At 39.0% G+C, this 144179-nt stretch overlaps 1 protein-coding gene and 1 long non-coding RNA gene across 3 annotated transcripts; one reads left to right on the top strand and one right to left on the bottom strand.

The window, feature by feature from the left end:
- Nucleotides 1–32581: 32581 nt before the first annotated feature.
- On the bottom strand, nt 32582–39046 carry LOC111770873 (spermatogenesis-associated protein 31A6-like). Its single transcript, XM_023630412.2, has 4 exons — nt 38721–39046; nt 37928–37988; nt 37351–37411; nt 32582–37094 (listed from the first exon to the last, which is right to left on the bottom strand). Exons 1-4 carry the CDS (start codon nt 38904–38906, stop codon nt 33077–33079), a joined length of 4326 nt encoding a protein of 1441 aa, XP_023486180.2. The 5' UTR covers nt 38907–39046; the 3' UTR covers nt 32582–33076.
- Nucleotides 39047–39704: 658 nt separating this feature from the next.
- On the top strand, nt 39705–106436 carry LOC111770916 (uncharacterized). 2 transcript variants are annotated; one of them, XR_011433410.1, is made up of 6 exons: nt 39705–39796; nt 50707–50816; nt 55349–55459; nt 65860–65983; nt 104967–105292; nt 106113–106436. It is a non-coding gene; the product is annotated as an uncharacterized lncRNA (long non-coding RNA). The 2 variants fall into 2 exon arrangements; XR_011433411.1 differs by lacking the exons at nt 104967–105292; nt 106113–106436 and adding an exon at nt 92483–93506.
- Nucleotides 106437–144179: the final 37743 nt, after the last annotated feature.

Consider the following 144179-nt stretch of genomic DNA (forward strand, 5'->3'; position numbering starts at 1 on the left):
GTGATGCAATAAACAGTGGTAGTTAAACAGTTGAATTGCTAAAGACGACTCATAGGACCCAAAATGACAATGCTTATAAATCTACAGTTTATCAAGGGAAAGGGCGCAATATAGCAACACTGTGAAGTAAGGACTTGCATCACAGCAAAAGGCTGTGTCACAGCCATGGGTTTGGATGAGAGCCAGGCGTGAGCTCCCATTTTCCTCCATTTATGGACACAATTTCACTGTCAGAGAAGAACTAAGGTGCACACTTCAGAGGCACAAAATGGATTCACGGCTGGGGTTTCTTATACCCTGCTGGGTGTGTAGGCATGTTCTTGCTATGTAACCAGCCCCAACAGCAAAGCACTCTGAAGGTCTCAATGAGAACAGGTGTAAATCATCAATTGCATTGTTACCAATAAACACTGCTGATAAGCTGTGAAAACCTGTCCCAAAACATCTTGCACCCATGGCTACAAAGCAACACTAATAATATGTTTCATTCCTTGATCAACGGTGAATGATGTGCAGATACTTCAGCTCAGGTCTGTGGGCTTAACTCTCACAGCAAAGTCCACCCCCTAATTTTTAACAAAGCCTTTGCCAAAAAAAATCATCACTCTTAGTTTGATAGTAGTCATTTGCCTTTCAGCAGCGTGTAATTAAATATACAATCAAAATGCACATACAGATTTCAAAGAGTTATAATAACAATGGCGCTCTGGAGGTAAATGGCTCTCCCATTCACTAGGCAACTGAACATTTGCATAGTCAGGCCCAACTTGGTGAAAGACAGCAAGAAGATTATCCATCCTCTCAATCCTTTTGGGATTCTTGCCATTAGTCAAAGTAATAGACATAGTCTCTGGTTTAGGAATGTTTCCGGAGTCTTGGACCTTAATTTTAGCCCTACTTCCAGATCTGGCATTAGAAAGGAAATTGTTGTCAAGTAGGGATGAGTTGTATGTAAATTGGAATGCATGTAAATTGGAAAAGAAGTAAATTTTTTTTCAGATGACGTGAGATAGAAAATCTGATAGAATCTACAAAAAAGCTATTAAAAACTAATAAGCTACTATTTATTCTTAATAAGCAAATAAAGCTACTAGTACTAATAAGTAAATTAATCAAGGTTGAAGGATACAAGATGAATATATTGAGTGTCTTCCTATATACTAGCGACAAACACTTGGAAATTGAATTTAAAAATTACAATTTACAATAGTACCAAAAGCTATCAAATATTTAGGAAATATGTAAGGTCTTTCTACTGAAAACTATAGAACAGTGTTGTGAGTAATTAAAGAAGACCTAAATAAATTGAGATATACCATGTTCATTGGTCAGAAGACTCAATATTGTTAAGATATCAAATCTCCCAATTACACATTATTATATGTGTTATATACATTCAGTCCCATCCAATGAATGTATTATATGCTTTCAACCCCATCCATTCAAAAGCCCAAGTGATCCTTTTATGAAAATTGACAAGTTGATACTACAATTGGTACAGCAATGCAAAGGACCTAGAATGGTCAAAACGACTTTGAAATGTAAAATGAAATGAAATATAAAGTTAAGAGTATTAACCTGACCTGATATGGAGGCTGCTTGTCAAGCTACAATAATCAAGACAGTGTGGTACTGGTGTAAAGTTAGACTGGTAGAACAATGGGACAATAGAGTCCAGAAATAAACCTGCACACATGTGGACAACTGTCTTTTTAAGCTTTGATCCCTACCCTGTGCTATATTAAAAAACTAAATGGAACATAGATCTAACCGTAAAAACTAAGAAGTTTGTAGCAGAAAACATAGGAGAAATGTTCTACCTTGGGTAAGGCAAACGTTTCTTAGATACAACACCTAAAGAATGATACATAAAAGAAAATAAATAATTGGTAAGTTGGACTTCATCAAAACTGTAAAACTACTCTTCAAGAGACAATTACGTGAATGAAAAGCCACAGCCTGATGAAAATATTTTCAAGATTTATGTCTGATAAAGGATTTGTATTCTTGTAGCAATAAGAAAACAACCTGGGGCTGGCCCAGTGGCGCAGTGGTTAAGTTCGCATGATCCGCTTTGGCGGCCTGGGGTTCACTGGTTTGGATCTGGAGCGTGGACCTATGCACTGCTTACCAAGCCATGCTTTGGCAGGCGTCCCACATGTAAAGTAGAGGAAGATGGGCACAGATGTTAGCTCAGGGCTAATCTTCCTCAAAAAAAAAAACAAAACCCCAACTTCTTGAAATAGGCACACAAGAAGATATACAGATAGAAAATAAGCATGTGAAAAGATGCATGTGAACATCATTAATCGTTAGGGAAATGCAAACCAAAACCTTGATGACATATCACCACACATCTATTTGAATGTCAAGGATTAAAAAGAATGACCATGCTATGTTGACAAAGTTGCACAGGAGCTGCAATTCTCATACATCGCTGATGATAATGTTTCAATTGGTAGACTTTCAAATTGGTAAATTTTAAAGTGGTATAGTACAGACATTTTGAAAAAATTATTTTGTCGATTTCCTAAGAAGACAAACATATGCCCACAATTCATTCCAGACATTTCACTCGTGAGTATTTTACCCAAGAGAAATGAAAGCGTATATCTATACAGAGACTTACACGTGAATGTTCATAGCCACTTCATTTGTAATAGGAAAAAACTGGAACCAACCCAAGTGTCCATCAACTGGTGAATGTGTAATCTCCATAATATGGACAAACTAATGATGCAGACTGCAACAAGATGAATCTCAAAATAATTATGGTGAGTGGAAGAAGCCAGACAAGCCAGAGTACATAAGGATGATTTCGTTTATGTAGCATGCCAGAAAATGCAAACTCGTCTATGCTGATAGAAAACAGTTCAGTGATTGCCTGTTTTGGCAGGGAGTAGTAGAAGAGAAGGATTGCCACAGGTCACTGGGAAGATTTTGGGGGTGATGGATATTTTTACAATCTTGATTGTTGGTGACGGTTTCATGTGTTTATACATATGGCAGGTCTCATCACATTGTACACTTTCACTGTACAGTTTTAGGGTATGTCAGTCATACCTCAGTTCTCTTTAGGAATGGGAGACAGATTGACAATACTCATTGAACTCACTGTTAGTTTCTTTTTTCAAATGCCTCAGACAGAGATGGGGTGCGAGAGTTGGGGGAGGGGGTGTCGATCACAACTCTGATGGCTAAGTTGGCCCAAAGATCTGTTTGGACTCGATGAAATGAAGGCATGAAGAGTCACTCTGCTTGTAAGTAATTTCTCTTTTTAATTTCTTTTGTAAACACTTATTGACTTGCCTTCTCCCTCTCTTTTGCCTTTTGATCTCAGAAATTACCCTACAGGCAGGCTTTGAAGATTAACCTTGATTGGCATGGCAGGACAGTGTCCTGTAGGGTCTGAACAAACTATGGAGCTTATCTCCCAGGTCTTACAACTTTCCCAGCTGCTGCTTCCTCGTAGGCATTACCTCTGCTACCACACAGAGTCATTGCAGGCACAGGGAAATTGAACATTCCTCTTAAATCTGGTAAGGGCCTGAAGAATAAGTGAAATTGTTTCTTAAGTACTGAAGAATTTCCTAAAATGCACAGATAGTCTCACAGACGGCTATTGAATTATTTGTTCAACTGTGTCTGGTGAATGTTTCTTCCAGAATTTGGCTTCCTTAACACTTCTAATCTGGTGACTAGACTTAAGAGCCACTTTTTGTTTCCCGATTACTAATGGCCATAAACTGTGCAAGTAACTAAGGAGCCAGTGGTGAAAATCCTCAGAAATCTCCCTATTTTATTCAGATATGCATGAGACTGGTATGGGTGAGGTACAGTTCTTCCTGAGGCAAAATTCCTTTCCATCTGTGAACCTGTGAAACCAAGCAAGTTATATGCTTCCAACATACCATGGTGAGATGGGCATTGGATAGACATTCCCATTCCAAAAGGCAGAAATAGGAAAGAAGGAAGGGGTGACAAGTCCCAAGTGCATCTAGAATCTAGTAAGGCAAACTCCGTGAGACCTTAAGGCTGTAGAATAATCCTCTCTGTCTCGATTCTCTGCCCCCTGGATCCACTGGTGGCAAGGATAACCTCACAGCCGACTGAGTGACTCCCATGCCCTGGTTCCCTGCAGTGGTCCCACCTAGGCCATTGCCCTGTGCTGGGGCCTTCCCGTGCCTCAGGTCAGCTAAGTGGAGGTAGTTCCCACAGGGCTCAGAAGGCCCCATTTGTGTGCCTTTGATTGGAGGCCATCTGCCCTGTTGAAAGCTAGGCAGTGGTCCTGATGGCATCTGAATCACCTTCAAGGTCTTTCCTCACTTTTCTTGAAGGATAGCACACAATCACAGCCTTCCTTCATTCCATCCCATATTCTCTGTTTCCTTTGGTCCCAGCTGGAAGTGTTTCTGCTGATTTAATTCCATTTGCATTAATTCCAGAATTCTGCTGAGATGGCTGATTACGTCCACAGTTCACACCCAACTATTCTCCTGAGCAAGTGGTCAGTCCACCACACCCTTACTGTTCTCTTCAGACCACACTTTTCATTTTTGATAAGCTGGAAAGGCTGGGAATTTTCCACATTTTTCAGTTCTGGTTCCTTTTTGCTTAAAAGTTCTGTCTTCAATTTCTCCAAAGAAGATATATGGATGGCCAATAGACACATGAAAAGATGCTCGTCATCATTAATCATCAGGGAAATGCAAATCAAAACTACACTAAGATATCACCTTACACCTGTTAGAATGGCAAAAATATCCAAAACCAAGAGTGACAAATGTTGGAGAGGCTGTGGAGAAAAAGGAACACTCATACACTGTTGGTGGGAATGCAAACTGGTGCAGCCACTATGGAAAACAGTATGGAGATTCCTCAAAAAGTTAAAAATAGAAATACCTTATGACCCAGCCATCCCACTACTGGGTATCAATCCTAAGAACCTGAAATCAGCAATTCCAAAAGTCCCATGCACCCCTATGTTCATCGCAGTATTATTCGCAATAGCCAAGTCATGGAACCAACCTAAGGGCCCAGCAACTGATGATTGGATAAAGAAGATGCGGCGTATATATATATATATATGTATGTGTGTGTGTGTGTGTGTATATATATATATATATATATATATATATACACATATACAATGGAATACTACTCAGCCATAAAAAAGGACAAAGTCGTCCCATTCACAACAACATGGATAGACCTTGAGGGTATTATGTTGAGTGAAATAAGCCAGACAGAGAAAGACGAACTCTGTATGACTCCACTCATAGGTGGTAGTTAACATATGGACAAAGAGAATTGATCAGTGGTTACCAGGAGAAAGGGGGGCAGTCAGGGGAGGGCACTAGGGGTGAAGTGGTGTACCTACAATGACTAATAATGATGTACAACTGTAATTTCACAAGGTTGTTAACTATCATAATCTTAATTAAAAAAAAGAAAAGTTCTGTCTTCAATTCTTCTCTGTCCTCTCACATTTTATTATGAGTAGTCAGGAGGAACAAAGCCACTCCTTCCATACTGCTTAGAAAGTTCCTCAGCTAAATATCCAATTTCACCACTTGCAAGTTCTACCTTCCGCAAAACAATAGGACATTAGCACAATTCAACCATGTTTCTTGCCACTTTATAACAAGGATTGCCTTCCTTCATCGTCCAGTAACATCTTCCTCATTTCCATCTGAGACCTCATCAGGATGGCTTTTACCGTCCATATTTCTGCCAACATCCTGTATACAATTATTTGTGTGTTCTCTAAAAGGATGAAAGTTTTCACTACAGCTCTTGTCTTTTCTTTCTGAGCTCTCACCAGAATTGCCTGTAAAACTACTTTCATGACAATAACAGCATTTTCTAGCATGGGCCTCAAAACTCTTCCAACTTCTGCCCATTAGCCAGTTCCAAAGCCACATCCACATTTTTAGGTATTTGTTACAGGAGCATCCCACTTCTCAGTCCATTTTTGTCTTAGTGTGAAATGCTACAACAGAATACTGTAGACTGGGTGGTTTAAAAACAAAAAATTATTTCTCACAGTTCGGAAGGCTAGCAAGTCCAAGATCAAGGTGCTGGCAGATCTGGTGTCTGGTGAGAACCTGCTTCCTCGTCTGTATATGGCCATCTTCTCATTGTATCCTGGCAGAGACAGAGAGAGAGAGAAAGCAAGCTCTCTTATCTCTCTTCTTCTAAGAACACTAATGCCATTCATGAGGGCTCCACCTGTATGACCTAATTCTCTCCCAAAGGCCCCACCTCCTAATACCATCACATTGGGGTTAGGATTTCAACATGTGAATTTGGGAGAAGGGGGGGCACAAACATTCAGACCATAGCACTTCCCCAAATTCTAATTGAGCAACTTGGTTGTATTGCTGAAGATACCAGCCTTCTGCAAATTAATTTTAAGATGCCAAGTGTAGAAGGCTTTGGCCTTAGGACCTGGCTGGAAAACATTGCCCCTGCTAGACTGTACTCAAACTTCTCTTCAATATAAACCAAGAATTGGTTGAGAATGGCTCTTACATAGAAAGATCCTGGGGATGCTTGAGGCATATGAGAAATGACTATTGGTCCTTTGTTCATCAGGCAGGAGAAAATTGTAAGGATAGGTGATCAGATTACTGAGATCTATGAACTAACATTGAATGATTCTCTGCATGAGTTGGCTTAGTTTCTTTCCAGGTGAGAAAGCAACCTCTCTCCCCAACTGCCTCACATATCCTTGAAACATGCCAACAATCTGGGCATCCACTGTCTAGATGAGGGTTGTTTCTCTGGAATCCTCTGTATCCCATTTAGGACAACAAAATATAGGCCGTTAGTGTTGTCTTCGTTTGCATCCTGATTTCCTACCTTCCCGTTCTCGTGGTTCTGTATTTTCTAAAAGAAATAGTCAACCACATTCTCCTCTAAGCTATGATAGTTAAGCTAGAAGCTACTTATTCTAGCTGTGCGGATTCCTACCTGGTTTTTTGCACCACCAATTTTCTTGCTTGTGGGCACTATGTTTTTGGTGGTTTGACTTTTGAACCTGGTATTGACTTTGTACCTTTAAGAGACTTTTCCTGTATTCATAACTTATGTATTACCCCTTACTATTTCTCTTCATCCCTGTTCATTTTAATCTCCTAACAATAAAAGTATATAATCATGTACATGGGAGGAAGGAACTCATTGGCTGAGCAGATAACCAATCAGCTTCAAAGAAGCCCTAAAACCTTCTTGGCTGTCAAGGACGCTGTCTATCTAAACATAACATAGAGTAAACAGAATTGTTTGTTCCAAATAGTTTAGGTTAATATGTAGAACTAATTCACACACACACGCGTGCATACATACATGTGTGTGTCATAGGTCATATATATCATATATTATATTTTTGAAGATATATGAACTTTACTAATTGAATCACTAGGACCACAGTGGTGTCTATCACGCCATGTGTTAAAGCAAGCTTAGCCTCTCTGTGATACTCTCGAAAATGATCCTGTATTTAGTGAAGGGGACAAGGGACTTCCATGTACGTTGTTGCAACTTCATATGAGCCTACAATTATTTCAAAATAAAATGTTTAAAGAAGAACTCTGTGAAAAGAAATCTGCTGATAACATGAAACAATAGCTCTAGAAACTTCATCAGAAACGTGCTGATTAGGCTTCCTGGGGTTGCCACCTTGGTTGTTACTTAACTCGATTCAAAATCCACCTCATGCTACATATAACACCTAACTTATCTGTTACATAGTTTACTGAAACAGTAACATTGACATTTGGGAGATACAAAAAACAAGATGAACCATGGCATTTTGATATTCTTAGCTTATCTAAGAAAATAATTTATTAAGGGCTAGCTGAAGATAGGGAAAGAGAAGTGTACTTGAGAGTAAATGCTCTCACCTGTCACCTCTGCCTCCACTTCCTGCAGGGCTCCCTTAAGAAGGACTCCATGAAGAATTTGGAAGAGCAAGTGCCCCAGTTCTATGTATTCATCTCTTCCCACTGATGTGCAGCACTCCCTCTGTCATAAATCTAGTGTCAGTGGACCCAATGATGGATCAGTTACTGAGCTTTTATTCTTTGCCAGTAGGATATTCTGTCTATCATGACATCTATTTCATGCTGTCTTGATGACCAGTTTTTTGAACTCTGATTCATAGTATGGCAATTCCTCCCATCTTTTTTAAAAATTCTACAGGTTTTTTTCTTTTTTTTACTATTCTTGGACCTTTGCTTTTTGTGCAAAGGTAATTAATTAGCCATCAATGTACTCAGAAAACCTGGTAGAAATGTTGAGGAGAAATGCGTTGAATATATAGATTAATTTGAGAACTGAAATGCTTACTGTGATGAATTATAGCATTCATGAACATAGAATAAATTTTTATTTAGCTCTACCAATTGCCATGTTTCTTGCTCATATTGATGGGTCAAGGGAATCAATAAATTATCATCAGTCTTTCTCACTGAAGTACTTGAGGAGTTTAAGACAGATCAAGGGAGGAAAGGTGAAGATCAAAACTTTAGCTTCTAATTAAATGGCATGTGGAAGACAGGCTTTAGATGAGTGTCATGTTACAGCAGACATTCCATTAATTACCCCCACAGTATTTCTCAGGTATTCCATGCACACCTGCGACCTACATAAGGCTCCAGAGGAGAGAGTCCTAGGTATTCAGGGACGTGGGCTCTCTGGAGCTGTCAGAGGCACTCTGAGACTCGTGGGGCTACCAAGTAAAGGAGATGGTGTGCCGTGAGGGTGAATTTTCTTCTGGTCCCTTGGTTAATGACAACAGGGAGCATTTATAGGGGATTTAACTATGTGTCAGCCGCCATCAGTGCACTTTATATCTATTGTGTGAATCAATCACTAATTAATTGTATCAGTTGTGTCATTAGTACCCAGCACACACTTATGATATGAGAAATGTTATTATTCACATTTTAGAAATGATGACTCATGAAATAACTTGCAGAACAACAATCAGTTTTTGGAGGTTCAGCTATGCAAACTCAGAGCTATGACCCCAGAGACTGAATTTTTTCCCAATGGCCCTTAGAGTGTGGGAAGGGTGGCCTGAGAAATGCAGCATCCAGTTTAGTAGGGCTGTGTGTTTGGTGGAGGCCAACGGGGAATAACAGAAGTGAAAGGCCCCTGAGTTCCCTTTACCCCTGCTAGGCTGACATGAGGTCCACATTGTTCCTGGGCATTCCTGCCGACTGTAAACCAGATTGCTGAAGGGAACAGGCACCACCTGGGACTCAAGAGTCATGCTCCCCATGGCTGCATTTTTTTATCATCTAAATTGCCCAGAAGAGCCATCTTTTCCATATACCTCCCTGGGCATCTTGCAATGGGGAAAAGACTTCTGACAATGTTGCTTCCTTCTCTCAAATTTTCTTCTCTCTTGTACTAAAAAGGTACATATCCGTAAGTAATTCAGTATTCTGGCAAGTATTAAAGCTCTTTGTGAAAGGTGCTTGAATATGCACTCTTCTGCAACTTGCTCTTTTTTTCTCTCCAAATTCCATATGTGAGAATCCTATTCTGTGTTCTTTATTTTCTCTGCTGTATGGTATGCTGATGTAGACACGTACAGAGATTATCAGCCGCCAGGTTATTTACGTGTTTATTTTGATCGTATAAAGAGGGATGCTATAAGCTTTCTTGTACAAAATGACCCAAAAAGTCCCTTCCACAGCAAATGTGTCCATTGTCAATTATTTTACTTTGTTCCAGTTGAGCATAGAATTTGAGAGTGTGGAGGGGCTGGGGAAAGTGTGTGAAGGCACTGGAGGGAGCCTACAGGAGAATGCTAACTATGATAGCAGACAGACGTCATGCCTGCCCTGTACATGTGTTCGTGGACACATCCCGGAAAGTTTCTCTGGCGTGTTTATTTGAGGACGAACTGAGTAAAAGAGGGTATTCCTTATCTATGGCTGTGTAATACTACTACCATTTACTTAGGGGCTTAAAACAACACAGTTTCCACACAGTTTGTCTGGGTCATCTCCAAGACTGCAATCAAGGTGCTGGCCAGGACAGATTTCTTGTCTGAAGACTAAAACCTGCGAAGGATTCAATTCCAAGCTCACCAGGTGGTTGCGTCTGAGCTCACTTCCTTGTGGCTGTTGGACTAAGGGATTTGATTTCTTCATGGCTGTTGGTCAGAGGCTGCCCACAGCTACTTGCCAGTGTGGGTCCCTTAACATGGTTGCTGGATTCATCAAAGTCTCCTCACAAGATGGAGATCACAAGTCTACGCAATGGTCATGGAAGTGGTATGTCATCACACTTGCTGTTTTCTCTTGGTTAAAAGCAAGAGGCAGGTTCCACCTCCACTCACTGGGAGGGAACCAGAAAGGCTGTGAACAACAGGAGGCAGGGGTCATGAGGGCCACCTTAGAATCTGTCTGCCACAAGGAGTTGTAGCAGCTTCCAGCAATGTATAAAGCTTGGCCTTGTTCAACAGCTTCTCAAAATTTAGTATTGTCAGACTTTGCACTGTTGGGTGGGCAATACCATCTTATTTTAATTTTTTAAAATAGAAATGCAGTGAAGCTTATTTTATACATTTATTTGCCTTTTTGGTACATTACCAACTTCTATCTTCCACTTAGTGTCCTATTTGTTCGTGTGTCTTTCTCATTGATATTAGATATTCTTTATATTGTCTGAGTATTCTTTGTGGCATCTGGAATATTGCAATACTTCCCGCCAGTCTGAAACTCATTACTCTTTGTTTTCTTTAAGGAAGGTACTTTTCCTTTCAACGTGGAAGAGTTAAATTATCCCCTCGTGTTGGGGTTTGGTTTCAGACAATATTCACGAGGATATTTATACTCTTATACTTTTTACTAAATGACTGAAATATTTGTGTTTCACATCTAGTCTCGAACCCCTCTGGCATGAATTTATCGTACGGTGTAAGGTACGAAGCCATAGTCTTTCCACGTGGATATCTGATTGGTCTAGCTACTTTTTAAATATCCATATTTCTCAACCGTTCTGCAGAGCCACTTCTCTCATGGATATCTGTTTCCATTTTTCTCTCTTCAGCTGCATTAGGTTGTTTGTCTCTACCTTGCCAAAAAAAACTGCCTTAATTTATTCTTATTATAAATCTTAATATACAGTACATAAGTTTCTTCATGTAATTACTGCACAAGAGTATCTCTTGTTTTGTGGCTGGCCTTCGTTCTTTGATATGAGTTTTATGTCAGCTTACGAGGGTCTTCGGGAAATCCCAATGAGGTTTTGGCTGGATCACACTGACAATTTGTGTAGAATTGACATTTTTTATGATTTTTGTCTCTTCCTATTGATCCTTGTAGTATAAATCTCCATTTATTTGCTTTTCCTTTACTCTCTTATGAATAAATTCACCTTTAAAATGGTGAGACCATGGTATCCATTTCCCAGGGTAAGTTATAATAGAAGGGAGGGCTATATTTATTTACAATCTTTGGTTGGTTTGACCCCAAGTTCACAGTATTTCACATTGCTGTTGAACATTTTATATATTTTAAATTAAACAGTACTTTATTTTACCAATTACTTAATTACCAAGTACCCTAATCCTATGACTTAAATTATCTTTTCTCACCTCATTGACATGTATGTTCTCTCTGTAAAAACAAACAAGCTGAAAACATGTGGCTATAAGTGCTAAGTGTGTTTCTGTAGCCTCTGTTCTTTTCTTATGGCTGTTTTGTCTCGGACTGCACCTACACTATGCTGTCTTGATGATTCTAGCTTTCTAAGCCTTTATTCGTAGTAAGGCACATCCTCCCAATGTATTTTTTTCTCTTCAGATATTTTGTTTCTTTTCTTGTACTCACTTTCTTTCAAATAAATATGAAAATCTAGTTGTCAGTGTCCTCACTCAACCTGGTGGATATTTTTAGTGGAATGGCATTGAATATATAGATCAAATGGATATGTGAGATGCTTCATATATGGAATCATCTTACTCATTAGCATGGGCCTGATGTCCATTTAGTTTTGTACATTGGCAAGTTTGAAGGACAACTTTAGGGTTTGAGGAGAACAAAAAAAAGGACTTCATCTCTTCTCACTGGAGTCTCCTAAAAATTGAAACACACTAAGGGAAAAAAGTAGATGAAATTCAACGTTTTTTAAAAAGTCTCATTGATAAATAATGCATGGGATACAACATTAGCTTTTGACCAGAGCTGATTTTAAACTCCCAGAGCTTAAAAGTTCCACTCAAACCTGAGGCCCTCATGATGCCTGTCAACATTCTCAAGGTAGGAATGGGTTGGTACTTTGGTCTGGCCACCTTTGCTGCCGGATAGATGCCACTTTGCTCCATCAGCCTCATCTGTTCAAAGACCCTATACTAGGCATATCAAAAGGTGCCCAGTACGATGGGAAGAGGTTGTGTGGAGTGGAGGAGACAGAGGGCAGTGAGAAGCACTTCAATATGTGGGGAGCATTAGCATCAACTCATTTAGCAGCAATACCCTTAGTAACAATGCCTAGAACATGGCCCTTAGCAAAAATGTACTTAAAAATAATGCCTTTACCATTAACATCCTTAACCTCTAGCAAGATTACCCTTAGTAGAAATGCCATCTGTTACAACTCCCTTAGTAACCGTGGCCCTTAGCAGCAACAACCTTAACAACAATGACCTTAGCAACAAATAGCTTGACATGAAAGGTCCTTAGCAACAGTGCTCTTAACAGCAAGGTTGTTAACAAAAATGGTCCTAGAGACAGCACTCATTAGCAACAGGATTCTTAACAACAACCCTCTTAGCAACAATGTCCCTTAGCAACAATACCCTCACCAACAATGTCATGCCCTCAGCATAGCACACTTAGTTAAAACTCTTCAGCATCAACACCCTTAACAAATAAGGCCCTTACTAAAATCTTTTTTACTAAGAATACTCTTAACAAATTCCAGTCCCAAAATTCTCTCAATAACATTGCCCCTAGCAAGAACACTCAGCCACAATGTGCTTAGCAACAGTTACCTTACAACAGCGGTCATAGCAACAGTGCCATTGACAACAGTATCCTTAGCAAAACTTTGCAACAGCCCCCTTAACATTAACGCCTTTAAGAAAAACATCCATTTTAAAAGGCCCTTAACAACAACTGTTTTAGCAATAACACACTTGGTCACAATGCCATTAGCAACAGCCTTGGCAACGATGGCATTTCCTTTACAGCAGGGTCCTGACAACATATTCTCTTGGTTCTCTTTTGTATGAGAATGCCTTTATTTCACTTTCTTTCCAAGATACTCTCACAGGATTCTGATTTGACAGTTCCTTCCTTTCAACACTTTAAAAATGCATTTCCGTTCTCTTTTGGTCTCCATAGTTTCTGGTGAGAAATCTGCATTGATTTTAATCTTTGTAGCCCTATATGCAACATGTCTTTTTTCTCTGGCTGCTCTCAAGGTATTTTCTTTATCTCTACTTGTCAGCAATTTGATTATGTGTTTGGATGTGGTTTTCTTTAACTGCAGCCTGTTCATAATTTTCTGAGATACTTGGAACTGCAAATTTATATTTCTCTCAAAATTTGGGAAGTTTCCAGCCATTACTTCTTCAAAAATTTTTTCTGCACCAATCATTCTGAGACTGATGACATAGTTTTTAGATCTTTTGATATTGTCCCATGGATTCTTCAGGCTCTGTTCATTTTTTTTCAATATTCTTTCTTTGTTTTCAGAATAGATAATTTGTAATAATCTGTCAAGTTCATCAAGTATTTTCTCTATCATTTCATTCTAGTATTAAGCCCGTCCAGTGAATGTTTTATTTGTGTTATAGTATTTTTTAGTTCTAGAATTTTCATCTAGAAACGAATAATTAGCTTATATTTAATTTCTAAGAACATCTATCATTCCATTTATTTCAAGAGTGTTTGCTCTTACACATCTTGGAGCATGTTTATAACAGCCGTCTTAAAATTTTTGTCTTGGGGCCAGCCCCATGGCCAAGTGGTTAAGTTCGCCCATTCTGCTTCAGCGGCCTGGGGTTTTGCTGGTTCAGATCGGATCCTGGGCACGGACATGGCACCACTCATCAAGCCATGCTGAGGCGATGTCCCACATGCCACAACTTGGAGGACCCACAACTAAAAAATAAGAAAAAAACTGTATGTGTATATATATATACATACATACATATATATATATAATATAACTGTGTACCAGGGGGCTTTGGGGAGAAAAAGGAAATATAAAATCTCCAAAAGAAAAAAATTTTGTCTTATTATTCCAGTATTTGGGTCATCTTATGGTTGCCTTCTGTTGATTGCCTTATCCCATGATAATTATTTGGGTTTTTCTGCTTCCTTTTATGCCTAATAATTTTTGGATTGTATCCTGGACATTTTGAATACTATGTTATGAAACTCTAGGTCCTATTTCAATCTTCTGGAAATTTTTGTTTCAGAAGTCAGTCACCCTGGCAAGATTTAGACCACAGGTCCTTACCAGGCTTCTTCAGGCTTTTGTTCTGCTATTGGTTTAGTTTCAAAGCCTTCACAATGATATTCTAGTTTGCCCCACCTGTGTACCTCCCAGATGCTAGTCTGGGGCCTAGGCAGTATCTACACCATAGTTCAGTTCTGGAATCCTTTGCTATACTCATTCCCATTGTTTTCATGCATGCAAAGCTTAGAACTTCATAAACACAAGCTCTTCACAAACACAGTCCCTGTGTTCCTCCACACACACTCTTGTTCACAGGGGTACCCTTTCCTGGTTTTATGGGTAGAGGGCTCTGTGTTACAGACCTTTTTCAAATAGGCTTACCTTGGAGATATGCACTGAGATAAAAGCCTGTGGGGCCACCACAGATGGCTTAACAGCTCCCACTGCCTCTTTTTGGTGTAGGCTGAGGAAAGTCAAGGAGAGCTTTTCTTCACAGAGACCTCCTTGCTGCCACTTAAGAGTCTAAAAGGTTTCATCCCACAGGGGCTATCTCTGCTGTGACAGTAGAGAAATTTGGAGGCTCCATCTTGTTCCTGAAACTTGAGAGGCCAAAGGACTGCCCCATGAAAGCTGTGTCCACCATGATGTTTGGGCGGCAGGTGTCGGGGGTGGAGCTTCCAATCCTTGCCTGTTGCTAGGGTATCAAAAGGTTTGCTATCCTTTGAAAGTCAAAAAATTTCCATACTGTATAGAACCCCCACTCCTGGTACTCTGAACAGAGATAGGGTTTCTATTGGTGCCTCCCCTGTCTGTGCCTGTTTGCAATTCTGGTTCAGGCTGTTCCAGAGGTCAAGCCCAGATATATAAAAGGAAGAAGATGGAGGAGGTGGAGGAGGAGGTTGAGAGGAGGAGGAGGAGGAGGAGAAAGGGAGGGAGGATGAAAGGAGAAAGGAAGGAGGGAACCAACTCAGAGAACTCAACACTGGATAATCCTTTTTGAGTCGACCTGCTCTTATCCAACTTTCACAGTCCTCTGATAGTTACCCTGTGTATTTTATCCAGAATTTTTTTTTGTAATCATTAAGACAGATGAGGTGGAGAGTGTTTACTCCATATTAACCAAATTGGAACTCTCCAACTGAGATATGTGGAACTGTGCACTTTCCATGTGTCCATGTTGAAATTTTAGAGCAAGTGATTAATATGACCAAATACTTGAAAAAAAATGGCAAAGCAGGAATTCTAATTATACTATCTATTATTCGTTTGATAATGTTTAATGTTTTCATTTCAATAAAATTTAATTTTCAAATATATATATGCAGAGAGAGAGTGAGAAATAGTATATAAAAAGTGTATTAAGAGGAGCATGCATTGCTATTTAAAATCACAGTAGTACACATGCTCAGCTCTTACTGTTGTAGTTACAGAAAAATCAATTACCTCTTTGTCACTAAAGAGCATTTGAGTTTTTCATATACTTTATCTCTTTTGCTCAGCTACTCAAAAAATATTAAGCTATATTCTAAAATATACTTAGTAGAGGTGTTTTTCCTTTTCTTTTCTTTTTTCAAACTAATAGCTTATTATACAATTGAGATCTTTGAATACTGGGAAGAGATGCATGTCAAAATTGCTTGTGAATATTCTGTCATGTTAATATTCTTCTGCTTTCTGAAATGAAAAAGTCTCTGGTCTTTGCAGGTATTATTAGAATCTATTCATCTTCATTTTTACTTTGAAAAAACAAAAAAAAATTTTTCATGGTGTTAACTTTCAAAGAAAGTTTAATTGGCTCTAATTTATCTGTTGGAACTCAATGCAGTTATTTTATATATGATATTTTTTCAAAGTCTCTGTTTTCATTGAATGTGTGTGGGCACTGATGACATTGCTATGATGCTCATCCATTGCACAGCACTGAAAACCTCTGATTATTATGTGGGGGAGGAGTGAGCCAGCACAGTCTTTCAAAAATTAACTAGGCTGTCCCCACTCTGTTGGCAGGTGAATGGAGGAGAATTGTGGCCCTGATTGATGCCTCTGCAGTTGCTTGGAAAATATGGACACCCTAGAAAATTACTCTTCTTTGAGCTGTACTACCAGATACCTGAAGTATCTATATCTCTTTCTTGAGCAACAGCTTGGATCAGAAAAAAAATGGACCATCCTTGATAATGTTCAGAAACCAAAAAAGCTTTGGGGAGAAAGATATGGTTCCCAAGTCCTAGGGGGCAAACCCATACCCAGAGGAGATTCCTAGTGACAGAGAGGGCCCTGTGAGTATTCCTGTAGACGTCAAAGTCCACCAGGCTTCCTTGACTTTATTACAAGATACAAGATTTGATGGAGGAAACAAACCAAATGAGCCAAGCCAGAGGAAGATAGGAATGGAAAGGGTAGGACCCAATCCTAGGGATCCTTGTGCCCTGGATACAGCTGTAACTGAAGCCTGTTCTTGAGCATTCTGTTAGATGAGCTAAAGCCAAGACTGAATTGTGTCTTTGCCATTTACATCCAGAAGAGTCCTGGCTCTGTTCGCTGAATGTGTCTGTTCTCTGAAAACTCAGGGACATTTATATGGTGACCTGTTATTTAATTTTTCAATAATGTAAATTTCAGTTTCAAGAAAAGGAAACAAGCACTAATCACTTTCTTTCTCCCAAAAATTATTCCAGAAGTTAAGGAAATGAAGAAACTAAACAGAATAAGCACATTGAGTTTATATCTAGTCTAGTCTATATTACCATCTAGTCTGCTATTAGACTAGCAAATACAGTCTCCAGAATGGAAAAATGTGATTGCTTTTTTGTCCATGTAATAAGTTATCAGCGTTACTGATGGCCTGCATGTTTTCATAATTTTATCCAAATAAATTGGCCTGGTCTGCTACTAGGTATTACTATATGTTATTACTATTGTTATTATTATTATATATGGTATATTATTATATGTTTATTTTGTAGTTCCCTATCTTATTTTATCCATCCTGTTTTAGCCATGAACAGGCAATTATTATCTTACTGTGTATTCTGCTACATTTTACCTATAAACCTACTACCCAACATCTTGCATACAAAAGTTGACTTTCCTCCCACTTTTTTCCCCATATCTCAAAATACTCTTGTAGAGACCATAGGTCAGATAGTGTTAGTGCTTATAAAGGATTATAAGAACAATTGCTTTATTCCACTCTCATCTTTGTGAAAAGAAAACCCTAAATCTCTGAAGAGTTTTGTGTCTATTTTTAACACTATCTTCCTGACATTTCATTATGAGCTCTGAAATTCAAAACTTAACAAGGTATTGAATAGTTATTGTGGAATATTCCTTGAAAAACTACCACTAAAATGGTACTTATTTTAATTGTATTTTGCAGGTCACTGCACCTTTTCTTACTTCTTTTGAATGAATGTACGTATCAGTTCAAGGGAAATAACTATCATCAAATTAATGACAGTCCATATTATACATCTTTTGGTGAACTTGAGAATTTAGCACTGAATTTCAAAAGATTCAGCTTTTATCTTTTAAAAATATCTTTCATGTAATGAAAAACTTATTATTCTTTATTAAGTCTGAAGCTTTCAAGACAGGAAAGAGACAGGGATTTCTAAGTTAAAAGGAACACACGGGGTGAGAAAGGAAATACTAATGTAGTTTTTAACTTTAAGAAAACTGGTGAGTTAAGACGGTTAATGTGAAGACTGATAGTGAATGTAATGAGAGATTAGTATAGGTCAGGGACCTGTACTAAATGCTGTGTTTAGTATAGGATGCTTCAAAAACATCCCCATAAGGCAGTTTGCAAGTTTTGGTAAACAGGCAAAAGGCTGATTTATCTTTTCGATTCCAAAGTTCATAGGAGTCATGAGCTTTCTAAGAGACGACAGTCTACTAAGTCTGGGTCTACGAGAAAAAGTGCTCTAAACGGTACCTAGTTTGTTCTTTCTGTAAACCCCCTCAAAAAGGCAAGATCGAATTAGATAATTGTGGTAAATTCTTTTTGGAATGTGCATCTTGCCTATAACGTCCTTATCTAAGAAGTCACCCCACAATGGTGGGCCCTGCCTGCCATGTTTGTATTATGTAATCATGCCCAACGCCTGAGCTGATTAGTTTAAAGGAAGACTACTGACCCAAGCTGGGCCAACCACATTTCTTCTCCAAAACTTGGGAATTGGGATTGACAGATACTCGTCTATCCTTGCAAGACACTGGTCTTTTTTTTTTTCAGCTTCATTGTGGTATAATACACAAATAAAATTGTAAGATATTTAAAGTGTACAACATGATGACTTGATATACATATACATTGTGAAAGGATTCCCCCCTTCCCCCCGCCCATCCAGTTAAATAACACCTCCATCACCTCACATATTTTCTTTGGGCGGGGTGAAAACTTAAGTTCTGCTCTCAAGAAATCTCAGCTATACAATACAGTGTTATCAACTATAGTTATATTATACACTAGCTCCTCGGACCTTATCATCTTATAACTGAAAGTTTGTACCCTTTTACCAACCTCTCCCTATTTACCCCACCCCCAGCCCCTGGCAAGCATGATTGTACTCTCTGTTTCTATGAGTTCAACTGTTCTTTTTCTTTTGAGATTCCACTTAGAAGTGATACCATGTGGTATTTGTCTTTCTCTGTCTGGCTTGTATCCCTTAGCATAATGTCCTCCAGGTTTATCCATGTTGTCATGGTTAAATGACAGAATTTCCTTACTTTTTAAGGCTGAAAATATTCCATTGTGTATATATCCCACATTTCCTTTATCTTTTCATCTGTCGATGGACACTTAGGTTTTTTCCATACCTTGACTGTTGTGAGCAATGCTGCGGTGAACATGGGAGTACAGCTATGTCTTTGGGATAATGGTTTTATTTCCTTTGCATATATACACAGAAGTGAGATTGCTGGATCATATGGCAGCTCTGTTTTTAATTTTTAGAGGAAATTCCTTACTGCTTTCCATAGTCGTTGTACCAGTTTACATTCTAACCAAGAGTGTTACCTCTTCATTTTGTTCATTTTGTTGATAGTTTTCTTTGCTGTGCAGAAGAATTTTAGATTGATGCAGTCACACTTGTTTATCTTTCCTTTTGTTGTCTTTGCTTTTGGTGTCAAATCCAAAAAAATCATTGCTAAGACCAATGTCAAGGAGCTTACACCTTATGTTTACTTCTAAGAGTTTTATGGTTTCAAGCCTTATGTTCAGATCTTCGATCCATTTGAAGTTGATTTTTGTGTATAGTGTAAGATAGGAGTCCAGTTTCATTCTTTTGCATGTGGCTGTTCAGTTTTCCCAACACCATATATTGAGTAGACTAGCCTTTTCCTGCTGCATATTTTTGACTCATTTGTCAAAAATTAATTGACCATATACTCACAGGTATGTTTCTGGGCTATCTATTCTGCTACATTCACCCATGCATCTGTTTTTATGCCAATACAATACTCTTCCCATTACTATAGCTTTACAATATAGTTGGAATCAGAAAGTGTGATGGCTCCAGCTTCATTCTTCCATCTTAAGATTGCTCTGGCTATTTGGGGCCTTTTGTGGTTCCATTAAAATTTTAGGACTGTTTGTTCTGTTTCTGTGAAAAATGGCATTGGAATTTTGATAGGGATTGCATTGACTCAAAGTAGATCCCTTTGGGTAATATGGACATTTTAACAATATTATTTCTTCCAATCCATGAATAGGAGTTATCTTTCCATTTATTCATGTCTTCTTCCATTTCTTTCATTGACGTCCTATAGTTTCCAGTATACCGATATTTCACCTCCTTGGGTAAAACTATTTCTATGCATTTTAAAATTCTTTTGATCTTATTGTAAGTGAGATTGCATTCTTAATTTCTCTTTCTGATAGTTTTTGGTTGATTTTTTGAAATGCAAGTAATTTTTGTATATTGGTTTTTTATCCTACAACTTTACTGAATTTGTTTATTAGTTTTAATAGTGCTTTGCTGGAGTCTTTAGAGTTTCTATGTATAATATCATGCCATCTACAAATAGGGACAGTTTTACTCCTTTTCTGATTTGGATGGATTTTCTCTCTCTCTCTGTCTCTCTCTCTCTTTCTTTCTCTCTTTTTCTCTTTCTCTCTTTCTTTCTTTCCTCCTGTCCTTCCTTCTTTCTTTTTTACTTTCCTTCTTTCGTTCTTTCTTTTGATCCTTATTTCTTTCCTTTCTTTTCTTTTTTTTGTTTGCTTAATTGTATTGGCCAGGACTTCCAGTATGTTGAATAAATGTGGTGAGAGTGGATATCCTTGCCTTGTTCTTGATCTTAGAGGAAAGACTTTAAGCTTTTCACTGTTAAGTATGATTTTAGTTGTGGGCTTGTTATATATGGCTTTATTATGTTGAAGTACATTCGTCTATACTCAGTCTTTGGAGAGTTTTATCATGAAAGGATGTTGACTTTTGTCAGATAACTTTCACTACATCTACTGAGATGATCATATGATTTTTTTCCTTCATTCTCTCAATGAGATTTATCACATTGATTTGTAAACATCAAACCATCCTTGCATCTCTGGAATAAATCCCACTTGATTATGGTGTATGATCCTTTTAATGTACTCTTGAATTCAGTTTTCAGTTTGCTAGTATTTTCTGAGGTTTTTTGATCCACGTTTATCAGAGATATTGGCCTACAATTTTACTTTCTTGTAGTGTCCTTGTCTGACTTTGGTGTCACGGTAATGTTGGCTTCATAAAATCAGTTTGGACGTGCTCCATTCTCTTCGCTTTTTTCCGGAAGAGTTTGAGAAGGATTGGCATTAATTCTTCTTAAATGTTTGGTAGGTTTCACCAGTGAAGCTATCTGATCCCGGACTTTTTGTTATTGGGAGGTTTTTGATTAGTGATTCAATCTCCTTACTAGTAACTGGTGTGTTCATACTTTTTATGTCTTCATGATTCAGTCTTGTCGTATGATTTTGGAATTTATCCATTTCTTCTAGGTTGTCCAATTTGTTGGTGTATAATTCTTCATAATAGTCTCTTATAATTCTTTGCACTTCTCTGATATCAGTTGTAATGTCTCCTCTGTCATTTATAGTTTTATTTATTTGTTTCCTCTTTTTCTTGGTTAGTCTAGCTAATGGTCTGTCTCTGTTGTTGGTCTCCTCAGAAAACTCTTACATGGATCTTTTCTATTGTCTTTTTAGTCTGTGTTCCATTTATTTCTGACCCGATCTTTGTTTTCCTTTCTTTTACTAATTTGGGGCCATTTTTGTTCTTCTTTTTCTACTTTCTTAATGTGTAAAGTTAGGCCATTCTGTTGAGATCTTCCTCTTTTTCTTAATGTAGGCGTGTATTGCTACAGACATCCCTCTTAGGACTGCTTTTGCCACATCCCATAAATTTTAGTATGTTGTGTTTCCATTTTCAATTGCCTCAAGATAAATTTTGATTTCTCTTTTGATTTCTTCTTTGACTTCTTGTTTGTTCAGGAGCATATTGTTTAATCTCTACATATTTGTGAGTTTTCCAGGTTTACTCCTGTAATTGATTTCTGAGTTCATACCAATCTTGTCACAGAAGCCTTTGGTTGGTTCTTTTTAAGAACCCCAACAGCTTGAGATTTGCCACCTAATATTTTCTTCATGATATTAACAAAATCTAATAAATACATTAGATTCATTAGCTTATTGTTAGAGTCATTAGACTATCATTCATTTATTTTATTGTGAGTAAATATTTACTAAAGAGTGTCCTATGCCAGAAATTGGGCCAGTGGTTGAGAATTCAAAGATGAAGACAGAGCTCTTGGCCTAGGGTATTTCACATTTTAATGAAGGGTATATTAACTCAATTTCTGCAACAGTGTTTGATTCCCTTTCCCTCAGTATCCTGGCTGGATGCTGGTGATTGTTTTCTTTTATAGTGAAACTACACGGGATCCCTGTTATAATATTAGTTATTGAGCATGAATAATGGATTGATGATTGACAATTCTATAGAGCAGAATTTACTATTAGCAAAGTTGGAGCCCACTAAATGGAGATCCGTTACTAGAATGGCAAAAGGGCTAATCAATCAAGATTCCTCATAATAAGGTGATACAATGGCATATGTAATGGAAACTATGTTATGATGAGTCTATAATATGACTTTTTATTGTCCTAACACTACTTAAAAACATAGTACAACAAAGTGTAATGGTTTTGGCACTTTTACTTTTCTAGCTTCTCATTGCAATTTCTTGATTGGCTCCAACTACACTTCTGACCCCTTTAAACTGTGGATAATCTACTTAGCTTCTCTCTCCCCTCTCTGTCCTTCTTGATTACACATCTACTGCAATCTATATACCTCACCTGCTGAGTTACTGGCTATTTTATCTCCCTATTTTACTTTTCATAGCAATTACTCTTATCTGAAATATCTCGTTTGTGCATTTAACTTATTTTCTGTCTCCCACACTAGAAAGTAAGCTCCATTAGAGTGGGGTCCTTGTCTGTCTTGTTCACTGCTGTATCTCCAGCACACAATAGGTGCTCAAAAACTATTGTTTGAGCGAGTGAATGAAGGAACGAATGAGTCAAGAAAGATTCGCTCTGAGGGATACAGACAGAAAACAGATCTTGACTTCAGGATACTCACTATCCAAGTGAGGAGACAAGGGGTCTACATTTGAAAGTGTGGACAGGGTGTGATGTGCAGAACAACTGATAGGTGACTACAGTGGATGATCAGGGGAGACAGAGATTGCTGGGGGTGGGCCCAATCAGGAACAGCTTCAAAGAGTACATACAACTCTCCTTTCAACCTTTCAAAGGAGACTTCTCTGACGAAGCTTCCTGAAATGAGTGATTATCTCTGCTTGAGAGACCAGGTAGGACTATACAGAAGAAATGTCCTCCAAGACCCTGTGCACCCAGCCTCTCTAAGTGCACTCCAGTTCCTCATAAGTCACTCTTTCCCAGGGACTTTTGCATTTGCTGCCTCATTGATCTGGAGTGGTCTTCCTCTAGAAAAGAGTTGACTCCTTATGTTCCAAATCTCACCCTGAATCACATTCTCTGAGAATATATATCATCTGAAAATTTCCGTCTGTGCTTTTAAAATCTTTGTAACTAGAATGGAAGCTCCATGGTGCACAGATCGTCTGTGTCTTGTGCTTCGAATTATTCCCAACACCTAGCACAGTACTGGGAACTGTGTTAAGTTTTTAATAAATGAATGAATAAATGACTTTGAAGAATGGACTTTGGGGAAAATGGTGCAGGCAAGAGGAGATTAATGGAAGCAAGATGAGGACATACGAGGAGATGAGGGAGCAGAAGTCAAAGCTTAGAGATAAGAAACAGCTTGTTTAGCCTAGAGTACGAGAAGCAAGAATGGGAAGGGTGGAGGATAAAGCTGATTACCTGGGAATGATTGTTCTTACATGAATCTCACTATCCTTGGTCTCTTTGGGGGCCTGGTCCTCACCCATGTCCAGATGTGTGTGGCCTGTTTATGGAACCAGCTCCACGTTGGGACTGGGAGTTTCTCCCTATGTGCAAGCCATAAAGTTAAACCCGGCAAACTTCATTTGAATCCTATTTCAGCTTTATTTCTGCCTAGTGACAAAGATGCAGAAGGGATGTTAACAAGGCTCCAATACCCCATACTCTGTGGTAATCAGTGGGTCCAGTTTATGTAATTAGGCATAAGTAGTTGTTAATTGGTTCCTTTTCTCTAGTATTTGTTTTACACTTATCCTAATGTCATTTCTTTCCTAATGACATTTTGGATTGTTAAAAATATTTGGTACTCTTAAATTGTATTGCAACTATGAAGATGGTGCAATGGCATTCCATTTTGTCTGCAGTTGGCAGATCTCACTAATAGTGATTGCTCTGTCTGCAGGGCTGAGCAGTCATGAACTGAACAGGAATGTTCGGAGGAGAGTTGTGATGCTGTGTAAAGGGCAGTGCGGTGCTTGAGGTTCCACTTTCACTCATTATTCAAGATGGTCAGGTTCAATCGGGATGAGTGGATTTTTTGGGTGATTTCCATGGGCCCTTCTGACAGATCAGCCATGCCATTGTTTGACAGTAACTTTAGCACATGTCAGGGCATTATTGCTGTTCATTATGACATCCTGCAGCTATGTGCATGGGACTGCTTTGCAGTCTTCCTGCATCTTTTCTTTTCTTGCAATGTAGTGTCTAATTCTTCATGACCAAGGACTATTTCTTTTGTTATTATTGTTTTGTGTTTTTTTAATGACTCCAAACACCTCCCTGAAGAGATATTCTTGAATGAGCACCAAGGAAGGTAAGTTTCATTATCCTCATTTTACAGATGGAGATACCGGAGCTCTGCAGAGATGAATTTGCTCATCCAGGGTTTCCAAGCTGGCTGTTAATAGCAGTATATTGTCTTCATAGGGCCATACACTATCCACTGGAAGGCACTGAATTTGTCAGTGGATCTAACTCTCTTCCAGTATGAATTCCTTTTTCATATCATTTAGTTCTTTCTTAAATATATTACTTCTAATATGATGTCAACATTAGCATGTATTAAGGAGGAAACAAAGAAAAGCAAAAAAAATTGATAACAGAAAATGGTTGTGCTCTTCAGGTGGGTTGAAACACTAAGTTCTTACTGTAAGTTGTTTATATACATAAACTATATGAATCGCCCAAACCAAGCCCTTCTCTATAGATCCAAAAATGACAAGTATAGTTCCAATGGAAAAATGCAGTGAGAATCCCAATAATGTGCATTAACAAAAGTTTCCTGAAATTTACTTTAAGGAATTTTGATCTAATTTTAGATAGACTTTACTTTTCAGACTATTTGAGCTATATGAGTGAGGCTCTTCATTTAAATAATAGTGATCTACTTTTTCTGATTATAGAGTGAATAATCCATGCATATTATAGACAATGTAGAAATTCTTGATAAACAGAAAGAACTTTGTATACATCTACGTGTTTTGTACACTCAATAAAGGTGGTTGTTTTATTGATCATTAAACATACTTTGAGATATTTTTAATGGCATCATGGCATTTCATTGTATTGGTGTATGGACTTGTAGGCTGTTTACACTTTTCTCACTATTATAAGCATAAATATATAAAAAGTTCATGGTTTTTGTGACTTCAAGATTCTTCCTCAGTGATAAATCACCAAGTGGAAATTCTTAATGAAATATGTGCACATTTTAAAGATTTTGATATATTGTCAAATTGACTTCCTGGAAATTGCCACATTGCCTCTAAAAGGGTAAAGTGGACACTATCTCAAGCTATCTCTAACACTAGGTATTATGTTTTGTTTACTTTTACTTTTCAGTGTTTTTGTGAGGAAGACTGGACCTGAGCTAACATCTGTTGCCAATCCTCTTCTTTTTGCTTGAGGAACATTGTTGCTGAGCTAACATCCATGCCGATCTTCCTCTACTTTATGTGGGATGCTGCCACAGTGTGCCTTAACCAGCAGTGCTATGTCCAGCCCTGGGGTCCGAACCTGAGAACCCCAGGCCACTGAAGTGGAGCGTGAAAACTTAACCACTACACCACCAGCCTGGCCCCAACTTTTGTATATTTTTTTACATATTAATTCATTTTATGGAAAATAGTGTTCTTGTTTCATTTTACTTTACATTTTTTGGATTATTAATTTGGCTGAAATTTTTATGTTTTATGTGCTATCTGTATGTCTTCTTTCGATGATAAGTTTTGGTACAAAAATTACATTCATTTCTATCATTTTATGGCAACTTATCCCTAGCAATAAAAAGGGCCGTTGCTGCATACTTGCATTATAGCAGGTGTGCTTTTGATTTCATCCCAGCCTTGGAGAGTTGACAAAATAACGATCAGAAAGGCTGCAAAACCTGGTGTGATGTTTCAGCACTGTCTGTGGTGTAATCACAGAGCAAGGTCACAGGCTTCATGATACCAAATTTAGCAAATGAACAGGTATCTTTTTGCGCGTTGGTGAATAAGTATCAATAGTGGATCAATAATAGGGGAATCTGTCAGAGGACCATCAGACGCAATTACAAGGTATTTATTGTACAGCTTTAAGGAAATTTTCCGGCAAGCTAGAGTACATTCTATATGCCTATTTAAGAACATAATATAAGTGTATATGTAACTCATTTCCGTAGACAACTGAACAGTGGGAGCTATAGAACATCAAATGGAAGATAAAGTTGGTCTCTTAAGGGGGCCGGCCCCATGGCCAAGTGGTTAAACTCGTGCACTCTGCTTCAGGGGCCCAAGGTTCACTGGTTTGAATCCTGGGCACAGACCACAGCACTGCTCATCAAGCCATGCTGTGACAGCCTCCCACATAGAAGAACTAGAATGACCTCAACTAGGATATACAACTATGTACTGGGGCTTTGGGAGGGAAAAAAAGAGGAAGATTGGCAACAAGATGTTAGCTCAGGACCAATCTTCCTCACCAAAAAAAGGGAGCCCAACTTAAAAAAGTAAAAGTTAGTCTCTTGCTCTTGCCATTAATATGAGTACTTTGCATTCTGCAACAATATATTTGCTAGCAAAGTTCGTGAAATAACCAATGAGAATTTAAATATATTCTAGAATCCCTTGGACTGTATTGCTTAACATACAGGCCAATGTTAATTTCATCCATATTAATTAAAGCAATCAATTTTTTATTACATGTTACAAAATTGTTACAACATGTGAGAAAGTAATGTTAAAAATTACAAATCAGGAATCAAAATCACATGTATTCTAAATGGAATTGCAGATTAATTCTTAAATTACCTAAGGTTAAACCTATAAAATGTGGTTTTGTCTAGTGAATGCAAATTTTACCAATTATTTCCAATAGCAAATAAAAATATTAAAATACACTTAATATCAATTTTCAACTCTTAGAAATGGGAAAAAATTATGATCCAGGAAAAATTGAGACAGTATTAGCTTATGCTGTCTTTTAAATAAATACAAGATATTTTTCCCATTCATGTGATTATTAATTAGGCTACTTTTAAAGCTATATTTGACTTGATGAAAATGGATTTGGAGCACCTTATATGTTATGTAATAAAGCAGTTAAATATCAACGCTCATCTCAAGAGATAATTTCTGATGACTGTTTTTTAATCTGCTGTGGTCACAAAGGCCCTGTTAACACAGCTGGGCTGTGACAGAATTAGAGGAGCCTCTTGGACTCTTGCTCAGCTCCTGCTTCGCCCTGCAGGGGTCACACTTAGCCTCTGGGCAGTACAGTCTCCCACTGAACAGTCCGCCATGGGATGTTATTCCGGAAGTTCTGGCCCTGGCAGAGACGTCTCAGAGAGGGAAGCTCAACTCAGATTTCCCTTTGCCTGCCTTCTCCCCCGATCCACCGCGGCCCGCCTACTCACCCTCCCCAAGGTGGGGCAGGTCCAGCCTGCTCACTGCTCAGCCACACGTTCCACAAAAGTGCTCATGACAAATTAAAACTGGTCACGTCTTTCAGATAAAAGCCGTGCCAATCAGCAGTGATTTAAAAGAATTTGAAATGGCCAAAATATAAAATATGGTCTTGCTAGGAAAGCTCAACTTGGTTGAGTATTTTCCCCTCCTGTTATCAAATTTTAGAGACAATTGAAGCGTAAAATATGTCCCTCTGCTAGTTATAATGCGAATACGTGAAAGTGCAAAGGAATTAAAGTCAGTAAATAAATTCTCTTGTTATCTTGTATTAAACTTAAAAAGAAATTCGGTACAAAATTTACCCTGCCCTCTTCATCCACTGCTGGTGGGAATGCAAAATGGTGCGGCCACTATAGAAAACAGTATGGAAATTTCTCAAAAGATTAAAAATAGAAATACCATATGACCCAGCCAATCCTACTACTGGGTGTCTATCCACAGAACTTGAAATCAGCAATTCAAAGAGGCCCATGCACTCCCACGTTCATTGCAGCATTATTCACAATAGCCAAGACGTGGAGCAACCCAAGTACCCATTGGATGATGATTGGATAAAGAAGATATGGTGTATATATATATATATATATATATACAATGGAATTCCACTCAGCCATAAAAAAGGATAAAATCATCCCATTCACAACAACATGGATGGACCTTGAAGGTATGATGTCAAGCAAGATAAGCCAGATAGAGAAAGACAAACTCTGTATGACTTCACTCATATGTGGAAGATAAGCCAACACATGGGCAAAGAGAATAGATTAGTGGTTACCAGGGGGAAGAGGGCTGAGGGGTAGACACAAAGGGGGAAGTGGTGCACCTACAATATGACTGACAATAATGTACAGCTGAAGTTTCACCAGATTTTATATTATCATAACCTCAATTTAAAAAAGTAATAAATTGGGGCAGGCCCAGTGGTGCAGTGGTTAAGTTCGCAAGTTCTGCTTCAGCGGCCCAGGGTTCCCCAGTTCAGATTCCAGGTGCAGACATGGCACCACTTGGCAAGCCATGCTATGGCAGACATCCCAAATATAAAGTAAAGGACGATGGGCATGGATGTTAGCTCAGGGCCAGTCTTCCTCAGCAAAAAGAGGAGGATTGGCCTCAGATGTTAACTCAGGGCTAATCTTCCTCAAAAAAAAATTTAATAAATTAGCTAAAAAAAAATAAGTACACAATGTGAGAAAACCAACAAAAATATTGGTATCTTCAGAGCTAAATTCTTAACATATTTTCTGATATATACAAAAAATTGGCAAATATTTAAATAAGTACAAATATTTTCAAAAATACTAAGCCTAAATCCCTAGATTTACCAATTTTATGAAATAAGAAAATAACGTTTTATAAAATAAAATTTTATGAAGTAAGTGCAATTTTATAAAATTGGTAAATCTTGGCAACAAATGACTTGCCCAAGTTACAGACCTATAGGTGGAAACCAGGGGCCACATTCTACAAAGTCAATTTCTTGACACTGTAGATAGGTATGTAAAGTTACTGGTATAAAATTGTGGTGGAGATAAAAAGGGCGGTGATCTTCCTCCTGAAGTTCAAGAGCGACACCTGTGCTGAGACGGCCGTGCTGAAGTGGGCATGGGAAAGAAATGGGGGAGACTGTGAAATCACGGAGAGCAGATGGAGCTGCTGTCAGCTGAACATTAGGACTGTGTCATATCTTGGAAACATATGTAATATCATTTGAGGGCATTACTATATTTTAAGGAATAAAATAATATTAAGAAGTACAATTTTGCCAGATGATATAATAGGAAATATTGCCAGGAATTTGACTTATTTGTGAAAAATCCTCACATGATTGTTACCATGTTAAACAAAATAAAACAAACCCCACAAACCTGATGCAAGCTGTTACATGCAAAATAACATGCTGGTTACACAACCCTCTGAGAGGTGAGTGTGAATCCAGGTGTCTCTCTCCTCGTTTACTTCGTTACATCGTTCCTCGAGCCCACTTGTTGCAGGTCTTTAGCATGTTTCCCAAGTACACACAAGTCAACCATCTCAAGTTCAGGTCTTGTCCCCAGTAAAATGGAAAACATGACAGCGATACCGTTTAGCTGGACGATGACTAAAACTGGACAAATATTTTCTCTCATTGGAGATTTGACAGTATTTTAGTTGTATTTAAAATTTGTGATTCTCAAGCTAATGAAAACCTGGGGAACAATTAATTTTGTAAATCTACACATGGAATCTGTAATTCTTTTGTTCAGAGGCAATTACATTACAAAAGAACAAAAATTACAAGCATTTCCCCAAGCAGAGCAGCCCATTTAGTGTAAGGCTGACAGCGTCTGAGTCTCTGGAGGGTCTCCAGGCACACAGCTGGTGAGCACTCTTGTGCTGCTGTTTGCTAAGTGGCTTCATATTCACTAGGAAGGACTTGTCAGTGGGTGGCTACTCAGGATCCCGAAGGATGGGCGTGAGGTCTCTGTGAGGTTTCTGTGGGGTATCTGTGTAAGGTCTCAGTGTGTAGTCTCTGTGGGCAGTGAGAGGTCTCTGGGAACCGTCTGTAGATGAAGTTTCTCTGTGAGGTCTCTGTGAGACCACATGAGGTCTTTCTGTGTTGTCTCTGGGTGAGGTCTCCGCATGGGAGGTATCTTTGGGGAGAGATTTGCTATCAGTTTCTGTGGGAAATCTCTGTGAAATCTGTGCTAGGTTTCTGTCTGAGGGTCTGTGAGACCACATGAGGTCCCTGTGTGAGGTCTCAGTATGAGGTCTCTGTGGAAGATCTCTGTGTGAGAGGTCTCTGTTGAGCGGTGTCTCTGTGTGGTCTCTGTGAGTTGTCACTGTACACGTGTTCTCTGTGTGGGTCTCTCCATTTCAGCTTGCTGCACTTTGTGGAAGATTGAGCAGCAGGAGAAGGGCAAAGGGACTTGCTTCTTTCTGTTTTTTTGCTGTTCCATCAGCGTCACCCATGTGTGGCATGTGTCTTGGCAGGAGCCATGGGGCCCATGTCCAGCTCCCCCGTACTCCCAGAACTCACCCCTTGTGCCACTGAAAGGACCCAACAGCAGCCAGGGTCAGGGTCCCAGCCCTGTGCTACACTCTCCTGCACTCTCCAGGGGCCAGGGACTTCTCTGTGACCTGGATACTAGCCCTGCCTCCTGGTCCTGGCTTTGATCTCACTGCTGGGCCCACTCTGGTGGCTGCCTCAGGAATGGGGCCTGAAGCAGGACCTGGCACCAGGGAGAAACCAGTGGCATGAGCAGGCCTATGCCTACTCCTCCTTCCACCCCAGGTCCCAGTACCACATGTTGGGGGTCCTGATGGCCATGAGGGACAAGGCCCATTCCTATTGTCATCTGGATCAGGGGCAGGACTCTCCACCACAGGAATGACGTTCCCTGGAGCTGTGCCCACTGTGCTCCCTCAGTGTGGCACAAGCACAGAATCCCTCTGGAGAAATCGCTCATCTCCCTGCTTTCACATGTGAACAGCGGCCGGGGAGGTGGGAAGCTAGGCTAGGAGCAGAGAAAGCAGGTGGCCGCTCCTGGACTGTGCTCCCTCATTTTGGACAGGTCACTTCTGTCCCACCCTGTGATGAATCCTGTCTGATTGCCTCTTCTCCTGCCGGGCTGTGGAGTAAGCAAGGACTGGGAGCCAGGCAAGACTTCCTACATGGCGGCAGGCCAGTCTCTCAACCTTTTAAGTTCCTACCTCTCCCCTGGGAGCAGTCCTTGGGCCACGTGTTTTGCAAAGGTCACTAGACTGGGAGCCACATCCCGAGTTCCCTGGTCCTGGCTTTCCCGCCTGTTGTTGTCATCCTTTCTAGAGTTCAGCAGGTGATGGTGAGCAAGCCTGTTAAATATATTGTTAAGAGATTAAACTTTTCTGATTTGCTTTACTTCTTCAAGTTTGGCCTTCTGTTTTGGACCTAAAGGTGGCTTCTCAAGGTCTGTGATCTCAGAGCTGGAGCACAGTGGAGACCCTGGGGTGGGGCCACTGGGCTCTTAACTTTTCCTCCCCTCTAGGCCTGTAGATAGCTGTGCATCGTCAGGGGGCTCCTCGTTCACTGAACCCTTATGGGCACCCCATGACACTTTGCCTCCTTTCTTGGATCCATCTTTTTCAATTCTTCTTCACCCACATCCTGCCCTAGGTTTATGGTGTTTTATCGTCAGATAGTTACTGTTCCATTCATTCAGAACTCCTTCTCTGGAGTTAACACAGAGGGAAGGTAGGTGACCCCTGAACATGGCCATTCATTCATTTGGGGAAAGAGTAAACACAGCCTTCATCAGCCTCCCTGATACACACACACACACACACGCACACAGAGCTAGAAGTGCCATCCTCGGTGCTGCTCTAAAGTGTGGGAAAGCTGGTGGAGGGAAGGGTGGCACTGTACATTTCATTAAGGCTAAGCTAAGAGGGGTTCACAAGGCCCATCTCAATCCCTGCCTTTATCAAGGAGAGCAGTGACTCTTAGGGGCAGGTGTCATCTATTCCCCTTCAAGAGATCAAGGAGCAAGATTTCTCCTGCTTCTTAACTCAGAGCCCAGAACACCTCCCACCCCCAAACTTCCATCCACTCAGCTGACACTTCCTGGAGCTTGCGTGGAAAAGTCTAGCCCTATTGCCGCTGTAAACCTATACCCTACAGCTGCATATGGTTCAAAATACAGTGGAGGCAGGAGAAAGGAGTGTTGAACCAGATCCTGGAGTGGGGTCTTTGCAGGATTTTCTCATCTTGTTTTTTTTTTTTTTTTTTTTTTAAAGATTTTATTTTTTCCTTTTTCTCCCCAAAGCCCCCCGGTACATAGTTGTGTATTCTTCGTTGTGGGTTCTTCTAGTTGTGGCATGTGGGACGCTGCCTCAGCGTGGTCTGATGAGCAGTGCCATGTCCGCGCCCAGGATTCGAACCAACGAAACACTGGGCCGCCTGCAGCGGAGCGCACGAACTTAACCACTCGGCCACGGGGCCAGCCCCTCTCATCTTGTTTTTAAGAGGAGTTTTTGTTGTTTGTGTAATGACAGTATTATGAAAACATAAGGTGCAATTAAGAGACTTGGGATAACGAATGAGTTTGCAATGCCACTGTCAACCTCCCTCCATGCCCCTCCCTTCCAGAAGCTAAAGTGCATACTGGGCACAGCACAGACAGAAGACACTGTACTACCCTGTTACAAGAAAAAAATGTATATATTCGGGAATATTAAATATCTTGGGTGTGTTAAGAGAAAAACATTTTCTCTACATGGATTCAAGTTTTTCTTGGAGACATGTTCTCCTACCAGCAAAGGCTAGAGAAGCATTTGACGGTTGCCCAGGAAAGACACCTACCCGAAGAAGACAGTGTCTTGGGCAGTGCTGGTGGCAGGTTGGGGCACCTGGCATCCTTGGCCCATACTTGCAGGGACTGACTGGAGAAAAAGTCTTCTTGGGGGGCAAGGATGGGAGGCACCTCAGGCTCAGCTGCTCTTCGTTGAATCTACAACTTTTTAAGGACTGTCTGTGTCTGACTTGCTTTTCCCCGACAGAACAACTCTGGCCCTTGGAGGTTGCTTGGCGATTGCAGGCTATATAACTCATCATTCTCCCTTGCTCTGCATAGAGGGGAAGCCTGTGGCAACAAGAACACCCACATACAGGGGCTTGGGGTTCCTGTTTATGCTCAGTTAACTTCGTGGCATGAAGTCCATGGTGAGTCGCCATTTTCTCCTCTAGAATCTGTCCAACAGCTGTCATGAGTGCCTGAGCCTCAGCAGTCTCACTATCCATAATCGATCTGCTTTTGACTGAGCCTTGGTTCTGGGCAATGGCTGATATGGGTTTGCATTTTTGCAGAACAGCCTGACTTTTAGCTTTTGTAGGGGGGAAAATCCACTGATAAAAGAGCCTCATCCTTTTTCTGAAGGGGCTTTCTAGAGGACCCTGCGTCTTCTCCTGCTTCAACTGGAGGCGTTTGCTCCCAATAGGGTTTACCATTCCCCTGACTTGCATAGGGTGGCTCACATTTGTGGCTTGGGAGCTCCACAATTCAAACTTTTCTTTGTGCTCTCGTATGTTGGGCCTCCTACAGCCCTCTCTCTTGTAAGTAGGGGCAATCATCTTGCTCTGGCTCTTCCAGGAGTCTTGAAGTTTCGAGATCTTGGGGTCCTGCTGCCCTTGGCTGCTCCTTTGGGCTGCCATGAGGCCACATAGCTTCTGGGAAGGTGGCCTGTCTCCAGTGGGCACTTTCTGGGGATCGCACTGGGGCACCTGAGAAGCCAAGCTGTCTGCAGCAGGGAGCATGTGTGTGGGACAGTCTTGAGACTGATTCTCTGACTGCACCTTCAATTTGGACTTAAGCTCACTGACAACAATTGTATTAAGGCATGGCTTTCCTGAATCTTGGAAAACAGACATTCTAGGGAGTAAGACACTTTTACTGGTGCCTGGAGCCTCTAAATTCCTCATATGCACGTTTATGGTTTGAGATTTTGTCAGCACATTGGTTCCCAAGATGACTCTAGACTGTGGTTGAAGGTCAGGGGACTCTTTGGCCTCTGCTGCATCACTGGTCTCTTTGGCCCTCAAAGATTGGGATCCTAAGTTCATCTCTAGCATTGTTACCCCACTGCAGGGGTCTTGTGAGGCCCAACCCCCACTCTCTTCCCTTGGCTCATTCCTGGCCATTGCTAAACTTGGACTTGGCTCTAGGCTGCCCCTCTCAGCCTCCACGACAGTCCCTCTCTGCCAAGTTCTCCCCACAAGGCTGAGTGTGAGGGACTGAGGAGGTGGGCTGCCCTGCTGTCCAGTCAGAGAGGTCTTCAAGGGACCACAGTTGTCACCAGATGGGGTCCCTCTTGGGGCCCTCTGGACTTCCTCACACACAAGTGAGGGGGCAAGGAGAGGCCTCAACAGGGTGGAAACTGACTCTTCTGTTACCATCTTCTCTCCGGCATGGACCTGGGGAGGTTTTCCCCGGAACTCAGCAAACTTGATCATCGAGTGGGCCCCAGAGACACAGGTGGCTGAGGAAGGAAAGGCAGACTGTGGAACGGGTGAGAGTTGAGCCTTTTTTAACTTCAATACATTTATGGGCTTGAGGACCCTTAGGGGTAGGCCCCACCTGTGCCTCACCCAAAACCTTGTAATATGTGCTTCCAGCACCTCTCGAGTGTCTGCACGGAGGAAGGAAATCCTGGGGGAAGTGTTCATGCTGGGTCCCAAACCCTTCAAGATTCTTGGACTTCTGGTTTCCATTTGAGTGTCAGACTTGGGAGAAGCATTGACAGCAAGCCAGGATCGACGCACACTCACAGGGATCAAACCCTCACTGATTTGCCCCAACTTCCTGCTCAAATGGGATTTCAGTAAGCTTTCTAGATTCTTATCTAAGTTCCTTAGTAAATCTCTTCCTGAGTTACTCCTTGAGAGCTTCAAACCTCTTTCTGACTCCTCAGAGTTCACCTCCCAAAACTTCACTAGGGAGCTTTCTGAACCTCTGGAGAGATCTTTTGTGACCTTCCCCAGGATATGCCCCAGGCCCTTGCCCAGGTCTTGGTTTAGCTGGAACCCCACCTTCTGTGCATCCTTGCTGCTTTCACCTGTAAATGAAGAGGGCTGTGAGGGTCCATGCCTGCCCTTTGCCTGACATGAACCTGGTAATTTGTCCCGAAACTGCCTCAGTTCCAGAGACTCTTGGAGACTGCAGGGCAGCTCCCACTGATGTTGCATGAGCCACTTTTTGAGGTGTTGCTCCAGTTGTTCCTGGAGCTCAGGACTGATTGGAAAATTCTCCGGGAGGATGGAGACCACCCAGCAGTCCTGAGGAAGACTGGAAGTGAAGACACCAGAAACTTCTTGAGATCTTTTGACTACAGAGTCTAAAGCACCCCCACTTTCTAGGTGCTTCTGCAACATAGACCATTCTGGATGTTGAATCTCAGCTGGGATGATAGACTGTGGCTTATTCTGGGGTGCAGGGCAAGATATTCCACAGGCCCTAATCTGGGGTGGAGAAGAAAGTGGTAGGATTGGGGGAGAGGATTGGAGATGGGCATGGGTCTGGACCTGAGCCAGAGGAGGAGGCTGGTATTGAGGTACACTTGGAATCAAGGGTTGAGATTGGACCTCCAGATGGGACAGAGGCTGGGACTGGGAAAGCACTGGAGATATTTTAGCCTGCATTTGAACTGGGCAGGCATTTGAGATTCCATTGAATAAGAAAGAGGGAGATCTTAGTACTGAAGAGCTCTCTGAGATCCAGGCAGTAGCCACCAGGGATTCACTGTGCAGAGAGGGGAGACCCCAGAAAAGCTGGTTATATTTCTTCCGTAGATGGTTCCCCAAGACGTTGGGATATGAGAGCTGCTGAGGCCCAGGCAGCTGCTCTGGTTTGCCTTTTGTGCTCCAGAAGGGTTGGGGGGTTGTGGTGTCCTGCTCAGCACCCAGTGATTTCAACATATTTCCCAAATAATTCATGTGGTATTCTGGGCTCATTTGTTTGGTATATGATCCATTTGTTTCTTTTTCCTTCCAAATCTTGATCTCAACTCTCTTTGTGACTTGTATCTCCAGGGGCTTCTGGTCATCACCGCTGAGCAAAGAGGGATTACTAGCTTCTACCTGTCTGTTTGTGTGATCTTCCCAGAATAACGCTCCTGGTGGGTGGTGAGAAAGGTGCTCTTGCTGGAAATTGCACTGTGATGAGGACATGAAGCACAAGGCTTTGGCAGCCCCCTGCCACCAGGACAGGGCTGAAATGGGACACCTTGAGCAGCCAAGGTCTGAGATGGCTGGGACAGGAGAGGCTGACAAAGACGAGCTCTGTGGGACGGTGCCCAGTGGGAGTGCCCTTGAGTCACACTGAGCAAGAGTCAGAATGGAGTCTGGTGGTTGGGGGGCAGAGAAAGCTGTCGGAGGTGGAGGGCAGGCCTCTGAATCAGGGGGGCATGGCAGGGGAGGGGAAAGAGTGAGTGGCCAGGGTGAAAGGCTGTCCAGGGTAAGGAAAGGCTCTGGTGGCCAAGAGGCACTCAAGGATGAGCGGGAACAAACAGAAACTGATGAGGTCACTGGGTCCAGCCTAAGGGTGGAGGCCAGAGGTAGAGTGTGCTTGCTCAGAGGAGCCGGGGAAGCCAAGAGGGACATGGTGGGAGCAACCTCTTCTATGCGTTCCTGGCATGGCCACTTGACTCCAGCGGGCACTGTTTTACACACCTTGCCAGGGGGTTCTTCACATGAGAGCTGATGAAAGCCACCCTTGTCAGGGAGCTTCCCCAGGTGGCTGCAGAAGACAGGAGGCACAAGCTGCAGTCAGGAGCAGACAAGATCAGGAGGGCCAGGCAGGGGTGGGCACCTGCAGCCCAGGGTCCCTCCACTGCCCCTGTGCTGACTTCACAGTGCTCCTGCTGTTCCTCACCCCAGGGCTTTAGACTCATCCTGTCCCCATGGCTCCCCCTCCCAGGCTGCCTGCAGCCCTGAGGTCACATCATAGGCTCTGGGAAGAAGGAGGACCAGGAGAGAAGGGAAAGATTCTTTACCTATGCAGAAGTGAAGCCAGGTCCCGAGCCTCCTCCAGTTCTTTCAGGCAGTCTCTACAAGCTAGAAATCAGGAGACTGGGTCACGGTGGTGAAGCGGGGTGCCTAGGGGTCAGGAGGCTAAATGGAGTGTCCCTTTAGGGGAGACCTTTGAGGGATTAAACTCTGGAGCCCAAGATCAGTGTCCAAGGTCACATGATGTCAAAGCTCATGATGGGTAGCACTTTGTCATTTACAAAGTACTTCCACATCTATCACCACTATGTCACTCACCACCACCTTGTAGGGGAGAAAAGACAGCATCACCTTACAGAGGAATCTGAGCCAAGTTAACTCATACACAGTTGGACCTGGAGGTCCCACCTCCCAATCTAGGCACTTCTGGCCCACTACAGCCCACACGCCCTTGCAGGGCAGCACCCCTTTGGAGACCCCACAGCTTCACCTGAGCACTCTGTTTCCTGAGGGACAGACTCTGCCACTGGCATCCTCGGAGACTAGAGACAAGGAGCTTGGCCCTCAGAGGCAGGAGAGACAGGAGCTAGCTCTCAGGTGCAGGGCTGAATGGCAGATGCTTACCTCTCAAAGCTCCACTTTTCTTCCTAGTCCTGCTGCTCCTTCCCCTCGGCTCTGTATGATGCTGAGAAGGGAAAAAATGATAAAAGGAGGGGCTGGGGTGCAGTTCTCCGTCTCCTCTCTCTAGACAAGCTGCAGACACTCAGTGCTCATGAACAATATGACTTTCTACATTTAACTAATGGAGCTCTGTCATTTCTCCTCTTTTACTTATTTTTAAAGTGGATAAAAGTATTTGTGGTTTCTCTTCTTTGAAGAACGCAAAGGAGGATTTTCTGTGTGAGACCCACCATGGATTTCTTCCATCCCTGTTCTTCCACTCAAGAAACATACATTCTCAGACCTACAGGCCCATCTGAGGTTCTTCAGCTGGTCTCTGCTTCCAGAGACCAGACCCCGCTCCAGCCACTGCTCAGAATCTCTCAGAGGCTCAGCACTGCCCTCAGATCAGCCCAACAGAGACACCTGCCCCAGGAAGGCAGCTTGTGAACCAGTGCTCAGGGCCTGCCCTCCTGCAGAGATGGAACTCTTAGTATCCAGTCCTTGGCCACTGATCACTGTATTTGGGGCTTTGCCGTGGAGTCCGCTACCACACCTGGACCCCTGGTCTGAGATCTTGGGATAGAAATCCTCATGCCTATTCTACCCCTTGCCTGGCCTGGCTTGTCCTAGAAGGATGACCTATCCTTCCCAGAGTTCATATCTCTGGAGTCTCTCTAGTTGATTTAGAAAAGCGGAGATAAGAATAAGAGAAAAAGACATAATCTCTGTTCGAATTGAGTCAAAAGTTCCTTACCTTCCTGATGTTTCTGTGCTTCCTGGGTGTTGGTGAGGACAGATTACTCGAGAAGCAGGGGAGTAACAAGAAGAAGAGTCCCAGTCCACACAGAAAGCTGAGGATGATCTCAATCACCCAGGGAGTGGGTGTGGTGCTCAGCCAGGTAGCACTAATGCTTCTCAGAGAAAAGACATTCTCCTCCATCTTCTGAATCACTCTACTCAATCTACTGGACTGGCCGGTGGGGGAGGGGTGGTGGTTCAGCCTCCTTCTCTTATTGCCTCCTCCCCAGCCCTCAGGCAACTGAGCACTGGGAGTTTGCTAGGGGACAGAGCCCCAGGCTTGCATCACAGAGCTGTGGCCTGTCACAAAGGGTTCCGAGGGTGGGCGAGTAAGGGGAGGAGGCTGAACCACCACGCCTCCCCCACCATCCTGCCCTGTAGATCCCTCCACGCTCCTAGCCTTCTAGAGAGCCTCCTTCCAATGTTACTCTCATCCTGTCAGGGTCCTTAGACAATTTTCTACTCATTCCATCTGGAACCCAGATATTACCTGTGTTACCACGCCAGGTTCATTTTTGCCCACCACGTGGAAAGCCAAACACTGAGACGATGAGATTGCAGCAGAAAGAGAGTTTAATCACAAGGCAGCCATGTGAGGAAGCAAGAGCACGAGTCTCAAATCTGTGTCCCCGAAAATGGAGACTCAGGGATATATATGGGATAGGGGGCAAGGTGGTCTGAAATGTGGAGATAGGTGATTGGAGGTGAGGAGTGGTGAGGTAATGATGATCTGCACAAGTGTAGTCAGACTTTGTGCCTCTTCATAGGACTCATATTCACAAAATGGCATTAGAACAATCTGAAGGTGGAGTTTATCCTCTTTACATCACAAGGTCACCTATCAGACATCTGCATAGGCCCAGTTGATGAGTTGGTGGTCTCAACTGGCCTGGAGTGGACAAAGGGGTTCTAATTCCGGAGAGCAACTCAAACACCCATTACCATGGTGACCCAGGCTTCAGGGAGATGTTATCCATAGGAGCCTAGTGGGAGTCAGACAGCATATTACCTAAACAGCACAGTTAACAATGGGTGAGTTAAACAGCTACAACCTATAACCAGTAATTGCAAAAAGGACAAAAATTTTAGTTCCTCGCTTCTTAATCATCAATGGCTAACTCTTTATGGGTTTCACCTGGTTCCCTTTGTTCCTTAGAGATCTTGACCTAAGGCTCATCAATTTCATTACTCTTAAAAATCTGAAGTTGAACCTGGAATTTTAGCTATTTCCCAGAGATTTTTACTCTCATCTTTTTACTTCTTTCTGTCCTCAACTCCAGCTTCCCACATAAGGTTTTTGTCTTGTATAAACCCAAGCACAGTACTTAAATTTCTTTTACATTCATTGAGTTTTGTGAATTTTGAATAGTGTTTGTTTTGTCTCATTTTCTATCAGAAGGACCTACACACAAAAAAATAAAAATAATTTTTATTCATAAATCTAAATTTGAAAGAATTATAAATATTAAACCTTCCAGTGACATTTTTATAAGTTTGAGGCATTGATAATTCTGGAGTTAGTAAAGCTTTAAACTGCACTAAGACTTCTGGGACATGTTGTACAGACAGACAGACACACACACATACACATACACACAAGCTCATCCTTTCACAAGCCAATCCAGTATTTTCAAATCCAAGAATCCATAATTTTGTACTTAAAAATATTTTTTCACATGTTGTCTTCACCCAATTTCTTCTTATTTTGCCAAAATAAAACAACCCACTCTCCACATAAATTTTAAAACGTACTTTCTTAGTCCATTAGGACTGCTGTAACAAAATACCATAGCCTGGGTAGATTAAAAACAACAGAAATTTATTTCTCACAGTCCTGGAGGCTGGGAGTCCAAAGTCAAGGTGGCAGCATGAATCACCTTCTAGTGAAGGCCCTCTTCCAGAGTCTTCATGCTGTGTCCTCACATGGTGGAAGGGGGCTAGGGATCTCTCTGGAGGCTTATTATTAGGCACTAATCTCATTCATGAGGGCTCATAAGCACCTCCCAGTGGCCCCACCTCCTATCATCTTTAAGAGTTAGGATTTCAACATCTGAATTTTGGGAGCACACAAACCTTCAGACCTGTGCACATGTGCTATACTCAGCAGCCAGGAGTGAGTTAGAGGGAGCTAAGGTATTGACCCTTAAAGTCTGCAGGTTGGAGGGGGAGACTAGGAGTCAAAGCCTTGGGACCGAGTCAGGTCTTGAACAGCCTATTCAGATTCCCCAGCGTATTCTGTACATATTCCCTTTTTCTGAATGTGCCTCACCTCCCCCTCCCATCCCCTCCAGACTCCTGGAGCCTCAATTCCAGCCTGAACTATATAGAAAAGGAGCTTTGAGTCCTATACAAAATTCTCTTTTGAAACCATTCTACATCCCCTCACTGGCAGTAACTCAGGTTTCACTGAGGGATTCACATGGTAAATTTGTCTTAATGCTCCATCTGGGCTTAAAAATATTGTGTATCCTCTGATTGTTGGTCACAATGTTTTTAACACAACTTAGTAGGAATGAGGGCATTTGAGTTTGCCTATATTTGTCATGAAGGTGCATGTTCACAAGCACATCTTCTGCATCTGCTATTGCTTCTAAGGACCACAGCCCTCTCCTCCTTTATGATATTCTCACCTCAAATTCAACTTTTATCAAAATTTGGGCTTAGATCTTTGTATTTGTATTTACCCTCTCTATTTTCTCCATCACTTTATTTTCAATATGTTTTGTTTGATGGGTTTTCTTTTTTGACATTAAAAATTTTATCTGACAATCTTTACTTTGATTTAATTATTGTTCTATTGATTTATTTCTGTCATCTACTCTATGGCCATACAACCCTGAATGCACCCGATCTCATCTATTTCTGTCATCGTATTTTATGCTTTGTTTCCTATACTTTATTATTTCTTTTTTCCCATCCTTTTGCCTCTTCCACTTTCTGGATCAAATGTTCTTCTGTTTGTTTGAAATTTGGAAATTTTTAGTACTGTAATGATTTTATATCATTAATTATATTAATTTCTTTCTTAGTTTCTTTACATGTGCCAATATTAAAATCATCTCAGCAAGCAAAGCAAATAGTCTCACCTGCTCTGATTTGGCTTTTTCCATCATGACAGCCTTTATTTCAGGAAGTATTTTCTGGAGCTTTACTTCTTGGTTATTTAGAATATATTGCGTTATCATGGAATTTTTGGCATATAATAACCATCACTAACATCAATCCTAGTTTCTACAAACTAATAGCATGTTCCCAGATTTATTTTTCTTCCTACTGGAGTATTTCCTCTAGGAATATTTTCTAACTGATTTACATAAAACTTTTGAGGCCTTATTTTCTAATAACAGCTTTTTCTGTGCCCTCATATTTGAAAGACCTTGGCTGCATATAATTCAAGGCTTAAAATTTATTTTCCTTTCAATTCTTTAAACATATTGCCTCATTGTATTCTTGTCTCTACCAGCGCTGTTGAAAAGTCTGATGTCAGTCGAAATCAATTTTTCTTTAATGAATGATCTGACTTTTCATCATTTCGACAGGATATTACCAAAAAAAAGAACAGTGTAAATCACTTTGCAGCTATAAACTTAACTAAAATTTTAATGCAATATGAGAGGAATCAAAATTTTGAGACATTCAAGTGTACAGAAAAATTAACTATCATGCACTCATTCAGGGAAAAAAAATGAAAAAGAAACTTGATGAAAGGGGCAGTCATTAGATCCAAGTACCATTGGACGAACTTGAAATGAACATCCAGGAATTAATGCTGACAGTTGGAAGAGTGCTAGCGAACTGTCTCTCCAAAATTAATCATTTATCAAAGACAATAATAAGAATTAAGTTATGTTGGTGATGGTGAAAAGGTGTTATGTTTCTTTTTGATCATTCAAAATAAAGGTAAGTGAAACTTCTGGAAAAAAGAAATAATGTATCATAAATGTACAAAATTTGAGGAAAACTACAATATTTTTATGAATTTAAGATGACATCTATTATAGGTTGCATGCCTTTTCAGAAATATATTTTAAATTTTATGGCATATAATTTAAAAATAACATCATTTCAAACAATTAATGGAGGGAAAGAAGATAACTAACTTATCTTCTTGACTATTGGAACCTGGCTTTTTTCTTTTATTTTGGAGGCTGTGGTATATGCACATATGATTTCAGTGCCTTCCTACAAATCAAATCATACCATCTGCACCTGTAGTTAAAAAAAACACATAACCATGATGCTGTCAATTCATTTGAGATTCCATGATCAAAATCAACCTATGGACAAAGCATGGAAGACTTTACTATAATTACAAAAGGGAGCGTAAATTACTTAAGACTTTTCATATAAACATCTTTCATAGAAGTTGAAAGGCATGATGGGGAAAGTTGCATGGGAGGGAAGGTGGTCACTAATATCCACATTCTACTGAGCCAATCAATGTTGCTCAAAATGGACAGACTATATATTATTTCAGCATAATATTAAGCACAATAAGTATATATTTAGAGAAAGAAAGAAATTAAAAAACCTTAAAATTATAGGTTAAAGTACTTCTAGGAGAAAAAAGTGAGATAAATGAACTATATTCATAAGAAGTCAATAGATTTTATTTAAAATTGATAAAACAAATTAGATGATTACATAGTATTATTTAGTATTCAAGGGAATACTTCACAGTAAAAAGAGAAAATGATAAAAATTCCTTACTTCTGAAGAGCAGGACCAGGGGTCTGTGGAAGGAAAAAAGCATGTTTTTTGTTTTCATGTATGATTTTCCATGCACATGTATTGCTTCCATTTTAAAAATGTGTTACTTGTAGATCTCCTTGGAATAGTCCAAAAATGACATATATGTGTAAAATTAGGTTTCCTTTAGCCAAAAGTATATGAAAAGAAATTGACTTATCTAACATCTTATGATCCTTGAAGTTAGACATTTATAAATTATAATTTAAATTATAATTTTTGGAAGAACATAAACATACATAAAACAGCCATAACATGACACCTGGCTCTGTTTTCTGCTTATCTAAGAAGTAAAACTCATAATAAAAAATAATAATAGGGCTGGCCCGGTGGGGCAGTGGTTAAGTGTGCATGTTCCGCTTCGGCAGTCCGGGGCTCGCTGGTTCAGATCCCAGGTGCAGACATGGCACAGCTTGGCATGCCATGCTGTGGTAGGCATCCCACATAGAAAGCAGAGGAAGATGGGCATGGATGTTAGCTCAGGGCCAGTGTTCCTCAGCAAGAAGAGGAGGATTGACTGCAGTTAGCTCAGGGCTAATCTTCCTCAAAAAAAATAAAATAAAAATTAATAATGATGAGTTTAACATTTTCTAAGGCACATTTTTAAGAAAAATGCTAGTTCTTCACTTGTATGAAGCTCCTTATAATCAATAGTAGAATAAAGTCTATCAAGATCAACATTTATATTTTCAAAATTTTCAAATTTATATTGACAAATATTTCTATCAAAATGTTCGAGCACAGAATGTTGTACAGTAGCTGTCTGTTTTTCAATACTTTCTCATTTATTTTTGTGATTTGCATCACAAATAATGGTCACAGCATCTTACCAAAGAACTACACTTGTAATTTTTGAATGTACATCAGAGGAGAAATTTTATTCATACGTTGACCTTATTATTCATGTATAACTGGATGGTGGTGACACTGCCAATAAAACCATTAGATTCAAAGGGCACCCTTGTCTCTTTTAATATAGAGAAATACCATAGATGAGCAAGAAAGATTTAAAAGCTGCAATTCTTCAATTTTTAATCACATGTTTGAGTGATATGTAAGAGGTTTTGACAAAAATAAACATTTGAAAACCATAGCCAATTCTGCTGTTTCATTATTTAACATATTTGCATTAAAGGCTTAGGCAATACAGATTAATTTTGAAATGTGTAGTAAAGAACTGAGTAATTATCATTGAAGTACATGTTTACATAACTGCTTAGTCACAAAAGACTGAAAAATACAACGTTCTGGCAGGAGAGGGCACTCCAAAATTTGTCTCAGGAATGTCCAATCTCAAACGAAAATTAATTTTGATGGCTTACCTAAATTTTAAGAGATAGATTTCTGTCATTTAAGTCCAATATATGTTCTAAAATGACTTTCAAATCCTTTCCTCAGAGAATATTTACCTAAGTGTTAGGATATCAGAGAAACTAGGAAAACAAACACTTCTAGCTAGAGAGGGAAACTTTTAAGTGAGACACACATTCTGACTATATTAATTTGTTTTTGGCATGGCACCTGTATTTTGAGAACACTAAGAAAATGAACTCTAAGGTATAAACAGGTACCATTGCCTCAGTGTGGCCCCAATCATGGGGCAACTGTGCCTACCCATCTCATGGCATCCATGCAAGGTCACAGCCATCATGAAGTGTGTTCCAAGAGGCAAGGACAGGGTCTCTTGAGAAGATGAGCAAATAATGCTAAAATAAAACATTGGAGCAAATGAGCCCTTCTTTAAATAGAAACGGTGGAGTCCTTGAGAATGAATCCTTAAAGAGCTTGGATTTCTAAAATAAATTAAATACACGGTCTGGGCCATATAGAACAAAATGAAATAACACTAACAAATAGGGTAGTGAAATTCTGCAGTACCTGGCTTAAATGGTAGGAGTTGGTTAATGCTTAGGATGGTGCCAAAGAAGAAGCGAAGGAAAGATGAAAGGTGGAAGACCGAATATTCAGAGAAACCCTTTCCTAAAAATGCATGATAAAATATGCAAAAGCATCTGTTTTCATGCATGGCTGAGTTAAAATAAGGAAACCCTTCAGAGACCTGGAAGAACAAGCAAGTATAAATCCAGGGGGTAAGTGTGTGCCTTGCCCTGGAGTGTCTCCCAGCAACTAGCAGCCCAGAGTTGAGTGTTAAAGGGCTATGAGCCTGTAATTCGGGAGACAGAGACAGATGCTCAAACAAGGAGGAATACAGACTACCACACCTCTCACTCTCACATAAATCCAGGGTCATTAAGGGTAGCACTGTAAGCACCTGGACTAGGAAAGTCCCACCCTCATAAGGAGACAGTGAAAACATATGCCTGCCTTTTTCTGGGCCCCAATAGAGTACGGAAAAAGCAAAAACAAAAAAAAGTTTTCTGTGATAATTCTTAAATACAAGACAATAACCACATGGGTTTGAGGTTTGAATTCATACTATGCGGCCTGAAAAACATCAGGGTGGAAAATCAGCTTCCTGTAGTTCTGGGAACTAATTGATTTGAGAAGTGGGTACATGAGGACACCCACACATGTTTGGAAACTTGGTTTATGACATGTTTTCATTGCAGAGAAGTGGAAAAATAGTGTACTTTTCAAAAAACAGTGCTAGGATCATTGATCTCCATATTAAAAAAAAAAATTGACCTTTGTCCCATATAGCAAACACAAAAACTATTTTAATTGATTAATGTATAAAGGCATTATAAAGGCAGCTATGAAAGATTTTTAGAAGAAAAATGAGAATATCTTTGATCTTGGTGTATGCAAAAAGAACAAACCACAAGCAAAAAATTAACTTGACCATATAAAAATTTAAAACTTCTGCTCGTTAAAAGATACTGTAGTGTGAAAAAACAACCCCAAAACTTGGCAGAGATATTTGCAGCACATGTTACCTGGGTTTGGTATCCAGAATGTGTAAAGGCCTCCTATAAATCCATGAGTGAAAGACAGCAACCCTACTAAAGAGAGTGAAGGAAAAATTCACTCCTCCTCCTGTGCGTCTCCTTCCTTCTCATGTGACTACACACTCACAAGACTTCCGGCCCAAGAACTGTGGGTTTTTTCCCCACACCAAGCAGTTCTCTGAGATACCAGCCAGGTGTCCTACAGTTCAATCTAACTCTGACACTAGCCAGAGATAGTGTCAAATGCCACAAGTTAAAGGATCAATTCCATGAGACGACCAGGCCCTCCATGCCAATCACAAATCCAGCTGTTACCTGTGCTTCTGAATGACCAGTAATAAATCAGAGGTTCCCACAACTCCCTCCTTGGGTTCGATTAATTTGCTAGAGCAGCTCACAGAACTCAAGACAGCAGTGTACTTACTAGATTGCCAGTTTAATATAAAAGGATATAACTCAAGAACAGTCAGATGGAAGAAGGAAGCTATTTGGGAAGGGGCAAGGAGCTCGCATGGTGAGGCTAGGAGCACACGACTCTCCCAGCAGCTCCATGTGTTCACCAACTCAGAAGCTCTTTGAACCCCATACCATTGGGATTTTTATGGAGGCTTCCCACATAGGCATGATTAATCATTAACTCCATTTCCAGCTCCTCTCCCCTCTCTGGAGAATGGGGATAGGGATGAAAATTCCAAGCTTATAATCATGGCTGGGTCTTTCTGGTGATCAACCCCCACCCAACAGCCACCCACAAGTCATCTCATTAGAACAAAAGACACACCTGTCACCCAGGAAATTCCAAGGGATTTAATAATATCCTATGTCAGAAACTGGGGTCAAAGACCAAACATTAGAATAAAAGATATTTCTAGCACTCTTATCACTTAGGAGATTACAAGGGTTTTAGGGGCTCTGTGCCAGGAATTAAGGGCAGAGACCACCATATGTATTTTTTCTATTATTTCATAGTAAATAACATTCGGAGAATGAAGGTAAAAAGTATAAACATGGAAATTCGTTTTACTGCAATATTTCTTTAAGTCTGAAATTATTTGAAAATAATGTTAAATAAAATTTTAAATGCTCAAGTCATTTATATAGCTACCACCTCAATCTCATTCCTCTTTATTCCACTCTTTCTTAGCCACACTGTGCAAAGAAAAAGTTTTCTATTCTCACTTTTTCCCGTGTCTTCACCTCTAATGAATACTCACTTCAATCAATCGTCACCCACTGTAATAGCTTTTCCTATGGCCATAAGTGCATATTTGTTGCTCTACAAAGGACATTCATTACTAGCTGTTCAAAAATGCTCACATATTTTAACTCTAGACAAAACCTTTACCATGAAAGTCTTGCTCATATATCCAACTGCTTACTTGGTATGAGATACAACAAAGCAATTTTGTGAGTTTTACTCCTCTGTCCCAAATCTTTTTTTCTCTAGTGTTCGCAATCAGTAACTATCCAGTTAAAGATAGTGATCACTCCCTGTGCAAAGAATGAGAAGCATTGAAGAAGGGCAACAGAAGTTTCTAAGATACTAGAAATATTCTATTTCATAGTTTTAATAGTGGGTACATATACTCATTTTATTTTTCTTCTTAAGCTGTACATATATGACACATTTATATTTTCATATTTCTGATCCATCTCAGATTATAAATAGTTTTGTACAGATGGATTTGTAAATAAGTGAGATGAACAAGTTCTCAGAAAAATGTAACTTATCAAAATTGCCTCAAAGGATTAGAAAACCTCAATGCAACCCATACCATTAAATTAATTGAGTTGATAATCAATAATTCTACCAAAAAAGCATGAGCCCAAGAGAAAGGCAAAATGTTGTATGATTTATCTTTGGAGAAAGACAAATACTGCCTGATTCCATTCATATGCAGAAAATAAAAAAACACATAGATACAGAGAACAGATTGGTGGTTAGGAGAGGGGAAAAGGGATGTGGGTGGAGGGTGAAAGGAATAAAGGGGCACATAAGCACAGTAGACTCTTGGTGGGGGACACGATATCGTCTACACAGAAGGCAAAATAGAATGATGTACACCTGAAATTTATACAATGTTATAAATCAATCTTACCTCAATTAAAAGAAAGAAAGAAAAGGGCTAAAGATAATCCCATAAAGGATAGAGTGTGCTTGTAGGGGTGGGAGGTGGGGCTTACCCTATCTGACATCAAGACTACTGTAAAGCTGTAGTAACTAAGTGTGGATTGCTGTTGAAAAGATCTATGCCTATGTGAAAACCAGAGGTAATATTACCAGAACAGTGGGGGAATGGTCTATAAAATAGATGGTATAAGCAAATGGATCCAAATGGAAAAAATCAGAATGGATCCCTGTCCCAGAATTCACGCAAAGGTCAGCTCTTCATGACAAAAGACTTAAATGTGAAATGAAAAATCTTAAAATCTTTTAGAAAACAATATAGGAGAATAACTTACCATATCCTACATATACTAGGTAAACTGTGTACTGTGTGCTATGTGCTTGTTATATATAAGTACAGTATGTACATATACAATCTTATTTACAGTATATAAATGCTCGCTACTTTACATATATTCATGCTTCTAGAAAGTCAAAACAGACTCTTCTCAACTACCCACATGTTCTTTACCCTCAGATATCACTACCCATCATATCACCTCCCTCCAGGGTCCTGGTTATCCTGCCTGAGTTGCTGAGTTGTGGATAGAGGGTATTTTGGATGCTTTCAAAGTGCTCTGTAATCTCTCTCTCTCTCTCTCTCTCTCCCCCTTGTGTTCAGCTGCAGTTGCTAGAGCTATTAAAGCACTATTATGAAAGTAGGCGCATTCTGCACATACAAACTCATATTCTACTTGTCTTCAAGCATCTTCTGGTCTGAGATGAGGTGACACACTAGGAAGAGAGCATGAGAGGAAACCTCAGGTCATTTGTCCTTCCAGTTCCCAGATTGCTGCCCCTGCAGACCTCCGGGTTCCAGCACACAGTCCTCTGTTCCTCCACCCAGATCCTCTATTCTAGGCACAGTCATTCAGCAGCTTGAGGCTGCCCCACTCCCAGAGGAACCCTCTTCCCCCATGGGTCTCTTATGTACCCTTCATTGCCATATATTTTGAAAAACATTTTCTCTGCCTGTGTCTCTTCATCTACAACTCACTACAAAGAGCACTAAAGCCCTGTCCTCTCCTCCCCTTTATCAATCTTGCTGCTACGAGTTCCACTAGTGTCTTCCTGGATGATAAATTCCAAGGGCCACTTGGCATTGCTCCCTCATATCTAGTGCAAAATGTTTATTTCATGAAATATTTGACGTACATAATTTTACAATTATTAAACTATGGACGTATTATGTATTAGTTTTTTAAATTTTTTATAAAAGACCAGTCTCAGTTATACCATGTACAATGGACTGAATGTTTGTGTCCCTTCCAAATTCATATGTTGAAATCCTGACCACCAATATGATGACATTAGGAGGTGAGGCCTTTGGGAGGTGATTAGGTCATAAAGATGAGCCTTCATGAATGGGATTAGTGCCCATATAAAAAAGACCCCAAAGAGCTCTCTTGTTCTGTTTCCATCATGTAAGGAAGCAATAGAAGTCTCCAGCCTGCCACCCAGAAGAGGGCCTTCACTTGAATCTGACCGTGCTATCACCCCGATTTGGGACTTCCAGCCTCCAGAACTTTGTAGAATAAATTTCTGGTTTTTATAGGCCACCGAGTCTATGGTACTTGGTTACAGCAAACCAAAGCGACTAAGACACCATATAAGACTAGCACACATGGCTTTGTAGTCCAGAGAACCAGTATCTGAATGTGGAATCTGTTTCTAACATTCAGACATACTTTTTTTTTTGAGGAAGATTAGCCCTGAGCTAATATCTGCTGCCAATCCTCCTCTTTTTGTCAAGGACGACTGGCCCTGAGCAGATATCCATGCCCATCTTCCTCTACTTTATATGTGGGACGCCTACCACAGCATGGCTTGCCAAGTGGTGCCATGCCCGCACCTAGGATCCGAACCAGAGAACCCCGGGCCGCCAAAGCAGAACATGTGAACTTAACTGCTATGCCACTGGGCCAGCCCCAGAACTGTATACTTTTTAACGGAGGAATTTTACTCTATGTAAATTATGCTGCAATACAAATACCAAAAATTTTAAAGAATTGTGATGTTTACCCGAGGTCCTAGGATTTTTCTTTTTTTGAGCTGTTGACTGTTCTCCATGGGCTGCCATCTGTGCGTTAACTGTATCTCGGTGTTTTTCCTGGCAGGCAAGGGCGATGCTCCACTGATGTCGGCCTTCCCCAGACACCTCTCAGCAGCTCCTCGGAGCTGCCCAGCAGCCACAGCTCCGGGTTTGCAAGGCTTAACTGAAGAGATGGTGAGTCTCCTTTCTCCTTCTAATTGATCGTTGGTGAATCTCATTGGATTTTTATTTAATAAAATAATTATAATTGATGATGCTTTGCAGAAGGAAATAAAATTGCAAATAAGCAAATTTGCTCACATTTGAAAGTCCAAGGATGTATCTAACATGAATAAATCAATCACTTTGGCACTTTGGTCCTGCCGGGCCTCTCTGGTACCTTCCTCATGGGCACTGGAAAAAGTCACGCTTGACTCTAAGAGTGTTTGAATTCTCTGTACAATCATTTCAACTCCTAAATATTTACTGAAGGCCCTAGAAGATGCCACATCCTCTTGTTTACCTTGAACTTTTTTGTCTACCACTAGTATTCATTTCTTGGATCCATTATTTCAGATTATTTAATTATCTCTATTTGGACAAGAAAATTGGAAAAATGAAGAAGTATCTAAAAAAGATTCTTATTATGTTTTAACTATCGCTTTTAGTTTGTTTCTCATTATGGCTGGCAATTATCTCCACTAAGGAGGCATAGGCATATAATGATCCATTATGAATATTGCATTTATAATTGTAAATATATCCTATGAGGAGTGTGTTTCTCTTACATGTGCATAAACAGAAGTGTAGAAAACTGGGTGTTAATTGTAAATAGGAGGAACATCAGAGCACTGTTTACTTAGTGACAAGGCATCCTGGCATTTTTCATGCAAAAACTAAGGTAAAATTTCTTTGCATAAATTCTTAGGAAATTAAATTTACAGTATTAAGAAAAAAATACTTGTAGGCATATATGAAAAAGACACCAAAATATACACTATTAATGTTAGGTTTTCCTTTTCTTAATTGCCTTCTTCCTTGTTATTTGTGCTTTCCTTTACTTTTTTAACTGACTGTTACTTTCCTTGGTGTTTTCAGTATTCGAGCACATTTAGTGCATTTCACATTGGACTAAGTAAATATATTATGGCCTTTGTTATAGGTAATATGGTATCAAATATACATCTCATTCAAAGCACTTATTCTAATATAGCTACTTAAAATACAATATTTTATCATGTTTATAGGTATCCACTTTTATTTTAAAACAATTTTTCTATTTTAGTGAGATAAAACTTATGTGAATGTGTGTCAGTGAAGCAATTGCTAAAGAGGAAGAAATAATGAAATGATTTTAGATGGGGATAATTTATGTGCTTGTATACAATAGTGGAGTATTTGTCTTTTAATAACTTTTAGTTAATATTATCAATCATAGCAAGGATCCTCCAACTAGTCAATTAATTGTTTCCAAGTGGCCAGTAGGATTTCCAAATTGACCACAGGCCAGTGACCACCACCATACCTCCCAAGGAGCGGAGCTGCCAGCCAGATGTGTACAAGCCATCTTCTCAGAGCCCTGGTCCTGGCCTGTGTTTCCTGTTTGCCCCCAGCAGTCCATACTGCTCTCTGATATCTCACAGCAGTTGCTGTAACTGGGGTATTTTTCCAGACTTTCACCCCCCTCTCCTTCACCACTGGCTCATGCTGCCAAGGTGCTACATTCATTGGGTCTGAGCTACCAGATAAAAGCAACTACAACAAAATGAACAATGCAACTTTTCCTTTTGCTCAAAATACATTTATGTCGGTTATTTTATTCATTGTTAAAATTTAGGTTTTGTTAGGTTACTTTAGATAATGTTCCTATAGAGCCTAAGAAGATGGTCATTATCACTGCAAGAGTGATGGAGATGGGGAATGGGGAATGGGGAATCCCCAGCCGTTGCTCGTCTTGATGGCAGATCATATTTCATATTAAAGTACATGACCATGAGGATTCTCTGTCATTGAGATCATTTTTATTCTTAGTTTACATTCCTGAAACTTATAGTGAAAAGCATGATATCAATCTTAATAAAATTTATTTTTGTTAATGAAATTAGAAAAACGTTACTACTTTTATTAATTTAATACTTTAGTTAGCTATCAACTGAGTTGATTACAAATTCACTTTTTTATTTGTTTTGACTTTTTCCCTCCCTATAGTAGCTTGCATTATTCAACAAAGGAATTCCAAATTAGGTGTGATTTATTGAAGGCTATAGATTATCTCCAGTGTTTTAATATCCATTATTAGATTTAGCAGGGTCTATGCAAGAGTAACTAAACAAGCATTCTGATCATAAATAATTAAACCAAGAAATAAAGAACTCAGTGTTACAGACATTAAAGCCTTTCACCAGCAGAATGTAAGGATCTCAATTAAAATTGACAGGAATAAAGCAAGTAATTTTTCCAGTTATACCACATAATCCTTTGCACCCATGTGACAGGAAGATGCTTTGAACACAGCTGTGGTGGCTCCTACAGCCCTCGCATGTGAGAGAGAGCAAGAAGGTAGCTGTGGAGTAAAGGATTCTCGTCTGGCTCGTGTTGAGGGAGCAGGGTTGACTTCTGGAGGTGTCCTCATTCACACCATTTGCATGCCAGTGACAAGCTACTTCTTCCATTTCAATAAATGATTCTCCACGGGCCAGACAAGTTAATGCACTCACAAAAGCAAGTTATTTATTCCTTTTATGGGGAAGACTCACTTTTTCCATGGAAGATTTCATAAATTAGGAAGCATAATACAAAATTACTTTCAACTTGTAAAAATACATTATCATGAATACTGGACAGATTAGAATGTAATTAATTTAATATATTTTAACTTTCTACATTTTCATAGTTAGAGCTTCTGTATAGCCTCAATTTTAATTTGTTAGTTAATAATAAAATGCACATTCTTTAAATCAAAGTCAGCACTGTTATTAATGCAGGCTCCAGTGTAGCTTTCACAGGTTAAGGTGGGATCTCAGAGTAGGAAATAGTGATTGCACTTGTCTATGAGCTACCAGACCCTTGAAGTGACAGCAAAATGTGCCTTAATAAAATGCTTTTTCCCACGCACTTGAGAAATCCTGAAAATGTGCTAATGCAATTGTAATTGCGCATTTGCGCCAAAGAAAAATTGAAGAAGTAGAATTATAGTTCAAAATATAGTAATATATAATTGCTTCCAGAGGCAACAAATGCTTTTTTAAAAATCTCTCCCATCTGCTTGGTAGAGTCAAGACAGAATATTAAAAAGTGGAATATTGTGACTTCCTATTTTTGCCTGTTGTTTTTTACTTATCACTGCTGAGCCCTTGTATTGCCTGGAATCTCTTAAAATAGTTGTCCCCATGCTAGTACATGTCAATGATAAGATCACACTCTGGTACGAAAGAAGCAACAAGCAAAAAACATTATGTTAGGTCTATTATTGACAAAGATTACCCCAATTTTTAGATAAACTGCAGAAAGAATGATTTTAAAATTCTGGTGGGGAATTTTGGGGTGTCTTATTATCCTAAGTAATCCACTTGTCTTCTTATGACTTTAGTGCATAATAATCATTTCTAACACGCTGCTGATGCACAGGGCTCATGGGGCAGGTCCCTGAGAAAGGAGAAAGAATGGATTATTTTTAGATGGATGTTTTCTGCTGCTTAACCTAGTATGTAAAAATATTCAAAAATTTATCTTTAGCTATTTAGTTATCAGATAATTTTCCATTACTGAAGAATGTCTTTAAACATTTAGGAAAACATATTCATAATTTGACAATTATGTCAAAGTTGACGTCAACTAATTACAAAGAAAGGGGAAAAAAAAGGTTCCATGTGCTGCAGGAGAGATTTCAAAGTCTGGCACTAAGTACTATCCGGGTTTCACTGACATCTCATGACCAGTTGGATAGAGCCCAAGAAAGAGAGGTTATTGGTGTGCTGGGAGTTCGTGCCCACGAGGAAGGTCCCATATCCTGTGACTATGTGTTGTGGGTCTATGGTTTCAGGAAGAGACCATCCCACAGGGAAACTGGGAACAATTCAGGAAGTTCAGGGAGGTCCAGGGAGATGCTGTGTGCCACAGATGTGGTGGCAGGGAGACTGGGGCCTCTGGTAACCCACAGACCATACAGATGCCTGCAGCCCAGCCTAGACAGACAAAAGCATAACAAGTTGCAATCAGTGTAAAGGTTTGCATTTATTTCAGAGACGGCACAGATTTTAGCAATCTGGCTTGTTCAGCAGTACATATAAAAATGATTATAGAATTTTAGTGGGTCCCCAATAGCATGCTCAACAAAATCAGCAAGTGAAATCAAAATCTCATCTCTCAAAGCGGCAACTCCCAAACTAGAGATTCCTTACAGCAGGCGTCCCAAACCAAAGTTCCAAGTTTGAGCTCAGAGAAACCCTGAATCCTTGTACTGTAGGCCAGAGGGCTGAATCTCTGTGCACAGGTGAGGACGAAGAGCCAATTTACATCATCACATTTGGAAACTATAATCATTCTTCTACTACTTCCGGAATCAAGGAGGTAGGAAAACATGAATCCTTGGTTTCATCTCTTTATGTATTTACTTTACACTATAACACCTGGCATTATGGATCAAATGTGTTATTTCTAGACATTTTAACTGCCTATTTCTAGGTGTTTCCTGCCTCATCTTCTTCCATGTGACTGTCTTTACCTAGTAAAACACAGCCAGCCCCATCCTCCTGCAGTGTGTCACCACAGAGCATTCCTGCCAAAGAATCATCATGTGGTTCCGAGTCTCCTCTCCAGTCTCCTGATCAGCTGAACAGGTACCCCTGCAGGGCCAAAGGCTGCTTGTAGACAGGCTTTGATCACCCAAGACATAGGTAGGGAGGTTCCAAAGGAGTTTGATTGATAGTTTAGGACAACCAGTTAATCTTCAGAAACTTTAATTTATCTCACTTTTTCCTCCAAATATTCTGTTGTGAAAAGCCCTGGTTAGTTCACTTCTGTATGACTTGGTTGCAGCTGAAGCATGATAGGAAAGATGAAAGAAAAAAGCTTAAGGGAAAAATAATCCAACAGTAGAAAATATAAAACACCTGTAGTTTTGTATTACTTTGAGGGTAAATTCATTACGTTAAACATAAGATATAAATTGCAAGCAGTATCATGATAGATTTCAGGGATGGCAAGCTCAGTGTGTGAGCCGTCTTGGTAGGAGTAGTTCATGTGGATATTTGACAGCCCTGAGCCTCTAAACACGCCATTCCTTAATTTGAGGAGAGAATTACCTTGTTGTAAATTTTAAGATGCTGAGGATCAGTTTGTGTTTCTATGCCTTTCACATTGCATGACTCAAAGCTAAGAAGAATTCTGTGGTATATTTCATGTAAAAATGTAACTGAAATAAACTGACAAAGCCTAAAGGTGAGAACAAGATTATGAGCAGGATTATAGAACAAATTTTGATAATGACGCCAAAGAAATTCAGAGAAGTCATTGAAACCAAACATTTAATTATGTTAACATATTTATTATCCCTTTTTTCTGTACCTGTTTTTGTGACACTAAATAAAAATAACTGAAAATTTACATATAAAGTGTTTAAAACATGGCAATAAAAATGATATTGTGCCTAGCACAAAATAAATTCTTAATATTTTGGAATGAATGACTGAATTACTATATGAGGAAAATATAGTCTTTATATGATAGATACACACAACTGTAGCACCTGATTTTCTCCCTGGCCAATAATTGACTTTCATTTTTTCTTCCAGCTTTATTGTGAGATAATTGAGATAAAACCATGATGTAGGTTTAAGATATAGGACGTGATTTGATATGCATATGTATTGCAAAATGATTACCACATAATGGTAGTTAACACATCTATCACCTCACATAGTTACCATTTTTGTGTGTGGGGAGAACTTTCAGAATGTACTCTCTTAGCAGCATTCCAGTGTATGATAGTGTTATTAACTATAGTCACCATGCTGTATGTTAAATCCCTAGAACTTGTGTCTTCTAGCTGAAACTTTGTTACCCTTTAACCACCTTCACCCATTCCCCCACCCCATGGCAACCACCATTCACTCTCTGTTTCTATGACTTCAGGTTTTTTTAATTCTCCATATAGGCGAGATCATAAAGTATTTGTCTTTCTCTGTGACTTATTCCACGTAGCATAATGCCTTCAAGTTTCATCTATGTTGTCACAAATGCTGCCTTTTTTATGGCTAAATAATATCCCATTATATATATAAACCACATTTTCTGTATCCATTTATCTGTTGACAGGCACTTAGGTTGTGTCCATATCTTGGCTATTGTAAATAATGCTGCAGTGGACATGGAGATGAGGATATCTCTTCTAGACAGTGATTTCATTTCCTTCGGATATATAGCTAGAAGTGGATTAGCTGGATGATACGGTAGTTCTAGTTTTAATTTTTTGGGGAAACACTATACTGTATTTCATAGTAGCTGCACCAATTTACATTCCCACCAACAATGCACCGGGATTCCCTTTTCTCCACATCATCAGCAACACTTGTTATCTTTGTCTGTTTGATAATAGCGATTCTAACAGGTGTGAGGTGATATCCCACTGTAGTATTGATTAGCATTTCCTTGATAAGTGCCATTGAGCATCTTCTCATATACTGTTGGCCGTTTGTATATCTTCTTTGGAAAAATGTCCATTTAGGTCCTTTGCCCATTTTTTTAAATCAGATTATTTGTTTTTGCTATTGAGTTGTATTAGTGTCTTATATATTTAGGATATTAATCCTTTATCACAGACTTGGTTTACAAATATCTACTCCCATTCCATAGGTTGCCTTTTCATTTTGTTAATTGTTTCTTTTGCTGTGCAGAAACCCTTTAGTTTAATGTAGTCCCAATTGTTTATTTTTGTTTTTGGTGCTTGAGCTTTTGGTGTCAAATCCAAAATGTCATTGCCAAGACCAATGCCAAGGAGTGTACGCCCCATGTTTTCTTCTATGAATTTTACAGTTTCAGGCCTTACTCAAGTCTTTAATCCATTTCAAGTTAATTTTTGTAAGTGGTGTAAGATACAAGTCTAATTTCATTATTTTGCATATGAGTATCTGCTTTTCCCAGCAATGTTTATTAAAGAGACTTTCCTTTCCTTATTGAGTCTTCTAGGCTACTTTGTCAATGATTAGTTGACCACATATGCATGGGTTTATTTTGGGGCTCTCTATTCTGTTCTGTTGGGGTCTATGTCTCTTTTTCTTCCAGTATCATACTGTTTTGATTTCTATGGCTTCATAGTATAGCTTGAAATCAGCAAGTGTGATGCTTTCAGATTTGTTTTTCATGTTCAGGATTGCTTTAGCTATTCAGGGTCTTTTGTGGTTCCATATGAATTTAAAGGTTGTTTTTTCTGTTTCTGAGGAAAATGCCGTTGGAATTTTCATAGAGATTGCATTGAATCTATAGATGGCTTTGGGTAGTATGAAAATTTTGACAATATTCATTCTTCCTATCTATGAACACAGGATATCTTTCCACTTACTTGTGTCTTCTTCAAATTCATTCATGAACGTTTTATAGTTTTCAGTGTACAGATCTCCCACCTTCTTGCTTAAATTTATTCCTAGGTATTTTATTCTTTTTGATGCTCTTGTAAATGAGATTGCTTTCTTTAGCTCTATGTCAGGTAGTTTGTTGTTAGTGTATAGAAACACAATTGATTTTTGTATGTTGATTTTGTATATACAATTTTATTGAATTTGTTCTAACAATTTTTGTTGGAGTCTTTAGGATTTTCTGTATCTAAGATCATGCCATCTGAAAACAGAGAAAGTTTTACTTCCTCTTTCCAATTTGGATGCCATTTATTTCTTTTTCTTGCCTGATTGCTCTGTTTAGGACTTTCACTACTGTGTTGAATAGGAGTGATGAGAGTGTGCACTCTTGTCTTATTCCTAATATTAGAGGAAAATCTTTCAACCTTTCACCACTGATGTTAGCTGTAGTGTTTATTATGTTGAGGTACATTCCTTCCATACTTAACTTGCTGAGAGTTTTTAATCATGAGAGGATGTTGAATTTTCTCAAATGCTCTTTCTTGCATCTATTGAGATGATTATATGATTTGTATCTTCCATTCTATTAGCTGGGTGTGTGACATTTATTGATTTGTGTATGTTAAATTATCTTTGCATCCTAGGGGTAAATCCCACTTGATCACAGTGTGTGATTCTTTTTTTGTGAACTTGAATTTCAGTTTGCTTGTATTTTGTTGAGAGTTTTTGCATCTATGTTCATCAGAGATGCTGGCCTATAGTTTTCTTTTCTTGTAGTGTCCTTGTCTGACTTTGGAATCAGAGTAATACTGGTCTCATATAATGAGTTTGGGAGTGTTGCTTTCTCCTCAGTTTTTTGGAAGAGGTGGAGAAGGATTCACATTAATTTTTCTTTAAATGTTTGATAGAATTCATCAGTGAAACCAACTGGTCCTCAGCTTTTCTTTATTGGGAAGTGTTGATTACTGATTCAATCTCCTTACTCTTTATTATCTGTTCAGATTTTCTATTTTTTCATGATTCAGTCTTGGTAGGTTGTATGTTTCCAGGAATTTACCCATTTCTTATACGTTGTCCAATTTGTTGGCATATAATTGTTCATAGTAGTCTCTTATGATCTTTTGTATTTCTGTGATATCAGTTGTACTTATCTTTTATTCATAATTTTATTTATTTTAGCCCTCTTTTTTTCTTGATTAGTCTAGCTAAAACTTTGTCAATTTTGTTTATCTTTTCAAAAAATCAACTCTTACTTTCGTTAATCTTTTCTATTTTTCCTATTATCTATTTCATTTATTTCTGCTCTAATCCTTATTATTTCCTTCCTTCTGCTAACTTTGGGATTACTTTATTCTTTCTTTTCTAGTTCCTTGAGGTATAAAGTCAGGTTGTTTATTTGAGATCTTTTTTCTTTCATGTATGTTTATGGCTATAAACTGTCCTTTTAGAAATGTCTTTGCTGCATCCCATAAGTTTTGGTATGTTGTGTTTCCTTTTTTATTTGTCTCAAGATACTTTTTTAATTTCCCTTTGGATTTCTCCTTTGATACATTGTTTGTTTTTAAGAATATTTTGTTTAATTTACACATATTTGTGAATTTTCCAGCTTTACTCCTGTTATTGATTTCTAGTTTCATACCATTGTGGTCACAAAAGACACTTGATGTAATTTCTATCTTCTTGTACTTGTTGAGACTTGTTTTGTGGGTATGATCCATCCTCAAGAATGTTTCTTGTGTATTTGAGAAGAAAGTACATTCTGCTGCTGTCGGATGAATGTTCTGTGTATGTGTGTTAGGTTCATTTGGTGTACAGTTCAAATCCACTGTTTCCTTATTGACTCTGTGTCTGGATGATGTGTCCATTATTGAGAGTGAAATATCAAAGCCCACAACTATTGTTGTACTGCTGTTTATTTTTCCTTTTAGTTCTGTTAGTATTTGCTTTATATATTTAGGCGATCTGATGTTAGGCACATAAATATTTACAATTGTTATATCTTCTTGATTAATTGACTCTTTTATCATTATATAATAACCTTCTTTGACCCACGTGCCCATTTTTACCTTAAAATCTATTTTTGTCTGATAAAACATAGCTACCCTTGCTTTCTTTCATTTACCATTTGCTAGGAATGTCTTTCTCCATCCCTTCACTCTCAGCCTATGTGTGTCTTTAATGCTAAAGGGAGTCCCTTGTAGGTCGCCTATTGTTGGATCTTATTTTTTTATCCATTTGGCCATTCTATGTCATTTGATTGGAAAAATTAATCCTTTTATGTTTAAAATAGTTATTGATATGTAAAGACTTATTATTAACATTTTATTAATGTTTTCCAAATGTTTTATAGTTCTTCTGTTGCTTTCATCCTCTCTTGCTGTCTTAATTTCAGATTTGATGACTTTTTGTGTCAGTATACTTTTTCCAGCTTTACTCCTATTGTTAATTTCAATATAATATTCCTTTATCATAATCTTTTGTTTACCTATTTCTGTATTTTCCTTTGTGTACTATCAGGGTTACATAAAATATCTTATGGTTAAAACATCCTATTTTAAGCTGATAACAACTTAACTTCAATAGCATACAGAAATTCTATACCTTTACTTCTCATTCCCTCACATTTTAGGTTATTGATGTTACCTTTTATATTGTATATCTTATAGCAAATTTAGCAAATTATTTTAGTTATAGTTATTATTATTTTTTGTGTATTTGAGGACGATTAGCTCTGAGCTAACATCTGTACCAATCTTCCTCTGCTTTTTATGTAGGATGCATTCACAACATGCCTGATGGGTAGAGTAGGTCCACACCCAGGATCTGAATCTGTAAAGTCCAGGCCACCGAAGTGGAACATGCCGAACTTTAACCACTCGGCCATGGGGCCGGCCCTTAGTTTTAGCGTTTTGGGGATTTTTTTTATTTTTTGAGGAAGATTAACCCTGAGATAACTGCTGCCAATCCTCCTCTTTTTGCTGAGGAAGACTGGCCCTGAGCTAGCATCTGTGCCCATCCTCCTCTACTTTATATGTGGGATGCCTACCACAGCATGGCGTGCCAAGCAGTGCCATGTCTGCACCCAGGATCCGAACCAGCGAACCCCAGGCCTCTGAAGTGGAATGTGCGCACTTAACTGCTGCGCCACTGGGCTGGCCCCATTTAGTTATTTTTAATACATTTGTTTTATAACTTTAAACTGGGGTTGAAAATGATTTACTTATCACCATTACAACATTAGAGAATTTGTTTTTGAGTATATATTTACCTTTACTGGTGATTTTACATATCCATATATTTTTACAATATTCATTAGCATCCTTTCATTTCAGTGTGAAGAATGCCCTTTAGTACTTCCTGTAAGGTAGGTCAAGTGGTGGTGAATTCCCCCAGCTTTTGTTTGTTTGGGAAAGTCCTTGTCTTTCCTTCGTTTCTGATTGACAGCTTTACTGGTAGTGTTCTGGGCTGACAGTTTTTTCCTTCAAAATTTTGAATATATCATCCTACTCTCTCCCGGCTTGCAAAGTTTCTGCTAACAAATCCACTTATAGTCTTATGCAGGCTGCCTTTTACATTGTGAGTTGCTTTTTTCTTGCTGCTTTCTAAATTCTCTCTTTGCTTTTGACTTTTGATAATTTAATGATAATGTGTCTCTTTGTAACCCTTTTTGGGATCAACCTATTTGAGGAATTTTGTGCCTCGTGATCTGGATGTCCATTTCCCTCCATGTTTGGGAAGTTTTCCAGTATTGTTTTAGATAGACTTTCTGTCCCTTTCTCTTTCTCGTTTCCTTATAAGATTCCCATAATGCGTAGATTGTTTATTTTGAAGATGTCCCATATGTCCTGGTGGTTTTCTTCATTTTTTTTCATTCTTTTTTTCTCTTGGCACCTCTGACTGGATAATTTAAATGACTATTCTTTGAGTTCACTGATTCTTTCTTCTGCTTCATCAAGTCTGTGTTGAAGCTCTCTGTTGAGTTCTTCAGCTCAGTCTTCATATTCTTCAGCTCTGGGACTTCTGATTTGATATTCTTGATGGCTTCTATTTCTTTTTTGAATTTCTCATTTTGTTTATGTATTGTTTTCCTAATTTGTTTAGTTGTCTATCTTTTGTTCTTTATATCACTGAACTTCTTTAAGAGGCTTATTCTGAATTCTGCTCAGCTCATAGATCTTCATTTCTTTAGGGTCTGTTATTGGAGCTTTATTAGTTTCCTTTGATGGTGTCGTGTTTTCTTGATTCTTCATGCTTTTGTATCCTCGCATTGATTTCTGTGCATTTAAGTAAGTGGTCCCCTGTTCTAGACATTACACGTTTGCTTCAGCAGGAAAAGACCTTCACTAGTCAGCTCAGCTTTGGGTTCTGGATGGGTCAGCTAGTAATGCCTATGGGCAGTGAGCTTCCTGTTAGAGTCTCTGTTTGGGAACAGCCACTGCCTGAGCTCTGAGGCTCGGGGTGGGGAGTTGCTGCTAGCTGGGCTCTGTGTTTGGCTGGGCCTGCTGGCTGGGCTCCCTGTTTAAGTGGGGCCACTGGATGGGCTCCCTGGTTGGGAAGGGCTGCTGGCTGCACTCTTCGGTCAGGCAAGGCCAACAGTTGTGCTCTGCAATCACCTCTTATTGGGCAGGATTGCAGGCTGTGTTCGCTGGTTGGGCAGTGCTGCTGTTTGGGCTCTGCAATTGGCCAGTGCTGCAGGTTGGGATCCACAAGGACTTTGTTTGAATGAGGCCTAAGGCTGTGCCACCTTACTGGATGGTGATGCTGGTTGAACTGAGTGTTCAGACAGAGCCACGGGCAAGGTTTTGCCATCCAACAAGGTCTCAGACTATGCTCTGTAATCAGGTAGGTCTGCAGGCCATACTTTGAAGTTGATTGGGGTCACAGGCTGGGATCTGTCATTAGGCAGGCCACTGACTTTGCTCCACTGTTGGGTAAGGTTGCTGGTTGGGCTCACTGGTTGGGCAGAGTCTTCAGCTATATGCTTTAGTTGAGTGGGGCTAGAGACTGTGCTCTGTGGTCAGGTGGAGTTACTGTCTAGGCTCACTGGTCAGATAGTGCCACAGGCTACAATCCATGATTGGGTGAGGCCACTGGCTAGGCTACCTGACTGAGGAAGGCCACAGGCTGTGCTGAGAAATTAGGCAGGGCCAGAGGCTGGGTTCTGCTGCAGGGCAGGGCTGCAGGCTGGGGTCCTAGCCTGGGCAATACTGTAGGCTGGGCTCTGAGGTTGCCCAGGGTACGTCTTCAGGCCCCTTGGCCAAATGAGGCCTGAGGCTATGTTCAGGAGTTGAGCAGGGCTGCTGGCTTGGCTTTCAGCTTGAGCAGGGCTGAAGGATCAGCGCCCAGCTTCTCTGGCTAGGCTTCCTGGTCAAGCAGGACTGGAGGCTATGCTCAGCCGTTGGGCGGGGCTGTTGCATTTTTCCCTGCCCAGGCAGGCCTTAAGATGTGCTCTGTGACCACCAGATACCTGTGGACAGGCTTCCTGTTGGATCAGGACTGGAGGCTGTGACCCATAGTTGGGTGGGGCTGCAAATTTGCTTCCCTGCCCAGGCAGACTATCCAATGTGCTCTACAGCTGTTGTACATCTGTGGCCAGGTCTCCCAGTGTGTCAGGACAAGATTATGTTTGCCATTAGGTGAGGCTGTGAATTTACTTACCTGCCAGATCAGAGCCATAGAATGAGATGTGTTGCTGGTTCAGCCCATTGACTGGGAACCCACAGCAGGCAGAACTGCTGACTGAGCTCTCTGGCCAAAGGGACCACTAGCACAGCTCTGCAGGTGGGCAGACCCAATGACTGGGGTCTCTGCTTAAGCACTGCTGCCTGCCAAAACGAGGGTCATCAAGATCTGAGCAATGGTTGCTGTTAGCCCTGCCCCCCTTCTCCATCTCTGTCTGATCCCCAGTGGTCCTGCCTCACAGAATGGAGAGATTTCTGTAGTGATCTCTGTAGGGTGAAACCCAAGCAGGCCTCCCAAGTATTGTCCTGCAATGCTGGTACAGCTGGGTGTTTGCCTTGGGCTTTTTCCCAGTGGAGAAACTGTAGGTCAGGGGAGGCTTCTCAGTGGCACTTTATCCCTCACAGAGTAACATGATGAGTGTGAGATAAACACTCTTTGGTCTAAAAAGAGAAAACACAATACTCCACAGCTGTAAATGTGTCCAGTGACCCAAGGTGTAATGCTTTAATACATTGTGGCACTTGGTTATTTTTAGGATTTCCTTCCCCGGTTATAAGTTCTCCACCTCAGGTTAAACAAATACTGAGTATTAAAGAGAATTAGGGGGAGAGAGAGGAGACAAAGTGTTTGAAAATGCAAAGCCTTGAAAATGAAGAGATGATTCATCGGAATCAGGGAGGAATTATCTGTGTACTAATAATGCCACAATTATAATGCCTCAGACATATTTAGCACATTCTCTAGAATTGTGTCCAATGTCCACAAGTGAAGAAGACTGCTTATCCTTAGTAGTCAATGTGTCACTATATCCCTGGCCACACTGGTTTCCCCAGCCTTAAAGGCCACCCATGGCCACATCTCTTAGAGAGCAGAATAAATAACAAGCTATAACAGTGTTTGAAAAACATGAAAAATATTTTATGTGCTTTTTGGCTTATCCACATGCTCCATGATAAATTATTTGATAGATCTTATTGTTTACAGGTGTGTAAAGAAAGACTTCTGTAGAAGTCATAGTGCAATTATGTGTTTTGTTCAGTTCCTTAAAAGTAGCTACTAAAAAATCTTTGCTCTCATGATAGGTATAATTCAAGATATTGCAGCAACAAATTTATGACTTAGTAAAAGTTTTCATCAAAGTTCAGAGACCTATGCATGCAATCCTAGTGTACAGTGGGAGGCAGCTAGCCCCCAAAAGATGTCAGCACAACATCCTGACGATGATATGGCACATTAAGACAGTGACAGGATAAGAAACCCAGCACAGCTCCAGCGGGCAAGTGAGGACAGCCCCAATCATCTAATGACACCTTGAGGTACAAAAGGCACATGAGCAAGGCCAGGTCCTGCATGAGGTCAAGCAGTGAGAAGAGAAAAGGAGCATCAAAAGTTGTGGGGAGGACTGTCCGATCTGGGGATGGCAGGCCTCAGCTCCATCAGTAGCAGGTCAGCAGCCCAGAGAACTAACTGGGAGCTGACTGACTATCAGGGCCCTACACAGCTAAATACACTCTCCTTCCAGCCCTGTCAAAGCAACTGCAAAACCCAGCTGAGCTCAGAGTTAACTCTGGGAAGAAGGGGAGGGAACAGAACACACAAAGGAATTTTGAACTGAATGTAACTGAAATATAGACATGCATGGACAGGCTAATCCCTGAACTGGACTGGTATGACCAGGTTTCAGTTTCTGCATCAGCCAGGAGTTCCCACTATAAAATTCTTTGAGTTATGGCAAAATAAAGTTATATTTTCTCTCCTGTGTTTGTGATTGAAAAATTTATATCTACAGTATGATTCCAACTGATTTGTTTCAGGACTTATATCAGGGTTATGTCCAATATCTCTAATAGCTTGAATTTATCACTTCTAGGGCGAAATGTCATGTTGTTGAGGCTGATTTAAAGTTTTCTTGAAAAAGTCCGAATGTGATGCAAAATTCTTGCACTGAAAGAGTTTCACATTCTCCCCGCATTTGTACTTACTAGAGCCAAGTACATCAAAGATGTGGATCAAAGCCCCAGAGTCACTTTCTCCCGAGTTCAAGAGGACAGACTCCCAGATTTTGTTTTTGACATGCTGGTCAACTCAACGTTTGACTGTCTGCTGAAAGTAAGAAAGCTTTCTCTGATTTCTATGTCTATCCTTGGTTCGAATATCCAGAAGTATCTGACAAAGCCGCCACTGCCATTTCCCACTTGACCTGTAACTGTAAGTTAAGGTTTTTCTATTTAAGAGATACAAAGGGTAAGGAAATGAATTAACTGCCATCCATCATTGAGCTGGGTATAGATAGTTTGGTAAAGCTTTGTGAATACTAATTTCTCTCTCACCTCCATGAGTTAATCATTAATATCACTCGTAAATTTATGAAACATTGTTTCATTTCTAAGATTAAAGTTGTGGTGAATATTGTCTCTTCCTAAATACCTAAGATGGTTGATCCACATATATGCCAAACACTCATAAGGTTGAAAGTTTGAGCATTCATTCTCCTTGCCTTTGTGTGTAGACCCTTCATAATCAGCTCCACCCCACCATTCCTGCTCGAGAACCACTGCTCCTTTCCTATCTTCCAGGTTCTCATTAGCCTGACTTGCTTCCTTCTGCTCTCATGCATCAGCATTTATTAGAATCCTCCAGTGAGACCAGCTCCCAATGCAGCATTTTTTTATTGAGTTCATAATAGTTTACATCAATGCGAGATTTCAGTTGTACATTAGTTCTTGACTGTCACCACATAAGTGCTCCCCTTCACTTCCTGTGCCCCCAGCCCCTTCCCCTGGTAACCACTGAACTGTTTTCTTTGTCCATGTGTTTGTTTATATTCCACATATGAGTGAAATCATCTGGTGTTTGTCTTCCTCACTCTGGCTTATTTCACTTAGCATAATTCCCTCTAGGTCCTTCCGTGTTGTCACAAGTGGGAAGAATTTGTCTTCTTTTCTGTCTGAGTACTATTCCTTTGTGTGTGTGTGTGTGTGTGTGTATATATATATATATATACACCACATCTTCTTTATCCAACCATTGGTCAATGGGCACGTGGGTTTCTTCCATGTCTTGACTATTGTGAATAATGCTGCTATGAACACAGGGGTGCATATGTTTTTGTGGATTGTTGATTTCAAATTGTTTGGGTAGACACCAGTAGTGGGATAGCTGGGTCATATGGTATGTCTATTTTCACTTTTTTAAGGAATGTCTATACTGTTTTCCATAGTGGCTGCACCAGTTTGCATTCCCACCAGCAGTGTATGAGAGTTCCTTTCTCTCCACACCCTCTCCAACATTTGTTATTTTTAGTCTTAGTGATTAGAGCCATTTTAACAGGCGTAAGGTGGTATCTTAGTGCAGTTGTGATTTGCATTTCCCTGATGATTAGTGATGTTGAACATGTTTTCATGTGTTTATTGGCCATTTATATATCTTCTTTGGAAAAATGTCTGTTCATCTCCTCTGCCCACTTTTTGATCAAATTGTTTGCTTACTTATTGTTCAGCTGTGTGAGCTCCTTATATATTAAGCAGATTAACCCCTTGTCAGAGATATGATTTGCAAATATTTTCTCCCAATTGGTGAGTTGTCTGTTTTGATTCTAGTTTCTTTTGTGTTGCAGAAACTCTTTAGTTTGATGAATTCCCACTTGTTTATTTTTTCTTTTGTTTACCTTGTCAGAGAGGACATGGTATTTGAAAAGATCCTTTTTAGTTCGATGTCAAAGAGTGTACTACCAATATTATCTTCCAGGAGTTTTATAGTTTCAGGATGTATCTTCAAGTCTTTGATCCATTTTGAGTTTCTTTTTGTGCATGGCATGAGATAATGGTCTACTTTCATTCTTTTGCATGTGGCTGTGCAGTTTTCCCAACATGATTTATTGAAGAGAATGTCTTTTCTCCATTGTATGTTCTTGGTACCTTTGTCGAAGATTAACTATGTGTAGATGTGTGGTTTTATTTCTGGGCTTTCAGTTCTATTCCATTGATCTATGTGCCTGTTTTTTGTACCAATACCATGCCATTTTGGTAACTATGGCTGTGTAGTATATTTTGAAATCAGGGATTGTGATACCTCCAGCTTTGTTCTTTTATCTCAGGATTGCCTTAGCAATTTGGGGTCTTTGATTTCCCCATATGAATTTTAGTATTCTTTGGTCTATTTCCATGAAGAATGTCATTGGGATAAGTCCTTCACCTCCTTGGTTAAATTTATTCCTAGGTACTTTATTTTTTTAGTTGCAATTGCACATGGAATTATATTCTTGAGTTGTCTTTCTGTAAGTTCGCTATTGGAGTATAGAAAAGCAACTGATTTTTGTAAGTTGATTCTGTACCCTGCAACTTTGCTCTAGTTGTTGATTATTTCTAATAGTTTTCTGATTGATTTTGGGGGGTTTTCTATATATAAGATCATGTCATCTGCAAAGAGAGAGAGTTTCACTTCTTCACTCCCTATCTGGATTCCTTTTATTCCTTTCTCCTGCCTAATTGCTCTGGCCAAAACCTCCAGTACTAGGTTCAATAAGAGTGGTGATAGTGGGCATCCTTCTCTTATTCCTGTTCTCAGGGGGATGGCGCTCAGTCTTTGCACATTGAGTATGATGTTGGCTGTGGGTTTGTCATATATGGCCTTTATTATGTTAAGGTAATTTCCTTCTATCCACATTTTGTTCAGAGTTTTTATCATAAATGCTGTCGGATCTTGTCAAGTGCTTTCTCTGCATCTATTGAGATGGTCATGTGGTTTTTGTTCCTCAATTTGTTGATGTGGTGTATCAAGTGGATTGATTTGCAGATGTTGAACCATCCCTGTGTCCCTGGTATGAATCCCACTCGATCATGATGTATGATCCTTTTGATGTATTGCTGAATTCGGGTTGCCCAAATTTTGTTGAGAATTTTTGCATCTATGTTCGTCAGCGATATTGGCCTGTAGCTCTCCCTTTTTGTGCTGTCCTTATCAGGCTTTGGTGCCAGAGTGATGTTGGCCTCATAGAATGTGTCAGGAAGTGTTCCATCCTCCCTAATTTTTTGGAATAGCTTGAAAGGATAGGTATTAAATCCTCTCTGAAAGTCTGGTAGAATTCCCCAGGAAAGCAGTCTGGTCCTGGGGTTTTATTCTTTGGGATGATTTTGATTGCTGTTTCAATCTCTTTCCTTGTGATTGGTCTATTCAGATTGAGTGTTTCTTCTTGACTCGACTTTGGGAGGTTGTAAGAGTCTAACAATTTATCCATTTCCTCTAGGTTATCCGTTTTGTTGGCATATAGTTTTTTGTAATATTCTCTTATAATCCGTTGTATTTCTGCGGAGTCTGTTGTTATTTCTCCTGTTTCATTTCTGATTTTGTTTATTTGAGTTTCTCTCTTTTGTTCTTTCTAAGTCTGGCTAGGGGTTTGTCAATTTTATTTATCTTCTAAAGAACCAGCTCTTTGTTTCATTTGATACTTTCTACTGCCTTTTTTATTTCCATAGCATTTGTTTCTGCTCTGATTTTTATTATTTCTCCCTTATGCTGTCTTTGGGATTTGTTCTTCTTTTTCTAATTCAGTTAGGTGTAATTTGAGATTGCTTATTTGGGATTTTCCTTGTTTGTTAAAGTGTGCCTGTATTGTGATGAATTTCCCTCTTAATACAGATTTTGCTGCATCCCATATGAGTTGGTATGGCATGTTATCATTTTCATTTGTCTCCAGATATTTTTTGATTTCTCCTTTAATTTCTTCAATCATCCATTGCTTGTTCAATAGCATATTGTTTAGTCTCCACATCTTTGTCCCTTTCTCAGCTTTTTTCCTGTAATTAATTTCTAGCTTTATAGCATTATGATTGGAGAAGATGCTTGTTATTATTCCAATTTTTTCTAAATTTATAGAGGCTTGTCTTGTTTCCCAACATATGGTCTATCCTTGAGAATGCTCTGTGCACACTTGAGAAGAATGTGCGTTCTGCTATTTTTGGATGGAGTGTTCTATATATGTCTATTAAATCCAACTGGTTTAGATTTTCATTCAATTCCACTGTTTCCTTGTTGATTTTCTGTCTGGATGATCTGTCCAATGATATGAGTGGGCTGTTGAGGTCCCGTAATATTATTGTATTATTTTTAATATCTTCTTTTAGGTTTTTTAATAGTTGCTTTATGAGCTTTGGTCCTCCTGTGTTGGGTGCACAGATATTTATAAGTGTTATTTCTTCCTGATGGAGTGTCCCTTTGATATTATATGTTGCCCTTCTTTGTCTCTCTTTACCTTACTTATCTTGAAGTCTACTTTGTCTGATAGAAGTATTGCAACACCTCCTTTCTTTTGTTTGAAATTAGCTTGTAGTATCATCTTCCATCCCTTCACTCTGAGCCTGTGTTTGTCATTGGAGCTGAGATGTGTTTCCTGGAGGCAGCATATTGTTGGGTCTTGTTCTTTAATCCATCTTGCCACTCTGTGTCTTTTTATTGGAGAATTTAATCCCTTTACGTTTAGAGTGATTATTGATGTTTGATGGCTTAATGCTGTCATTACATCACTCTTTTTCCGGTTTTCCTGCATTTCCTTTGTGTGTTTTGGTCTACCCATTGCATTATGTAGATTTTTATGAAGTGTTTCTTTGTTTTTCCCTTACTTATTGTTCGCGTCTCTGTTCTGCTTTTTAGTTTACTGGCTACTCTTAAGTTTGTATTCAGAATCTCGTGTATAACATAGTCAATTCTCTGAAAGCCTCTTATTTCCTCAGTCTAAACTGATTCAGTCCCTTTCCTACTTCCCTCCTAAGTTATTTTTCTCATATCTTATTCCAACTTGTGTTGTGAGTTTGTGGTTAAAGTGACAAGATTGTCTTTGTTTTTGGTGTTTTCTTTCCCTTTAGCCTAATACTGTAGTTGAATATTTGCTATCCTATTCTGATTCAATTTATTTATCTCCTTACTCTGTGTTTTGTGGCCTGTTTCTCCCTTTTTTTTCTTTTTTCAGGTATGAGGGCCTTCTTGAGGATTTCTTGTATTGGGGGTCTCATGGCTATGAAGTCCCTTAGCTTTTGTTTGTCTGGGAAAGATTTAACTTCTCCCTCATATCTGAAGGATATTTTTGCTGGATAGAGTATTCTTGGCTGAAGATTCTTGTCTTTTAAAGTTTTGAATATGTCATTCCATCCTCTCCCAGCTTCAGGTTTCTGCAGAGAAATCTGCTGAAAGCCTGATGGGGGTTCCTTTGTAGGTTATTTTCTTTTGCCTTGCTGCCCTGAGTATTCTTTCTTTGTCATTACTTTTTGCCAGTTTTACTACTACATGCCTTGCAGTAGGTCTTTTTACATTGACAAATCTAAGAGGTCTGGAAGCTTCCTCCACACATATTTCCCTCTCTTTCCCTAGATTTGGGAAGTTCTTTGCTATTATTTCTTTGAACACACTTTCTGCTCCATTCTCCTTCTCTTCACCTTCTTGAATACCTATAATTCTTATATTGCATTTCCTCATTGAGTCAGATGTTTCTCAGAGACTGTCTTCGTTTCCTTTTCCTCTTAGTTCTCTCTCCTCCTCTATGTGGAGCATTTCAACATGTCTATCTTCAGTTATGTTGATTCACTCCTCTATGGTGTCCACACAAGCAAACAGGAAGTCTGTATTTTGTTTTATGTCTTTCACCTCTAATATTTCTGATTGATTCTTCTTTATAGTTTCAATCTCTTTTGTGAAGTAGCTCCTGAACTTGTTGAATTGTTTCTCTACATTCTCTTTTGCCTCATTAAGTTTTTTGGTGATAGCTATTTTTAATTCATTGTCATTTAGCTTACATATTTCTGTGTCCTCAGGACTGAGTTCTGGGTGCTTGTCGTTTTCTCTCTGGTCTGGAGATGTGATGTAGTGCCTGATGTTAGAAGGTCAGGTCTTTCTCATTCTGATATTGTTCGGTTGCAGTTACAGCCTTTTGCTCCTGGGTGGGGGTTGAGAGCCAGGTATTCAGAGTCCTCCGCCTTCAGCCGAGATGGCACTGCCTGGGTTGGGGGAGGTGCAATCCCGGGTTTCCCAATCAGCTCTTGCTCTCTGGTCTCTTGGGTCTTGGTTTGATGAGGTCACCCCGCGCAAAAGCTTTCACCCTATTAGAGGGCTTCACTCTAGGCTGCAAGGGCCCATGGGCGTCCTGGGTGATCCCACGGACGTGTGACCCCTCCCTCACTCCTTCCCTCACAGATCCTCCTGCAGCAGCCACCTCAGTCTTTAGGGAAGGGAGCATAGTTCTCTCTCACTCGGTTCCAGCTCCTCCGAGGGGGCTCCATCCTCTCCGCCCTCCGTCATGTGTCTGTGTGTCTCCCTGAGGATTTTTGTGCTGTTAGGCTATTTTCTGTTGGTATATGGTTGCTCCTTTTTGTTGTATGTTGGAGGGGAGAGAGTGCCTGGAAAGTTCACTCTGCCATGATGCTCCCAATGCAGCTTTTTAAAATGCTACATTATGACCTGTATGAAATGCTTCCTACTTCCTAATTACTTCAGCCAGCAAGGATCTCACCATGTTTTGAGAGAGGAGTCAGCCAACTTTTTCTGTAAAGGGACAGATTGTGAATGCTTTCAGCTTTGTCAATCACATAAAGTCTCTGTTATATATTCTTCTTCTCCTTTCTTTCTTCCTTTTTTTTAACACTTTAAAAATATAAAAACAATTCTTAGTTCTCTGGCTGCACAAAAACAGATCATGATCCAGATTTTGGCTGCAGGCCATAGATTGCTGACCCCTGAAAACTAAATGTGTTCAGCACTTTTCACCAGAAAACTCTGATGTTTATCACATGCCAGTCTGCTTCCTAGATGTTTATATAGTTTTTTTGCTTTTTTCTAAATTCTAAATTCCTTGAGAGAAGTGCACCACCTTATCTTTAGTGATTAAGAATAAGCATGGAATCAGAGGGCTCTGGGTTTTTATTCTGGCTCTTTACCAGTTACTAGCTGTGTAACTTTGGACAAATTCATTTATCTTCCCTAGTCTTTATTTCCTCAAATACAAAATAAGATTGAAAATAGTACCTATTATAAGGTAGGTAGTTTGTGTGATGCAGCTCTTAGGCTCTGTGAGAATAAAATGAGTTAATACATATAAAACAGTATATGGTACACCAATGTTCATAGCAGCATTATTCACAATAGTCAAAAGATGGAAACAACCCAAATGTTCACTGATGGATGAATGGATAAACATCCATCACTTCTGACATATATTACAACATGGATGAACCTTGAAGACCTTATGCTAAGTGAAATAATTATTTTGAATTATTATAATTCAATAATTAAATTATGTCTCATTATTGAAATATATTATTCCACTTATGTGAGGTACTTAGTGTTATCAAATTCACAAAAATAAAAAGTGGAATGGTAGTTGCTCAGGACAGAGGGCTAGGGAGGAAAGAATGGAAAGTTACTGAGTTTCAGTTTGGGAAGACAAAAAAGTTCTACATATAGATTACGGTGATGTGATGAGTGCACAACAATGTGAATTGCTTAATGCCACTGATTTGTACCATTAAAAACAGTTAAAATGGTAAATTTTATGTTATGTATTTTTTTACCTCATAAAAAAATTAACGTATGATCTGACCCCAAATAGCTAATATTTATTGAGTGCTTCTAAAGCAAAAATAATAATTAGCAGTAGTAATAGTAGGAGTAAAACTGGTAGCTGAGCATGTTATGTTTTACAGCATCCAGCCCAGAGCTGTGCACAAAAGTAAATGCTAAATAATGTGTACTGATGGAGTTAAACACAAACCTCTGTAACAGGTACACTCAGAATAACACGTAAAACACCAGACAACGTTCTGTTGCCAAAGAAGTGTCAAACCCTGAAAGAGCTTGTTCAGTTAGGTTACAGTAGCCCAGGGGGTACATGTGATGTATAATTACTTTACATGGCCTGAATCCCTATGGTTTCATTTAAATTGGCTACTGCACTGCCAGTAGTGTGACGTTGGAAACTTAGACCAAATTTGACAGAAAAATCCTCAGAATAAGAGTAATGCATTCCTAACTCTCTGTCATTGACAATTACAATTTAGCTTTTAAAAATGGAAATATGACAGTCATATTATGAAGTGGTTATACCAGTTTTAAATTCCATATTAGTAATGAAATATGTTCTTTGTGCATTTTAACTAATTTTTGTAAGGTGTCCCAATCAACTGATGAATAGTTTTAGGACTGCTGCTATAATTTTCAACCTGGAGAGCTCTTCACTATTTTAATTGATACTTTACTGAAAATTAAAAGGCCAGTGTTATCTATCATTCTATAGTATGCTTTGTAAAACATCACCATTTGGGATTACTCCTTCCAGTGGAATATGTATATATATTTTCTGTTTACAGCTAGGACCATTCTTATAAATCCCTTTGATTTTTTTTTTTTTTTAAAGATTTTACTTTTTTCCTTTTTCTCCCCAAAGCCCCCTGGTACATAGTTGTGTATTCTTCGTTGTGGGTTCTTCCAGTTGTGTCATGTGGGACGCTGCCCCAGCGTGGTCTGATGAGCAGTGCCATGACTGCGCCCAGGATTCGAACCAACGAAACACTGGGCCGCCTGCAGCGGAGCGCGCGAACTTAACCACTCGGCCACGGGGCCAGCCCCAAAATCCCTTTGATTTTTATGAATCTCAGTGGATGTAGCAATCTTCCTTTGTTTCAGAGTGTAGAATGTGAAAATGGGGATGACGATGCTGATGATGATAATGGTTGTGCTAATAATTCCTTGTATACCAGAGTTTTATTTTAGCTTTTAAAAAATTTGCCTGGCATCTGGCACAGAAACTGCTTAAGTCAGATCTTTTACATCATAAAGCTAAAAGCAAAAAAAGCTATGTTCTATTTAAAAAGTATAGTATTATGAGATTTTAAAGATCATGGCTTTTCTTAACCTTATTGTTTTATTATGATCCCCAAAGTTACTGAGTTTCCAAGTTTGTTATTAAGAATTAGAAATATCCTGGGCATCATAGCTTCCATGAGGTTTTCATGTGTACTGTCTCAACACTGTCTCTTATCTGTTACAGAAGAGCTGTTGAAGATATTCTATAATTAGTTTAGATTGCTTGCAAAAATAGTTTTTATTTGTAATTTTCCCCAAACAAGAGTAAGGTATTTTATGTTTCAAGGTATTAATATATTTAATTGAGTTCATGCTATGGTTCAGGTACTTAAGAAATTAAGATAAATTAATGTAAAATATATTTTAGAAAAGAGATTGCAACAAGATAAGGGAAAAGGTCTGTGAAGTGCCCTGAGAAGGATGGGCTACCGAAGTGGAGGATGAGGGGGAGATCACTTGGTGACCTGGAGCCAAAGAAGAAGGCCCAAGTAACAGATTATTGATGTAACTTCTGACCTTCCACCCACATATCTTCTCCATCTTCTTATCAGAGTGCTCAGTGAAATAGATGGGTATTGTAAAGAGATATTTTGTTGTTTTGTAAACAACAAAATCCAAAAGTTGTGGTTCTTGAAAGCAGTATTAGTCAAAAATATGTTTTTTTTCACTTTTTATTAAGACTTTTTTTTAGAGGAGTTTTAGGTTCACAGCAAAATTGAAGGAAAATTACAGAGATTTCTCATATACTCCATACTCCTACACATGCATAGCCTCTCCCATTATCAACATCCCCCACCAGAGAAGTACATTTGTTACAAGTGATGAATCTACATTAACACATCATAATCACTCAAAATCCAGAGTTTACATTACGGCTCACTCTTCATGTTGTACTTTCTATAGGTTTGAACAACTGTATCCATCATTATGGTATAATGCATAAAAAACAGGGGCCGGCTCTGTGGCTGAGTGATTAAGTTCACACACTCTGCTGTGGCGGCCCAGGGTTCAGATCCTGGGCAGGGACATGGCACCACTCGTCAGGCCACATCGAGGCGGCATCCCACATCCCACAACTAGAAGGACCTGCAACTACGATATACAACTGTGTACAGCAGGGGGAGGGGAGGCGGGGGCGGGGGGGGGGTTGGGGAGATAAAGCAGAAAAAAAAAGTAAAAAAAACCCCACATTATTTTAACATTCCTAATTTATAGGAGTGAAAATGGAAATCTCTGCACATTTCCTCTAGAAATTCTTGATTTGACATCTCAGTATGTGTGTATTCCATTCTGCCTTAAATTCCTCACAGCTCTCTCAACTCTTTATATAAAGAAACATAAAGGGATAAAAAAAATCACAATTGTATGATTGATTTTATATGTATGATTTCAATAAGTTGATAGATGTTAATAGGTACAATAAATATACATAAGTAACATTGTGTGTGGAGATATATATATATATATATATATATATATATCCAGTATGTATGTATATGCCAGATGCAGAAAAATTGGTGCCATTACATAAAATGCAGAGTTCTTGAAATTTGAATGTGACTCTTAAGCTTGACTTTGTTGTAATTAAGATTACATTGATTTTCCTAAAATTTCAAATTGCTAAATCTTTCTACAAATCTAGGATCCCTAAAATACAATGGTGCATTCCAAACAATAAAAGGAGAAAGAAAAAAAAGTTGGACTCCATTTTCCATTCTTCTCAACTATCTCCTTAAGAAAACTATGTAGCACAAAGTTATTTAGACAAAAGCTTAAAAATAGAGTAATAAAATGGCCTTGCATTACTTATAGGCAGAATAAACTTGAAAGACAGTGGATTTTTCATCAGAAACCATGGATGCCAGAACTAACTGGCACACTCGTTTTTTCAAGTGCTGAAAGAAAAAAAAAAACCATCAACCCAGAATTTTATATCCAACAAAATTATCCTTCAGGAATTAAGTGAAATCATCATTCTCAGATGAAGGAAAACTAGCAGAATTTGTCTCCAGAAAACCTGTGATAAAAGAATGGCTAATGGAAGTTCTCTACAGAAAGGAAATAATAAAGTACGGAATCTTAAAATATCAGGATGGAATAAAGAATAGAAAGAACAAAAATATCTGTGAATATACTAGACTTTCTCCTCTTGATTTTTCTAAGATGTGTTTGATAAAGTAAAAGTTATAATACTTTTGAATTTTGCCCTCAATGTATGTAGGGGAATAAGATAATTGTATTATAAAATAGGAATTGAAAAGGATGTAAAGAGAGGTAAAGTTTCTGTATTTCACTTGAACTGGTAAACTGTCAATACCAGAAGACTATGATAATTTATGTTTACATAATGTAATACCAGAACAATTAGTAAATAAGCTATATGAAGAGTTACATTAAAAAAGGTATAGAAGTATGTAATAATCCATATTTATAAAATGAAATTGTAAAAATCAAAGTGGAATTCTAAAAAATGTTCAAGTAACCTACAGCAAGGCAGGAAAAAGAAAACAGAAATGTAAAACAGAAAGAAACAAACAAAAAAAGATAAAATGGCAGAATCAAACCATAGCATATCCATAATTACATTAAATGCAAATGGTCTAAATACACCAAATAAAGGACAGAGATTGGCAGAGTAGATAACAAAATATGATCCAATAATATGCTATCTAGAAGAAACTCACTTCAAAAATAATGATATAGGGGGGCTGGCCCCGTGGCCGAGTGGTTGGGTTCGCGTGCTCCACTGCAGGCGGCCCAATGTTTCGTTGGTTCAAGTCCTGGGCACGGACATGGCACTGCTCATCAAACCGCACTGAGGTAGTGTCCTGCATGCCACAACTAGAAGGACCTACAACGAAGAATATACAACTATGTACTGGGGGGCTTTGGGGAGAAAAAGGAAAAAAATAAAATCTTAAAAAAAAATAATGATATAGGTAAGTTGAAAGTAAAAGGATGGAAAAAGACATATGATGTAAACGTCAAAAAGAAAAGATAAAGTGGCCATATTAATATCAGATAAAGGAGACTGAAGTGCAAAGAATATCACCAGGGACAGAGAGGGACACTGCATAATGATAAAAAAGATCAATCTATCAAGAAGATAAAGCAATCCTAAATGTCTATGCACCAAACAGAGCTACAAAATTCGTGAAGCAAAACTGATAAGTTTGAAAGGAGACACGGACAAATCCACAAATATGGTTGGAGACTTCAACATCCCTCTCTCAGCAAGTTCTTGAAAAATTCACTAACGAATAAGAAAAGATAAAGAAGAATTCAACAATATCATTAGCCAACAGGATCTAATCAATATTTATATAATATTCCACCCAATAACAGTAGAATCATCCTTGACATGCCTACAGAACATACACCAAAATAGACCATATTCTGAGATATTAAACGAACCTCAAAAAATTTAAAAGAATTGAAATTATATGGAATGCATTCTCTAACCACAGTGGAATCAAACTAGAGGTCAATAACAGAAAGATAATAGGACAATGGCCAAATGTTTAGAAATTAAGCACACACTTCTAAATAATCCATGGATCAAAAAGAAATCTAAAAGGAAATAAAAATATATTGAACTAAATGAAAATAAAGACATATAAATTTAAATTTCTGATATAAAGCTAAAATAGTACTGAGAGAGGAAGTTATATCACTACATTAGAAAGGAGAAAAGGTCTCAAATCAATAAACTAAGCTTTCTTCAAGAAACTAGAAAAAAAAGAGTAAAATAAATCCAAAGTAAGAAGTAAAGAAATAATAAGAGCAGATAACAGTGAATTTAAAATGAGAAAAATTAATGAAACGGAAAGCTTGTTCTTCAAAAAGAATCAATAAAATTGACAAGCCTCCAGCAAGACTGACAGAGAAAGAATAATGGGACACAAATTACTAACAGTAGAAATGAAACAGGGATATTAAAACAGATGCTGAAGTCACCAAAAGTATAATAAGAGAATATTAGGAAGATCTCTACACACTTAAATTCAAAAACTTATATGAAATGGACCAATTCCTCAAAAAAGCACAAACAACAACTCATGCAACATGAAACTGATCATTTGAATAGCCCGTAACTAGTAGGAAATAGAATCTGTAATTTAAGAACTCCCAAAGAGAAACTCTCAGGGCCACATGATTTCACTGGAGAAGTCTACCAAATATCTAAAGAAAATTTAAAACTAACTCTACAGAATCTCTTCGAGAAAACAAAAGCAGAGGAAACACTTCCAAAATCATTTTATAAAGCCAGTATTACCCTTATATCAAAACTATTACAAAAAAATGGGCTGTCCCAGTGGTGCAGTGGATAAGTTCACACGTTCCACTTCAGCGGCCCAGGGTTGGCTGGTTTGGATCCTGGGTGCAGACAAAGCACCACTTGGCACGCCATGCTGTGGCAGGCGTTCCACATATAAAGTAGAGGAAGATGGGCACAGATGTTAGCTCAGGGCAAACCTTCCTCAGCAGAAAAAAGAAAAAAAAAAAAAGGAGGATTGGCCACAGATGTTAGCTCAGAGCTAATCTTCTTTAAAAAAAAAAAAGTACAAAAAAGAAAACTCCAGACCAATACCCTTCATGAATATAGATGCTAAATTCTTAGTAAAATATTAGAAAATAGAACTTAGCAATATATAAAAAGAATTATACACCACAAACAAGTGAGTTTATTCCAAGGATATAAGGACCAATTCAATATTCAAAACATCAATCAATGTAATATGCCAACAGAGTGAGGAAGAAAAGTCATATGATTATACCATATGATGCAGGAAAACCATTTGATAAAATTTATGTAAAACTCTCAGAAAACTAGGAACTCTGTATGTGAAAAAAATTATCAGAAAACTAGGAATAGATGGGAACTTCCTCCAACTTGATAAAAAACATCTACAAAAACCTATATCAAAATCTCATCATGATTAATGTTGAAAAACTGAATATTGTCTCCCTCAGATTGGGAACAAGACAAAGACATCTGTTCTCACCACTACTATTCCTTCATAACGGAAGTTCTAGCCAATGCAAGAAGGAAAGATTGAAAAAAAGAAATTATACTCTATTTGAAGGTGACATGATGATCTATTGAGAATGTCCCAAGGAATTTATAGAAATACTCATTGAACTAGTAAGTAAGTTAAGCCAGGTCACAGGATACAACATCAACATACACAAATCAACTGTGTTTCTGTAGACCTCCAAAGAACACACAATAATGAAATTAAAATCATAATACCATTTACAATCACACAAAAATGAAATAGGTGCAAATCTAAGAAAACATGTGCACAACTTACCTACTTAGAATTACAAATTGCTAGTAACAGTGATCCAAGAAGATGTGGCATGTCTTGTATGGAGAGACATACAGTTTTCTTGGGTTGGAAGATTCCACTAACATACTAAAGATGTTAGCTCTCCCCAGATAAATGTCCAAGTTTAACACAATTCCTATCAAAATACCAGCAAGATTGTTTTGAGGATATAAGCAAGATTATTCTAACATTTATATGGACAGGCAAAGGAACTAGAATAGCCAAACTATTTTGAAAATAAAAAATAAAACAAAAAGTCACTCTACCCAATTTCAACACTTAATGGATAGCTACAGTAATTAAGACTGTAACGTGTGATATTGATGGTGGGATAGATCAATGGAACAAAATTAACAGACCAATGGAACAATTGATCAATGGAACAAATGGAGAACCCAGAAATAGTCCCACAGAAATATGGCCAACTGTTTTTTATTTATTTATTTTTGCTGAGGAAGATTCACCCTGAACTAACATCTGCTGCCAAGCTTCCTTTTTTTGTATGTGAGCCACTGCCACAACATGGCCACTGACAGACAAGTTGTGTAGGTCTGTGCCCAGGAGCCAAACCCAGGTTGCTGAGGCAGAGCACACTGAACTTAACCACTAATGGGCTGGCCCATCAACTGATTTTTTACAAATATGCAAAAGCACATTAGTAAAAGATGGATCTTTTCAACACCAGGGGCTAGAATATTTGGATATTCATAGGCAAAAAAAAAAAAAAAAAATTAACCTTCATCTAAACCTTACTCCTTACACAAAAAAGCCCATCAAAATGGCTCGAGGATTTAAATGTAAAACTATAAACATTTTAGAAAAAAGAGTAGGAGGAAATCTTCAGGACTTAGGCCTTGGTAAAAAAGTTGTTGGACAGGACACCAAATGCATGGTCCATCTATGAAAAAAGTTGATACATTGGACTTCATCAAAATTTTAACAATTTTCTCTGTGAAAGACTGTTAAGATGATGAAAAGACAAGCTACAGAGTGGGAGAAAATATTTGCAAGTTATCTGTCTGACAAAGGACTCACTTGAGATACATGAAGAACTTTCAAAATTCGGCAGTAAAATACCAAACACTCCAATTTAAAAATGAGCAAAACGTAGAGACATTTTACTTACTGGTGTATATAAATGCAAAATAAACCTGTGAAAAGATGTTCGATATCACTATGCATTAGAGAAATGCAAATTAAGACCATGATGAGACATTATTACACATCTATTAGTATAATTAAAATAAAAATTAATGGCAATACCAAGTGCTGGTGATGAAGTGTGGTAACTGGGTCTCTTTTACATTGCTGGTGGGAATGTAAAATGGTACAGCCACTCGGGAAAATAGTTTGGCAATTTCTTTCAAAAAGTAAACATCATTTATCCTGCAATAACAATTGTACTCCTGGGCATTCATCCCAGAGAAATGAAAACTTAAGTCCATACAAAAACCTATACATAATTGTTCACAGCAGTTTTATTTGTAATAGCAAAAAACCTGGAAACACAAAACCAGAAAACCCTAAATAGGTAAATGATTAAACTGTGGTGCATCCACACCATAGAATAACACTCAGCAAATAAAAAGGAACATGAAACAACTTCGATGGATTTCAAGGGCATAATGCTGAGCATAAAAATTGTCTCCAAAGGTCACATACAGTATGGTTCATTTTATGTAACATAGTTGCAATCACACAGTTATAGAGATGTAGTAATTATAGAGATGGAAAATAGATTACTGGTTGCTATGTGTATCTATAGAGAGTAGCTTGAGGAAGATCTTAGTGGTGATGAAATAGTGCTCTTTCTTGATTGTGGTGGTGGTTACAGGAATCTAAACATGTGACAAAATTACATAGAGCTATACAAGTATGATGCTAATTTCCTGGCTTTGAAATTGTACTATAATGATGTGAGACATAACCACTGGGAGAAACTAGGTGAAGAGTAACATTACCACATCGTGTTGAATTTCTAAGTGCCACAGTTAAATTTGTGTCTCAAAACTTATCCAAAGGACCATAACCAATGACAGAAGCTGATAAAATACAACACTGGATCTCACAACCAACTCCCTACCTTAGTTATTAAAGTCACTGTTAAGGGAGATGTTCCTGAAACTCCGCAGCACAGGGTAGAGATTGCCATCTTTTCTTGCACTGTGATCTTTGGCAACTGGATTCTTTTGAGGTTGTCGTGATTCCTCCAGTGAATTCAGTGAGACACACCTCAGTGGGATTCCAGTGCCACACTTTTCCTTAATGTGTGCTCACCTCTGAAAATATTTCTTTGTCAATAACACTCTTAAGAGCACATTCTTTTTGCATTCATACTGTGGTACTATCATGTACTACAGGTAATAATAAACACATGCCTCTTTTCATACAAGGCTTTCACAGCAATTTTGCAAACTATAATTAATTTAACTATATAAAATACGGAAAATGTAATTATTACCATTTCTCTCCCTCTCTCTCTGTTGTTTTGTTTTGTTGTCCTCAGGTCGTTTGGGTGACTGAGCATTCACAGACAGATGGATAATTTAGTATTCATTGAAATTTTATTTCTCAGCACTTCACCCTTGCATTTCCTCATGATACTAAGTGGCATAATAAGAAATAAAATATGAGAAAAGAAAGAAGAAAAATATAAGTGTTTCATCACTCTTAAGAAAATAAGTAGCATGTCTGTGGGAAGTGGAATGAAACATGTAGAGTGCAGTGTAGGCATCCGGCTCAGTTCCAGTCCCCTCCTCAGGGGCCCACTTTGTACATCACACATCATTTTTGACTAATTGTTTCTGTCCATCATGTAAAGATAATGCCTTTCTGGCCTACTCAAGTGATATTTTTGAGATTATATATATATTATGAAATAATTTATTGAGTGTATGAAAAATGCACAATGGTACTTTTATTGAATTAGGCAGCTACAGAGATGAATGGAACTACACCTACCCAAAACCCAAGATATAGTGGCGATAAGAGAGAAGAACTCAGGCTGAGATGCTTAATCTTCAGGACTCTTCCTGACATTTTCTGTGAGTGCCCCAGTGGGGTACTCAGTGCAGTTCCTGTGAGTTTCTATAGGTGTTCAGTGTAGAAAGAGCCTGCAAGAGGTTACCCTCTCCTAATGTTTGGAGTGCTTAAGGATTTCTCCCTCCACCGGTTTGCACTAGGTAGGTTTCACCAATTTGTTAACTATTATTGATGAACTCTTCTTACTGGTACCTGGTTGCATCTCTCTTAGTGAGCTTGTGCTCACAGCTCCTCTCTCCCTGCAGGGTTCACCTCTATTTGGATTTTGGGTCAGTTGGCTGTTCTGTGAGCTCAGCTCCAATGGATTTGGGAAAGGTCGTGAACTTGAAGTTTGTTATAACTTCAAGGTGAGAGTGAGGCCCTTTGCAGCTCTCTACTTCCTGCAGCGGAAGCCAGAAGTCCCATCCCATTGATTTCGGCAGGCTATATTTTCAGTTTCATTCATTTTGAAATACTTTCTAGTTTCCTTTTTATCTTTCTTTGATCCATTGATTACTTAGTATGTGTTATTGAGTTTCCTGATATTTTAGGATTTTCCAGAGGTCTTTCTATTATTGATTTTTAATTTAATTCCATTGTTATGTCCCACAGAATATACTTTGTTTGACTTAAATCATTTTAACTTTATTGAGAATTCTTTAATGGCCCAGAATATGATCTCTTGTGGTAAAAGTTCCAAGTGAACTCAAAAAGAACACGTATTCTGCTATTGCTGAGTGGAGTGTTCTGTTAATGTCAATGAGGTCACATTGGTTGATAGTGGTGTTTGGGACTTCTGTATCCTTACATATTTTCTGTCTTCTCCAGTCAGTTATTGAGAGAAGAGTATTGAAATATCCTACTATAATTTTGTCTATTTCTTTTTAGTTTTGTCTATTTCTTTCAGATTTATGAGATTTTGCTTCATATATTTTGAAGCCCTGTTATTAAGTGCATACGCATATATAGTATTACTATGTTCCATTAACAGACGTCTTTAACATTATGAAATGGCTTTCTTCATACTTTGTAATAATTTATTCTCTGAAATCTGCTTTATCTAATATAGCCAATTCAGCTTTTGTTTGATCTTATCTTCATGACATATCTTCTTCCATCATTTGCTTAACTTATTTGAGCCTTTGTGTTTGAAATGTGTTTCTTTTTTTTTTTTTTGAGGAAGATTAGCCCTGAGCTAACTACCGCCAATCCTCCTCTTTTTGCTGAGGAAGACTGGCCCTGAGCTAACATCCGTGCCCATCTTCCTCTACTTTATGCGTGGGATGCCTACCACAGCATGGCTTTTGCCAAGCAGTGCCATGTCCACACCCGGGATCCAAATTGGCGAACCCCAGGCCGCTGAGAAGCAGAACATGCAAACTTAACTGCTGCGCCACCAGGCTGGTCCCGGAAATGTGTTTCTTGTAGGTTGCATATAGTTTTGGATCTTCCTTTATTATCTAATCTGGCAGTCAGTCCCATGTAATTGAGTGTTTATACCATTTACATTTAATGTGATTATTTATATGGCTAATTTTAAATCTACCATCTGCTATTTTTTAAACTTGTTACATCTATTCTCTGTGCATTTTCAAAGCTATTAGAGAGTGTAGGTGCATTTTCAAGGGAATTCATTCCACAGATTGTTGAAGATTTACCACATAGGTGCAGTTCTTCCTTATGAACGCAATTTTGGGAGGCTGAAGATTCTCCCTACCTCAGCCTGCTAAGATCGAAGGAAACAAATAGCATGCTTTAATAAAACTATGGTACCTAAAATTCCATATGTGTGTAGTTAGAATTTTTTCCCTAACTAAAATCAGAACTAAAGCAAATGCTTAAATTCCATTCAGCCAAAAGGCAAACATTGATAAAAAGCTTGGAAGCTTAAAGCTTGTAATCTCAAGAAATGGACACTGAAAACTATAAGACACTGATGAAATAAATTGAAGAAGACACAAATAAGTGGAAAGATATTCCATGCTCATGTATTGAAGAATTGATATTGTTAAAATGTCCATACTACCCAAAGAAATATACAGATGTACTGCAATCCTAATCAAAATTACAATGGCATTTTCCACAGAAATAGAACAAACAATCCTAACATTATCATGGCACCACAAAAGATCCTGATTGGACAAAGCAGTCAAGCTATATTACAAAGCTATAGTAATCAAAACAGGATGGTATTGACATACAAACAGACACATAGATCAATGGAACAGAATGGAGAGCCCAGAAATAAACCAATGCATATATGTTCAATTAATTTACTACAAAGGAGCCAAGAATATACAATGGAGAAAGGACAGTCTCTTCAATAAATGCTGTTGAAAAAACTGGACAGCAACATGCAAAAGAATCAAACTAGGGACCAACCCCATGGCCAAGTGGTTAAGGTTCCACACACTCCACTTCAGTGGCCCAGAGTTTGTGGGTTCAGATCCCAGGTGTGGACCTATTCCACTCATCAGCCATGCTGTGAAGGCATCCCACATCCAAGGTAGAGGAAGATTGGCACAGATTTTAGCTCAGGGCTAATCTTCCTCAAGCCAAAAAAGAGGAGGATTGGCAGCAGATGTTAGCTCATGGTGAATCTTCTTCACACACACACAAAAAAGAATGAAATTAGACCACTATCTTAACATCATACTCAAAAATTAACTCAAAATGGATTAAAGACTTGAATGTAAGACCTCAAACCATAAAACTCCTAGGAGAAAACAGAGGCAGTAAGCTCCTTGACATGAGTCTTGGCAAGAATTTTTTTGGTCTTTGTTGCAAAGGGAACAAAAGCAAAAATCAGTGAGTGGAACTACATCAAACTAAAAAGTTCTGCACAGCAAAAGAAACCATCAACAAAATGAAAATGCAACCTACCAAATGGGAGAGAATATTTGCAAATCATATATCTGGTAAGGGGTTAATATCCACAATATATAAAGAACTCATGCAATTCAATAGCAAAAAAAAAAAAACAACCCAAACAATACAATTAAAAAATAGGCAGAGGATCTAGATAAATATTTCTCCAAAGAAGACATACAGATGGCCAATAGGTGCATAAAAGGGTGCTCAACATCACTATCCACCAGGGAAATGCAAATTAAAACCACAATGAGATATCATCTAATATCTGTTAGAATGAGTATTATCAAAAAGACAAGACGTAACAAGTGTTGGCAAGGATGTAAAGAAAAGAGAACCTTTGTGCACCGTTGGTGGGAATGTAAATTGGTGCAGCCACTGTGGTAAATAGTATGCAGGTTCTTCAAAAACTTAAAAATAGAACCCCCATATGATGCAGCACTTCCACTTCTGGGAATTTATTTGAAGCAGATGAAAATGCTAATTTGAGAATATATATGTACCCCATGTTCATTACAATAGAATTTAGAATAACCAAGATATGAAACAACCTAGGTGTCCATCAATGGGCGAATGAATAAAATATGAAACAGACACACAAACACAGGAATGTTATTTGGCCTTAAAAAAGATGGAAATCCTGCCATATATGAAAGATGGATGAACCTGGAGGACATTCTGCTAAGTGAAATAGTTTCAACAGATCAACACAAATACTGTATGATCTCACCTATATGTGGCATCTAAATAAACAAACAAACACTCAAGCTCACAGATACAGAGAACAGATTGTTGGTTGCCAGATGTGGATGGTGGGGTGGAATAGGTGAAGAGGGTGAAAAAATACAAACTTCTAGTTATAAAACAAATATAAGTCATGGGGATGTAACATTCGGTGTGGTAACTATAGTTAATAATACTGTATTGTATATTGAAAGTTTCTAAGAGAGTAGATCTTAACATTTCTGATCACAAGAAAAACAAAATTTTGTAACTATGTGTGGTGATGGGTGTTAACTAAACTTATTAGGCGATCTTTTTGCAATTTATACAAATATCACATCATGACATTGTATATTTGAAACTAATATAATGTTATATGGCAATTATACCTCAATAATTAGAAAAAAAAGAAATGGGATGAAAGAGTTCATTTAAAGTCACACTCAGCCCTCCTCTCTAGAAATATTTAGAGTTTCACTGAGGTGTAAGGACAGTGATAGTCCCTGTCACATTTCTTACTTCTTGCTCACTCCCCAACTCCTGCTCACCCCAGGCAATTTCCCAAATCTTTAGTGACTCCACTATGAATTACAATGCAATTAGATGACAGTAGGAACAACCATATCTGGATGAAATCACATTTGAAACAATGTACTTATCTTAGAAATGTCCCTTTACAACAAGTTTAATATACTTATTTATTTGCTTCATATATAAAAACCCTAATGGTCGTTGGCTCTCCGCATTTACTTCATTTACTTATATTTTGTGCCCTTGGGTGTCTCCCTGCCCTAATATTCATTAAATGTTGAGGAAAGTATAGGGTTATTATTATTATTGTTGTTATTGTTACTATTTTACTGCTGTGTAATTTCACCTCTGAACGAGTTAACACATACCCTCTGACAGTCCTACCAATTATGACCCGGCACGTGGTCACGAGACTTTTATTGTTGTTGTTCATCGAAAGCAATTAAGGCTCCAGCTGAGGGATCTTCGTGCCCTTTTTTCTTTCACTCCCCCAGGTATAAAATGTGACTGTCTAGCTTGAAGCAAATACAGAATTATAAAATATAGACAGAAAATTTATAATATAGACATAACTCAGCCAGGTTATGTATAAACAAATCGTACTGAGTGATGGATAAAACATATGAACATGTTATTAGACAGGTATAAAAAATGAAAGAGGAGATAATTTTTAGAGTAGTATCTTAAGAGAGTTTGGAAGATGGCAGATAGGAGGATCCTAAACTCACCTCCTCCTGTGAACACGATGAACCTACAACTCCCTGTGAACAGTATCCTCTGAGAGAGATCAGGAAAATGGATGGAAAGGACCTCCACGATGTGGAACAACACAGAGCCGAGTGGGAGAGGCAGAGATCAGTCCTGCAGAGGAAAAGCCCCTCTACCCACAGTGATTCAGAGTCGGAGCAATCTCAAAGGTCCAGAGCTTCACCTGGAGGAGCGGGATATGTGAGCTCCACATTACCCCAGCCCCTAGATCCAGCACAAGAGAGATGAGAGCCTCAAACACCTGTCTTTGAAAACAAATGGGGAATACACAACTAAAGAACTTTAGGGAAAGGAAAACCTGCTCTTAAAGGGTCTATGCACAGACTCGCTTGAACCAAAAACCAGCACAAAACAAGAACTAAACAAAACAGATAATCTACCTGATAAAGAGTACAAACTAACAGTCATAAGGATGTTCACTGAACTTGAGAGAAGAATAGATGAACACAGTGAGAACTACAACAAAGAACTGGAAAATATAAAAAAGAATCTATCAGAACTGAAAAATACAATAATGGAAATGAAAAGTTCACTAGAGGGAATCAACAGCACAATATATGACACGGAAGAATGGATCAGCAGTCTGGAAGACAGAGTAGAGGAAATCACCCAAGCTGAGCAGAAGAAAGAAAAGAATTAAAAAGAACAAGGACAAGGGCTTGCCCAGTGGCATGGCAGTTAAAGTTCGTGCACTCTGCTTTGGTGGCCAAGGGTTTGCCGGTTTGGATCCTGGGTGTAGACCTACACACTGCTTGTCAAGCCATGCTGTGGCAGGCATCCTGCATATAAAGTAGAGAAAGATAGGCATGGTTGTTAGCTCAGGGTCAATCTTCCTCAAAAAAAAAAAAAACAGAACAAGGACAGTCTCAGGGACCTCTGAGACAACAGTAGCATGTTAACATTTGCATTACTGGTGTCCCAGGAGGAGAAGAGAGAGACAAAGGGGTCAGAGAACTTATTTGAAGAAATAATAGCTGAAAACTTTCCTAACCTAAGGAATGAAACACACATCCAGGGACAAGAAGCACAGAAAGCACCAAACAAGATAAACCCAAAGAGGCCCACACCGAGACAATTATAATTAAAATGTCAAGAATTATAAAGAGAGAATCCTAAAAGCCACAAGAGAAAGGCAACAAGTGACATACAAAGGAAACCCATAAGGCTATCAGCTGACTTCTCTGTAAGAAACCTTACAGGCTAGAAGGGAGTGCCATGATATATTTAAAGTGCTGAAAGGATAAAACCTAACACCAAGAATACTCTACCCAGCAAGGTTATCATTCAGAAAGGAAGGAGCGATAAAGTGTTTTCCAGACAGGCAAAAACTAAAGAAGTTCATCACCTCTAAACTGGCCTTACAAGAAATGTTAAAGGGACTTCTTTAAGTGGAAAAGAAAAGGCCACAAATAGAAATAAGAAAATTACCAAAGAAAAAGTATCATTGGTAAAGGCAAATATATAATAAATGTAGTGGATTAACCACCTAAAAAGCTAGTATGAAGGTCAAAAGACAAAAGTACTAAAATCATCTGTATCTACAATAAAAGAGTAAGGGACACACAAAATTAAAAGAGGTAAAATATGAATTCTAAAACATAAATCATAGAGGGGAGTAAAAGTGTAGAGCTTTTAGTATGAGGTCAAACTTAAGGGACCATCAACTTAATATAGATTGCTATATACATAGGTTATTATTTATAAACCTCATGGGAACCACAAACCAGAAACCTATAATAAATACACAAAAAATAAAGAGAAACAAACCCAAAGATAAACTAAAGAAAGTCATTAAATCACAAGGGAAGAGAGCAAGAGATGAAGAAAGGAATGGACAAAACTACAAAAACATCCAGAAAAAAAGTAACAAAATGGCAATAAGTACATACTTATCACTTGTTACTTTAGATGTAAGTGGACTAAATGCTCCAATCAAAAGACATAGGGTGGGGGTCGGCCTGGTGGAATAGGGGTAAGTTTGCATGCTCTGCTTTGGTGGCCCAGGGTTCACAGGTTTGGATCCTGGGCGCAGACCTAGCACCATTCGTCAAGCCATGCTGAGGTGACATCCCACATAAAGTGGAGGAAGATTGGTACAGATGTTAGCTCAGTGACAGTCTTCCTCAAGCTAAAAGAGGAGGATTGGCAACAGATGTTAGTTTAGTATTTCCTTAGAGGTTTCAATTGATATGTATAAAATTCCAAATGTGAATCATCTAGGTTAAGATGGATGATGGGTTGGCTGGTAGCATCTCTTTTACTTTCTCTCAACTCTTCTTTGAAACAATCATAAAAACAAAATAAAAAAATAGAAAAGGGTATGCAGTTTCAGTAGTGTTGTACCTAAGCCTATTGGTTGCCACTTTGTCAAACCCCAGGAGATCTTCTCACTTACTAAACTTTAGATAGGCTTGGGAGAGAACAGTGGATCTGGCAGCTCCTGACAGGAAGAGGCTAGGAGACACTCCCTGACTCAATGGTTACCTATATTTCAGAAACCTGGGCTTTGCCTAACCAGGAGTATGGAAGGCTGCCTAAACTGTGTGGGCTACTTCCTAAGGCTGTCAGATCTACTCACTCCCACACTTCCATCACATCCTTTGTACATTTATTTGAAGACCACCATACCTATCAATGTCTTCAAAGTTATATAATAATAATAATGTGTCAGAGTCAATAGCACAGATTCTGGATTCAAATCTTTGTTGGCCACTTCCTAGCAGCATGAACCTAGGCAAGCTGCTCATCATCCATACAAAAAGGTAGTAATAGAGCCTGTCTCATAAGGCCACTTTAGGAATTAAAAGACAAACCCATATAGTGACATCTATGCCTGACACAAAGTTCTCAATTGCTCGGTGAAATTGTTATTAAATTAAGTAGAAATGAAGTGGGTAGATAGTATTCTATTATATCCTGAAAAATGAAGTTGGTGGGAGGCATGTATAGAGGGAAGAAATTATGTAGCAGTTTCCACTGTGGGTTGAAGAAATCCATGCACTGTCTCCAGCAGAGGCTAATGTAAATATTGCCACAGATCATCCAAGAACAAATCTTCTTCCATGTAGAAAACCATGCTGCATCTGTCCATGAGGGATGCCTGTGGTGTAGCAGAACACTCAAATCTGAGCAAGAGCTTTGCCCACCTCCCAGGCGTCTAGCGTAAGAAAGAAGCAGATTTAAATGTCAATCAGATGGATTGGTGTTGGTGACAAAATATTCTCCATCCCGTCTCCTGCTTTAAATGCCAGGCTCTTCAATTAGAAATATAAAACAATAAAAAGCAACTGTGTGTGTGTGTGTGTGCGTGTATGTATATATATGTGTGTGTGTATGTGTGTGTGCGCGTGTGTATATGTGTGTGTGTATGTGCATGTGTGTGCACGTGTGTATATATGTGTGTTTGTGTGTGCACGTGTGTGTGTGCATGTGTATATATGTGTGTATGTGTGTGCGAGTGTATCTATGTGTGTATGTGTGTGTATATATGTGTGTGCATGTGTAGATACATGTATATATGTGTGCATGTGTGTGTGCATGTGTATATGTGTGTATATATGTGCATGTGTATATGTATATATGTGTGTGTGCATGTGAATATATGTGCTTGTGTATGTGTGTGTGTATGTGTGTGCATGTGTATATATGTGTATGTATATGTGTGCGTGCATGTGTGTGTGTATATTGTGTGTGTGCATGTGTATATATATGTGTGTGTGCATGTGTGTGTGTATGTATATCTGTGTGTGTGTGTGTGTGCATGTGTGTATATATAATTTCATACTTAAGATATGTATAACCTCATGCTTAAGAGTCTGGATCAAAATAGAGAGTATCGTGTTATGGTTCATCCAGAGGAAAATATATTTTTGAATAAAAATTCACTACAAAAAAAGAGAACTCTTAGGGGCCGGCCTAGTGCAGTGGTTAAGTGCACACTTTCCGCTTCTTGGCAGCCTGGAGTTCGCTGGTTCGCATCCCGGGTGTGGACATGGCACCGCTTGGCAAGCCATGCTGTGGCAGGCATCCCACATATTAAGTAGAGGAAGATGGACCTGGGTGTTAGCTCAGGGCCAGTCTTCCTCAGCAAAAAGAAGAGGACTGGTGGCAGATGTTAGCTCAGGGCTAATCTTCCTCAAAACAAAAGAAATCTTAGAAAGAATCTGAATTCTAAAGAATCTGTGAACTTGAAAATCCTAAGGAAACAGTTAAGTGTGTGGCCATCAATTCAAGAGATGCTTAATAAATATGTCAATGAAAAATAATAAACTCCCTAGAATTTCAGACCTCTCTATCAGAACCTTCAGGTGAGAGGCAGAACTGTGGGGAAAAGTGTGCTGATTTCCTCATCTTAGGGATTGCTTTAGAGAATTGGTTTTTCTTTGTAGACATTGATTATTAAGAAATAGTGGTTCAGGAGTTTTTTTTTAAAGAAATCCCTCAATTTTATTCATTAGACTGGAAAAATAGCAAACATCAATAAACCATCAACAAGCATCTTATGTTCCTGTTTTAGATGTGGCATTGGCCAAAATAAAAAGAACACCATTTCTGCTCTACACTGTCCTTCTTGAATACCTGACAGACGACTCACCATCCAGGATGGACCGAGCACACTGTGAGACCCTCCGCAGCCTCCCTGAAGTGCTGCCAGACAGCAGAGTGCTCCGCGCCCCGCCTGTGCCTCACCTGGACCACTTGCTGCTCCAGATCTTAACCATCTTTGTTTCCTCAGTGCTTAATACTGTACTTCCTATCATAGGAGTTCATTCTGTTGTTTGGCAAAGGACAAATCCTCTACAAGGGTTGTTAAGTACACTAGTTCCAAAAGTGACAGGAACTCTGTTTAAGTGGCCACCTATGTTACATCAGACACCTTCTCCACTCAGTGGGACACCTGTACTGTCAGAGGGCCACTTAGCTAAATGTGAAAGCAGTTTAGAGTTTATCCATTTACACATAATTCCTCTGTTTCTTTCTTTTTCTATTGTGAATCTATGATTTTATTAAATTTAATATATACTTATAACCTGATAGATTTTCTACTCCATAGTAACTATGTTAAATAATTTTCTCTTCTTTACCATTTTTCTTTTTTTGTTTCCAAAGAGGAACTGGTGGCTGGACCCTACTTGTGTCAAATAAATACCACAGGGTGCAGATTGACCTTGAAGAGAGAATGGCAGTCACTGCTGTGGCCCCAGGGAGCACACGGGAGCTCTGACTGGGCGCAGCTGCATCCTGGTGTTCAGTGACAGTGGGAGGAGCTGGAAGCAGTAGCAAGGAGAAGAAAGTATCTGGGTACATTTTCTAATATAATAATTGTACATGTTGATTCCAACCTATTAGAGAAACAGAATCTGAAGAATTACTTAGGAAAAGTTTTCTAAGTGAAAGTAAGGTACATGCTTCATTGAAAATATTGAAAAGGATTTCTCTATTTTTAAATACTGTGGAAGTCTAAGAATAATGCAAGTCATGTACCATTTTTCTCTTGTTTTGTTCAATAAATGATTTGGCATTACCTCTGCATTATGTTACATTGGTAGAATGAGTTAATTCTTTTCTTTTTCTCCGATTTTCAATCTCATTTTTCTGAAAAAAACTGAAATTTTAAAATATAATAAATGAGCAATTTATCTGCATCTGACAGGCTCTAGAACATAGACTTTGAACTGAAAGTGTCTTGTGCCCTTCATTATGTGGCCACATTTTGTAACCATAGACTGTAGATCTCTAGGATTCCCTGGAATCTTCTCTACTTTGAATTTTCTTACAGCAGTGATATCATTTCTATTTTTGATTATGTGCCATGCCCTTTTGTGGAAATCACTGTTTGTTTAACTTTTGTGAATATTGTAAAAGCATTTAATTTCTTAAAAATATCTATTTATTATATAATATTTGGAAGTAGCCCATATCTATTTAAAAATCTGTCTCTAAACTGATTAACAATGCTTAAAATGTAGTGGACAGATTGTCTATAAAAGAGATGCGGAGGTGACATCATCATCATGGCAGCATCAGAGGAGCCTTTTGTCTCTCCCCTTCAACTTACAGCAACTAAAACATCCATAACCCAAAAAAGCATACATTGCCCAACACACCAGGGTACCTGAGAGATGCAGACACTGGCACATGTGAAGGTGGGCGGATTGGATACACAGGGGAACAGTGAAGGCAGCACTCAGGATCCTGCACCCTCGGCCATGGCGGCTGAGCCAGCTGCCCCAAGCACCGGAGAGCTCGGTGAGCAGCACCGGAGGCACGTGTGCAGTGCCAGCCAGCCAGCCATGGCACCACCTGCAGCCATGGGAAGTGGAGCAGCAGTGAACGTGGAGCCCCGTGATCCCAGGCCTGTGGCTGCAGCTCGGAACCTGGTAGCAGTGGCAAGGGGGATACAAGACTCCTATGTCTCAACCACAGAAGTGCACATAGCTGCAGGGTAACAGGCAGCAGCTGAGACATTGTGCTGTGAACCCAGCTTCCTCCTCACAGTCCCCTCCCCACACCACAGTGTCAAAGCTTCCAAACCAGGTGATCCTAGACATGGCTGAGGCATCAACCCTCCCTGGAAGTGAAGGCAGTGACTGCAGCAACACCAACAGCAGCAAGGCATCAGTGACCCACAGAGGTGCGGGCAAGCAACAATGAAGGTATGGGCAGCACCCCAAATAGAGGCAGTGGACGGTGGAACATGCAGATCCTCAAATATAGCCACAGATAGCTCAGGTAAAGGGAACCAAAAACTAGTGCTATAGCGCCACCTACTGAAAAACAAAAGAAAGGCTTCTAATCTCCAAGGGGTTGAAAAGTTTGAATCAAAACAAGCAAAGCAATACTTGAATAAGAAGCATATTTGTTACAACAAATGTGCCAGCAGAGGAATAACTCAGCAATCACTACAAAAAGCCATGGTAACACGGCATCACAAAAAGAAAACGATTCTCCAGAAAACAAATGTAAAGTCATAGAAGAGTGTGATCTAACTGATAAATTATTCAAAAGAGCTGTCATGAAGATATTCGATCAGCTACAAGAAAACTCAGAAAGGTAGTTCAATGAGCTCAGGAATAAAAAGGAACAGAAGGAATACTTTACCAAAGAGATTGAAACTCTAAAAAGAACCAAAGAGAAATTCTGCAGCTGAAGAACTCAATAAATGTGATGAAGAATGCATTACAAAGCACTGGAAATAGAGCCAATTACATAGAAGAGGGAATTAGTGAGCTCAAAGATAGAAACCTAGAAATGATGCATGTAGAAGAGGAGAGAGAATTAAGACTTAAAAAAATGCAGAAATTCTACAAGAATTATCAGACTCCACTAGACAGGCAACGTAAGGACAATGGTATCCCAGAAGGAGAAGAGAAAGAGAACAGAGCAGAGAGCTCATTTAAAGAAATGATAGCTGAGAACTTCTGAACCCAGGGAAGACACTGGATATACAAATCCATAAAGCTAATAGAACACTCAATTATCTCAATGCAAAAAGACCTTCTCCAAGATACATAATAATAAACTGTCGAAAATCAATGACAAAGAAGTAATATTAAATGCAGTCATGGAAAAAAAGACTGTAAACTACAAGGGAACCCCTCCTTAGGCTATCAGCAGATTTCTGAGCAAAACTCTACAGGCCAGAAGAAAGTGGAAAGCTATTTCAAAATATAGAAAGACAAAAACTGTCCGCCAAGAATACTCTCTCCATCAAACTTATCTTTTGGATAGGAAGGAGAAATAAAGGCTTTCCAGACAAACAAAAGCTTAGGGAGTTCATTGCCACTAGACCTTCCTTACAAGAAATGTTGAAAGGAGCTCTCACACTTGAAAGGAAAAGGGTAAGGTATGAAAAGCTTTGAACAAGGTGATAGACAGAATCAGAAAATTACAACTCTGTGTCAGAATAGGACAGTAAACACTTAATTATAATGATTGAAGAGAAAGGAAGCATTAAAAATAGCTATAACCTCTTCAATTTGGTAACAGACACAAAATACAAAAAGGGATACTTTATGACAACAAAAACAGAGAAGGGAAGAGGAAAAGAATGGAACCCACTTAGGCCAATGGAGATAAGATGCTATCAGCAGAAAAAGGACTATCTTATCTATGAAACCTTGAATGCAAACTTCATGGTGACCATAAAGCAAAAATCAGAGCAGAGTCAGAAAACAGAAAAAAAAAAGAGGAAACTGAGAAACATGTCACAGAAAATAACCTAGCTGAAATGGCAGACAGAAATACAAGGAAAAAGAAACAATGGAAATATAGAACAACCAGAAAAGAAGGGATAAAATGGCAGTATTAAGTTCTCATATATCAACAATCACCTTAAATATAAATGGATTCAATTCACCAATTAAAAGACACAGAGTGTGGGGCAGGCCCCATGGCCTAGGGGTTAAGTTTGGTGTGCTCCACTTCAGCAGCCTATGATCAGTCCCTAGGCGCAGACCTATATCACTCACCAGTGGCTATGCTGTGGCAGCAACCCACACACAAAATAGAGAAGGAATGGCACAGATTTTAGCTCAGATCAAATCTTCCTCAGCAAAAAGAAAAAAGAAAAAAAAAAGAATGGCTGGAAGGATTAAAAAACAAGACCCAGAAATATGCTGCCTCCAGGAGACCCATCGCAACTTTAAAGACAAACATAGGCTCAAAGAGAAGGGATGGAAATGGCAAGCAAATGGCAAGCAAAAGAAAGCAGATGTAGCCATACCTACATCAGACAAAATAGACTTTAAAACAAAAAAGGAAACAAGAGACAAAGATGGACATTATATAATGATAAAGGAGACAATCTATCAAGAAGACATAACATTTATTAATATATATGCATCTAATATAGGAACACCAAAGTATATAAAGGAATTATTAACGGACCTAAAGAGAGAAATTGACAGCAATACAACAATAGTAGGGGACTTTAATACCCCACTTACATCAATGGATAGATCATCCAGACAGAAAGTCAACAAGGAAACAGCCTTAAATGAAACAGAGGCCAGATGGACTTAATAGATACATACAGAACACTTCATCCAAAAACAGCAGAATGCACATTCTTCTCAAGTGCACACAAAACATTCTCAAAGGTAGACCATATGTTGCGGAAAAAAGTCTCAATAAATTTAAGAAGACTGAAATCATATCAAGCATCTTTTCGTGAACACAATGATATGAGACCAGAAGTCAACTATAAGAATAGAGCTGGGAAAGTCGTAAGTATGTGGAGACTAAACAACATGCTACTGAACAACTATTGGGTCAATGAAGAAATAAAAGGAGAAATAAAAAATACTTAAAACAAGTAAGAAGAAAAAGATAACATACTAAAATCTATGATATGCCGCAAAAGTGATGTAAAGAGGGAAGCTTATAGCAATACAAGGTTATCTCAGAAAATAAGAAACATCTCAAATAAGTAGCTAACATTACATATAAGGAAAGAGAAAAAGAAGAGCAAACGAAGCTCAGAGTCAGCAGACAGAAAGAAACAATGAAAACCAGAGTGGGAACAAATGAAGCAAAGAATGAGAAAAACAGTAAAAAGGATCAGTGAAATAAGTGCTGATTCTTTGAAGAGATAAACAAAATTAACGAAACTTTAGCTAGACTCACTAAGAAAAAAGAGGAGACTCAAATGAATAAAATAAAAAATGAGGAGAAATCACAACAGATACCACCAAAATATGAAGGATTATAAGAGAATATTCTGTGAAAAGCTATACACCAACAAATTATATAATGTAGAAGAAATGGATAAATTCTCAGAATCATACAGTCTTCCAAAACTGAATCAAGAAGAAACAGAGAATCTGAATAGAATGATCACAACAAGGAGACTGAAATAGTAATCAAAAGCCTTCCAAAAAACAATGTTCAGGACCAGATGGCTTCTCTGGTGAATTCTGTGAAACATTCAAAGAAGATTTAATACCTATCCTTCTCAAAATCTTACAAAAAATTGAAGGAGAGGGGACACTTCCTAACTCATTTTATAAGACCAACATTATCGTGATACCAAAAGCAGACAAGGACATCACACATGCAAAATAATTACAGGGAAATATCACTGATGAACATAGATGCAAAAATCCTCAACAAAATATTAGCAAATCAAATCTAACAATACATTAAAAGGATCATACACCACGATCAAGTGGGATTTATTCCAAGCACTCAAGGATAGTTGAACATATGCAAATCAATCAGTGTGATACACCATCGTAACAAAATGAAGAATTAAAGTCACATGATCATTTTGATAGATCCATAAAAATCATTCAACAAGATTCTGCATTCATTTATGATAAAAACTCTCAATAAAATGGCAGCTCTGGCAACTACCATTCTACTTTCTGTCTCTAAGAGTTTGACTACTTTAGATATCTCATATAGGTGAAACCTTGCAGTGTTTGTCTTTTTATGACTGATTTATTTCACTTAGCATTATGTCTTCAAACTTCATGCATATTGTAGCACATGACAGAATTTCTTTCTTTTTTAAGGCTGAATAATATTCCACTCTTGTATATAGCACATTTTCTTTATCCATTCATCCATCCACAAACATTTAGTTTGCTTCTATCTCTTCTCCATTTGATGGTCTTGTCAGCCTTGTCGAAAATTATTTGATTTTCTGATTTGTTTCAAGGCTTTCTATTGTGTTCAATTGGTCTGTATGTCTGTTTTCATGCCCCTACCACATTGTTTTGATTACTGTAGCCTTGTAACAAGTTTTGAAATCATAAAGTTTGAGATCTTCCACTTTGTTTTTTTGTTTTTAAGATTGCTTTGTCTATTTGGAGTCCTTTGATATTCCATATGAATTTTAGGATGGATTTTTCTATTTCTGAGAAAAAAGGCCATTGAGATTTTGACAGGGATTGCATTGAATCTGTACCTCACTGTGGGTAGTATTGACAGGGCAATGATATTGTCTTCTAGTCCACAGCACGGGGCATCTTTCTCTCTGTCTATATCTTCTTTAATTTCTTTCAGGAGAGTTTTGTAGTTTTCAGCTTACAAGTCTTTCACCTCCTTAGTTTATTCCTAAATATTTTACTCTTTTTGAAGTTGTAAATGAAATTGTTTTCTTAATTTCATTTTTAGACTGTTCATGTATAGAAACACAACTGGTTTTTTGTGTTGATTTTGTATCCTTCAAAACTTTGCTGAGTTCTTTTATTAATTCTCACAGTGTTTTGAGGACTCCTTAGGAGTTTCCTCACAGGAAACCGTGCCATCTGCAGAGATAAGTTTACTTCTTCCTTTCCAATGTGGGTGCCTTTTAATTCTTTTTCTTGCAGAATTGCTCTGGCTAGGACTTCTAGTACTATATTAAATCAAAGTGGTGTAAGCAGGCATCCTTATTTTGTTCCTTATGTCAGAGATAAAGCTTTCAGTTTTTCACCATTGATTATTATTTTAGTTGTGGGCTTTTCACAGATGGCTTTTATTATGTTGAAGTAATTTTCTTCTAGTCCTAGTTTGTTGAGTGTTTTTATGATGAAAGGGCATTGAATTTTGTCAAATGCTTTTTCTGCATCAATTGAGATGATCGTGTGGGTTTTTTTCCCCTTTACTCTGTTAATGTGGTGTATTACACAGATCAATTTTCATATGTTGGACTATCCTTTCATTCCAGGAATAAATCCCACTTGGTCATTGTGTATAATCTTCTTAAAGTGCTGTTGAGTTTGGTTTGCTAATATTTTGTTGAGGATCTTTGCATCTATGTTCATCAGGAATATTGGCTTGTAGTTTTCTTTACTTGTGCTGTCTTTGTCTAATTTTGGTATCAGAGTAATGCTGGCCTCATAAAATGAATTTGGACATATTCCTTCCTCTCTAATTTTTTGCAAGGGTTTGAGAAGGATTGGTATTAATTCTTTAACTGTTTAGTAGAATTCACCAGTGAAGACATTTTGTCCTGGGATTTTCTTTGCTTGGAGATTGTTGACTACTTACTTAATATCCTTATTAGTTATAGGTCTGTTCAGATATTTATTTCTTAATGGTTCAGTTCTGGTAGGTTGTGTGTTTCTAAAAAGTTATTCATTTCTTCTAGGTTATCCAATTTTTTGGCATATAATTGTTCATAGTAGTCTCTTATGATCCTTTGTATTTCTGTGATATCAGTTGTAATATCTCCTCTTTCATTTCTGATTTTATTTATTTGTCTTCTCTATTTTTTCCTAGTCTAGCTAGGAGTTTGTCAGTTTTGTTGATGTTTTCAAAAAACCAACTCTTAATTCCATTGTTTTCTTAATTGTTTTTCTACTCTCTCTTTCATTTATCTCTGCTCTAATATTTATCATTTCTTTCCTTCTGCTAGCTTTGGGTTTAGTTTGTTCTTTTTCCAGTTTCTTGAGGTGTAAAGTTAAGTTGTTGATTTGAGATTTTTCTTCTTTTTAATTCAAGCATTTACTGCTATAAACATCCTAATTAGTACTGCCTTGCTGCATCTGATAGGTTTTGGTACACTGTGTTTTCACTTCATTTGTCTCAAGATATTAGTTTCCCTTGTGATTTCTGCTTGGACCTATTGGTTGTTCAAAAATGTGTTATGCAATTTCCATATATTTGTGAATTTTCCAGTTTTATTTTTACTACTAATTTCTTGTTTAATTTCATTGTGGTTAGAAAAGATACGTGGTATGATTTCAATCTTCTTAAATTTGTTAAGACTTGTTTTTGTGGCCTAACATGATCTATTCTGTAGAATCTTCCATCTGTGCTTGAGAAGAATTTGTATTTTATATTATTGAAAGTGGAGTATTGAAATCTCCTATTATTATTGCATTGCTATCTATTTCTCCCTTCAGTTCTATCAATTTTGCTTCATATATTTGGATCCCCTGTTGTTAAGTGTATATATATTCATAATTGTTGTATCTTCTTGGTGAATTTACAATTTTATCATTATCTAGTGTCTTCCTTTGTCTCTTGTGACAGTTTTTGCCTTAAGGTCTATTTTATCTGATACAACTAAGACCACTACTGCTTTTTTGGTTCCCATTTGCATGGAATATCTTTTTCCATTCTTTCACTTTCACTCCATGAGTGTTCTTAATATCCTTAGTGAGTCTCTTATAAACAGCACCTAGTTGAATCTTGTTGTATTTTTAAAATCTATTCTGCCAGTCTATTTTAATCCATTTTCATTTCCAGTAATTACAAATAGAGAAAGATATACTTTTGCCATTTTGTTCATTGTTTTCTCTATGTTTTATAGTTATTTTGCCCCTCTTTTCCACTTTTGCTGCCTTCTTTTGTGTCTCACTGATTTTTTGTGGTAACATGCTTTGATTCCTTTCTTATTTCTTGTGTGCATCTTCTATAGGTATTTTCTTTGTGGTTGCCATGAAGAATATATAAACTATTATATAGTTATAAGAATCTGTTTTAAATTGATAACAAATAACTTCTGTCAGATACAAGCTCTACTCCTTTTGTCTCCTCCACACACTTTATGTTATCTATGTCACATATTATATCTTTTTATATTTTGTGTCTATTAACATAGTTTTATAGTTATAGTTATTTTTATGCCTTTATCTTTGAAATTCAGTATCAGGATCAAAAGTGATTTATGGGGGCAGCCTGGTGGCACAGCAGTTAAGTTTGCACGTTCTGCTTCGGCAGCCCTGGGTTTGTTGGTTCGGATCCTGGGTGTGGACCTACGCACTGCTTGGCAAGCCATGCTATGTCAGGCATCCCATATAAAAAGTAGAGGAAGATGGGCATGGATGTTAGCTCAGGGCCAGTCTTCCTCAGCAAAAAGAGGAGGCTTGGCAGCGGATGTTAGCTCAGGGCTAATCTTCCTCAAATAAAACCTAAAAAAGTGATTTATATGCATCATCATTACAGTATTAGGAATCTGTATTTGTCTAAATCTTTATCTTCACCAGAGAGCTTTATATTTTCATATGACTTTATGTTGCTTTCCAGCATCCCTTCAACTAAAAGACTACCTTTAGTAATTCTTGTAAGACAGGTCTAGTGATGATAAACTCCCTCAGCTTTTGTTTAGCTGGGAGGATCTTTATTTCTCCTTCATTTTTAAAAGACAGTTTTGGTGGATATAGTATTTTTAGTTGGCAGTTTTTTTTTTTTTTTTTCTTTCAGCATTTTGAATATATCACCCACTCCTCTCTGGCCTGTAATATTTCTGCTGAGAAGTCTGCTTATAACCTGCGGGAGCCCCCTTGTGTGTGACAAGTCATTTTTCTCTTGCTATTTTTGAGATTTTCTCTTTGTCTTTGACTGTTCACAGTTTGCTTATAAGGTGTCTTGATGTGGGCCTCCTTGGACTTACCCCAGTTGGAGTCCTTCCAGCGTCTCGAACGTGGATGTTCACTTCCTTCGTCAGATTTGGAAAGTTTCCAGTTATTCCTTCCTCAAATGAGCCCTCTGCCCCTTTATTTCTTCTCCTTCTGAGGCTCCATGGTGTATATATTGGTCCACTTGATGAGGTCCCATACGGTCTTTAGGCTCTCTTCACTTTTCTTCATCCTTTGTTGTTGTTGTTGTTGTTCCTCTGACTGAATCATTTCAAATGACCTGTCTTTGAAATTGCTAAGTGTTTCTCTTGCTTGACTGAATCTACTGTTGAACCTCTCTAGCAAATTTTTCAGTTCAGTTATTGTATTCTTTAGCTCCAAAATTTCTGTTTCACCCTTTTTTACGATCTCTATCTCTTTGTGATATTGTCATTTTGTTCATGCATTGTTTTCTGGATTTTGTTTAGTTGTCTATCATTGTTCTCTTGTAGTATATTGAGCTTCTTTAAGATGACTATTTTGAATGATTTGGCAGGTAACTGGTAGACCTCCGTTTCCTTGGGGTCAGTTTGCAGAGATTTCTCTTGCTCCTCTGATTGGGCCAGGTCTGCATTTCTTTGTGCACCTTGTTACTTTGTATCGTGATATGTGCATGTGGAACAACAGCCACCTCTCCCAGTCTGTTTAGACTGGCCTCGTGGGGGGCAGACCTTCACAAATCAGCCCTTCTAGAGATTCTGGAAGCCCCTCAAGCTTTTTCTTGGGATGAGTCTTCACTGAGCTTGTGTGGATAATTTCCCAATTAGAGTGTTTTGCCAGTTTCTTTTTCAGAAGCTTGTAGTCTGGCTCCATCTAGTGTCTATCTGTGATAATTGAGGTTCTCTGGCACCACACTGTTGAGCTCTCCTTTGTTCTCTGCAGCCCTCAGGCATCCAAAGTATGCTGGTCCTGTCAGCACTCTGAGTAAAGCAAGACAGAAACCAGTCCACAAGCAGCCCTCTGAAAAGCTGGAACATTGCATGCACATTCCACTCTTCTCTTTCCCTCCCAAGGGAGAATCGGTGAGCTGGGCACTTTCTCCTTATTGTGCCAAGTTGTCCCAGCTTCTACCTGTGGTGGTGAGGTTCTCTGGTGCTGCAACAAGTTGCTAAGCTCTCTTTTGTTATCAGTAGCCCCTGAGCCTCCAAAGTATGCTGATTCCCTGTCAACGCCTAGAGTCAGGTGAGACAGAAACCAGTCCCTCAAACAGCCCCCTGAAATGTCAGAGAGTTGGGCTTTTTTCCCCACAGTTCTCTTTGCTCTCAAAGAAGAAGCCACAAGTTGGACTTTTTCTCCCAGTTGCACCAAGCTGTGCTAGCTTAGGGGAGAAGCTATCATGGTTGAAATGAAGTGGCACTTCTTATCCACTTAAATGAGGCTGTTCTTGGCTTTGGGCTTGCCTAAGGTGCCATGACTTCTTAACTGGTTTCTGGAGTTCTCGTAAAGGCTTTTTGAACCATAGATCTTTATTAACTCTATGGGGGGAAAAGGTCTAGGGCTTTCTATTCCACTGTGTTGATGACACCACTCTCCATTTTCTGTTTATTTCTTAACAAATCTCCAAACACGTCCTCTGGCTCCAGTAGTGCAGAGTCCATTTTGTTCCATCCCTTATAGCTTACAAAGAGAAAAAGGAGGAGATGGCGTTATGCAAATCATTTCTGATGCTTTATTTTGCTTCTACTCCAATATAGTAAGTTCATGGCCAGCAGTGGAATGTGATGTCTTCTTAGCTGGGCAGGAAATAAAAAAAGGTGGAGAGGAGAATCTCTAAGTTAATGAACGTTACTCCAATTGACTGTACTAAAAAGAACACTGACTTTAGAACCAAATAAATAGCAGAACAGTTATCCCAGCTTGACTACTCAGTATATAATACTAGACAACTTAGACTCTGAGTCTTAGTTTCTTAAGTTACCAAATAATACCACCTCCTTCATAAAGTAGATGTGAGTGTTTAATAATCTATACAAAGTTTTTAGACTAGAACACAGAACACAGTATGCACTGATAGTAGACATTGTCTTCCTTCTTTAATTAGTCAAATTAGATGAAAAATATTATAGGAAGGAATAAATCATGCGAATAAGTTTAGTACAAAAGATGTATACATGCAAAAAATACTGTACAATCCAAATGTTTTCAAAGGAAAGCAAAATTATGTGTGCTTAAACTTTCAGATGTTATCTAGTATCTACTATACCTTTCTATAAACCAGTGGTTCTCCATACAGAGCAATTTTGCCCCCTAGAGCAAATTTGGCAATGTCTGGAGATCATTTTAGTTGTCAAAACTAGAGATGGGGATGTCCCCATCTGGTGGATGGAGGCCAGGGATGATGCTAAACATCCTACATTGCACAGGACAAGGAATCCTCGTAACAAAGAATTATCTGGCCCAAAATATAATAGCGCCAAGGTTAAGAAACCTTGCTGGAAACAAAGGCCAATCTATATTATGCTGTTTATACATATTCTTTTGATGGAAGATAATTTAGCCCATAGTATACCACAGTGATTTCTTCTCACCTACCGTGGTCACATTTTTGTTTGTTCTTGTAGTATTCTCTATCCTGTAAATAATTTCAAGATCTGTTGTTAATTGAATTACTCTGGTCACATTAGTTTTAACATACACATTCATTCATTTCCCTCTTCACATCCACAGTGTTCAGGCAGTATGCTGGGTGTTGGAGATGCTCTTCTAACACAAAGAGGCAAGATCATTCCCTGTGCGGTGCTTGCAGTCTTTCATAGACACGGGGAGTTCCACAACTCAAGGATCGACAGCAGAGAGTTTTCTGTGCCACATACCACCAGGCACATTAAATATCATTGGTGTCTAAACATCCTTGGGGCACCTGGATAAAACTTCAAAATTTCAATTTCATCAATTGGCCCACTTAATTCCACACAGCTAAAGGGTCAGACATATGCCATTGTTTAGTATTATCTTGGCTCAAATTTGTTTTCCCATGCCAACTAAATATCATGGTAAGTTGGTGAGTTTTATTTTTTCACTTGTTAACTAGAAAACTATTTTAGAATATAAAGCCTGAAAAAACACTGCCAGGTAGGTGTTTGACAACTAATCACTAGAAGGTTAAATAGATAAAATGAAGGATGATGACCAAAAATTCTTTAAACATATACAAATAGAAAAAAACATAGCCAACATTTTGCTATCACTGTCAGTTTTCCTTTAATAAACAATAATAGGAGACACGAGGACATCGACTTGTCTAAATATACACAATGCCAAATTAGACTCAAGCCTTAAATTTATAGCCCTGGTGGTCTAGTGGTTAAGATTCAGCGCTCTCACCACGGCAGCCCGGGTTTGTTTCCCAATTAAGGAACCACACCATCTGTCTGTCGGTTGTGTGTCGTCTATATGGTGGTGTGATGCTGAAAACTCTGCCACCAGTATTTCAAATACCAGCAGGCCACCCATGGTGGACAGGTTTCAGCAGAGCTTCCAGACTAGACAGACTAGGAAGAAGGACTGGCCACCAACTTCTGAAAAAATTGACCATGAAAACCCTGTGAATAGCAGCAGAGCAGTGTCTGTTATCATTGTCTGATACTGTCTCACTGGAAGGTGAGAGAAGGTGCAAAAACATCAGTCAGGGTTCCACTCCACTTTACACAGGGTCGCTAGGGGTGAGAATCAACTTGACAGCACTAAAACAACTTTAATTTATATAAAGTAAATTTTGTGTATTGACTCCGTCTACCACTCATTTTCAATGTTATTTATAAAATCTCAAAGAAATATTTCCAATTTGAGTGATTAATAAAATTCGCCTTTCAGATCCTGATGTTCACTTAAAGTAGCATTAGAGGTATGTCATTCCTACCAAGTAGATGGCAAAAAATATGCCAAAGACTCTAAATACACATGGTTTTTTAAAAGTCACTTGAAAACATACCATCTCATTAGGCTTTGAGTTGTCTGTTCACGGCAGCAGTGTAGATGTTCAGCAGAACATGCCACAAGGAGGAAGGGCTGAGTCAGACTATGAAGTAATAACCAGTGCGCCACCTCCCTTATTAGAAAGCTCTGCAATTGGCTGTCTTCATTAAGTATTTGCTTGCTGATGGACCAAATACATAAAAGCAAGCAACTTTTACAGGACTTCGTGTCAAATCCAATGACTGTTTCTGCTGTAATTTATTTTGTCCTAGACACCTTTCTTTGCAGAGATGCCAGGAAAAAGGGAGAAGGTGGAACTACTAGAGAAGTTAAACAATGTTTTGCAAATAACATTCAAATAGGTGCAAAAGTTCATTCATTCATTTGTTCATTTGCCTTCATGTGCAGCAATTAGGAGTGTGTACCGTATGCCAGACACTGCTCCAGGGAAGCGAAGGTCTCTGAACTCTACCTCCTGGGCCACGTATCCCAGGAGCCAAGACAGAAAATAACAACACAGAGAAGTAAATACATAAGATGATTTCAAACAGTGATATTCTACAAAGAAAATGAACTGATGTCACTGTTCTATCTTCATAAGTTAGAAATCCCAAGCCCTGATGATCAGGCAGGAGGAGAGGCTAACCTATGTTTCAGTCTGTGTCATTACCTAGTAGACTGTTGAGCCGAGAGCAGCCTTCCTCATCTGGATTCTCTGAATTAATGACCAGCTTCCCCTTTCCTATGGACCACTTGACTCAGTGACAGAATTTTGTTTATCTTTTCGGGATGTGGAAAATAAAATTACAATATTTTTGAAGTATAGGAAACAAAAAAGAACCCGTTCAAGAACTCATGCTGGTGAAAACACAGCCCCTTTGCAAAGTTTCTGCCTGATGATGAGCAGGCTCTTTCATGTTCTAGAAGTTCGTTTGTGGGCTCCAGAAAAATCTTTGGAAATTCAATGCTTTACATATTCATAAAAACATAATCAGATGTATATTTTTTATTAAAATTCCTCTTATGATTTTCATTTATGGTAAATGAGCAATATTATAGGACAAAAAGAGAATAAGTTGATAAAGAACTTCCCTCAAAAAAGATTTTAGGAGTTACTTCTCCCTTGCCAAGACAAATAGTTTCTGATGAGATTTGATTGACACCATGAAGTCTGTGCACCTGGGCTAATTTTTCATCTGTTTTGGGAATTAGAATATGAATTACTGCTGACAAGCTTGTACAGTCTTCAGCTCTTTAAATGGAACAAAATTTTCAGTCTTGCAAAACAAACTAATTATAATATATAATAAAATTAATAGCTCAGATCACAGTAACCAGGCTGCAAATCCTAATCTAATTGTAGAATGGTGCTAACAACTTCCCTTTAAATATTTGTATCCGCTTCACCAGAGCATGGAACAGGGCATGTGAACATTCGACCCTGCTGTGGATGTAACTGGGGATCCTCTGCCTGTTTAGGGAGGGTCCCATGACACAGGAAGCTGGATCAGGGGCCTATCCCCCTCCCAGAGCAGTGAATGAGACCAAGGATTGTTCCTAGCAGGGGAAGGTCCTGCATTAGTCAGAGAGATTATGAAAAACAGACAGATGCTTTAATGAGCTGCATGTTGGATTTTTCTAATTCTTCAATCCATCTATATTCCTAATCCAGAATATAGAAGGACCTTGTGAAATGTCCCTATTTCTTTTAAAAGGTGGTTATTTCAACTTTTAGGCAATTAATTAGACATTTTTCCCTAAGTCCATAAAAATAAAGTCTATTCCATCACTATTAGGAGAATTCTGCAAAGGGTGATGAGGCAGCCCAAAGCCAGTTGCTTATATAGCCTATTGTAATTTTCATGAATTCATAAATGAATTACTGCCTGAACAACCAGACTTTTATAAATCTTCACACTAGCTGCATGCAAAACATTGTACACAGCATTCTGACAGCACATTTTTCTAAGGGAAATCACAGAACTGTGCAAAAGGTATTTGGAGTCAGCTTCCAGGTGATTTAAGACAGCAAATCTGCCTGTCCAGTATACAGTGATGGCAAACCAAGGCTAAGAGTGAGAGAAGTATTTTTTATATCAAACTCATTTTTTGATCTTGAGATCTGACTATGCAGCAAACATTGTGTGGGTGCATTCATATATGGCACCTCTTCCAAAGGATATGTAATTTGGAATCCATGAAATTGGATGTTGTAAACTCATAAAAATGCAATCTTTAGAACTAGTTTTCCAAATAAAGAAACATCTTAATACAATTTTAAATGCCAGTGGGGAAAGGATGTGTTAAAGGTTTTGGATATCTACTCTCCACCATGTTGATCTTCTCAAGGCTTTCTGAAGGCGCTGCAGACTTTCTGGCCTTACCAGCATTGTTTCCCTCATTTGGAATGCCTGTTCCCTCTCACACACCGAGTAAATCCTGTGGTTTAAATTGCTCTGACCCCTAAATACCAGTCCAGTATCAGCAAACGTAGTGGTCGCCATAGGTTACTGGCAAAGTTCAACCACCAGGGGGCACCCAAAACCTGTGGAGGCAGAGAGTGTGCGTTTAGGGAAAACAAGAGGTGGGTAGTAAAAGACGGCCACACACACCTCGCATCCTCTTTAGGATCTTTCTTCTCAATTTTGTCTCTTCCGGAATTCCACAAAGCTAGTATGATAGGATGGGGCTGTGTCTCACCTCCCACCTGCAACAGGGAGCTGGAGGTCAACAACAGTGTGTGGGCCTCTAAGGTTAGGGGTAGGCTCAGATAGGAAGGCGCGGGGGTGGGGTGGGGAGCGGTTGAAAGTGGTAGTCCTGGGCGGGTAGGGTAGCCAGAGAAAATACAATAAAATACAATGTGATATTTGGGACATACTTATACCAAAAAATTATTTGTTTATCAGAAACTCAAATTTAACTGTCTTGAGTTTTTATTTGCTAAATCTAGTAACTCTCATTGGGAGCGACAAAAAAAAGGGTTAAAAAAAATCTCAGTCTGCTGTGCTAGAGCAACACAGATTAATAGAGCAACAGTCCAGGCTGGGAATGGAGAAGTAGCGGAGGTCATAACGCTCCTTGCTGGACTGCCCTGGATTCTGAGGGCAGATGTTTAGCACTTCGCTTGGGCTCGTCAGAGTCAAGGAACATTCTCAGGATAACCCGGAGAGTGCTGTTTTAATACTCCAGACTTGGGATGGTCCCATTAACACCTGTTACACATTTACCATATCACAGTGTATCAACTGTTTACACTAATATCTCTCCAATTAAATTGTAAGTTCTGGTGTCTGCATAGGTGGCGTCCATGTCATTTTATCTTTGTACACTCATATCCTTGCAAAATGCAACGCACATATTTGCGTTCGCTAATTTTTTAAAAAATTCAATTAACACATTTACTAATTAACCACAAAGGGAGTATCAGCTATCACTAAAGGAAGGAGGGAGTGGGCTACATTAACAGACAGGATTACACGGAGGGTCTGTCTATTGTTCTCTCTCTGCCAAAACCCATCTCAGGAAATACGGGTGGGTTTTTTTTTTTTTTTTTTTTGAGGTCCTGGCTTGGACAGTAACAAAGATAAACTAAGAGTTTCCAAAGGTGGCATGTAGGATGGTGGGGGCTCTGGAAACCTTTTCAGGTATGAAGTGATTGAAGTAAGGGAAGAAGAGAGAGAGGGATTAGGAGGCCATTAGGGACCATGACATTTTCCTACACTCCCAGTTGGTTCTGACCCGGCTTCCAGAAGCTCAATCTGAGCCATTCAGTCTGCCCAGTAATTGGACAGGTGGCCCCAGAAGCAGGAGCTCGGACAAATGGAAAAGCTAAAGTAGATTCTAGAGAAATGGCTGCCAGAGGTGTCAGCAAATAAATATCTGCATTTGGGGGCAAGAAACTAGGAGTCATTTAGGGACTTATCTACATTTCGGCATCTGTGATTCCAGATAAGCCAGTGCAGGTGCTCTCCTCACCATCCCCTCTGCCTTGTGTCAAGATGGATCTGAAACCAAGGCATCTAACTGCTAACCGCATGTGACAGTGAAAGTACAGCGCATCGTCACAGTTGCTGTAAATAATAAGTTTAGCCATTCATGAACATGCCTCTGTTTCCTCACATGACTCTCAATGCACAGAGCTAACGTTTTAAGGCCCTAGCTTTATCAGGAGCCCTGAGTTCAAATCTGACAGAACAAGCTGAGCTCTGCCTGGGGATGAAGGAGCCGCCACTCACCTGCACCTTGGAGAACCGGACTCCAAACATGTTCCCATGGGCCTCTCCCTCTCCCCTGCAGGTTAGTCCCCAATGAATATGGAGGCAGTAACTGCTGTTCCCAAGCTTACGTCCTGCCTTATCTCCAGTTACCACATTTCTGGCAATTAAAAGGACTTTAGAATCTTTGCATTTACATCACTGCATTTGTGTATATGTCTAAAAATCAATGGGTTTGTTTGTTAGTTTCTCAGAATACTTCATCATGTGTGTTGAGCAGAACACCATGCACCAGTTACCAGTGTCAGGGAAGGACTCCAACTACATGGGAGATAACAATGCTCATCACAAGGCCAGCCACCAGGAACAGAAGCGCAAACACTCTGCTAGCAGCATCTTGGCACTGGGGTCACCAAGGAAACATAGCACAGTCCAGCACTGGAGAGAACAACTCTTTACTCAAGTAGAGAAGAGAGAGAGCAAGAATAGCTCCAATAGTGGGTCTCAGTCCCCCATGGCCAGCCGGCCTCCCCTGGCAGCTGACAGCAGGGCAGTTAGTCTATGCACACCCCTCTCAGATGTTTTAGCAGGACCCTGACCCCTCCCTGTGGAGGAATACTGAACTACTGAGGCTGGGGGTGCCTGAGAGCCATCGATATGCATGTTCAAAGTAGATCAAAAGAACACACACTGAGCACCAAACAAGGAAAGCTGTCCCCAGAGGGTGATAAGCCCCCAGGCCATGTGGCTCCTTCTCTCTGGGTAGAAGGCATTCCAGGCCTCAACCCATTCTCATGTGGCCAAGCTGGTGTCCAAAGACTGCATGCACGGCCTGCATTTCCCTGCAGTGTAATTACTTATTTTAAAAACAAAAAGTGGAACTATAACAGAAGAGTGGTGCAAATGTCACTTACAATTGAAGATTTAAAAATCCAAGGATTTCCCTTCCTCTTTCCCACAAAGATGAGACCGTCTGGAGCAGGAAATGCAGAGTCTCCAGGTCCTGCTCACCTGACAGTGCCCACACCTTGCAGGTGTCAGTCTCAATGAAAAGTTATACAATTAAAACACCAGAAACAAATAACAAAACAAAGAGATAGGTTTACTGTCTCTATAATCAATCAGATGAAAGTTTTAAAAAAAGGGGAGACATTAAACTTGAGGGCTGGTCAGGTTGATCCCAGCCATGCTCCTTCCACTTACAGCAGCTTCTCAGCCTCAATACTACTGACATTTTGTGCTGGTCGCTTTGTGTGCTAAGGGGCCGTGTGGCTGCTCTGTAGCATTTTGCAGGATCGCTGGCCTCTACTGACTAGATGCCAATGGCCTCCCTCTCACTGTTGTAGCAACCAAAACTGTCCACAGACATTGCCCAATGTCCCCTGAAGAGGAGGAGGGGAATAAAATCACCCTGGTTGAGAAGTGACTTAGGGTTTCTGATGGAAAAGTACCCACACAGCCACAGGTGTCCTTGGCTTCCAAGGCAGCCCAACTGTGAGCAAGGCCTGGAGCGCTGTTCCTTGAAACCATCCTTTAAAACAAAGAAACACACGTTTCCCTAAGGTCTCCACTTCCCTGGGTAGTTCTTCAGGAGCAGGGCAAAAAAGAAAAAAGATTAAAATAATATCCCCTTTGAGTGTGATAAATAAATGACAAAGAGTAGGATATTGGAGTATATGAGGAAGACTTTTGGTGTAAAACTAATTTGGCCTGAACTTGTTTTTCCAAAAGGGCCTGATGTGGTTGTTGAGCATGCATTGTATATCTGCTTTAAGTATTTACTGTGTCCCAAAGACAAGAACTTAAAGATAAGGACATAACTTCCCCCGCCAATTTAGAGAGAAAGGTAGGTCAGTGGTTGTTCAGGGTTGGGGAGGAGAGTGGGGGAAATAAAGATTGACTACTAATGGGGATGGGACTTCTTTTAGAGAAGATGAAAATGTTCTAATATTAGATTGTTATGGTGGTTTCAAAACTCTATGAATCTACTGAAAGCCATTGAATTGTATGCTTTAAATGAGTGAATTTTATGTTATGCAAATTATATCCCAATTAAGCTGTTTTTTAAAAAAATCAATCTCACCCCCACCTCTCCCTCTTTCAATAACAGTCCTGTGCTTCTGGTGTGAGTAATATTAATCCACCCCTAGGGATGGCTGAGCACTGTCTCATCACTCCTGCTGCAGCAGTTCAGAGATGGGCTCAGAAGTGGGTTGAAATTGCAATAGTTCAGAAATAGACAACTTATCCAAGACTAAGTTTGAAATTCCTTTGACTGCAGAAATTGGTCAGTGTTGGTCCAGTTGGGCCTTTTGTTCAAAGACTGTGGTAAACAGAATTCTCTCTCCTCCTGATGTGTGTGAGAAGTATACTGCCCCAATTGCTGTTGGCAGCTAGTGTGCAAACACATGAGAAGCCAGCCTGAGGCCAAAAGCCAACCGATAGAGGAGGCAAAGGAAAAAAAGGTCAAAAGTGCAGACAGAACCCTGACTAATCTCTTCATTAACCCCAAACTACCTCTGAAACTTTTGGTAACATGAGCCAACAAAATATTTACTTTGGCCAGTTTGAGATTGGTTTTATAATACTTGAAACCAAAAGAAGCAAAAACAAACAAAAATACACAAGTGGTTTTATACATGAGGAAGTTGACACGTGAGACTTATCCAGGAGACAGTCTCTGAATCCAGGCCGCCTGCCCCACAGCTGAGGTCCTCACAGGACACCATCTAGATGTTACTGCTCTCTATTGATGTGGCTGAACCACAGTGCATTGGACAGCAAATTTTAATAATTAGCTTAGAATTTGTTTAGAAATGAACAAGCAAAATATTGGGTATTTTAAAGAACTTAACAAACAAAAAAAATGAAAGAAAGTTCAGCTAAACACCTAAAAATTCTACGTCCTTTCTAACAAAGCAATAAGCAATTTCGGTGAAAGCTGCATCAGAAGCAGATCTCCCACCAGCCCCAGGGCCATCTTGATCACGACACACTGAGATGTCAAGTTTAAAGGACTCGGGACAGGACCAAGATAAAGAGAAGCAATTGTCACTACTAGATTGTCTTTCAATGAAGAAGAGTTTTGATGACAGCTAAAACAAAAGAAAAGGGACTTCACTTCTCTCTGGGTGTACTATTTTTGAAATGTTATTTTGAATTTGACAGCTAACAATATGGACATAAGACAATATGAGCTCATGCTGGAGTTCTGGTGTCTGGCTACACTGCTCACATTCTTACCATTTCACAATGTATGTGTACTTGAAAGCTACCCTACACATTTTTAAAAAAACATATATACATATTAATACACATACATAGTACATCATACACAGACATATGTGTGCATGCACACATGAGCAAAAAACCTCGTCTCTCTAAAAAGGCATTTTGGTAAACATACATTATATTAGTCTGGCAATTTTCTTTCCCACAAACAGCCATGTAAATGTAACACCTGCTGTTATCTTACTCTTTGTCCTCTCAAAGTTGATTTTCCACCCATGGCATCAACATTTTACAAAACTAAGTAAAAGAGAATTTAACTTAATTTGCTGTATTTTTCTTAGTTTCTGACATCTTGCTACCCTCATTCTTCTTTCTCAAATAGTAAGGTTTCTCACAAGACATATTAAATCACTCCAGCCTCTAGGGAAACACAAAGGACACTGCTGAGATGAACCCTCCTTTCTCCTTCACCCAGCCCAGACTCCCCTGCACTGAGGCATCTTGCTGCTGGAGAATGGCAAGGGCACCAAGTAAAGCAACTCCACTGTGCCCTGCTTGTTAATGTTTACTTATTTCTCCTCAGAGAAGTTTCATGGCCCATTAAAACATATTAGTAGCAACTAAAATAAGAAAATTCTGTGAACAGTTTAATTTCTCCTTCTGAATCTTTTGAGTCAGTTTATTTTTTCCCTGTCTCCAAATAAATGAAAAACATGTATTAAATCTGTCAAAGAAAGAAAAACAAAGGCTATAGTTTGTCCCAGATGAGCTCTGCTAAAAAAGCAAAATGGCCACGAGTGTATATTCCTGGATAACAGAAGTAATAAGAGTAAAGCTTTTACCCACCAAGCTCTTGCTGAGTCCAGTTGTGCATACAGACAGGTAGTCAACCATCTACTTAGTGGGGTCTGGAGAAGCCAAAGGGCATGTTTTCTTTCCCTAGCATGTGCTGGTTCCAGAAATAACACTATGATGGGTATTTCCTCCTTAGAGGAAAATGCTTTAAAACCTGAGTAAATTGATCTGTTTAGCTAAACTATTAATTGAAAAGTAAATCCTTCAAGGAATCTGATGAAAATAGGTAAGTTCTGACATGATACCACAGGGAAAGACTCACCACAGCCTGCACCATGAACGGAAGAGTAAGACTCAACCTTGGCTCCAAAGAGGTGGCCGTGTAAAAAAGCTTGGGATTTAGAGCTAGAAAGACATCAGTTTTCAAAATTTAAAATGCCTGCTCCTCAAAATACTGTTGAGAAAATTAAAAGACAAGCCAAAGACTGGAAGAAAATACTTGTTAAAACACTATCTGACAAAAGTCTTTAATCAGGAATACGTAGAGTACTCTTACAATTTAATAGGACAACACAATTAAAAATTGTAAAGTAACTGAAATAATAAACTATTCGGATAAAATCAGCAATAAGAAAATGCCTGTTAATGTTTCATTCAACATCTTTTTGAAAGGTCTAATTTCTCCAAAAAGGCAAGACAACAAAGGAATATCAAGATAAAAAGAACAAGAGTGACATCATAGAAATAATGAAGTAGGGAGCTCCAAGAATTGGTATGTCATCTGAAGTAACCATTCAGCTGGCAAAAACTGACAGAATTAGCATTTTCAGAACTCTGGGATGTAATTTAAAAAAAGCATACAGCAACTGTGGGAGTGCTTAATGAAGAGACTCAAATTTCAGAAGGGAAACATTGTGGCAATTTTTCTTATCTGTCTACCATCCCCATTCCCCAGCTCCACCGCAGCCATGGAGACAGTAGTCTACAATACAGATGAAGCTTTCTGGTGCCAAGAAGGAGGAAAATGGACCTTGTTCTTAAAAAAATTCTGGTTATGTGTTTTGAACTGACAGTTCCCTAAAAGACCAGCACAGAGGCTGACTTTTGTTTCATCCCCTGGGCTGGAGCAGCTCTCCTGGCAGCATATTTTGAAGCATTTAAAAGACATACTAACCTTATCCACCTGGGGCAGGAGATGGTAGATGGAGCAAGCAGAAGATAGACACAATGCCTGGGAATGAGGAGTCTAAGGAGGAAGATTCTTGGGGGAATAAAGACTATGAAAGGCTACCATAAAAAACAAAAATCTGGAGTACAACACTCATGCCTAGGGTTACACACATACTCAGAAAAGACCTGAGAAGACCCTAGGCTTGCACCTCTGGCTAATTTTTGGGGTCTGTGCAAGCAGGAGTTGATGGCTAAGGCAAAGTTTTAGGTGGTCTGATTTAGCATGGAAGGAATATCCCAGCTCTGAGACAATCTGCAAAGACTGAGAGAACGTCTTTTTTTTTCCTTTTGGCTTCCGTTGTTTAAGAAAATATCTTCCAGTTCACTGGCTGAGTGCTGAGATAACAGAACAGAGACTTCAAAGACCATGCACAAAAAGGAATATAGTCTTTAAAAAAATAGTTTGGAAAAGTTACTAAACAAGTGGACAACTGCAGCCCCCAACATGTAACTATAGCAAACCTGGGAAAGTGAGAAAAAATAATTTCCAGAGTTATAATATTCAAATTGTCCAGTTTTCAAAAAGAATCATACACAGAAATGAGAAAATATTGACCATTCACAGGGAAAAAAAGAAATTGACAGAGACCATCACTAAGAAAGCCCTAACTTTGGACTTAGACAAAATCTTTAAATCAACTATCTTAAATATGTCCAAAGACCTAAAGGAAACTATAGAAAAATATTTGAAGGAAACTACGAAAACAATGTCCAACACAACAGAAAACATCAATAAAGATAGAAATTATAGGAGCCGGCCCGGTGGTGCAGTGGTTATGTGCACACGTTCCGCTTCAGCAGCCTGGGGTTCACTGGTTCAGATCCTGGGTGCGGACATGGCACCACTTGGCAAAAGCCATGCTGTGGCAGGCGCCCCACATATAAAGTAGAGCAAGATGGGCATACATGTTAGCTCAGGGCCAGTCCTCCTCGGCAAAAAGAGGAGGATTGGCAGCAGTTAGCTCAGGGCTAATCCTTCCTCAAAAAACAAAGAGAAAGAAATTATAAAAAGGAACCAAATAAAAATTCAGGAGCAGACAAGTAAAATAACTAAAATGAAAATTCTACTAGAGGAGTTCAACAGCAGATGAGGAGTTCAACAGCAGATTTGAGTAAACAGAAGACAGAAGCAGCAAACTTGAAGATAGTTCAATTGAAAGTATTCATCTGAGGAGTAGAAAGAAAAAAGAAAGAAGGAAAAACAGAAGCTAAGGGTACCATCAAGTATACTAACATATGAATTATGGAAGACTCAGAGAGAGGAGAGAGGGAAAGGGGCAGAAAGAATATTTGAAGAAATAATGGCCTAAATTGCCCAAATTTGATGAAAGATATGACTCTACACATCCAAGGAGATCAGTAAACTCCAAGTAAGATAAACTCAAAGAGGTCAACACCAAGACACATAGGAACCCTTAGGTTCCAAAAGGAGAATCTTGAAAGCATCAAGAGAGAAGTGACTCTTTACAAACAAGGGTCTTCAATAAGATCAATGGCAGATTTCTCATCAGATTACGGAGGCCAGAAGGCTGTGGGATGACATATGTAAAATGCTGAGAGGAAAAAATAAACATCGACCAGTAATTCCACATCCAGCAAAACTATCCTTCAAAAATGAAGAAGAAATTAAGACACTGTCAGGTAAACAAAAGCTAAGGGGGTTTGTAGACAGCGTATGAGAAATGCTAAAGTAAGTCCTTCAGGCTGAAATAAATGGACACTCGACAGTAACTTGTAGCCATACAAAGAAATAAAGAACTCTAATAAAGATAACTACATAGGTAAATATAAAAGCCAATAGGATTGTCTGTTTTTCTTAGTAACTTCTTTTTGTTTCCCACCTGATTTAAAACACAAATGCATAAAATAATAACTACAAATCTATGTTATTGGACACACCATATATAAAGATGTAATTTGTGACAACAACAAGATATAGAGGGGAGAGAGTTCCATGGAAGTGGAGTTTTTATATGCTGTTGAAACTAAGATGTATCAATGTGAGCTGGATTGTTATAAATTTAGGATAATTGGAATCCCCAAGGTAATCACTAAGAAAATAGCTAAAAATATACAGAAAATTAAGTGAGAAGGAAACCAAAATGATACATAGAAAAAAAAAAAATCAATCAAACACAAAAGAAGGCAGTTTTAGAGCAAGGAACAAAGAAGATATAAGATACAGAAACATACCAAAATGGCATGCAAGTTACCCTTATCAAGTAACATTTTACATTTAAATGGATGAAATTTAGCAATTAAAAGACAGAGATAGGCAGAATGGATAAAAATACATCATCTGATTATATGCCGTCTACAACAGACTCATATTAGATCAAAAGACACAAATAGATTGAAAGTGAAAGGATGGAAGAATATATTCTATGTAAATAGTAACGAAAAGAACGTTGGGGTGGCTATAGTAATGTCAGGCAAAATAGACTTTAAGTCAAAAATTGTTACAAGAGATGAACTAAGGTCAATATATATTGATAAATGGTCAATTTGTCAAGAAGATATAACAATTATAAATATATAAAACAAAAAAGCCCTGAACTATATGAAGAAAACATTTAACAGAATTGAAGGAAGAGCTGACTCAGTGGCATAGTGGTTAAGTTTGCACACTCTGCTTCAGTGGCCCAGAGTTTCTCCAGTTTGGATCCTAGGCATGGACTTACACACCACTCATCAAGCCATGCTCACATACAAGAGCTGGAAGGACATACAACTAGGATATACAACTATTTACTGGGGTTTTGGGGAGGAAAAAAAGGAAGATTGGCAACTGATGTTAGCTCAGGGCCAATCTTCCTCACCAAAGGAAAAAGCATAGCTTAAAAAGAGAGTCAAATAATTACTATATGACCCAGAAATTCCTCTCCTAGGTATGTACCCAAAAGAATTAAAAACAAGTTTTCAAACAAATATATGTACACATATGTTTATAGCAACACTATTCATATATCATATATTCATATATACTATCCATAGCCAAAAGTTGGAAACAACTCAAGTGTTCATCAACAGAGAAAGAAAACAAATTGTGGTATATACATACAATGGAATATTATGCGGCCATAAAAAGGAATGAAGTGCTGGTACATGCCATAACGTAGATGAACCTCAAAAACCATTATGCTAAGTGAACCAAGCTAGACACAAAAGGTTGATTATTTTATAATTCCATTTATAAGAAATCTCCGTGTCAGGTAAATCCATAAAGCAGATTGGTGCTTGTTAGGGATTGGGAGGGGAGGCGAGATGGGATATAACTGCTTAATGGGTATGAAGGTTTCTTTCACAGTAATGAAAATATTTTGGAACTAGATAGATGAGCTGCTTGTACAACGTTGCAAATATATTCAACGCTGCTGAATTGTTCACTTTAAAACGGCTAATTTTATGTTATGTGAATTTTACCTCAAATTTTTTAAAAAGTTAGCAAAATTATTATTTACCTTGTTGTAAACCCACGAAATTCAGAAGAGTTTACTAAAAAAATGATATCAACATTGAAGCTAATAAGAAAATTCTGCCACGTGGCCAGAAATAGGTAAATTTTACGACATAACTTTCTTTTATAACGGGAATAACCAATCAGAAAATTGAAATAAGAAAAATAATTGCATTCACAATAACTGGGAAAGTTAGAAAAATCTAGGAACAAATCTAATAAGACTGAATAAATAGGTCTGAATAAATAAGTTATATCATGTTCCTGATTGAGAAGGAAACAAATCCCACTACCTCACCCATAAGGGGGAAGGGGAGCAGTGGGCATGTGGGGCCAGTCCCTTCTCCTGTCCCCAAAAGAGCCATGCTGTGTCCTCTCCCTCAGCCTAAAAATTGAAGAAGAAGAAAAAAAGCTGTTACTTGTTCAAATCTCTTTGATGTTAAACACCTTAATTGTAGTGGGGTGAATTAAAGATGAGGGAAGCTGGAAGAAGAGAAACCAAGAACAGGCTCTCTTGTGAATAGAGAATAAACCAGAACTATGACTGAGAAAAAGAAGGAAAAGGCAGAAACTACAAAAGTTTTTTGACTGAAGTATAAATAAGAAATATCTGAGGATTTTGTTAAAGTCAGAAAAAAATACAAGATGATCTATCTATAATATACTTCTCTTTAGAGGCAAAAAGGGATAGCATTATCCTTTTTAACTCAGCACCATCTCTTTATCCTGTTCCTGTCATTTCTTTACATTCTCTGGTGCTCACACAGAGTGACCTAATATCCAGCATGACTGTACTGAGCTTACACCCAGGACGCAGGACTTTGAGGACTAAAACCTAGACAGCACCAGGCCACCTGATTACAAGCAAGTTGATCACTGTATCTTCATAGACATCAGTGTTTCATAATGCCTACCTGTCTTACATCCTAAGCATTTCCTATTTTCATTTCTTTTGTTTTTAATTGTGGTTAAAAAACAAATAAAACACCATCTTAACCATTTTTAAATGTACAGTTCAGTACTATTCATATTGTTATGCAACAGATCTCTAGAACTTTCTCATCTTGCAAAATGGAAGCTCTATACCAACTGAACAACTGCTCACTTCTCTCTCCCCCTAGCATGTGGAACCACCATTCTACTTTCTGTTTCTATAAGTTTGTCTACTTACCATGCATAAGTGCAATCATACAGTATTTGTCTTTCTGTGACTAGCATATTTTACTAAGTGCCATCATGTATCCCCTAACAACGAGGCTGTGCATTGTGAGAAATGCATCATTAGGTGAACATCCTAGAGTGCACTTACACAAACCTAGATGGTATAGCCTACTACACACCTAGGCTATATGGTACTAACTTATGGGACCACCATTGTATATGTGGTCCATCATTGACCTAAGCATTGTTATGAGGTGCGTGATTATGTAATATCTTCAAAGCTTATCCACGTTGTAACATGTGACAGAACTTCCTTCTTTTGTAAGGCTGAATAATATTCCATTGTATGTATAAACCACATTTTCTTTATTCATTCATCTGTTGATGGACACTTGGGTTGTTTCCTCTTCTTGACTATTGTGAACAATGCTTTAATGAACATTGACATGCAAATATTTCTTTGTGGTCCTGCTTTGAATTCTTTTGAATATATACTCAGAATGGGATGCTGGATCTTATGGTAATTTTATTTGTAATTTATTGAGGAATCTTCCATAGTGGCTGCGCCATTTTACATTCCAACCAACAATGCACAAGTGTTCCAATTTCTCCACATCCTCGCCAACACTTGTTTTCTGTTTTTTAATAGTGGCTGTCCTAATGGGTGTGAAGTGATAATTTCATTGTAGTTTTACTTTGTATTCTTGTAATGAACAGTAATGTTGAGCATCTTTTCATATGCTTGCTGGTATCCTTCTTTAGAAGTTTAGTAGAATTCTCCAGTCTTTTCTGGAGTTCATGGAGTCCAGTCTTCACTTCTGTTCCTGGGCTTTTCTGTGTTGGGAGGTTTTGAATACTGATTCAACCTCCTTTCTGGTTATAGGTTTGCTCAGATTTTTTGTTTTTTCATGATTCAGTCATGACAGGTTGAATGTTTCTAAGAATTTATCCATTTCTTCTAGGTTATCCAATATGTTGGTGTGTAATTCTTCATAGCAGTCTCATAATCCTTTTTATTCCTGTAGCATCATTTATAATGTCTCCCCTTTCATTTCTGATTTTAGTTGAGTCTTCTCTCTTGTTTTCTTATTTAATTTAAAGTTTGTCTATTTTCAACAAAAAACAACTCAGTTTCATTGATTTTCTTCTATTGTTTTTATATTCTCTATATCATTTATTTCTATTCTAATCTCTATTATTTTCTTCTTTCTGCTGACTTTGGGTTTAATTTGTTCTTTTTCTAGTTCCCTGAGGTGTGAAGTTAGGTTGTTGATTTGGGATCTTTCTTCTTTTTTAATGTTAACTATTTATCACTATAGACTTCTCTCTTAGTACTACTTTCACTGTGTCTTATACATTTTAGTATGTTGTATTTTTGTTTTCATTTGTCTCAAGATATTTTCTAATTTCCTCTGTAATTCCTTCTCTGACCTATTGGTTGCTCAAGAGTGTATTGTTTAATTGCTACATATTGGTGAATTTTCCAGTTTTCCTTCTACTTTTGATTTCTGGCTTCATTCCATTGTGGTGTAAAAATACTTCGTATGATTTAAATCTTTTTAAATTTGCAAAGGCTTATTTTTTGGCCTAATATGTGGTCTATCTTGGAGAATGTTCCATGTGTGCTTAAGAAGAATGGGAATTCTGCTGTTGTTGAGTGGAGTGTTCTTTTGATGTGTGTTAGGTCCATTTGGTCTATAAGGTTCTTCAAGTCCTCTACTTCCTTATTGATCTTCCGTCTGGTTACTCTATCCATTATTGAAGGTGTGGTGTTGAAGTCTCCTACTATTATTGTGTTGCTGTCTGTTTCTACCTTCAGTTCTGTCAATGTTTGCTTTATATATTTCAGAGCTCTGATGTTAGCTGCATATATATTTATAATTATTATATCTTCTTGGTGAATTGATCCTTTTATCATTATATAAAATTTTTTGTCTTATGATAGTTTTTGTCCTAAAGTCTATTTTGTCTGGTATAAGTATAACTTTCTGTTATCACTTGTATGGAATATCTTTTTCTATCTTTTCACTTTCAGCCTATATGTGTCCTAAGATTTAAAGTGAGTCTCTTACAGATGGAATATGGTTGGATCTTGTTTTTTATCCATTCAGCCAATCTATGTCTTTAGATTGGGGAATTTAATTTATTTACATTGAAAGTAATTACTATTAGAGAAAGACAAACTATTGCCACTTTGTTGATTGTTTTCTGTATGTCTTGTGGTTATTTTATACCTCTTTTCCTCTCTTGATCTCTTCATTGGGTTTCATTGATTTTTTTTTGTAGTGACATGATTTGATTCCTTTCAGATTTCCTTTTGTTTATCTTATCCTCTACAGGTATTTTCCTTTAATTTATCATGGGGATTACATAAAACATCTTAAAGTTAAAAAATCTATTTTAAACTGAAAACAACTTAACTTCAATCACATACAAAAACTCTACTCCTTTACATTTTACCTCCCCTCTTTATGTTACTGCTGTCACAAATTACATCTTTTTACACTGTGTATCCATTAACATAGATTTATAGTTACTTTTTATGTTTTGTCATTTAAATTCTACACCAGAATTAAAAGTGATTTATGCACCAATATTACAATACATATATTTTCATATGTTTTTGTGTTGCTGTCTAGTAGCCTTTCATTTCAACTTGAAGGGCTCCTTTTAGCATTTCTTCTGTGGCAGATCTCATGGCAATTAACTCCTTCAGCTTTTGTTCATCTGAGAAAGTCTTAATTTATCCTCTATTTGAAGGATAGTTTTGCCAAGTATAGAGTTCTTGGCTAACAGTTCTTTTCTTTGAGCATTTTGAATATATCAGCCCATTCCCTCTGGCCTGTAAGGTCTCTGCTACTAATCTTGTGGGAGTTCTCTTGTACATGATGAGTCACTTTTCTCCCACTGCTTTCAAAATTCTCTCTTTGTCCATGAATTTTGACAGCTTGATTATAATGCATCTTGGTATGAGTTTCTTTGAATTTTTCCTACTTGAAGTTTATGGAGCTTCTTGAATTTGAATGTCCATTTCCTCCCTCAATTTTGGGCAGTTTTCAACCATTATTTCCTCAAGTAGTTTCTCTGGCCCTTTCTCTCTCTCTCCTCCTTCTGGGACTCCCAAAACATGTACATATATTGGTCTGTTTTATGGTACCCCATAAGTCTCAAGCTGTCTTCACTTTTTTTATTCCCTTTTCTTTTTGTTCCTCTAATTTGATAATTTCAAGAGATCTCTCTTCAAGTTTGCTGTTTTTTCCTCCCATTTGCTCAACTCTATTGTTGAAGCACTCTAGGGAATTTTTCAGCTGAGTTATTGTATTCTTCCACTCCATAACCTGTTTGGTTCTTTGTGGTTCTTTTTGTTTTGTTTTGTAGTTTCCATCTCTTTGTTGGTATTCTCATTTTGTTCACACATCATTGTCCTGATTTCATTTAGTTGTATCTCTGTGTTCTCTTTTAGCTCACTAAGCATCTTTAAGACAGTTATTTTGAATTCTTTGTCAGGTGATTCCTAGATCTCCATTTTTTTGTCTTTGGTTTCAGGAAATTTATTTTGTTCCTTTGATTGGTCCATGGTCCCCTGTTTCTTTGTACACCTTGTGATCTTTATTTTTTTGCCAGGAAGGATTCACCCTTAGCTAATATCTGTTGCCAATCTTCCTTTCTTTTTTTTCCTCCCCAAAGCCCCAGTACATAGTTGTACATTCTAATTGTAAGTCCTTCCAGTTCTTCTGTGTGAGCCACTGCCACAGCATGGCTACTGACAGACGACTGGTGTGGTTCTGCACCCAGGAACTGAACCCACGCTGCTGGAGTGGGGTGTGCTGAACTTTCACCACGAGGCTATTAGGTCTAGCTCTGCCTTGTGATATTTTGTTGAGGGTTGGGCATTTGAAAAAACAGCCACTTATCTCAGTCTTTATGGATCGGCTTCATACAGGGAAAGGCCTTCACCAGTCAGCCTAGCTGGAGACTCTGGGGGCTTTTCAAATCTTTTCTGGGGATATATCATCTTTGAACTAGTGTCTTTTCCCAGGCGAAGAGTTTTGCCCTGTTTCTTTTTCTGGAGCTCATGGTCTCCTGCTGCCCCTAATGTCTCTCTATAGTAATGCAGTCTCTCTGTTGCTGCAATCAGCCACCACACTGACCTTTGTTTTCAGGAGCCCCAGACATCCAAACTATGCTGATTCTCATCAGTGTTCTGAGTCGGGCAAGAGAGAAACCAATCTCTCAGGCAGCCCACTAAAAACCTAAACATCAGATGACTGGCTCGTTCTTCTCTTCCCCTCCTGAGGTAGACAGTATAAGTTGGAAGTGTTATCCCAGTGGCACTGTGCTACACCAGCTAGGTGAGGAGGGTCATGGCAAGTAAATGCAACAAACTTCCTTACCCACTTTAAAGCAGTTCTCCTTTGCTTTGGGCTCACCTGGAGTGCTGCAACCTCTTAGCTGGTTTCTAGAGTTCTCATAAAGGCAATTTAATCCATATGTTATTATTAAGTTGGTATCTCTGTGGGGGAATGAGGTCTGAGCTTCCTATTCTACCATCTTGGTGACATCACTCTCATTATACTTTTAACAAAATACTGCTTTGTTCCTTTACCAAGCCAACAATTGTTTAAAAACTTTATGTTTCATCTTTGGAAGAGTGATTTCCCAATAAATCAGATGTCTCTCAAATGTCTCTCTTTAATCATGATGTTTAACTTACGGACCTATTTTTGTTTCTCCTCTGTCTTTTAATTCTACAGGGAAAAAAACAGGCGAAAGCTAAACAACAGGCTAGAGTAGAATTCTTTCCCCTTCCCAATCACTTCTTGGAAGACAGGAATCAAGATTACACAAGCCATCAAGGATATTAATAGCACAAAGTTATCAGCACCTCCCAATTACTTCCCCCCTTATCTCTGAAGTGGATTCTGGCAGGATATAGCCAAGAGCTCATGAATTTCTTTGTCCTGTTTTCTTTCTTTCAGATATCATAAACAATTCGAAATAGAAACATTCATATTCTGACAAATCCAAAAATAGCCAATTATTTTATTTGAAATTAGGCCAACATTTTATTTGAGGACAGGAGTGAAAACTTCTGATCGTGACTCTGTGAAATGTAGATAGCATTTAGTACGGTGCATCTTCCGAAACTTTTTATTACAAGTTTCATAGAAATCTATTTAAAAATGAGAGATTTAAAATTTGGAAACTTTTGTTGTTACTATTTCAAGTCAATTAAACAAACTAAAAGGCTAATGAAATGTAAAGTCTATGCAGTAAACTAGCCAGTAATTCTACTAACTAAAATGAATTAAACTTTCTGGCAGCGACTAATGGATGAAAATGGAGAGAGAAGTCACCCTGTGTCCTGTTCCCTGATGCTCCAGGACTACCAACTGCTGCATCTAGCTCAGCCTAGCATCTACTTCTGCCCCTCTGACTGAAACTTAGAGTTGAAATAAAATGTATCTGCTTAATGGCATGTCAATTTTGCTTGATTCCATTACCAATGTGGATGATTTCTTTCCAATGAGAAGCTATGGGTGCACATAATTGCTGCACCACATTTCTTGCATGGGCCCAGGTGACTTTCATCAGGAACAGTATTAAGCTACAAGAGGAGTGTTCTCCTTCTCATTGCCTTCCTCTGGGTAAACTGCTTTGCAGACAACTAAATGGTTTTCATTGATCTCTCCACGTAGATAGTTTTCCACAAATTATGCGGGATGCTAAGTAGAGTCCAGCATCAGGCAAAGGTGGCTATACCTTGCTCACTCGTAATTTGCATTTCACTACATAAAATTATTTCAGCTGAATCAACATTTTTCATTCAGAAGGAATAACTAGATTCTCAAAGGTGAAATACTTAAGTCCTCTGATTCTAACCCAATTTAGCACAATTTCTTCAAGTGTCAATATTTAAACTTCTTTTTCCTGAAGTCTTAGATACCAATTTGGTATAGATACCACAAAATAAGCATTTTAAATTTACACCACCTGAAACTTTTACCGAAAATATCAAATTATTCTCTCCCACCTCCTATTTTCTGTAATGAGGTATAAAGTGAGTTGGGACTTGAAAGAGCCGAAGGGAGAGGACGAAACAGGGATGAAAGGGAAGCTGAGTGTTGGAGCTTACTGTTCACCAACCACACAAGTTGCCCCGACTTGGTGTTCGGCAAGCCCAATTAATGGCCGTTTTGTTCAGCTTTTTCCTTCTATTTTTGCATGGATAAACCCAAATTTAACATGTATGTGTGTGGGAGGGTGTGTGTGTGTGTTTTATAACTTTAGTTTTTTGTCAGTTATGACGATTTCTTTCTTTCCTTCCTATTCATAACTTTTACTCCTTAAGATTTTTAGCTCAGAGACTAAGAGAATAGGAAATCATTGGAGATCGCTTAACTCAACCTTTCATTTTGAAGATGGGAAGATTGGGTATTATTCACATGCCTGGATCAGTGAGAAATTTTCTTGATATTCTTTTTTCTAAAAAGCCCATATCTTGAATGCTGCACTGAATACTGTATCCCTTCCCTCATTGATCTATGAAGATTCCTTTTACCAAATATCTAGTCTGTGTTAGGACTGTCTATCCTGTTTTAATAAATTATCTGCTCTTGTTCTTTATCATATTATTATAATAATAACACTTTAAACACAGTAATCTTCTCCTCCAAATTTCTTTTTGCTATTCACGCTTTCTGTATATCTCATGGTGAATTTTCAAGTGAATATTTCAAGTAGTAAAAAGGAATTCAACTGAAATCATGATTGGAATCATAATAAAATTACATATTAATTTTTAAAGAAATTCCATCCTATCACAGTCAGTTTTCCCACCAAAAATACACTATATCAGGTCTGGCCTGGTGGCCGAGTGGTTAAGTTCACACGCTCTGCTACGGCAGCCCAGGGTTTCACTGGTTCAGATCCTGGGCGTGGACATGGCACTGCTCATCAGGCCATGCTGAGGTGGCATCCCACATGCCACAACTAGAAGGACCCAAAAGTAAAACATACAACTATGTACTGGGGGGGCTTTGGGGAGAAGAAGAAGAAGAAAAAAAAAGAGAAGACTGGCAACAGATGTCAGCTAAGGTGACAATCTTTAAAAAAAATACAGTGTGTCTTTTTGATTGTTTAAGGCCTCTTGTATCTTTCAGCAGCGTTTTTCATTCTTTCCCTGTTAATCCAACATATTTTTCACTATGACTGACCCTAAATGTTTGTATTTTTTGGTAATATTATTTATGTCATCTGTTTTCCTTTCTATCTTTCAATGTTTTAATTGATATAAGTGTGCAAACTTTTATTTTTTGTGCAAACTTCTTTCTAATCACTTTACCAAACTTTTATTGTTCAATAGAGGTTTTTGTTAGCTATTTCTCTTAGGTTTGCTACCTTCACAATTATATCATTTGAAAACATCTAAATTGCCTACATGTAAGCCCCATATAAGGCCCCCGCGGAGTCTTCAGCCCCGTTTTCTACCGCCAAGACTGCCCTGGCTGCCAGAACGGACGTGCCCTGAGAGAGGGGCTGGTCAGAGGAGTACTGCCACCCTCCATCTCCAACGGGCCTCTGGTCCATCAGACATCCCTGGAGAGGACCTTTGTGGAGACCCTCAGAGGACAGTGGATTAGGACACAGTCAAGAGTGGGAATTAAGGTAAAATAATTTCTTTTTCCCAAAACATCTCTTAATACATCATTGCATCATGTACTTATGCAGCAATAATGAATTGGTCTCTTTGTCCTACTAGTTAAACCCTTCATTTCTGTTGCTTCATATTTTATCACGGGAAATAAGCAGACTGACTGAAATATAGCACTGAGGAGACAGGGTGCCCTAGAAAACACCCCAAACCGTGAACTCAGAGAACCACTGGCTTAAGGCAAAAGCCCCTTCTGACACCCCAGAGCCAGGGGCAGCCCCAAAAGAGAGCTCCCTGGGGCTGCGCAGGCTGCAGGGGCAGGCCGCCGCCGGAGTGTAGACTGCACGGAGAGGCGGAGCGCCAAGGTTCCGAGAAGACGTGAACCAGAGAGCCCTCTGCCTGCGGAGGCATTGACGGCAGGCGGGGCGCGGCTCCTCTGTCTCACTGGACTTGTCAGAGAAGCCATTGCCTTTCTTTCCAGAAGCTAGAAACTCTCTCTTTATTTTACTCTATTTGTGTTGATATTTTTCTCAGCTTTGAGCAGCTTTCTAGTTCTCTTAAAGAGTATTCGCAGGGACAGGGATGGGCAGGGGCGGCGCGCGGTGTTTCCGCCTGTGCGCAGGCGCCCCGCTGGGCCGAGCGGACAGTGGGAGCCCCGCCCGGCTCCCGGCGTGCGTCAGAATCCTCCAGGGTGAACCTTCCGTGCCACTGACTGCAAATTTCAGAATGCGCCGCAGAAAACTTCAGTGAACGGGGTCACGTTCTCAGAACAGAAGAACTCGCCTACCTCAGTCACATGAAGTGAACTTCCGAGCCCCAGGCGCTCCTCCACGCCCCCGGGCTTCTTCTATTAGAGGAGTAGTTGTCCACCTTCCTTGGTGTCCGGATTCATTTGTGTTCAAGGAATCTACGCGCCTCACGGGTATAGATGAGTCACAAATAACGGCTGGGATCTCAGTCCCCACTGATGACTCACAAGGCGAGCTTTTATAGGTTGAGCAAAGATCCTTGGAAGAGACGTCTATTTATTTCTACGTAAGAGAAACGCACGCAGTTCTTCCAGCCTAAGAGAAAGTGACAGAAATTGAGTAAAGAGACATTTAGCTAAGAGAAAGTGAGAAAAATCCAGTAAACCAGACATTCATAATAATTACAAATTGTTAATTCCAGTAGGAAAACCTCATTTAGCTTATTTTATAGATGTCATCATTATGACAGTAAATGTTTAAAAAACTTGTAGCAGTTTTATTCACAAGGGCCAAAAACTGCAAACAATGCAAATATCCATCAAAAGTTGAATGGAATATCATACAGCAACAAAAAAGATGGATTCCTGTCATACTCAACAGTGAATGACTCTCACAAACATAATGTTGAGCAAAATAACAAAGATTCAAAGAGTGTATGTGATTACCTCTGCATACAGTCTGGGGGCAAGGCTAACACATGGCAAAGGGACCCTAGGGGATTTTCTAGGCCCTGGAATGTTCTATGTCTTTATCTGGGAGGTGGTTACACGCTGTGCACATATGTAAAAATTCTTTGAGTTGTACACTTAAGAGTAGTATACTTTCCACACTCTGTGTATGTTATACCTCAATAATAATAATGATGATGATGACCCAATCCTCGGGGAAATAACTAATTCTAGATATGTGCCATGCAAGTATGAAGTAAACTCTTAATTTGTTATGCCAGAAATCAAGGAAGTGCAGAAGGACAAAGGGGGTCATCTCAGAACAACATAGGAGCCAGCTTGAAGGTGCTTTTACTAGCCACATTTGTGACAACTTGAGAATCAAAACTCAAAGTGACTCTGATTATAACACTCTGAATCAATAAAAACCCATGAGTACATGGGTTTTTCTCAGACAGAAAAAGAGAGGTTAACTATTCTTCACAGAAAAATATGAGCCCTTAGAGAGGCCGGTATCCTCTGCCACTCTCTGCCCCATTATACCGCCTCAATTTTCTCTGTAGTCCTTACCGCTGTCTGGCATTGGGCTACATGTCTAGTTGTGTTAATTGTCCTAATTTGTCTGTATTGTCTGTCTCCCCAAATAGAATATCAGCTTGTGAGGGCAGTGCTGCCCCATTCCTACTGTATTATCAACACTTAAAACAGAGCATATCCCATGGTAAATACTCGATAAACATGCGTTGAATGGATGGATAGGAGCAGAAAAGAATTATAAGCCAAGCACCATCCTCACAAGATGTTTATCTAAAAGTTGGCCTGTACCCATTTTGCAATTATGTTCTCTCCTAGATTATTTGCTCTTGTCTGTGTTCTTGTATCCCGTAATCTTCTCTGCCAGGTGAGACTGAGATCCTGGAGGGCAGGCTCCTGGTGCTGTGGTTCTCCTGCATCTTGCATTGCACCTACCCCAGCTCTTCTTATTCAGGGACGATCTTGCCCCAAATATCCAGAGAATTCTTTGTTGTCGTAACTAGGGGTGGAAGTTGCTACTGGTGTCCAGTGAATGGAGGCCAAGAATGCGACAAAACACCTGTACTGCACAGGACGCCCCACAGCAAAGAATTATCCAGCCCAAAGTGCCAGCAGTGCTGAAGTTGAGGAATCCTCATCCCAGACCAGCACAGAACGTCGTGTGGGATCACAAATGGCTGCTCACTGACAGACACTAATTTAATAGCTTTAAGAAATTTCCTTTCACTTTTCTAAAAAGCAGCAGTATCACCAATGGTCATGAGTCTGAGGTTCTGGACAGAGCGGTTTTCGGTGTGTGACATCAGAGTTGTAAAACTGTGTGTTACATTTAGAAGATCAGGGGAACTTAACACCACCTCTTCAGGCCTGGTGACTTCATCTTAACGCATGCTCAAATAACAAGCTTATTCCTTATTTGAATGACTAGGATCTTTTCCAACTAAAACAGAAACTACCATCTCATTACTCCCTCTTCCCGGGACCAAGGCCCTCAACCTAATTCTGAGTGAATTAAATGTACTCCAGTCATGCCCCCGTTTATCCTCTGCAGGCTTCTTGTTTCCGTGGGCCTGGGGACAACTCAAAGATGAATTGTACTTTTAAAATTATGGATTATTTTTCACTTTATAAACATTTCAGTAGTTCTTTATTTTACCTGAATGACATGAAAACAATAGTGACTGACCAAAGGAGTAAGAAAAATATTGCCCATCACGACTGTAAACTTCTTGATGTAAAATCCTGTATAATCTTCCCCATTATGAGGAAAAGGGTAGGCTGCCCATCATTTTATACAACTTCAACTGCCACTCCTCCACCCTGCACCCCCAGCCTTTGGCCGCTTTACAACTGCAAGGCAGGGTTGAGAAAATACCACCTGAACCGCTTTGTGAAAATTTAGCCTTGAAACAAAAGATAGCTGAAAACCCGGTGGCTATCTCTGTGTTTCTGATTCTTGCTTTACCAGCAGATAGCCCCTGTAGCTGGGTTTTTCCCTTTTATTTAAAGTCTGTGAGAGTTTGTGCTTCCTCCTCCAGGAGAGGATCCTGACCTAATCAGTGTCATGTGAAATGAGCGGGGCAGGTGAGAATGTGTTCTGGAGGCCCACAGGAACTTTGTATAAGGAAAAGGTGAAGATATATTCACCACATTCTAAGCTAATAGCTCCAGTGGTACCCTAGAAGTGCTGAAGATCAACTGCTAAAAGCATTACAGGAAGCAGCATTTCTAAGTCATTCTAAGAACAGTTCCCTGTTTATATATTATGAGACAAGTAAAAATAAATATTATACAGACTGTCTTAGCCTAGGTTCCTCAGAGAGCAGAGCTGCAGGCTAAGGCTTATGTGCTATTATTTTATTACAATGTGCAACCCCACGCTGCAGGAGCGAGGGGCGAAGGGAGTGGGGTGGGAAGGAAGGAAGACTTATACAAGGAGGCGACACTGAGCTGACCACTGCTAAGTGCTTGACCGTGTGGGGATCTTTTCCTGAGAAGCCAGTAAGCCACATCTTGGGACCAGTGATTGTAGAAGAAAAGGGGAAAAATATATGCAGCGATTTGCCCCCCAATGGGCCAGAGTTTCACCTACGGAACGTTGTCTCTCCGCACTCCTAGACTGCATGTGTGCCAGCGTCCCTGGGGTCCTGCAGCACACCAGGCCTCCGGGCGGCCGGGAACCAGTGAGGCATTTCCAAGGGTTCTTAGGGCTCCTGGTTTTGGCCCCTCTCCCCACATCCCTTGCTTCCCAACACACACACGGTGATGCAGCAAAATTTTAAATAGAAAATTTTCCAGCTGGCAAGCGTGTGAAAGATCCATCTCCTCTGACCCCTCACTTTACAGTGAGGGCTCTCAGGCCCAGATGAGATCCATAGCTGCAGAAACCAGGTCTGGTGTTCAAGTACCTGAATTTAATTTAAAAACCTTCAGAAACAGGTTTAAAAATTGTGCTAAAATTCTACGATAGTCATGAGGCTAAAAAGAATACGGAAAAACAATATATTCTGATTTTGAAAAATATTATTGATAATGACAATAAAGGGCTGCCTTTTGTTTTTAGGATTGCCACGGCTGAGAAACTGTCCCAAGTGCTTTACATGTATTTATTCGTTTAATTCTCACAGCAATCCAGTGAGATAAGGACTCTTACAGGGAGGACAATGAGACAGTGAATGACCTGCCCAAGGCCACACATCCGGTAAGTGGAACAGCCAGAATGAGAACCCAGGTCCATACTATTTAAAGCAATGCAAGGTAGAGAAGAATGAGTGTAGGATCATCTTATTTTCTGGGGAAAATCTATAATTTTCTTCTGAAATTATACCCAAGAAACTGTGAAGAGTGTAATGTGGGAGATTACATTGTCATTTTAGAACTGTAGGTAATGTTTGCATTTTCACTATGTGCACATGCTGCATCTGCGGAGACGACATCATGCCTCTGAGTGAGCATTAAGTACATTGCATGCCTTGCTCCTTTGTTACCCATGGCAGCTCAGTGAGGGTGGACTATCGCTATTATTGTTCCCACTTTACAGATGAGGACACTGAGGACAGGAGAGGTTAGATAACCTGTCCAGGGTAATAGGATTCTTATCAGCTCAGCTGTTGCATTCATTCCTCTTTCTCCCTGGGGGAGATAATACATATTTTAGGCTTTCAGACCATACAGTCTCTGTTGCAACTACTCAGTTCAGCCGCTTTAGGGCAAAAGCAGCCACAGATAAATACATAAACAAATGGGTGTTGCTGTGTTCCACAAAAACCTTTATTTTCAAAAACATGAAGGTGGCCAGATTTGGCCCACTGCCTATAGTCTGCCAACCCCTACACCAGGTCGAGGAAACAGGAGAACCTGTCCGCACATGGTGAAATCAGCGTGTTGCCAACCACACAGAATGCATTCTTGAAAAAAAAATGCGATTGGCAAAGCCATGGTCTTTTAGAAAATAGGAAATTTGAGAAAAATTATTAAAATACTAACTAAATATGTATAGATTAAAACTCAGTTTTAAAAAAATAAGAAGCGCTGAATTCCAAAACAAATGAGACAGCCCCACTAGCTGATACCCTGTGGCCAGTACTGTGGATGGTTCTTCTAGTGTGCCTCCTCCCTGAGTGCAGAAAGCCAAAACGTACATTCTTAGGATTCCCTTGTAGCCAGAGCTCCAGATGCTGCTTAGGTTTCACCAATCAGATGCATCCACCCAAGACTTGAATTCAAAATAATGATGTGTAAGAGTAGTTGCAGAGAGGGTGGCCTAATCTGGAGTCAATCGCTGGAATGGTGGTGTGGTTTGGGAGCTGGTAGTTCTAGAAACAGTTTCTGAATTGTAGCGTCTCTTGATTATGGCAGGGACAGCGGCTGCTTTGTGACCTAGTTTTACAGTGTGATTTTGGAAGTCATTCCTGAAAAACTTAGACTGCTTTTTTTGATTCCCAACAATCTATAATCATTTAATTTACTCTGATAAATCCCTTTCTGATTCAACTCCCTAGAATGGATCCTTCTGTCTATAACTAAATCCTAGCTGAAACAGCCCCGCTCTGGGCTCGTCTTCTTTAATGGTTCAGGCGATAGAGCTGCAGCATCGTTACCTGTTAAGGCAAATTCTCCAATAAGCTTTGTGTTATCCAGACTGACCTTTCCTTAAAGTGTTCGAAGTAGACTTTAGTGTCTTGAAATTGATTTTCTCTTATTTTATTTTTACAAGTCTAGCAAAATGCCACCTGGCCTTGTCACAGATGATTGCTATCCTTAAGAACACATTCCAAACGTGGTCTTCTATCCACAAATTGTGAGGTGGAGCTTAAACTTATTTCCTTCTCTGTGCTACACCTTCATAGTCTAACACAAAGATTAATTTTGTATTCTTTTCCTAAAGAACATAAATCATGAAATGATTGAAAATGTTCAAATTTCGTGTCAAAATTATAGTTAGCCAAAGTGGACTTGACAAGGGCTTAATGTATAGGAACAGTATTTTCAAAAATAGAAAAGAACAATAACAAAAACTGTAACAACAAAGTTTTTTAAAATCTCTTTCCATAGTACAAGCAGTTAATGTTAGGTCATGAGACAGGCAAGAGCTGGTCTCTACTCAGTTTGGCAAGAGGGCTGGAGCTCTGTGGATAAAGAGTGTTGTAAATAAAGGAAATAGTCCTGCCTTGCCTCTTTCTGGGGGCAGCAGTGAAGGAAGTTTGTACAGCACCTGACAAACAGCACATCATCGTATGACTTACCACAGAAAGGTGCCAAGCAATTCCAGGGTGATATGTGAGACTGGTGTTTTGGCAGCTTCAGAATTCTCATTGCTTGAAACAGCATAATATCTGTGCAAATTGAATTGAATCTCTCAGGTGGGTCTGTGCCTTTAGTGGATCTGGGAGCTTCCAAAATAGAATTAAATTATATCAGTCAGAACTAATTACTTATCTAGTATGTTGGGTTTGAGTGGCAGTGGGTCCACAGCTAAATAAAACAGCACATTAGTTTTTCAAAAGGCATTAGAATTAACTGCCTTTCAATTAATTAATACAGGCATTTTTTTTAAGTAAGACTTCTAGTTTCAGCTACATCTTAAGAGACTGGAAGTGGCATTCTTGTCCTTATAATAAGAAAAAAGATGAGCACGTTGGAGATCAGTTATTTTTCTTGAAGCTATCAGAGAAATGACGTCACAAGGAAAACTGTCAACCTAGAATTGGGAGAGACAAGCAGAGTCACAGCTGATGTCAGCTTATGAGAAGCAGAGGTTGCTGGAGCCATAAATTGGAAGGAATGCTAAAATGGTAACTTGGACAAATTGCTGTTGGCTGACTGTGGACTAGAGTGAGAGTGAGGAGCTCCTGCAGGCGGCAGTGTTGAGGAGTCCCCACACTTCCCTGTGTTTTTCCTCCACCAGGGCCTAGCTGACTTGAACAGTACTACCAATCAACTGATCTAATTGACATTTATGCAATACTCCATCCAACAACAGCACAATATACAATCTTTTCAAGTTCACATGGAATATTCACCAAGATAGACCATTCTTTACCATAAAACACACCTCAACAAATTCAAAAGATTACAAATCATACAAACTGCGTTCTCAGACCACCATGAAATTAAACTAGAAATCAATAGCAGAAGAAGAGCTGGAGTCCTCAAATATTTGGAACTGAAACAACACATTTTTAAATAATACATGGTTCAAAGAAGAGCTATCAAGGGAAATCAAAAAGTATTTTGAACTAAATGAAAATAAAAATACAACTTATCAAAATTTATGGGATGCAGTGAAAGCAGTTTTTAGAAGCAAATTTATAGAATTAAATGCATATGTTAATAAGAAAAAACTCTTAAAGCATCCACCATAGGAAACTAGAGAAAGAAGATCAATTTAAGCCTAAAGCAACCAGAAGAAAGGAAATAACAAAAATTAGATCAAATATCAATGAAATTAAAAACAGGAAATCAATGGAGAAAAATCAATGAAACCAAAATTTGGTTCTTCAAAAAGATCAATACAATTGGTAAACATCTAGCTAGGCTAATGAAGGAAAAAGAGAGAGGACACAAATTGCTAATATCAAAAATGAAAGAGGGATCATCACTACTAGGATCAAATAGACATTAAAGTTATAATAAAGGAATATTATGAACAACTCTAAGCCTACAAATTTAACTTAGATGAAATAGACCAATGCCTTAAAAGACATAAACGACCAAAGCTTACACATTAGAAATAGATGACCTGAATAGGCCTATATCTACTACAGAAACAGAATCAATAATAGTAACTTCAAAACAGAAAGAATCAGGGGGCCGGCCCAGTGGCACAGTGGTTAAGTACACACATTCTGCTTCGGCGGCCTGGGCTTCGCTGGTTCGCATCTGGGCGTGGACCTATGCACCACTTGTCAAGCCATGCTGTGGCAGGTGTCCCACATGAAATAGAGGAAGATGGGCATGGATGTTAGCTCAGGGCCAGTCTTCCTCAGCAAAAAGAGAAGGGTTGGTGGCAGGTATTAACTCAGTGCTAATCTTCCACCGCAAAAAATCAGAAAGAACCAAGACCAGGAGGTTTCACTAGTGAACGCTACCAATCATTTAAGGAGGAAATTGTACCTTTTCTCTATAATCTTTTCCAGAAAGTAGAAGCAAAGGTAACACCTCCTAACTCACTCTGTGAAACCAGCATCCCAAAAATACCAAAACCAAACAAATTATAAGAAAACTACAGACCAACATTTCTCAAGAACATAGATGCAAAAATTCTCAATAAAATATTAGCAAATCTAATTCATTTCTAATATATAAAGAATATTGTATTCCACAACCCAGTGTGATTTATTCCAGGTATGCAAGGCTGGTTCAATATTCAAACTTCAGTTAATGTAATCTATCTCATCAACAGGCTAAACAAGGAAAATTATATGATTACATCAATTGAGGTAGAAAAACTTTTGACAAATGAAACGATCATTCATGATAAAAACTCAGCAAACAAGGAATAGGGAACTTTCTCAATTTTATTTTAAAAACTACAAAACATTTACAGTTAACATCATACTTAATGGTGAAAACCTGGATACTCTTCCCCTAAGATCAGGAACAAAGCAAAGAAGTTCCCTCTCATACTCCTATTCAACATCTGATTGGAAGTCCTATCTAACACATTAAGACCAGAAAAAGGAAATAAAGGTATATAGTTTGGAAGAAAGAAATAAAACTGTCTTTGTTCATAGATGACAAGATTGTCTACATAGAAAATCCTAAAGAACTGACGAAAAACTTCTGGAACTAACAAGCACTTATAGCAAAGCCATAGGATATGATGTTAATATACAAAAGTCAACTCTTTTCCTATACACCACAATGTACAATTGGAATTTGAAATTAAAAACACAATACCGTTTACAATAGCACCAACAACAAAAGAAACACTGAGGTATGAATCCAACAAAATATGTGTAAGATCTATATGTGGAAAATTCAAAAACTGACAAAAGAAATCAAAGGCCTAAATAAGTGGAGAGATATCCCATGTTCATGGAATGGAAGGCTCAATATTATTAAAATGTCAATTCTTCCCAACTTCATGTATACATTCAAAGCAATCCCAATCAAAATCCTAGCAAGCTATTTTGTAGATATCAACAAACTGATCCTAAACTTTATTTGGAAAATCAAAAGGCCCAGAATAGCCGACACATTATTGAAGGTGAAGAACAAAGTCAGAGAACTAACACTACTCGACTTGAAGATTTACTATAAAGCTACAATAATCAAAATTTTTTAATTAAAAATAAACAAGTTGGAAGGAAACTTTTGAGGTTATAGATAAGTTTATGATCTTGATTGTGGTGATAGTTTAATCGATGTATACTTCTCTCCAAACGCATCAAGTTGTATACATTAAATATGTACAGCTCTTTCTATGGCATTCATATCTCAATAAAGTGAGTTTTAAGTGTAGTATTGGCAAAAGAATAAACACATGTATCAATAGAGAATTGATAACCCAAAAATAGACCCATACAAATATAGTCAACTAATCTTTGGTAAAGGAGCAAAAGCAATTCCAAGGAGAAAGAATCGCCTTTTTAACACATAGTGCTCAAACCAATAAATGTCCATATGTAACGACAACAACAAAAAATGCATCTGGACACAGACCTTAACAGCTTTCACAAAAAAACTAACTCAAAATGGACCGTAGATCTTAAAGTAAAACACAAAAGATGGGGGCCAGCTCCATGGCTGAGTGGTTAAGTTCACACACTCCACTTCAGCAGCCTGGGGTTTGCCTGTTCAGATCCTGGGCGCAGACCTACATGCCACTCATCAAGCCATGCTGTGGTCACATCCCACACAGAAAAACTAGAAGGACCTACAACTAGGATATACAACTATGTGCTGGGGCTTTGGGGAGAAAAAAAAAAAAGAGGAAGATTGGCAACAGATGTTATCTCAGGGCCAACCTTCCTCACCAAAAGAAAAAAAGCACACTTATTAAAAAAAAAAAGAGTATGAAACTCTAGAAAAATCATGAGAGAAAATCTAGGTGTCCTTGGGTTTGGCTGTGAGTTTTTAGATACAATACCAAAAGCACAATTCATGAGTGAAAAAATTTGTAAGTTGGACTTTATTAAAATTAAAAAGTTCCACTCTGTGAAGGACAATGTTTATAAAGAATGCCATAGACCCTGTAGCTGTCATTAGTTTCAAAATAAAAATTAGCCCAGCCTCTAAAAACTGCCATCAGATTTGTGATACTATTAACTTGAGTCAACCTAGACAACAGCAAATACCTATGGCCACAAATCTTTTCATTATACCAATGAAACACTTTTAAAATTATAATCTTTCATTTAGTTTTAAGAATTTTGCTACATTTTTTACATGTTCTCTGACTTTTAGACATTCTTGACAAATATCTACTACTTTCTGTGCAAAATTCTAAACACTTTTGTAAGCATTTGATGAAAAAGGAATACTGGAAAGATGGTAAGGTTAACCTGAACTCCAACCCTCCTCCATCATTTTCCAGCAGTGTGACACTGGGTGGGTCACCTCTTTTCACTGAGTCTTTGCTGGTCACCTATAAAATGGTGACGAAGAATTCAATGATATTCAAGTTCTCATCTATCTCAAACACTCTATGATTCCATTCTTCACATCACATTGATACATGTAATGGACAGAGGGATCTACATGAGCTGTTCAGAAGTGGCTAAAACATCTGGAAAGACCACTGTCTGACTGAAGAGATTTAACTTGCCAGCTATTTATAGAGGGACTCGCTGTGAATGAGGTATTGTAATGAGCTTCAAAGCGGGGGAACAACATTAAGTTCTGTTCCCTGTCCCTTCACTCAAAGCTTATATCTCCTGGGGCCTAAAGAGTATGCTCAAGTAATCAAAGCACTCGATGGGATGCAGTGAGTGAACACACGGCTGTTAAGTATGATAGGTGCACAGAAGAGAGGAGGGCTAAATCCAGTTAAATGGAAGAGAAGGGAAGGGATAGACAGAGAAGTTCATTTCTCTGATATAAGTATTTGTAATATGTTTTGTGAACACTAGTATTAATAAAACCACATATGTAGTAAGCCTTTTTATTTATTAATTTAATTTTTTTAATTAATTTACTTTTTGAGGAAGATCAGCCCTGAGCTAACATCCGCTGCCAATCCTCCTCTTTTTGCTGAGGAAGACTGGCCCTGAGCTAACATCCGTGCCCATCATCCTCTACTCCACATATGGGACACCTACCACAGCATGGCTTTCCAAGTGATGCCATGTCTGTACCCAGGTCCAAACCCATGAACCCCGGGCCTCCCGAAGCGAAACATGAGCACTTAACCGCTACGCCACCAGGCCTGCCCCTATAGTAAGCCTTTTAACTTATTAAAATACTTAGCTCTACTCATCTTTCCCCATAGCAGGGCTATAAAATAGATAAGGCAGCCATCATCAGCACCATTGGAAACAGGCAGAAACTGACCCAAGGTAGTTAAATAAACGACTCATACTCTTACAATTTACTGGCTAAAGTTGGGTCTGAAATTTAAGATCCAGCTATAGCAAAATGGTCTCTAGCCCTGTCCCTCCCTAAAGAAGAGTTGCCCCAGATGTCCCCTGAGAGCTTAATAAGGAGCTGGACTTAAGCACAGCTAACCTTCCCCATGCTGATAACTAACCACCCTTGTTGTAGCTATAATTTAATGAGACCTTAATAAGCAATGTTCCTCTTACAGCTAATCATGCAAAGGAAGCTTTATTAGTGTCATTTTAAAGATACAGGAACTAAAGGTCATATAAGCAAAATGACTTGCCCAAAGCCCCTCATCCAGGGTGGAGCAGAACTGGGTCTGCCTGTCTCTGTGACTCACTGCTCTCTTGTCACTCTGCCCAGCACACCACTTGCACTGTCCTCGAGACCTTCTGCATGTCCACTGGGTCAGTGGGGGTGAGGGCAGGGTGGAGAGGATACCCAAGGACAGGCCCATGACTGACCCCAGCCCTTCGTGCTGAAGAGAAAATGTGCAGAGAGGTGTCTAGATGAAATGCTGTCTTAGAATAATTTGGATGCCAGCAAGAACAAAATGGAACTGTGCTGATCAGAAGGAGTTAAACTTTCCTGGAGATTATTTTTAATTCTAAGGAAATATGAGTAAATTATTTTAAATAGTATTAAATGTCATGTAATAGCATTATATTAACTTTAAAGAAGATTCATCTAAATAGTCATCAATGAAGCAATAAGGTCTGTGCTACTCACCTTAAATATTCAGTGGCTCTGACATGAACGATAGAATCATGACAGGTGGGTAATAGAGAAAAGGTCATATCATACTCAGGAGAAGTAATGCAAAAGTCAGGGCTTGATTTTTTTATCAGAGCTGATGCTGTGCAAAGTCTTGCCAATGCTTAGTGTCTCTATATCAAAAATTTTTCCCTTTTGATATGGATCATTTCATTCTGCACTCTATTTTCACACCAGGTATATGTTACAATGTTATCCATCTCGTATATTTGTCAGTTTGTAACAGCTTTGCAAAAAGTACGTGAATTGCCTCAAAGCTGGTAATGAGAAATCTTTCCAGTTTCCCGTGGATCTTTGTATGTGCTTCACAGTTCCCCATACCAAATAATTGGGGGTAAAAACCTTCACTGTTCAAAACTGTTCTTTAACTTGCTTCTTTTTTCTCTTTTATTCATTCACTTTTCATTTCTCTTACCTTTACTATGATCATCAAATATAAAAGCCAAGATCTGACTTTTTTCCTTTTTTTTTTTTGAGGAAGATTAGCCCTGAGCTAACATCTGCCAATCCTCCTCTTTTTTTCTGAGGAAGACTGGCCCTGAGCTAACATCCGTGCCCATCTTCCTCTATTTTATATGTAGGATGCCTAACACAGCATGGCTTGTCACACAGTGCCATGTCCACACCCGGGATCTGAACAGGCGAACCCTGGGCCGCTGAAGCGGAAAACGTGAACTTAACTGTTGTGCCACCGGACAGGCCCCCAAGATCTTATTCTTAAAATGCAAAATTATTCAAAGGCTTATTTCAGCTGACCAACGTAAAGAAGATTCATTGAAGGTGTTTCAGGTGGAGATTCACTGTCTATTCTTTCCTAAAGAATCCTCCATTTAAGATCTGCTCTTTGCACCGGGGAGATCAATTAGGGCTGGGGACATGGGCAGATGCTTACTTGAGTTCCCATAAAAAGAGAAGATAAATGGTTAGCATGTAGGTGACCTATGGCTTCTCCAGTGCAATCATGTGGAGGTGCCAATGCGTCTTTGAAAGATTTCATTTTTTCTGCTGTTATAAGAAATACTAGGGGGCAGTAATTTCTGCTAAGATTAAATGTCCCAGTCTATGCCTCAGAAATATAAAGTCGTTTATGATTCCATGTCTGATTACAATTTACCAGTGGAATTTTTCCCATTTATTTCTTTTACTGCAATCCTCCCATTTTTCTATAATCTTTGGTCCATCTGCTTAAGTGAGTAGGAATTTAATAAAGTACTCAGGACAAATATTTTCAACATATTCCCAGGTTTCTGCTTTCCTGAGAACTGCCTATGTTAATGTTTGATCTACAGACAGTCTTTTTTTCACCCAGCCCTTGATGGGGAACCATCAGTACCTTATTTCCAAAAAATACTGTATTAAAGACTCATGTTTCTGCTTTTGTTACTCAATACATGTTTTTTTGACTGGAGAAGGAGGGATGGCCAAATACAGATTTACTTGATGTTCTGGAAACATGTAGCTTTTAGGCTAAGTGGGAGGTCACCTGGTGCAGGAGTCCCGCCTCTGCCTCATACCCTTTCAGTCCCCACTCCTTGAGGATAGTGTCATCTTTCCACAGGCACAGCACCAGCCCCAGCTAAACTTCTCCCTAAGGATGGCATGTGTCTGCTCCGCTTCCCTTGGGATCAGGGAAGATAAGTGAAGAAATTGAGTGTCCTTGATCTCGAGATACTGTCAGACTATCATTGTATACCTGAAAAAGGAAATTTAAGAGGTTAGTAAATGTGATGAAAGAAGCTAGGTTGTAAGAAAATTTAACATTTCTGCAAGTAGTTAAAAACAAAGCAACTGAGTTAAAAATTGGGGGGAGGAGGGAATAATACTCACTGACAATTTGTGTTTTTCCAGTTTGGTATAAAATACCACCTACATCAAGCCCAAGTCAGAACAAGCAGCCAACATTTAAATGGCAACAAGAAAGGGTAAGCCAAAGTTGGGGGTGGAGTGGGGTCCTTCCATGAGCTACGACAGCTTTTGAGTGTACTTGGCAATTTGAGAGCTCAAACCTACATGCAGAGTGGAAGCTCCTGACCAGCTAGAATCTAGAGGCAATGAGAAGAATATTTGATGCCAGGGAAACATAGCTGTGGACCCCAGAAAAACAGAGAGATAATTGAGCCTGGATTCTGCTGCCCCGCAATTCCATTTTGACACAAATGGGAGTTACCTGGACCAGCTGCCTGGAGTTGCTCCTCTGGGACAGTGCACACTCACACAGAAATTGTGGCTGAATGAACTTGAGATTGCCCCAATCAACAACTATCTTGGTTATTTTCCTCTCAAACTGGGGACTATGAGGCTGCTTAGTTACCCATCATACACCACTTTTTTCTTCTTCACCTTCAATCCCACTGACCCTATCCTGCTGAGGTTAGCTCCACTCCTCCCCTTCCAACCTCCCCATCAACCCCCTTGGAAATTGCCATCCCAAACCCTGGCTTTTCCTCACCTGTCCAATAGGACTTTTTGCACATCAATTGGGGAAGGAGAGCAAAAATTCCTTCTTAACCTTCAGTCAGTAGGGAAAGGTCTAGAAGAAAGATACCTTGTCACTCCCTGCATGTGGGAGAAAAGAGGGGAAAATGCCCTTCTCTCCTGTGGTGAGAAAGAGAGAAGGTGATTCCGAGATAGGACAGGATGTTGGAAGGATGCTGCTCTAGAGACTGAGGCTGCAACCAAATGATCGTGATCCACTGTCCTCAAGTCCTGGCAATAAAGTGGAAAATTTAGTATATTTCAGATATATTTTGGATCAATCAGGTTTCTGAAGCTTAACTACCATTTATTATACCATTTCAGTGGGAAATATGTTTCAGATTTTATACAAAAGTCTAATAAATCAAGGACTCCTGCACTGAGAAGACTGGCACTATAAAAACATCAATAAGCCCAGTCATTCATCAGCCACACATTGTGAAATTGTACTCCTACAAATAAATCAGTTACTCCTAAATCAGAAGTTAAAACCAGCTGGTGGAGAGTTCATTACCCCTCAGCACAACATCACTCCTTAGAATCTTGTTCCTATTTGTCCGACATATTTTTATTTAGCCTTTCCTATTTAAGGCTCATCTGCTCATCTAGATCATGAGCAGAGCGAAGGTGATGGACGATGACTTGACTCCTTAGAGGGCCCCACAGCTGTTAGGAGAGTGCTTGCTCCTAACAGGGATGTCTCTCCATTTATGGATCAATTTCTGCTTTGAAGACTTTGACCAGTTTATGTTATATGGGGTCCAAAAACAGAATTCATAATAGTTCTCCTTCAAGGCCCCCTGGTGTATGCACTGCCTCTCGGGACATGAGGTCCTATCGAGTGGAGCCCTGGAGCAGTCTAGGCTGAGGTAGGCTTCCCACACCAGGTAATCCCAAATCCAGAACCACGCACTTTCAGTGAGCCTGGAGCTAGTTCAGAACCAGCCTGCAGAGAAGCCCACCAAGGTCCCAAAAACAG

Source organism: Equus caballus, chromosome 27, assembly GCF_041296265.1.
Source record: "Equus caballus isolate H_3958 breed thoroughbred chromosome 27, TB-T2T, whole genome shotgun sequence".
Lineage (NCBI taxonomy): Eukaryota > Metazoa > Chordata > Mammalia > Perissodactyla > Equidae > Equus > Equus caballus.

Bases quoted from the DNA above. Each gene is read 5' to 3' on its own strand.
- LOC111770873 (XM_023630412.2), bottom strand. From the start codon at position 38,906: ATGGAGGAGAATGTCTTTTCTCTGAGAAGCATTAGTGCTACCTGGCTG. The intron at 37,412-37,927 runs GTAAGCATCTGC...CCTGATTTCTAG, and splicing joins GAAAAGTGGAGCTTTGAGAG to CTTGTAGAGACTGCCTGAAA. The intron at 37,095-37,350 runs GTAAAGAATCTT...TGTCTTCTGCAG, and splicing joins CTGGCTTCACTTCTGCATAG to CCACCTGGGGAAGCTCCCTG.